Below are 144179 nucleotides of genomic sequence, written 5' to 3' on the forward strand. Positions count from 1 at the left end.
AATTTATTAATAAAAAAAATGTTGCTGACCAAATCAACGGTTTGATATTTTTTTATGTTATACCTTTTACATTTTTGCTGTTTCATTAATTGCTTTGCGTTTCAAAATTGTTTTACTGTTTAATGGCAGGTTCCATTGTGGGAACATACCCTGCTTTTGGGGTCAGTTTGTCTTCAATGAACAATCTTTTTCCTGGGCAATAACGGTGTAAATGTTTATACGCTTTTTTGTAGCCCATACTTGAAACTATGTCCCTACACAGAAATGCACTTAAAATTGACTGTAGTAAAAATGTTGCCCCGGTCTCCCCTATATGAAAACATAAACATTCAAATAGTTGACTTTCAATATTTTCAACTTATGTCTCATCTGAAAATTTTGCTTTGCAAGTGCCAAGCATTTTTGCTTTGTCACAAAAATCTAGTCCTCCATCCTCCCTCTCAGGTCACGGACTCCACCGGGGCAAATGAGGCCACAAGACTCTCGCATGTCATATACACTCGGCATATAAGCCAGTGCTCTCCCACTGTTATTACCAATTACCCAATTTCTGTCTTTTTTTCGAATCATAACTGAATCCAGCTCTCCTCACATGAACTCCGGGATTCCCCGGAGAGGATACTGCTCCACAGTTTTCATCTCTCCTGCTCTGAAACACAACAGCCTCTCCTATGGCCCGAGATCTGAGAGGAGGGAAAATGGGGGCCAAAAGCGCATGTTTCTAAAAGGGTGCCTCTGGAACAGTGCGTGATGGAGTGTGTGGGTGGTGGGATTCATAAGTTGGCACTCTATTTGTGGTGTCTACCAGTAAGGTGTCATGCCAGTTTTCAAGATCTACATATCTAACCAATATCTGTGCGGTATCTGACCAACAGGAACCCCAGAGATTTTTATAAGAGTCAAATAGGCTATATGTAACTGAATTGAATCAATGCAGAAGATAGACCATGCAAATATGACAAATTAGCTATCAAAATGGCAATTTGTAGCACAGTAAATTGTTGTTTTTGTAAATTACAAATTGTAAATTATGAAACTTAATGTTATGTTCTTCACTCTTTGCAGAAAACTGGATTATTGGCTCAGGATTCAGGACTCAAGTGTACACAAGCTTTTGAGATGATGGGCATCCACACTAACAGAAACAACCCTTGGACAACCCTCGGACAGTTCTTCTATCAACGTACGTGCCCCGGTGACTTACGCTTTCGCTGTTGCTTGCTGTCTCTGTGTTTATATCCGCGTCTCCCGCTGAATGCGCTTATGGAACCTCCCCCCTCAAGCCCAGGCCCGGGACAAAAGGTCCAGTTGTCCCCCCTCATCGGCACCCTGCATATGACTCCAGTGTTTAAATCCATATCTTCAGAAGCAATATGATAAGTGAGGGTGAGAAACAGAACCATTTTTAAGTCCTTTTTTTTACTTTAAATCTCCACTTTCACTTTCACTTTTGAAAGTGAAACTAAAGAGGCACCACATGTGACTTTCAGATGTAAAAGTGAAAGTGGTTCTGCTTCTGAAGGTATGGATTTAACCACTAGAGTCACATGGATTACTTCTGTGTTTCCTTTATGTGATTTTTGGAGCTACAAAGGTCTGATCACCATTCACTTGCATTTTATGGACCTACAGAGCTGAATTATTCTTCTAAAAATCTTTGTTTGTGTTCTGCTGAAGAAAGGAAGTCATACACATCTGGGATGGCAAGTAAATGATGAGAGAATTTTCCTTTTTGTGTGAACTATCCCTTTAAAATTATTCTTCAAGTGAAAATGACAAACCAGGTACATTTGTTTGCCTATGACCAAAAGTGCACAAAGAATTGCTTTGATCATGCCCCAGAGAATTCGTCAAACCTAATTACTGAGCATAAACTACAAAACAAAGACGAATAAAGCACACAAACATAGATGTGATTTGAAGGTTTTCATTCATTCAGACTAACACAGTCTCAGGAAGAGCATTTTGTTTTGCAACTGGACTTATTTCTCATTGTTTAAAGATGTGAATATGCAAGTTTCCAAAATTATGGTGAGGTGCTGTCACTTAGTGGCTGCTGTACAGTAGCACACCTAATGGCTTCAGTAGGATAGTCTTTTTCAGGGTGAGAGAAAGGATTTTTCACTTATTCACAAATTAAATTTTCTGTGTTTTGTTTTGTTATGTTGGTGTTTAGATACATTGATATTGTTGTATAAATTTCCATTGTAAGGTTCAATGTACATTCAAATAAAAAAACAAATAAGGTCCTGCCAATATAGACAAGATAATATATTTTATTGGTGTATAAAATGTGTATAATATATACATTGTATACCGATAAACACTGTTTATTCATGACTATTCCTGAATCTCCTGAAGGCATATACATCAAGAAGCTCTCTGCAATGTTGAGGTGACACCATATTTCTGTAAAACGCACAATGGGTTTAGAATAACCTTTGGAATAGTTACAACTTCAACACAGGGTTTTTGTAAAAGAAACAGCCATCTGATCATTCAGCCCAGCTAAAAAGTAGGTTATACTGCCATCTTTAGCAATCACTAAAACTTTGTTATACTTCTGTATTCAGTCATCTGCAGCAATGTCTCAGTATATTCCAATTGCCAGTATTGATATTATCACAACAGGACATAAGATAACTAGTTGAGTCTACTAAGTTGATACATTTCGAATATTCCACAAGACGAGAGACTTCACATGTAATGTAAAAAATTCATGTTTTGTATTCAAGTGAAGATTGTATATAATTATTTGTGCAGTAGATGGCGCCACTCCCAATAAAATTGACCATTGACCAAAATGGAATGAAACATAATTGAACTGAATTTAATACTTTATTGTCCCATATAGGGAAATTTGTCTTGGACTCAGTGCACAGCAGCCAATGGATAGCAGAAACATACAACATGAACAACATAAAATTAAATAACAAAAATATACTAACAGAACAATGTAATTTTAGCACATTACACACAATGGAAAAAAATACAAAATACAGTACAAACTCCCATAGACCTATAGTGCCAAACCTTAAGAAATAGTATTTAAATATAAATACATGTGCACATATAAAATATACAATTCTATTACATAAAATCCAAAATTCTTAAGAAATCTAATTGAAAAGGCTGATTGAGGTTGGCACAAATTAATTTTTGAAACGGTTCACCTTACATAATGGAACACTGACCCTTCTACCTGAAGGTAAAAGTCTATATTCTTTATTTAGGATATGGGTTTGTTCTGATATGATTTTTCGAGCTTGCCTCACTGTACATTGCTCATATAGCCACTGAATGGAATGGCTTTCTTTCCAGCCTATGATTTTTTTAGGCAGAATGTCCAAAGCGGTTAAGCTTTGATTTTAACTGGACTGATAGTTTACCATACCATGCCATTATACATATCAAGCTTTCGAAAACAGACTGATAAAATAGAAACATAATTTTCTGATTCACCCCATATACCTTAAGCCGGTTGAATGTTAACACTTTTCTTATTAAATGGTTTTATTCATTGACCAAAATGGAATAAATACAACCTCTACTGCAATTTCGAACACATACTATTAATCTGAGAAGACCAGCTCAATGTGTTATCTATATGGACCCCTAGATATTTAAGTGAAGAAACTTGAGATATAGGATTACCACCTATAACTACTGGACTGTGGTCCCCCACAGACCTAGGGTCAAATATAATTTCAACTGTCTTTTTCTCATTTAGTGTCAGATAGTTATTGTTACACTACTGTACAAACCAGTCCACTTCTGAGAAATACATGAGAGGACTGGTATTCTTGTGCAATAAACTCAAAATAGCAGTGTCATCAGAAAATTTGACAATAAAATTACTTTCCATGCTGCTAGTTTACTCATTAGTATATAGTGTAAATAAAATCGGCAAACTGACACAAACTTAGGGAGCCCCAACATTAATAATCTTAATTTAGAAAATGAATTATTGACCCTGACCTGCTGAGTACGATTTGTTAAAAATGAATAAAACCATTTAATAAGAAAAGTGTTAACATTCAACTCTGTCAGTTTTTTAATGAGCAAGTGAGGTTGAAGAGTATTAAAAGCAGAACTAAAGTTTACAAAGAGTAGCTGTGCATAGGCTTGTGTATCTTCTAGATGCCAGTTAACAAGGCGAGTGATACTGTTAATAGCATCATCAGTGCTCCGGCCAGATCTGTAAGCAAACTGAAGTGAGTCAAGGGATTATCTGACATCTTCTATAAGGACTGATATCATCAATCGTTCAAAACATTTAATTACATTTGATATCAAGGCCACAGGTCTAAAATCATTGTTCTCAACTGGACAAAATTTTTTAGGCACAGGGGAAATGATATTTTTTTTTCCACAATGCTGGAATGGTATATGTGTCCAAAGATTTTTGAAAAACGGGGTACCATCCTAAAGCAAGTTCACTGGTACAAGTTTTTAACAAAAAAGCAGAAATGCCATCAGGACCTGTAGATTTCTTAGTACACACATTTCTGAAGAGTGACCATAATGCATGAGGAGTAATCTCCAGTCTCTGCTCTGCGTCACATGAATTGGGGGGGGGGGGGGGAGGTGGTGGTCTTCAAATCTAAGGACAAAATCGTTCAGTTTGTTTGCCTTTTGCATATCATTATTATCCATATTTGTTACTCTTTTCATGGCATCCCACAGTTTTCTGGAGTACCCCAAGTTAAAACTCTGTTCAGTAATGTCTCTGTGCTGCTTCCTTGCACTCTTTAGCATTTAATTTATTTCCTTCTGGACTTGCTTGAGTTCCCTTCGATCATGATTGATAAAAGCCATTTTTTTTTTTTTTTACCTATTTATACAATCCTTTACTTCCTTTGTAATGTAGGGTTTGTTATTAGGAAACACTGTAATTGTTTTTGTCTCAACAACCATGTCCACACAAAATTGTATATAATCTGTTATAGTTTCTGTAGTCTTATCAAAAAACTTGCCAGTCTGTACAAGCAAAACAACCCCTTAATATTTCAATGCTATCCTCCGACCACACTGCCACTGTCTTAGTCTGTGGCTTACTAATCTTTAAAATAGTCTTATACGTAGGAATTAAATTAATTGTGTTGTGATCGCAGTTTGACAAAGGGGGTTTAGACTTTGCAGTGTATGCATTCTTTAAATTCCCATAACACTTATCTAAGATCTTGTTTCCTCGCGTATCACACCTGATGTATTGCTCATATCCAGGGAGGGAGAGTTCTAACTTACAATGATTAAAATCCCCAAGGATAAAGATGGGAGCTCCTGGAGTGTGCTTCAGTTGCTGATGAACACAGTCTGTTATACAACTTGCGGCTTTAACTGCATTCCCTCACGGTGGTACATATACTGCACATATTATAATGTTCCCGAATTCCCTTGGAAGATAAAAGTGTCTCATCAATAAACACAAAAGTTCTACATCAGGACTAAACACTGCTTCTCTTACTGTGTGCTGACTGCACCAGTCATCTCTTACATACACACATACTCTTCTGCTTTTTCCCGATGTTTTGTTCCTGTCTGCCCGTATAAGGGAAAAGCCCTCAAGTTCAAACAGTGAGCTGGGGACATCACAATGCAGCCATGTCTCGGTGAACACCATCAGGCAGGCATCCCGGTACTCAAAGCATGTCTTGGTGTTTAAGATACAAGCAGTAATACACCAATTACAGGTGAAATACAAACTGATCCTGATGGCCTGCAAATTTAAGATGGCATGCCTTTTCTTTTTTTTTTTTTATGTGTCCCATGTGGTTCACTTATAGTATCAGTAAAGTTTTTTGCACAAAAACCAGTTATTTCTGCTTAACTTCTCCTTGTGTATTCCTCAGAAATAAGAACGTCATATGTGTTTGGAATGGCATAAGGGCGTGTAAATGATGACAGAATTTTCATTTTTGAAATAACTATTTCTTTTAAGACAAAGTCACATACAGGTGCATCTCAATAAATTAGAATGTCGTGGAAAAGTTCATTTATTTCAGTAATTCAACTCAAATTGTGAAACTCGTGTATTAAATAAATTCAATGCACGCAGACTGAAGTAGTTTAAGTCTTTGGTTCTTTTAATTGTGATGATTTTGGCTCACATTTAACAAAAACCCACCAATTCACTATCTCAACAAATTAGAATATTTTGACATGCCAATCAGCTAATCAACTCAAAACACCTGCAAAGGTTTCCTGAGCCTTCAAAATGGTCTCTCAGTTTGGTTCACTAGGCTACACAATCATGGGGAAGACTGCTGATCTGACAGTTGTCCAGAAGACAATCATTGACACCCTTCACAAGGAGGGTAAGCCACAAACATTCATTGCCAAAGAAGCTGGCTGTTCACAGAGTGCTGTATCCAAGCATGTTAACAGAAAGTTGAGTGGAAGGAAAAAGTGTGGAAGAAAAAGATGCACAACCAACCGAGAGAACCGCAGCCTTATGATTGTCCAGCAAAATCGATTCAAGAATTTGGGTGAACTTCACAAGGAATGGACTGAGGCTGGGGTCAAGGCATCAAGAGCCACCACACACAGACGTGTCAAGGAATTTGGCTACAGTTGTCGTATTCCACTCCCGAACCACAGACAACGTCAGAGGCGTCTTACCTGGGCTAAGGAGAAGAAGAACTGGACTGTTGCCCAGTGGTCCAAAGTCCTCTTTTCAGATGAGAGCAAGTTTTGTATTTCATTTGGAAACCAAGGTCCTAGAGTCTGGAGGAAGGGTGGAGAAGCTCATAGCCCAAGTTGCTTGAAGTCCAGTGTTAAGTTTCCACAGTCTGTGATGATTTGGGGTGCAATGTCATCTGCTGGTGTTGGTCCATTGTGTTCTTTGAAAACCAAAGTCACTGCACCCGTTTACCAAGAAATTTTGGAGCACTTCATGCTTCCTTCTGCTGACCAGCTTTTTAAAGATGCTGATTTCATTTTCCAGCAGGATTTGGCACCTGCCCACACTGCCAAAAGCACCAAAAGTTGGTTAAATGACCATGGTGTTGGTGTGCTTGACTGGCCAGCAAACTCACCAGACCTGAACCCCATAGAGAATCTATGGGGTATTGTCAAGAGGAAAATGAGAAACAAGAGACCAAAAAAATGCAGATGAGCTGAAGGCCACTGTCAAAGAAACCTGGGCTTCCATACCACCACAGCAGTGCCACAAACTGATCACCTCCATGCCACGCCGAATTGAGGCAGTAATTAAAGCAAAAGGAGCCCCTACCAAGTATTGAGTACATATACAGTAAATGAACATACTTTCCAGAAGGCCAACAATTCACTAAAAATGTTTTTTTTATTGGTCTTATGATGTATTCTAATTTGTTGAGATAGTGAATTGGTGGGTTTTTGTTAAATGTGAGCCAAAATCATCACAATTAAAAGAACCAAAGACTTAAACTACTTCAGTCTGTGTGCATTGAATTTATTTAATACACGAGTTTCACAATTTGAGTTGAATTACTGAAATAAATGAACTTTTCCACGACATTCTAATTTATTGAGATGCACCTGTATATAACAATAGCTGATCATGCAAAAAATACTGCCACCAATGTAATTGATGATGCTCTGGTGTTTTTCTGTAAGCCCGACAGGTTGTTATATTTAGAAAACACAGCCCTTTTTCACTCACAGAAATGACTGCTTGAAGATTGGAGTGTTTGTTAACCACTCAAACCATCATAGTCCATCCACAGGAAAGAAAAGGCTTGACCTCAGAGAGAGAGAGAGAGAGAGAGAGAGAGAGAGAGAGAGAGAGAGAGAGAAATATATTTTGGGCAAGGCTAAACCACTGACACAGCTTCCAAACCTTTACCATTAAACATCAAGCCTGAGGGTGTCACTTAAGACTTACACGGCGGATTTTGTGTTTTGCCACTGAACTACAAATTTTCTCATTTCATATTTCAGCTCCAAAGATCACCATCGTGATGACAGCAATCAAGAGTGATGAGTTTTTGAAAGATGCCTGCAGCAAAAACAAATCTGGATCTATTTGCTGTACCAGACCTCACTGATGTTGTCCCTGACAAAAATATCTGATGAAGATGCTGACTGTGCTTTTGAACTTGACTAATATTGATGTGGTAACATGCCTTGTGCCCAGTTTTAATTCCTCTCAGGAATAGATTTTGAACAAAATCTCATTCTTCATGAGACCATAATTTTATTTGGCCAGAACCTTCTTCAAGGGATAGTTTACCCGAAAATGAAAATTCTCATCATTTACTCATCGTATGATGTTCCAAACCAATATGACTAACTTTCTTCTCTGGAACAAAAAAGGAGATCTGAGATGTTAGGCAGAATAACAACCTCAGTCAACACTCACTTCCATTGTATGTAAAAAAGATGCTGCCCAACATCTCCTTTTGTATTCCACAGAAGAAAGTCATGGATCTGGAACAACATGAGGGTGAATAAATGATTAATACATTTTTTGGATGAAAAATCCCTTTAAGTGCTTTTCATTTGCATATACAAACTCTTCGTCTCCAAATGTTGAATGCACAGACACGTCCTTGGTCAAAGCAAAGCCAGAGCACTGTGTCAAGTGGACACCCCTTCTAAACCAAACGCTGACAGAGGCCAGTAGAGAGCTTCTCTAGGATAATGAGTAAACCCTTGGAATGTACTGCATGATGTTACAGTGCTCCTCCACTGCACATGTCTAGTGCCACGTTTCACAGAAGCAACATTGAAAGGTCATCTAATTTTTTTATTAAAAAATAAATTCCTTTTACCTCTGTTCATGTGTCTCACTAGTTTAAACACACCTCTAAATTATGATGTTGCCTGTAGAGATCTCAACTGTCCAGATATGATGTGTGCATATACTGTACATGAAGAAAGAGAGATAGAAAGAGAGAAATCAACTAAGCAGTGAGTACCGCTCTGTCTTTATTTTATTTTACTTGGAAAAATCTAGAGAGGGCAAACAGAATCATAATTTACTTTCTCTTTATGCAGGCTATAATGATTTTAAGGCCAAAACATATTCTACACAAGTACATGAATAGCAGACGTTTCTAGCTACTCAAGCTTGATTTCATGCGTAGTTACGTTCCAAAATATGTCAGACCGAACAACGTTCCACAAGGGGTGCTATATGAACATAAGTGTTAACTGTTCACTTCTATGGTGAGTTTTCTTTTTCAAGCCAACTACAGTCAAGGTTGAGCAACAGTTTGAAGAGAAAATTGCTGTAGATTAAAGTAGATTAAAGTAAATATATTTATAGCAACTTACCCTACGGTGGCCCAGAGGTGCAGAACACAACAAAATTTACAAAGCAAACAAAGGTTCACAACATAAAGAAATCAAGCCACAACACAAAGAAATCAAGCTACAACACAAAGAAATTAAGCTACAACACAAAGAAATCAAGCTACAACACAAAGAAATTAAGCCACATCACACAAAATTTCAGCCACAAAATAATGAAATTAAGCCACAACACAAATAAATCCAGCCAAAACACAAATAAATTCAGCCACAACACAATTAAATGAATCCACAAAACAAATAAATTAATCTAAAGCACAATTAAATTAAGGCACAACACAATTAAATTAAGCCACAACACAAATAAGTTAAGTCACAACACAAATAAATGAAGCCACAACAAAAATGTATTGAGACACAACACAAAGAAATTAAAGGTTAAGTGTGTAACTTTTTTTTTTTTTTTATGCCAAAATACATTCTAATTTCCCACTTTATTATTCATTGAAAACTATAAGTAAGCCATTCGTGGGTTTACCTCCACCAAAAGTATAAACACTGAGCCTCCCAGGCACTATCAAAACATTGATGTTTATATTTTGAGCTGCCTGCTCAGCACAACCCATCTCTTTCTGTCTAAACCTTTAGTGTGACTGTGGGGCTTGGCTACTTGAACTAGCTGTTCAGCTGTAAGAATATGAACAACCATAGCAGACTTGTACAGGGGAAAATAAATTTAGCTTCATCTGCAGATGTTGAAGCCAAAATTAGAAGACTTACTAAAAGACACAGTGACAGAGAACGGAGTAAAACAAGACTGAATATTGGCATCACAGTTACAAGGTGGAGGACAAACACACACACACAAACATGTTGGTGCAGCTATCATTATGAGGACTCTCCATAGACATAATGATTTTGATACTGTACGAACTATAGATTCTATCCCCTAACCCTACCCCTACCCCTAAACCTAACCCTCACAAAAAACTTTCTGCATTTTTACATTTTCAATAAAACATTGTTTAGTATGTTTTTTAAGCGATTTGAATTATGGGGACACTAGAAATGTCCTCATAAACCACATTTATAGCATAATACCCTTGTAATTACCAGTTTGTAACCTAAAAAAAAGTCCTCGTAAACCACTTAAACCTGCCCACACACACACACACACACACACACACATACACACACACACACACACACAATTAATTTTTATTGTGTCTTAATTTCTTGTCATTGTGGCTTAATTTATATGTGTTGTCATTTAATTTATTTGTGTTGTGGCTTAATTTCGTTGTGTTGTAGCTTAATTGTTTTGTGTTGTGGCTTAATTCATTTGTGTTATGAACTTTTGTTTGCTTTGTAAATTGATGGGACTTAATTTCTTTGTGTTGTGGCATGATTTTGTTTGGTTGTTGCTTAATTTCTTTATGTTGTGAACTTTGGTTTGCTTTGTAAATTTGTGTTGTGCACCTCTGGGCCTCCGTACTCACCAGAATAATAACACATCAAGTTTAATGACACAGACTTTTGAAGGTAACTCTATCGCCCCCTTGAGTACTGAGGTTTGTTCCCATCACAGTAACGCAACATTAAACATGTTCAACTAGACCGCACAGTGGCATTGGGGCTTTGAAGTATGAAACTTTGCCATTTAACTTTCCCAACACTGCTGATATCTCAGACTTGTGTGACTTGTAAAGGAGGGGTGTGTCAGTGTTTCCTACAGATTTCTGTTTTTGCAGCAGGGAAGCCCCGGTTGAGCCTTATACATTTAGTTTAAAAACAAATAAATACAATACATTTTAATAAAACGATAAACAATTCAACAATAAATCTTAATTAAACTATAATTTATTACAAAAAACCTTCATTACTGTTGCAAATGTCTTTGAAACTACACCTTGTCATACGAACAACCTGTCAGTAATAATACTGATTTAAGTTTAACTAATGTTAAGTATTCAAAACAGGTCTTGCTTCATTTCTGAAAGTAATATTAACTTCAGTTCAGTAAGTGAGTTAAATGTTGAGTCATTCAGTAAAGATTTTGTCAGACTGATTTAAATGGGTAACTTTTGAGTTTTTGAGAATTTTAACTCATTATAAGAACCAGTTCAAAAGAGTACAGAAATTTGCTTGCGAATCTGACTCCTCCCACCGCAGCCTGCAGGTGCATCTCAATAGAAAGACATTTTTTCATTATTAAATAAATTATTATTAAATTATATATATATATACTGGTGGCCAAGTTGTTAGGGAGGGTAGAGTCACATGGGGTAGCCTCCTCGTGGTCGTGATTACTGGTTCTCGCTCCTAGTGGGGCGCGTGGTAAGTTGAGCGTGAATCACAGAGAGTAGCATGAGCCTTCATGTGCTATGAGTCTCCGCGGTGTCATGCACAGCAAACCAAATGATAAGATGCGCGGATTGACTGTCTCAGAAGCGGAGGCAACTGAAACTTGTCCTCCGTTGCCAGGATTGAGGTGAGTAACCACACCACTACGAGGACATACTAAGAAGTGGGAATTGGGCATTCCAAATTGGGGAGAAAAAGGGGATAAAAAAACCCCAAAAAGATCCATAACACTCTTTTCCAATTATCTGTTGTCCAATGTCTGTTTCTTTGCCCACTCTGACCTTTTCTTTTTGTTTTCCTGTTTCAAAAGTGGCTTTTTCTTTGCAATTCTTCCCATAAGGCCTGCACCCCTGAGTCTTCTCTTTACTGTTGTACATGAAACTGGTGTTGAGCGAGTAGAACTCAATGAAGCTGTCAGCTGAGGAGATGTCAAGTCATTTTTATTTATATAGCGCCTTTCACAACACATCGTTTCAAAGCAGCTTTACAGAAAATCATGCATTAACAGAAAATGAAACTGTAATATCTATAATATCTTAGAGTCATCATTGTGTAGTTTGATAAAATATGATTGTGAATTGTGTTTAAAAATAAGTAATTAAATAATATTGTATTTAGAAACCCAGTGAGCAAGCCGAAGGCGACTGTGGCAAGGAACACAAAGCTCCATAAGATGTTGGTTAATGGAGAAAAATAACCTTGGGAGAAACCAGGCTCTTTGTGGGGCCAGTTCCCCTCTGTCTAACATCATGAATATAATGCCAATATTACTTAATTATGTATAGTGCAAGTCATGTTTTAAAATTATTAAACTAAGTAAGTGTTAATTGTCAGTGTTTAAACAAATAAGATTAATTAGTTCATCCTGGGTTAATTGCAGAAGTTCCAAGACGCATTGTCCTTTGTTAGTTGGCTGATGAAGGCTTTTGTTGGCAATTAATTGATAGTCTATGTATTCCATTATAAGAGTGTAGTCCATCATTAGACCAAGGTGATGCAGGTAGAGATCAGTGAGGTGCATCGCAGTTCAACCGGCTGGTAATTTCGGGGAGGTCTACCCTAAGTCCAAGGTTCAGGCAATGGCATATGATGTATCCCATGTCTTGTGGTTGGAGTTGGAATCAGTTCATCCTCTGAAGTCCATCGTAATAGACTGAAGTGATGTTTGGCTGGCACCAGCTGCATTTAAGTCATCATCACTCAGAGACACATAGCAGTGGAGTCCAACAGGAAGCAGGAATGGAGCTGGATCCAGCCAGTTCTGGTGACCTCAGGATAGGAGTCCCGAGGTTGAGAGAGGGATACAAATAGAATAATATTAGTATAGATGCCACTCAATTTATTGCACAGTTATAGATCATGATCAATGCTTCTGGTTTCTGGTTCTGGCAGACCTAACTAAAGCAGCCTAATTGTGAGTTGAAGGATAAATTAGGTAAATGTGAAATAACATTTGTTCGGCTGAATGTATGCTGGACGACAGCAGCGTGAGCACAGTCACTCGAGTGCGCGCTCAGGGAATCTGCTTATAGGTGCAGCATGTTTATTTAAAGGACTACAGAGAACAGCGTCTGATTTACAAAACGCTTCCAAACACAAAGATAAGGTGCAGTTTACCCTGGTGGTGTACAAAGCTGATGGTTTAAATTCATTTAAGCGACAGAATTTGTGCAGCAGTATAGAGGACTTTAAAATGTTTAAGTCCTGCATGCATTTAATGTTTAATGATAAAGAGAAAGGTGTCTTAATACCCTAAATATGTGGTTAACCGCGAGAGTTCACGAATGGTTATTCTGTTATTTGTTGGGACTCGGGAATCAAGAACATTTATTGCCATGGTTGAGTCATACAAAATTTCAGATAGCAGGGAAAAAAACGCAGTGAGCTATGAGCCTAAATATCACAATACATAGATCTTCAAATGATAAAATCACATTAAAGTCGAACAAAAATAATCTCTGTCACTGCCTGCAACATAGTAGGCCTATTCTTAATCAATGGTAAATGCGCAATTCTGCCCGGGCAGGTTCACTTTCCATGAGGCAGTAAACACTACGTTTTATAGGACTTCTTTGGGATGCTTTGATTTTTAAATGATTTAGCATTTAACTTGTGTAATTATTGTCTGCACACCAGAGCAAAAGGGTGAAAAACTTTGGCTCACCGTTTATCAAGCGCTGAAACTTTTGCCAGGTGAAAACCTATCTGGAATCATGTATAACAGTCACATTAAGTCCTCTTTGCGACCTGAACTACATCAGAATGTCGATTTGTGACACCAGCGCTGAAAAAGCTTGATGCAGCGCAACAAATGGTGAGACAGAACACAGGTGTCTCGAGATGCGTTAATAAATATTGAAATAATTTTTAAGTGGGACTGTCCTGCACAACGAATTGTAAAACAGAATGCAAGTGTATTGATATGCGTTTATATATATTAAAGTTCTTTTAAACTTAACAGTGAGTTGTGGCACAACGATCAAAGACGTCCGTCCAGTTTGTGTTACATGGCCTCGACACACATGTGAACAGCCTGTAACTCGCCCTATAGCCCACTTGAAAAACTGACCCAAACCTGGCCAAAAACCTGAAGGTTTGTCGGGTACCGTCGGAATAAACGAATAGTGATTTTGGTATTTGAATATCATGCACATCCCTATAAAATCAAAATTATGATTTTGGATTGGTTCATAATAAAAAAAGTTAATATAACTGCCCGTGTAAGACATTGCTCCAAACATTTCTTCCATCAATATGAAAAATCCAAACAAATCTGGCAAGCGTCCTGTAGCGCATAAAAGTGAACGAAGTCACGTGACACGTTATGGGGGGGCATCCACGGCCCAAGAGCCTCTCAGTTATTTATGCGTCATTGTATTCAGTTCAGTTGTATTTAGTTCAACTATATATATATATATATATATATATATATATATATATATATATATATATATATATATACAGCTGAAGTCAGAAGTTTACATACACCTTAGCCAAATATATTTAAACTCTGTTTAATACATTATATTGTTTTTCACAATTCCTGACATTTAATCGTAGAAAACATTCCCTGTCTTAGGTCAGTTAGGATCACTACTTTATTTTAAGAATGTGAAATGTCAGAATAATAGTAGAGAGAATGATTTAGTTCAGCTTTTATTTCTTTCATCACATTCCCAGTGGACCAGTAGTTTATACACACTTTGTTAGTATTTGGTAGCATTGGCTTTAAATTGTTTAACTTGGGTCAAACCTTTTGGGTAGCCTTCCACAAGCTTCTCACAATAAGTTGCTGGAATTTTGGCCCATTCCTCCAGACAGAACTGGTGTAACTGAGTCAGGTTTGTAGGCCTCCTTGCTCGCACATGCTTTTTCAGTTCTGCCCACAAATTTTATATCGGATTGAGGTCAGGGCTTTGTGATGGCCACTCCAATAACTTGACTTTGTTGTCCTTAAGCCATTTTGCCACAACTTTGGAGGTATGCTTGGGGTCATTGTCCATTTGGAAGACCCAATTGCGAACGAGCTTTATCTTAACTGGCTGATGTCTTGAGATGTTGCTTGAAATTACACATAATTTTCCTTCCTCATGATGCCATCTATTTTGTGTAGGTAAGTAAGCTCTTTTTCCCCATGTGCACTTGCAAACTGTAGTCTGGCTTTTTTATGGCAGTTTTGGGGCATTGGCTTCTTCCTTGCTGAGCAGCCTTTCAGGTTACGACAATATAGGACTCGTTTTACTGTGGATATAGACACTTGTCTACCTGTTTCCTCCAGCATCTTCACAAGGTCCTTTGCTGTTGTTCTGGGATTGATTTGCACTTTTCTCACCAAACTATGTTCATCTCTAGGAGACAGAATGCATCTCCTTCCTGAGCGATATGATGCCTGCATGGTCCCATGGTGTTTTTACTTGTGTACTATTCTTTGTGCAGATGAACGTGGTACCTTCAGTCATTTGGAAATTGCTCCCAAGGATGAACCAGACTTGTGGAGGTCCACATTTTTTTTTTCCTGAGGTCTTGTCTGATTCCTTGTGATTTTCCCATGATGTGAAGCAAAGAAGCACTGAATTTGAAGGCAGGCCTTAAAATACATCCACAGGTACACCTCCAATTCAGTACACCTCCTATCAGAAGCTAAATGTCTAAAGGCTTGAAATTATTTTCTGGAATTTTCAAGAAGGCACAGTTAACTTAATGTATGTAAACTTCTGACCCACTGGAATTGTGGCATAGTCAATTAAAAGTGAAACAATCTGTCTGTAAACAATTGTTGGAAAAATTACTCGTGTCATGCACAAAGTAGATGTCCTAAACGACTTGCCAAAACTATAGTTTACTAATTTGAAATGTGGAGTGATTAAAAAAAAAATGAGTTTTAATGACTTCATCCTAAGTGTATGTAAACTTCTCACTATATATATATATATATATATACACACACACACAACTTATTATTAAATAAACAGTTTTTATCCCATTGCCTACATTGTAGACTGCTTGGTCAAAACTCTGTTAAATAATTTTTAACCAACACTTCCCTCTAGTTCCCTCCTACCCAATCCTTACAATCAAACAGCTGTGACATGTAGTGGTGCCAGGGAGTCTCCCCTGCGACTTGTAAAATCAGCAAGTGTTCTTGTCAATAGTTACCAGATTACTTATTCTGTCATCTTGGATTGAAATGATATCAGAGAACAGTCAAGTGATTGCTTTTTAATGGTTTGTTTAAAATAACTGACTCTGTGTAACACCAACCAAGCTTACAAATAATTCTGAAGACTTGTCTAGACATCTGCCTTTGGAAATTTGTCATCCTGTAAACAGCAGCTGTTTTTAAGAGATACTATATCTGCTATGACATCATTGATGACAGTAAATGTTACGTTATCCTTCTTCATTGTCATGACACATGGAAGAATTTGGGTCTAAATGCGTAATCAACATGAGTCATGAGGGTTCTCAACAGCTGCAAATCTCCTTAGCTCCCAAATTGCTAAGGACAGTGATTTTGTTTAGCCATCATATATGACCTATTTTGGACTACTTTTCCCACAAACAGGCCCTTGATCTCTCTACTCAAGTCATCCATAGATTTTATTAAGGCTTTATTCAGGTAATCATGATTAAGAGGCCTCTTTAAGTGAAACAAGATTAAATGCATTTCTGGGAATTAAAATTAAGAACATGCAAACATTAAATGAGGTGCTAGACTGTGCTCTGAAAGGAAAACTTCAGAATTTGACACTAAGCACAATACTGTGCAAACTGCGAGCAAGCGTTTGTCATGTGGTGTGACCTACGTGTTATTGCATAGCTTCCAAACTTTCTGGATTCTATGGTAATGGTTATGGATCTCTCTGAATCCATGCAGAGCATGTGGAAGCAATATGGAGCTAAACTGAAGGCCTAAACTCTGCTTTAAAGAGCCACTTCCTGTTGAGTTGGAGTCCCAGTTTCAATGAGCGTTTAAGTTCTATTAGCCCCCCACCGATTTTATGGACAAATTTAGCGTGATGTCTAATAATCACTCTCTGGCATGTGTTGAAAATGCATCTTAATAATAACAGCCAGACACACAAACCAATACCGGGTGTCTGGTCAATGGAATTTGTTATGTTATGTCTAGAAGTGGCCAAATCCTGACACAAATAGCACAAATAGGACAGTATTTTTGATAAATGATTTTATCAAGAGACATGAAACTGAATAAAACCACAAACTAAACAAGCTATTGTTTCTCACAGTGCTTCATTACCCTCCACTCAGTGTCATCATGGGAACCAGCACTGTGTTCACTAAATTGACTGTTATTTTCAGAGAGCATCTGGTTCCATTGGACAGGTGGGAGAAAACAGTGATGCTAGTTATTATGAACATTTCAGCACCTAATAAACAAAGCTTTTAGATGTCACTTGAGAATGAAGTGAGATGAAATCACACACTTTCTTATGCTAGACATCTCTCTTGATGGGCTACGCATGGTTTGGATACATACGCAATAAAGTACTAGATTTCAAGGAATCCTGCCTAATTCTGTTTGCACAAATTACATCAGAGATATTGCTGAATACTGTAAATTTAGGTCTAAAATTAAAACAATGCCAGCTTTTCAGCCTCTGAACATCAGCACTGTCATGTTTGGAGAAAATTAACTTAGAACAACATCAGTCAGAATTTCTTATCACAATACATTTATGACCGATCTGTTTTTGGCTACACTTAAAGGAACAGTTCACCCAAAAATGAAAATTCTGTCATTTATTTACCCCCATGTTTTTCCAAACCCACATGAGTTAATTTCTTCCATGGAACACAAAAGAAAATGTTAGGGTGAATATTGGGGACTGATAGCTTCAGTCACCATGTATTTTCATTCTATGAAAAAAAAATGAAGGTGATTGGTGACTTCTGCTATCATTCCGCCTAACATTTCCTTTGTTCTACAAAGTAAGAAAGTAAGTCATACGGGTTTGGAACACCAAGGGGAAAATAATGAAATACTTTTCTTTTTCAGGTGAACTGTTCCTATAAACAGAAGCTATCAGTCATGGAATTAGTCATAGTCAACCTTTGTCTTCACTAGTAACAACTCTTTCTTGCTCAGTTGGGATATGTAAATCATCCTTTGATTTATTTCAAAATAAAACATTTATTCTATCTAAAAAACTCCTCTCCAACATTTCCCAAACTTTCTTCTGAAGTTTTCATTTTTGCACTATTCAGCTTCACTCCTACCAGTCCTTCCTGTACTGCTAAACATTCTTTAATCCAGTTTATTACCTAGTCAGCTCAACTGTATCCCATATTCACCCTTTCTCATCTTCCTCTTATTTTGTTGGAATACTGCTGCTCAGGGGGCATTCTAATATCAGTGGCTATGCGGTGCTTAGCCCAGACTACTATATATGGGGCCATCCTTTGAAAAAATATTGGAATATAACACACTTTACAATAAATGTTCAAATGTTAACATGTGAGTTGTCATTTATACAAAGTAAATATTAAAATATTCCAGGAACTAAAAGTAAAAGGCCCCACTAACTTTGTCTCAGCAAAAAATATGCTCAAAGATCAGAAGTTGCGTGCTTTCAGCACTATGTACTTTAAAACGTTTGTCCTCTCTTTCAGCTACAGTTTTATATCATTGATTCATATGGTGTTTTAAGTTAGTTTAGAAGTTAGCAGGCTGTGAATAGGCTAAAATATGATCTTATGAGAAAAATGGTTGTGAGGGTCATGACAATGTGTCTTAATAAGTATTTAGCAAAACACGCAAATCTCCTGGTCCATGACTGCCTCGAGCACATCTGCATATTACTCTTTGTTTTCAGAGTTATATATCTAAATTTTGGGTATTTATTGCATCTAGATGGACCAAGTCAACACAGTTTTCAATATCCCACCAAGACATTTGAACGTTTACACACATGATATATACACGCATGAGTTCTGGAAAGCAGCCACCAGACAGCATGCAGGTACCAAACTGAATATTAACAATACTGTTTAAAGACCATTATTATTACTTATACAGGTGCATCTCAAATTAGAATGTCGTGGAAATGTTCATTTATTTCAGTAATTCAACTCAAATTGTGAAACTCGTGTATTAAATAAATTCAGTGCACACAGACTGAAGTAGTTTGTCTTTGGTTCTTTTAATTTTGATGATTTTGGCTCACATTTAACAAAAACCCACCAATTCACTATCTCAACAAATTAGAATACATCATAAGACCAATAAAAAAAAACATTTTTAGTGAATTGTTGGCCTTCTGGAAAGTATGTTCATTTACTGTATATGTACTCAATACTTGGTAGGGGCTCCTTTTGCTTTAATTACTGCCTCAATTCGGCGTGGCATGGAGGCGATCAGTTTGTGGCACTGCTGAGGTGGTATGGAAGCCCAGGTTTCTTTGACAGTGGCCTTCAGCTCATCTGCATTTTTTGGTCTCTTGTTTCTCATTTTCCTCTTGACAATACCCCATAGATTCTCTATGGGGTTCAGGTCTGGTGAGTTTGCTGGCCAGTCAAGCACACCAACACCATGGTCATTTAACCAACTTTTGGTGCTTTTGGCAGTGTGGGCAGGTGCCAAATCCTGCTGGAAAATGAAATCAGCATCTTTAAAAAGCTGGTCAGCAGAAGGAAGCATGAAGTGCTTCAAAATTTCTTGGTAAACGGGTGCAGTGACTTTGGTTTTCAAAAAACACAAAGGACCAACACCAGCAGATGACATTGCACCCCAAATCATCACAGACTGTGGAAACTTAACACTGGACTTCAAGCAACTTGGGCTATGAGATTCTCCACCCTTCCTCCAGACTCTAGGACCTTGGGTTCCAAATGAAATACAAAACTTGCTCTCATCTGAAAAAAGGACTTTGGACCACTGGGCAACAGTCCAGTTCTTCTTCTCCTTAGCCCAGGTAAGACGCCTCTGACGTTGTCTGTGGTTCAGGAGTGGCTTAACAAGAGGAATACAACAACTGTAAACAAATTCCTTGACACGTCTGTGTGTGGTGGCTCTTGATGCCTTGACCCCAGCCTCAGTCCATTCCTTGTGAAGTTCAGCCAAATTCTTGAATCGATTTTGCTTGACAATCCTCATAAGTTATGCATCTTTTTCTTCCACACTTTTTCCTTCCACTCAACTTTCTGTTAACATGCTTGGATACAGCACTCTGTGAACAGCCAGCTTCTTTGGCAATGAATGTTTGTGGCTTACCCTCCTTGTGAAGGGTGTCAATGATTGTCTTCTGGACAACTGTCAGATCAGCAGTCTCCCCATGATTGTGTAGCCTAGTGAACCAAACTGAGAGACCATTTTGAAGGCTCAGGAAACCTTTGCAGGTGTTTTGAGTTGATTAGCTGATTGGCATGTCACCATATTCTAATTTGTTGAGATAGTGAATTGGTGGGTTTTTGTTAAATGTGAGCCAAAATCATCACAATTAAAAGAACCAAAGACTTAAACTACTTCAGTCTGTGTGCATTGAATTTATTTAATTCACGAGTTTCACAATTTGAGTTGAATTACTGAAATAAATGAACTTTTCCACGAATTTTTCTAATTTATTGAGATGCACCTGTATGTATTCAATCAAATCAAATCAAATCACTTTATTGTCACACAGCCATATACACAAGTGAAATGGTGTGTGAAATTCTTGGGTGCAGTTCCGATCAACATAGCAGTCGTGACAGTGATGAGACATATACCAATTTACAATAACATCAAATTAACACAATGCAATTTAAACATCTGTTATACATAATTAAACTCAACTTAAAACATCAAATTAACACAACACAATTTAAGCATGTTATACACATAATTACACTCAACTTAAAACATCAAATTAACACAACACAATTTAAACATCTGTTATACATAATTACACAACTTAAAACATCAAATTAACACAACACAATTTAAACATCTGTTATACACATAATTACACTCAACAATATACAAATAATAACATACACTGTACAGTATACAATATGCTGTTTTTGTTTTTTTGTTTTTTACTATATAGATACTATATAGATACACATTATTCAATAAAAATTAAAAATTAAAATATATAAAAAAAGTATATATATATATATAGAATGTACAGTATTGTACTGTATTTACATTCAGGCTGTCGGTTGATAGTCAGTTGTTAAGAGAGACATAATATAATAACAGTAATATAATTTATGACAGTCCGGTGTGAGATAAAAGAGTAATAAAGTGCAGGGCTGATGTATTTTGATCGTGGGAGATCAAGAGTTCAGAAGTCTGATTGCTTGGGGGAAGAAGCTATCATGGAGTCGGCTGGTGCGGGTCCTGATGCTGCGATACCGCCTACCTGATGGTAGCAGTGAGAACAGCCCATGGCTCGGGTGGCTGGAGTCTCTGATGATCCTCCGAGCTTTTTTCACACACCGCCTTGTATATATTTCCTGGAGGGAGGGAAGCTCACCTCTGATGATGTGTTTGGCAGTTCGCACCACCCTTTGCAGTGCTTTGCGGTTGTGGGCGGTGCTATTGCCGTACCAGGCGGAGATACAGCCAGTCAGGATGCTCTCCACAGTGCAGGTGTAGAACCGTGTGAGGATGTGGCGGTTCATTCCAAACTTCCTCAGCCGTCTCAGGAAGAAGAGGCGCTGATGAGCCTTCTTCACAACGACTTCAGTGTGGATGGACCATGTGAGTTCCTCAGTTATGTGGACACCCAGGAACTTGAAGCTGCTGACTCTCTCCACCGGTGCTCCATTGATGGTGATTGGACTGTGTTCTCTGTCTTTTCTTCTGAAGTCCACCACAAGCTCCTTTGTCTTACTGACGTTGAGGGAGAGGTTGTGCTCCTGACACCAGTGTGTCAGAGTGTGCACCTCCTCTCTGTAGGCTGTTTCATCATTGTCAGTGATCAGACCTACCACCGTCGTGTCATCAGCAAACTTAATGATGGCATTGGAGTTATGTGTTGCCACACAGTCATGTGTGTACAGGGAATACAGTAGTGGGCTGAGAACACAGCCCTGCGGGGCTCCAGTGTTGAGGGTCAGTGATGAGGAGATGTTGCTGCCTATTCTAACCACCTGGCGTCTGCTTGACAGGAAGTCCAGGATCCAGCTGCACAGCGAGCTGTTTAAGCCCAGAGCCCGGAGTTTCTCATCTAGCTTGGAGGGCACTATGGTGTTGAATGCTGAGCTGTAGTCTACAAACAACATTCTCACATAAGTGTTCTTTTTTTCCAGGTGGGAGAGAGCAGTGTGTATTGTAGATGCAATGGCATCATCAGTGGAGCGGTTGTTGCGGTATGCAAACTGCAACGGGTCAAGATTGGGTGGTAATACAGAGCAGATGTAATCTCTGATTAGTCTCTCAAAACATTTGCTGATGATGGGGGTCAGAGCAACAGGATGCCAGTCATTTAAACAAGTTATTTTTGATTGTTTTGGAACAGGCACAATGGTGGATGTTTTAAAGCATGTGGGGACTACAGACAAAGAGAGGGAAAGGTTGAAAATGTCCGTAAAAACACCAGCCAGCTGGTTCGCGCACGCTCTGATGACGCGGCCCGGAATGTAGTCTGGGCCCGCGGCTTTGCGGATATTCACCCGTCGGAAGGATCGGGTTACATCCGCTACAGAGACGGAGAGTGAACTAACCTCTGTAGCTTCGGCCGCGAGAGCTCTCTCCACGAGGGCAGTGTTATTTCCCTCGAAACGAGCATAAAAAGTATTTAGCTCATCCGGTAGAGAGGCAGTGGTGTTCATGGCGGAGTTTATATTCCCTTTAAAGTCCGTGATAATGTTAATTCCCTGCCACATGCTTCTAGAGTTGGTGGTGTTAAACTGTCCTTCAATCTTGCTCCTGTACTGGCGTTTTGCTGTTTTGATAGTTTTTCGGAGGGCATAACTGGCTTGTTTATGCTCCTCCGCGTTCCCGGAATTAAAAGCGGAGGTCCGCACATTAAGTGCCGCGCGAACATCGCTATTGATCCACGGCTTCTGATTCGGATAGATTCGCACAGTTCTGGTTGGAATCACTTCCTCTACGCACGTTCTGATGAAACACATTACGCTATCAGCGTAAAGCTCGATGTCGTCATCAGAGGCGGACCAGAACATCTCCCAGTCCGTGCGATCAAAACAGTCTTGTAGCGTAGAGTCTGATTGGTCCGACCAGCACTGGATCGTTCTGAGGGTGGGTGCTTCCTGTTTCAATTTCTGCCTGTAAGCGGGCAGAAGCAGAATGGAAGAGTGGTCCGATTTGCCAAATGGTGGGCGGGGGAGGGATTTGTAGCCATCCCGGAACGGAGAGTAGCAATGGTCCAAAACCCGGTCCCCTCGTGTGTTGAAACTAATGTGCTGGTGATATTTTGGTGCGACTGATTTTAAACTGGCTTTATTAAAGTCCCCGGTCACAATGAACGCGGCCTCAGGGTGCGCGGTTTCCTGCTCACTTATACTCCCATACAGTTCCTTGAGTGCCCGGTCTGTGTCGGCTTGTGGGGGGATGTACACAGCAGTGATAATGACCGCTGTGAATTCCCTCGGTAGCCAGAATGGTCGACACAGAAGCATAAGAAATTCCAGATCAGGAGAACAGAAAGACTTGATGGAATGTACGTTCCTCTGATCACACCAGGATTTGTTGATCATAAAACATACACCACCTCCTCTAGTTTTACCTGAGAGGTCTTTCGCTCTGTCCGCTCGGAGCATGGAGAACCCCGTGGGTTCAATGGCTGAGTCTGGAATCTCCGCAGACATCCAAGTTTCCGTAAAGCAGATAATGCAGCAGTCCCTCGTCTCTCGTTGGAAAGAGATCCGCGCTTTCAGCTCGCAGAGCTTGTTATCCAGAGACTGAACATTTGCCAGTAGAATAGTGGGTAGCGGGGGTCGATTTGCGCGGCGTCTTACTCTGATGAGAACGCCGGCTCTGTTTCCCCTTTTCCTCCTGCGTTTCCGCGGCTGTGCTGCCCAGACAAAGGGCTCCGCTTGCGTGTATGTAAACAGCGGGTCGGCATTGAGGAATGTGAAGTCTGGTTTTCGGTGTGAGATCGCTGAACCAATGTCCAAAAGTGTTTGTCTGTCGTAGACAATAAGGCAGACAACATCCAAGACAAAAAACATAAGAATTGTAAACAAAACAAACAAACCATTGCTATGTTGTGTCGGAGCTCGCAACGCAGCAGCCATACTCGGCGCCATCTTGAGTCCGTTTCCCCTCAACATTCAAATATATTTATATTTTTGCATCGACTTGATACTAATGTACTGTTACTTTTGGGATCCCTACAATATGATAAAAACATGCAGGGCTTTACTAAAAACATTGTGGGCTTAAGTCCTAGTACCCCACCTTATAGCGCCACCCATGCTGCTGTCGTCACAAATTCCTTAACAAATGTTTTCTTAACACTGCTAAGTTAAATTATTACAGATGTGTCTAAAATATCAATTTTTTTAGCCAATGTGCTGGAAAGAGATCACTTCTCAGTTGAAGTCACACCAAGTTTCAAATAATCTGCATAACACTTTCCAGTCTGTATTTTGTCCTTGATATAGCACTAAGAAAGTTCTTCACAGGTTGTCTATGACCTCCTCCTTTCTGCTGTCCCAGGGACCCTTACGTTCATCTCCATCTGAACCTTTAACAGAGAAAGTCTTTGCATTTAATACTGTCTTTAAAAATATATTTCATGACTGCCTCTCAGCAATTGGTATCACTGACACAGCTCTCCACTGGTTGACTTCTAACCTTAATGAAAGGCAGCAGATCTTTTCAGTAACACAACCACTCTAGTTCTCTTTTACCAGGGGTGTCCCCAGGGATAAGTCCTCTCTTATTTGTAATCTATGTGATTCCCCTTGGGCAAATTATGTATCATATTTGTTAATAGAAGACATTTCTCTATTCATCTGAGATCAGTTTAAGGCTTCATCACTCATCTGAGTGGCTTTATCAGATTTGGTGGCTTTATCAGTTTATGATTAATTCAGTCACTCCAGTCAGTGGTGTTTTGAATCACTTTGGCTTCACAATGTCCAGTTTTCCCACAGACTTTACTTAATGATTAATGATTTACCCATGACCCATATGTGACGAGGAGGAGGGCGTGGCCGTGCTGTAAGGATGGACGCCTGGCGCTGAGTTACCCCAATCAGTCTGGAGGGGGATAAGAAGGAGAATCCAGTTCGAGAGATGCACGCAGAGCTGTGTGTGTACGTAAATGTTTGTGTTGTACGTAAATGTTTGTGTTGTGTCTAATTAAAAGTCTTCGTGATTGTTCACCTGGTTCCCACCTCCTCCTTTCCAATAAGCAAAAGACCTTTTTGCCACAGTGGTGCCAAAACCCTGGACTTTGGAGGAGGACCACTCTGTCCTGGAGACCTCACTGCTCGCCCAAGAATGCGACGCCGAGGATACACGATCAGATGGTACTGGAGCAGTTCATCAGCAGGCTACCGATGTGGTCCACCAGGAGGCGGAGGAGCCCGCTGGCATCTGCCAAGAGGCGGAGGAGCCTGCTGTGGTCCGCCAGGAGGTGGCGAATGTTCCTGCTGCCAACCGCCAAGAGGTGGCGGCCAAGGGACGGCTGAGCAAGTCCATTGCCATTGCCTGGCATCCAGCTGGCTGAGGACCGGGTGGGCGCCATGGACGGGATCCATAGTTTTTTTATTTCCCTTCTCTCTTTTTCTTTCTCTCTCTCTCTCTCTCTCTCTCCTCTATCAGGCTCTCTCTTTCTCTCTCCCCTCATCCTGCTCATGTTCCCAGGAGGCGGGGGAGACCAGCCAGTGGCGAAATGGCTGGAAGGGCAACACCTCCCCTCCAGGAATGGTGGTGGGGGTTGTAAGTCAGGCCGGATGGTTCCCTGGCCTGAACTGGGCATTGGGGGTATGTGATGAGGAGGAGGGCGTGGCCGGGCCGGAAGGATGGACACCTGGCTCTTAGTTACTTCAATCAGCTGGGAGGGGGATAAGGAGGAACTGGAGAAACCATTTCGGGAGAGAGAGAGAGAGAGAGAGAGAGAGAGAGAGAGAGAGAGATGCACGAGGAGCTGTGTGTGTGCGTCAATGTTTGTGTTGTGTCTGATTAAAAGTCTTTGTGATTGTTCACCCGGTTCCTACCTCCTTCTTTCCGATAAGCAAGAGACCTTTTTGCCACACCATATGATTCTTTTAACCCTCCTCCACTGCCTTATACTAGCCCTCTTTTTTTCCCATAAACTTCTGCACTGTATATGTAACTGAACCCCAATGGAAGTGTGATGGACCAGCTCCAAAAATCTTCCCTCTCTCTCTTTCTGAGTCGTTGTCTCATTTTAGTTTTCTGCATTTTTCTCCCACGTGCTCTCCCGACTTTCACCATACGGCCTCACTCCCCTCCCCCACCATCTCCCACTCTTCTCTTCCATTTCCTTCTTTGGTGAAAAAGCTGAAAAAGAGAAGGGGAGGAAGACCTTCAATAGTGTTGAGAGGGAGCGGATTTGGCCACGTGTTTGTTTTGAGTTCATATGCCTCATCACGGCGAAGAAATAGCACACTCAGCACATTAGCACACACATCTAGAGGCACAAGGTAACCCCAAATAAGTCTAAGATTGAAGACCTCTGTGGGTAGTAGGCGCTCGGGTATGTAATTGAAAGTCTTTTGCCTAAACTAAGTCAACGAGATGGTGTAGTCAGCAGTCTTTTTATATCACTTACTAATATATTTTTGGTGCTTCTGCAGAATCTAGTCTTAGAAAAAAATGACATTATAATTTAATTAGTTTATATTTTTTTAATCACAAACAATCTATAAACACATTTAAAAAATGAAATTAATATTTTACCACACCTCAAACGTCCAAAGCTTGAATCATGTATCAAGAAATATACATTAGCCAACTGTTAACTCTCCTGCTTCAAAGCTTATAGTGAATATATAGTTATACATTTAGAAGTATTTTGAGTGTCAAACTAGTAAAATTGCCATCAATAAAAAATAAACAATGATCATTGTCTAAGCTGGATTGAAGTAAAAAGAACAAAGTTGGACAACATGCATACTATCATTTTGACAATGACAATGACACAAATGTAATCACTTTTTTGATCGTTCATTCACTCTTAACACAGAGAAGACATATGTTTGTAAAAAAATAAGAAATGATGACTGTAGATGCCATAATGTAGACAAATTAATTATATAAAAAATTTAAGAATAGAACATGAACAAAGAATAGTACATAGTTTGTGTACTGTATATACAGTGTATGCGTGCTATATCTTGGAGTTTTGTGCTTCTACAGATAATTCAAGCCATAGTGCAAATGCAAGTCCATCTTCCACCTGTATACAAAATGCACATCAAACTTCATTTTCCCACACATCTTTGGACCTCTCCGACAGTAATTGCAATGCATTTGTGGAAGACTCCATTAGTTTGAATGCATGTGCATTGAATCGTATTTTGATGCCGAGGACAAATTCTGCTAAGAAACAGCTCAATTAACAACATTGTTCAACATCTGGTCACATATTTATTGACACATAATGTATGTTGTGTTAATGTTTAGATCTTTGACATGTACCCAGGCAAACAAAACTAGTCGTGCATTCCCTCCTGTTATTACACTTTGCTTGGCATGGAGTAGTTGGAACAATTCTAAATGGGTTTTCAGCCACTTTAACAGAACATCAAACCTTATGACCTTTTGGTGTTTATGAAGGGATCTGTTTGAGTTCTTTTACAGGCTGCAAACACTACATCCACCCATTAATGACTCTTACCAGCCAAATGACAGTTCTGGCTGGCCAGGAAAAATAGAGAAGATGGGAATAACTAGTAGACAGACTCAAAGAAATAAAAGTGATATTTTTATCTCGGCATAGAAACCTAACAAATGTATGGAGTGTTGATTCTGGATTGTGTAACGAAAAAAGTGTCGCAGGCACTACGAAGGCCCATTGCTGCATTGCTTTCACATCTCAACGCCAATCTTTGGTGCATCTTTTTTTAAAGTCTCATTTATCCAATCGTAAACCAGGTAGCCTGTTCTGCCAAAACAAACTATTCTTAGTAAACAGTGGGTAAATCCTCCAGTGTTTTGCATTTGTGCTTGTGGAGCCTTCTATGTTTGAATATTTTGGCAAAGCTTAGAGAGCTTTGTGTGGTTTGCTGTGTTTCTCAGCATGAGCGTGAAATGAGAGGAAATAAGAGACATGTGCATGTATATGCAAGCATGTGTATTTGTAATAGTAAAGAAACGTGTGAAGATGGGAGTTCTGTTCTATAGATTGCTGTTGCAGCTGTGACAGAGGATCTCGTCTCTCTCGGGGAAGAAGCCGGCACCCACTAGGGAAACAGAGCATCTAGAGCAGGTGAAGCAAGGCTGGTGCCATTGTCGGTCCTCAAATGAGATGTACTTCCCTCCGCCAAAACCTATACCATAAAGGATCGAAATATTTGGTCAAAAACATTAAGCTGGTTTAATGTCTCACTGGTATTTTTATTATGTCTCACTGGTATTTTTATTATTTTTATTATGTTCCTCTTACCTGTGATGGGTTTGTTACAAGTTTCGCATTTCTTGGCATAGAGGTTGCCAAAGCATTTGATGCAGTATGGGCTGTCGTCACGGGAAGTGAAGTGTTGGCCAGCTAACTGGACTTTACAGCTTGTGCAGACGAAGCACTCTTTATGCCATGGCTCATCCCTATAGGTGACACCACCTTTTGCTAAGGCCTGAATTCATCAAAGACATAAAGTAACCTGTAAGCAAGTGCTTCTGATATACAATATTACCCAAACCAATTAAATTGGTGTGAAAATAAATGACATGCACAATTATTGATTTGGCATTTACCAACCTTCTGTTGTTGCAACAAGACCTAAATAGCTCAGCTGTTGGCCATGCAACTTTACAATGGCTTAAGTGTCCAAATTCTTTTTCTCAGCAAAAAAAATGTAGTAACTTAAGCCACACTTAAATGTATGAATGTAACTTCATTAGATAACAACATATCAAATCAAGAGGCAGCTATTTTAACGAATACAGGCACACATACTGACCCTGTCCCAACTGGCACTTGTATTGAGACTTGCAGTCTTGTAACCTTAATTTGCGTGTTCCCGTGAAGTCTACGAGGCCCATTTTACATTTTAGCACTCAGAGGGGTGCTCACGAGCACCCCCTTTGCACCTTCAATGCGCCCTTTGGCTGAGCCCGCATCAGTGCGAGCACCACAGCGGACTACTACTGAACAGACCACGCTGCTGATCCTCATGACCAATCACAACAGACTGGAGTTTCCATGTAGGAAGAAAAATCATGGCGGATGAGGCAATGTCAGTTGCGGATTAAATAAACATTTTTGTTTTATTTCATTTTCCAGAGATATGGAATTACTCATATTCAGTTTTTATTGAATAGTTTTTAAGAAGTTTTACGTTCATAAAAGTAACCAACCTAAAACTAAAACTTTGCTTTTGTTGTTTCAAAAAGGATTTTAGAATTATTGTGAGTCTCTAAAACATTAAGACATGAGGAAGTACGTTCCTATACATAGCTTTAGTTTGTAAGATTGCTTATATTTATTGATATAGCAACATTCTGTCTAACAGTGAGGCTGTGTGTATTTTAAAATTATTTTTGCAATCTATGGCTGTGTCTCGTTTGGAAGGCTGCATGCTAGGTAGGACGTGTCCTTTGAAGGCTGCAGTATACCGAGCGTCCTCCTTTAAACAAATCTGGTTTAAATGAGATGGTCTTCATAGGACAAATGGAAACGGAATGTAACATGGTTGCTATGACAGCACGCCACTCTTTAACAAGTGCAAGCGCTTCGAGTGAGAAGGTAAAGTCCCTCTGGAAGGGAATGTATGAGGTACATTTTAGGAGAGTTATAATGATGTAAAGAGAAAAGAAAATAGATTTTACAGGTGTACTTTTAGTCTAATACTTTATTTTAATTATATATTAATATAATTATACATATTATATACTCTGCACTCATCTACCGAGGTATTTCAATTTGGAAATTGACATTCCTTGCATTTGAACATCATATTTACGGGCAAATTGGCATAATTTTGTTTTTGACATTTCCGTTGAAGCAAAGAATTGTGGGTTGTGAGTGCCCACGAAGGACACACCTCATGCATCCTCCGAATTCCCGTGAAAAAAAGTTGCATTCGAAGGCTGCATGCGAAGTGTCCTACTCACTTTTCTGAAACGAGACAGCCTCGATGACGTATTCAGCCGACAAATGCGACCTCCGGAGGATGCATCCTTCCAAACGAGTCACAGCCCATGGCAATGTGTGAGACATATGTTCTCCTTTCTATGAATTTGACTAAGCACCTGCCTGTAACCATCCATGTGTCTAAATCATGTTTATTTTTTCTCTAAATATTTAAACAATGGGGTTTTGTTGCTGTAGTTATATGTGCGCTTTGTTTTTCAGAGGTTCTTGATTAAATTATCTAATGCTTTATTGTCAGTGTGTTGCTTGAAATGATTTAATAAAAACAAATATTCACGTGTGAGTTTAAAGTGTGTTCTTTTACCCTATCTATCAATGTCTTGACTTTTTATAATAATAATTTGTAAAACTGCATGTATGTGAGAAACATAACGTATAAAAATATGTCATCTGATTGTAGTCTTGAAGTCTGTCCCAAATGCACAGTTTTAAGACTCATGCACCCTCATGGACATGCTGACTAGCGCCCCATCGGTCTGCACTCACTTACATCACCAAATTCTGCACTCAGAGAAAGACTGCAAGGGCTTAGGGTGCCATTTGGGACAGAGCCACTATCAATCTCCACTTTCACATTCTTCTTCTTTTGTTTTTGGCAATTCTCAGTCTTTATGCATATCACCACCTACTGGGCAGAGAGGAGAATTTATAGAAAAAGGGACTTAAATATTGATCTGTTTCTCACCCACACCTATCATATCGCTTCTATTCTGAAAAAATAATTTTTACCACTGGAATCTTATGGATTACTTTTATGCAGCCTTTATGTGCATTTTGGAGCTTCACAGTGTATCCATTTGTCATACCTGAGTAAAAGTAAAGATACCTTCATGGAAATTGACTCAAGTAAAAGTTAAAGTAGCTCATGAGAAAATGACTTAAGTAAAAGTATTAAACTGATATTAAATTTACTTAAGTATCAAAAGTACAAGTAAACTGCATAAATTACAGAACAGTTCATTAAACCCATGGCAACTTATTTGATTGGTGGTGCTCATCATTTACTCACCCTCATGCCATCCCAGATGAGTATGACTTTCTATCATCTGCAGAACACATACAAAGATGTTTAGAATAATATTTCAGCTCGATAGTTCAATTCAATGCAAGTGAATGGTGGCCATACATTTCAAGCTACAAAAAGCACATTAAGGGAGCGTAAAGTTATCCATACTACTACAGTGGTTAAATCCATGTTCACTGAAGCGATTCAGTTGGTTTTGGATAAGAACAAACCAAACAGTAACTCATTTTCACTGTATATCTTGCTATTTTAATCTCTAGGCACGACCATGATTTCAAGCTTGATTTCACTTTCTAGTGCTTGACACATGTGCAGAGCCCTAGATGGTGCTATAGGAAGTGTAATTGAGCTTGAAATCCTGATTGCCAAGGAGACCGCTAATGTCAAGATTTATAGTCATATTTTGGTCTATTCTCACCCAAAACCAATTGGATCCATTCAGAAGACATTGGTGAAACCACTGGAGTCTTATGGATTACTCTTATGCTGCATTTATGTGCTTTTTGGAGCTTCAAAGGTCTGGCCACTATTCACTTACATTGAATTGACCTACATAACATACGATATGCTTTTGAAAATCTTTTTTTGCTTGTGTTCTGCAGAAAAAAAAAAAAAATGAAAGTCATACACATCTTGGATCGAATGAGGGTGAGAAAATTATGAGAGAAATGAACTTTCCCTTTAATGGTGCATTCAAGTCACATCAGAATGATCATATTTATGGGATGAGTGTAAATGAACACCACAGTCCATAAAAACTGGAACATTGAAGGGGGGAGTTGAGTCATATTAGTGACCAGAACAGAGACTTGAGGGGTGGGCTCTTTTCATTTGGGCCAATAAGCAACCACCCAGAACACCCTGACAACTGCATAGCAATGTGCTGAAACACAGTTAAAACAACTTAGCAACAGCATAGCAACAACCTGGCAACAACATACTGTAGCAATGCGCCAAAACACACAGCAGAGATCACCTTGACAACTTCATAGCATGCCCTAGCAACCATCCAGAAAACCCTAGTTACCACATACTGTAGCATAAATGTGCTACAAAGAAACAACCACCAGAAAACTAGTTTTGCACAAACACCATTCATCTTCATAAAATATAAAAATTAATATTGTTGGACAATTTCATGAGCACTGGCAATTATTCATACACATCATACCTTGTTTAAATGTAAAATGTAAACGCATGTGATTTACTTTTATATGAACAGGTCTCCTGGAAATGCAGGAGACTGATTGCACATAACTTCATTATCTAGATGGCTCAAGTCATGTCTGACTCAATATTGCAGTTTTTTGTTTGTTTTGTCTACAATTCCTATGTTTTTTTGTCTTGGATGTTGTCTGCCTTATTGTCTACGATAGACAAACACTTTTGGACATTGGCTCTGCAATAGTACACCGAAAACCGGACTTTAAATACCTCAATGCTGACATGCTGTTTACAAACACGACAGCGGAGCCCTTTGTCTGGGTAGCCCGGCCGCAGAAACGCAACCTTAGTCATCAGACTAAGACGTCGCGCAAATCGACCCCCGCTACCCAGTATTCTACTGGCAAATGTTCAGTAACCATGGATTAATAGTGATGTTCATGCGGCACTTAATGCGCGGACCTCCGCTTTTAATTCTGGGAACGCGGAGGAGCAAAACTATCAGAGCAGCCAAACGCCAGTACAGGGACAAGATTGAAGGACAGTTCAACACCACCAACTCTAGAAGCATGTGGCAGGGAATTAATATCATCACTGACTTCAAAGGGAATAAAAACTCCGCTGTGAACACCACTGCCTCTCTCCCAGATGAGCGTAATACTTTTTATGCTCGTTTCAATAGAAATAACACCACCCTCGTGGAGAGAGCTCTCGCGGCCGAAGCTACAGAGGTTAGTTCACTCTCCGTCTCTGTAGCGGATGTAACCCGATCCTTCCGAAAGGTGAATATCCGTAAAGCCGCGTCATCAGAGCATGCGCGAACCAACTGGCTGGTGTTTTTACAGACATTTTCAACCTTTCCCATTCTTTGTCTGTAGTCCCCACATGCTTTAAAATGTCCACCATTGTGCCTATACCAAAACAATCCAAAATCACTTGCTTAAATGACTGGTGTCCTGTTGCTCTGACCCCCATCATCAGCAAATGCTTTGAGAGACTAATCAGAGATTACATCTGCTCTGTGCTGCCCACCTCACTGGACTCACTGCAGTTTGCATATCGCAACAATCGCTCCACTGATGATGCCATTGCATATACACTACACACTGCTCTCCCCACCTGTAAAAAAGGAACACATATGTGAGAATGCTGTTTGTAGACTACAGCTCAGCATTCAGCACCATAGTGCCCTCCAAGCTTGATGAGAAACTCCGGGCTCTGGGCTTAAACAGCTCGCTGTGCAGCTGGATCCTGGACTTCCTGTCAAGCAGATGCCAGATGGTTAGAATGGGCAGCAACATCTCCTCATCACTGACCCTCAACACTGGAGCCCCACAGGGCTGTGTTCTCAGCCCACTACTGTATTCCTTGTACACACATGACTGTGTGGCAACACATAGCTCCAATGCCATCATTAAGTTTGCTGATGATATGACGGTGGTAGATCTGATCACTGACAATGATGAAACAGCCTACAGAGAGGAGGTGCACACTCTGACACGCTGGTGTCAGGAGCACAACCTCTCCCTCAACGTCAGCAAGAAAAATTAGCTTGTGGTGGATTTCAGGAGAAGAGAAAGAGAACACAGCCCCATCACCATTAATGGAGCACCGGTGGAGAGAGTCAGCAGCTTCAAGGTCCTCGGTGTCCACATCACTGAGGAACTCACATGGTCCGTCCACACTGAGGCCGTTGTTAAGTAGGCTCACCAGCGCCTATTCTTCCTGAGACGGCTGTGGAGGTTTGGAATGGACCACCACATCCTCACACGGTTCTACACCAGCACTGTAGAGATCACTGCCCTCAACCGCAAAGCCCTGCAAAGGGTGGTGTGAACTGCCAAACACATCATTGGAGGTGAGCTTCCCTCCCTCCAGGACGTATATACCAAGATCATCAGAGACTCCAGCCACCCGAGCCATGGGCTGCTCTCACTGCTACCATCTGGTGGGCGGTATCGCAGCATCAGGACCCACACCAGCCGACTCCATGACAGCTTCTTCCCCCAAGCCTACAAACTTTTGAACTCTTGATCTCTCATGATCAAAATACATCAGCAATGCACTTTTTTAATCTTACACTGGACTGTCATAAATTATATTCTCTCTTAACAACACAATGGCAACTGACTATCAACCGACAGCCTGAATATCAATACAGCACAATACAACCTACTGTATATTTTATATACACTTTATATTCTATTTTTATTGTATGTATACTATTCTATTTTTATTGTGTATGTGTGTTCTATATTGTGTGTATTGTATACTGTACATTGTATATTATTATTTGTATATTGTGTTGTGTGTAATTATGTGTACACTGAGATGGTCAAAGGTTTTGAAACACTTACTCATTCTTTATTATAAATTTCTTTTCACATTTAGAATAATAGTAAAGTCATCAAAACTATGGAAATAACATAAATGGAACTATGGGAATTATGTTGTGACTAAAAATCCAAAATAAATCAAAACTGTGTTATATTTTAGCATCTTCAAAGTAGTCACCCTTTGCCTAGAATTTGCAGACATGTACTCTTGACATTTTCTCAACCAACTTCTTGAGGTATCACCCTGGGATGATTTTTAAACAGTATTGAAGGAGTTCCCATCTATGTTGGGCACTTATTGGCTGCATTTCTTTATTATTTGGTTCAAGTCATCAATTTCAAAAACTTTTTTTTTAAATTAAATTTTAGTTTTATAATAAAATAAATTAATATGGTGCCACAATTATATTTTTGTCTACAAAACTAATTTCAAACATTTAAGCATACGCCTTCAGATCAAAAGATTTTTAAGATCATGAGAAACATGATCTTAAAGTGTTTCAAAACTTTTGACTGGTAGTGTATATTAGATATGTAAATTGTGTTGTGTTAATTTGATGTTTATTGTAAATTGGTATATGTTTCATCACTGTCATGACTGCTATGTTGCTCGGAACTGCACCCAAGACTTTCACCCACTGTTGCACTTGTGTATATTGTTGAGTGACAATAAAGGGATTTGATTTGATTTGATAACAGCTTTCATAATGTTTAAGCCTAAACTTATCAAATTAGTCAAAAAAACTTACATGAGCAGTTTCTTGTCTTCCCCAGTGCTGACAGACGATGGAACACATAATCTGGTGTGCGCTTCGCTTGTGATTTTGATTCAGATTCGTTATTCACAAAACGAATAATTCAGACTGCTTTTTTAATCTTTTTGTTGTTCAAAGGAATCAAATTTAAAAGATTCAACTCAAATGATTCTTTCAACAAATCACACATTACTATCACCGACCTGCATGCATTTTTGCATGTACACCTGTTTTTTTAGTAACGAAAGGGTCTGGAGAAATTTATCGGAGTAAAAGTATACATTTTCTCTTCAAAATGTAGTGATTTGAAAGTAAAAGTTCAAAGAAATATTTATACTCAAGTAAAGTACAAATATTAAAAAAACAGTACTTAAGTACAGTAACGAAGTATTTGTACTTAGTTACTATACACCTCTGGTGCTTCAGAGCTGACATATTCTTCTAAAAATGTTCGTTTGTGGTCAGCAGCAGAAAGAAAATCATTCACATCTGGGATGGCATGAGGATGAGTAAATGATGAGAGATTTTTGGGTGAACTACCTCTTAAAGTGTGTTCTCTTAGTTCTAATAGCAAACTAACATTAAGTTGGTTTGATATTTTGTTATCTAATACAATGATATTCATAATTTCATTGGGAAATGGGAATTGCATGTCAAAACACTTTTTGGAGCTATGCTTAAAATGTTTTACATTCATATAATGTATGTTAAGGATGTGGAAGTGGGTGAAAAGCTTGCTGTCTGTAATGAAGTACTAGAGCATGAGACTTGGTTCAGGTTCTTAGATCTCCTAGACATAAATATGGAGAGAAAAGGAGGAGGGGCACTATGAGAACTGTTGAAAGTAATGAGGTAAGCACCTGTTTATATATCCTTATCGTCTTTATCATAATGACTATTGGGGATGATATGAATATGCTCATTGTGAACTTGCATTAGGAGCTCCATTAAGACCTGCTACAAATGTAGAAATAATCATATGATCCATAAGATGTAATAGACAATAAATATTTTTTGTTTGATTTTTATTGAGCTGTAGAGCCAAGACACTGCCACCTCCAAACAGACTTTGGTCTGTCTAAACAGGATGTGAAATTGACAGTCTGAGTTAATCAGTAACCAGCATGAGAGTCTCCGATATCCGACAGGAAGGAGAATTCGTGGAGGAATGTGTGCGTGGGCTGATGAGGAACACATGGTTACGTATTACAGATGGAGGAGCTGTGTGTAGTCCCACTAACCTGTTTACATTGAGTACAGCGTGGTGCGAACTTGTTCTCATAACAGGGTACACAGTAGTATTCATCTTTATCTGGGATAAAGGACTTGGAGCCGATTGGCTGTTGACAGCTGTTGCAAATGAAACAGCCCTCATGCCATGTGGAGCCAGCATACTCTAGCTTCCTGGTGCCTGTGAGAGAGGAAAGGGAGAGAGGGAGAGAATTGTTTCTTTTAAAACAAACAATTGTCTTCTATTTTACTTATTTTATTGTTTTCCTTAGAAAACAATGTAACAATTATGTCAAATTTGCTTAACGTTTACTTTTATTATTATTATTATTATTATTTGTTTTTATAATTATTTTCTTTGACATTTTCCCCGGACCTTATAGCACCCTCTTGTGGCCCCCAGGGACCTCAGTTTTAAAACCCCTAATCTAGACATCTCAGAACATTTTATCACAAGATCTATAACTTTACAACTAAAATAAATAATAAATGAAAATCACTTTTATCAATTTTCCCGTAATGAAACATTATTCTTTGTTATGGCACAATGTACACACCAGTTCATCGATGGAGCCAGAGCCAGTGCCCAGTCTGGCCCAATTCCATGCATTTTTTTCCACCGGGAAAAAAGGTGGTTCTTGGCCAGAAATTTTGGCTTTGCAATGGCTGCTTAAATCTACTGGTCTTGGACGTCAAGGTATACAGTAAATTGTGTGTTATTGATTGCTATAAATATTTTGTATAGTTAAATAACTAATCACTATCAAAGCCAAATTGTGATACTGAATTGAATTAAAGACACTAAATTAAATGACTTTTAATGTTCTCAAAACTGGGAAGCAAATAACATGATATACCATGTTTGTTTTTGGACAGGTTGCTAAGTAACAATCAGTTATGCCATTGTTCAATCACAACTCAATGGAAATTGACTTGTGCACCGGCTCTGGGACCAGAACCATTTTGATGAAAAAGGAATATAATACAATGAAGCCTTATTCATTGATGCACAAAAAGTCTTTACACTTCTGGAACCTTTTTAAGAGATCTAACTTGAGACTAGTTATCGCTGGGATTTCCCTACAAAAGACTAACTTGAGCTGTCTAAGTGACAACATGATGACCTGGCGATTAATGCCCATCAAATCATTAGGAGGTTTAAGGCTGACACTCATAATCCCCTAAACGTTCACACGTAACCCAGATCAAAAGCGGAGCACCTCCTTAAAGAGGCCCCATTACAAAAATCGCTGAAGCTTTACACAGAGAGCGAAAGATAAAGGTCGCAATCCCCCAGATAAAAGAAAGACATTTAGAAGAACTATCAAGTTACAATAGCGTCTTACTCAAGCTCAAAAATCATCACTGTCTGCACAAAGTATTGCCTGAGTGCGGCAGTAACTCATACCAAAATGTATGTCAGTGTCTATAAAAGTATATTCAGTGAAACAGAGAACTCCATCTACTGTCTTAACCTAACGATTAGGCCACTAACCATGTTATGCTGCTCTTTGAAAAATGGAGGCCTCAGGTAATACAAGTGAATTTAGTAAATCTGTGGCTGAATGTTTTTGCAGTATTACTGATTGTGTTAAGAATCTTAGTTTAGAATACTGCTTGATTTGTTCGCCGGATTCACTTTAAAGGAATAACTCTCCCCAAAATGAAAATTCTGTTATCATTTACTCACCTCCATGTAGGTCCCAAACATGTATGATGATTTCTTTTGTTGAGCACAAAAGCAGAAATTCTGAAACATTTCATGTTGCTCTTTTCCATATATTAAAAGTATACAATAACCAAGGGCTGCCAAGCTCTAAAAAGCACCATTAAAGTACCATAATAGCTGATTCATGCAATATATTTCAGGGAATAATGATAACAAGAAAGTGTCTAAAATATTGTCTTAATTTTGAACAGTTAATTTTTTTAATCATTTAAAACCGATCATACTTTGTTTTTGTGGAATTTTTCGCTTCAAAAGTGTTCTTGCTGTCTTTCCTTAAAATAGAAGCTACTTGGTTTGACATTTTGTTATCTAATGAAATGACATTCATACTTTTAAGTGTGGCTTCAGTGTCCAAATATTTTTTGGGGTCACTGTAAATTTATGCAAGCTTGCAAAATGTTTAAATTACATGGCCAACAGCTGAGCTGTTTAGTTTTGATAGCCACAACTTTTGGCCTGTTAGGTCATATGGCTTCAGAAGACTTGGAATAAAATGCATGAGTTGTATGGACTACTTTTATGGTGCTAATTTGTCCTTTTTGGACCTTTACACTCCCTGCTCACAATATGCTTTTTCATTAAAAATTATTTAAAATTTCTCCATCTGTGTTCCACAAAAGAAAGTCATACAGGTTTGAAACATGAGGGTGAGTAAATCATGACAGAATTTTCATTTTTCAGGTGTACTATTCCTTTAAAAATAACAGTCACAAATCATTTCACGTCAATAGGATGAAACAACATACGGAATATCTCTTGGACCGTTAACTACTTTTCAGGCTGATGCAGCCCTGCTGAAAGTTTACTGGCTTATCTTCTCCTGTCATCAGAGGCTTGGATGGCAGCCATACACTATGATTTGGTTGAGAGACAGCAAGCCAGGCAAACTGGCAATTATTTTGTTACATCTAACAAGGTACTCATTGCTCTCTCTCCCTCTCCTAGACATGCTGTTGGTACATTTGATTTACTTTGGCAGAACTTTTTCAACTTTTCCCCCTCTTCTCCTGATTTCCAAGCTCGTTCATGTTTGTGATAGTAATGTTATCTGTATACCTGTGGTCATGAGTTGCTGTCTCTTTGAGTACTGTGTAAAGACTTGTAGTCTTACACAACAGGAATGAGTGCCAAGGTGTGAAGGCACTAGGAAGGACAGACTTGAGGCCAGTCTGAACACAGCAGCCTGCAACTTTCAAGAAACGTCTTAAGGCACATATTTTCATGATTTGTTTATGACGAATGAACAAAAAAAACTCTTAAACTGTTCTTTTACTATTGTCTTCCTGTCTTTTCCTTTCATCTCTAGCCTTCTATGAGCAATTCTGGAACTTCGTATTACAGCACTTCTCATTTGACTGCATCCTTAGGATGTATTTCTCATTTTAAAATAATAGTTCACCCAAACATGAAAATGTTGTCATCATTTACTTACCCTTATGTTGTTTAAAACCTATATGGCTTTCTTTCTTCTGGGGAACACGAAAGGATTTTAAAGAATGTTGTGATTACTGATTTCCATACTATAGCAGTGGTCAGTGCCTCACTTTAAAGCTTAAAAAAGCAACCAAAAACATGGCAGTGAGCAAACAATGATAGAATTTTCATTTTTGGGTGAACTATTCCTTGAAGACACATTGGATAAAAGTGTATGCTAAATTAATAAATCTAAATAAAAGTAAGTAAGAAGGCACTGTCATGATTTAGCTCAAGACTGACTGTGGTGTGCTGATGTCATTCGTACCAGGCATGACGGTTTTATCACAGGCCACACATTTGGAGGAGAACTCATTGCAGTAGCAGTCGTTGCATAGAAGAGCATCGTCCTGACTGGTAAACGGCTCGTCGGCCAGTGAACGGTCACAGCGGAAACAGCGGAAGCAGTGCTCGTGGTAGTGACGGTCCTCATAAAACAGCTCCTGATGCACAGGGACACAATACATGGATGTTAATTTTTTGAAGGTAAAATACTTTCTCCTATCCCAGTTTATTATGCAGAAACAACTATAAGTATGCCATTTGTAGGTTGATTTGCCCAAAAAGTGAAAACACTGTGGTTCTGTGGCACTTTGTTTGTTTGAGCATCCTGGCCAGTAAAACACCATGACATTGGCTAACCAATGGCGAGAGTTTGGGGTGGGACTATAGGAGTGTTCAGAAAAACCTGTCAATCATTCACTTATTTTTAGCAATTCTGTTTGGTGATGCTAGTGGCACAGATACCCTTCAGCTTTAACTCATCAGGTTTTACTTGTCACATGCTGCAAGTTTGCCTATTGGAATATTTAAACTTTATGATGGTTTTAACAGGCGGGCTGACATAACAACAGTTCCCTATCTGTCACTCACTCGACGTTGGTGTCGATGTAGTGACACTAGGGGTCACTCTTGGGAGCCCGAGACACCTCTGGTCTTTGATAAAAGGTCAATGAAAATTGGCGAGTGGTATTTGCATGCCACTCCCCCGGACATACGGGTATAAAAGGAGCTGGTATGCACATGCTGCACATGCTCATTGAGCTGAATATCACTGTTCATTCACCTCTGCTGGATCTGACCGCGCATTTCAGCGGCTTCTCCCTCCTCTGCACTGGTGCACTGCAGAGAACGCCCCTGGGCGCTTCGGCAGAAAAACTAGAGAGTATATTTTCTGAAAGAGCATTTTTCCCCTCTAAAAGAGTATATTTCTCTAAAAGAGCGCACACACGGAACGTCTTTTTAAAGACGTGTCTTTCTAAAGATGCCTTTCCGATTGTGTGTTATTCCTGGTTGCGGTCGTTATCTCTCAACTTCGGATGGTCATGATCGCTGTCTTTCGTGTCTGGGCGCGACCCACAAGGAAGCAGCGTTTGTGAATGGGTCATGTTCTCACTGCGAGAACATGACCATGGCAACGTTGTGGTCGCGGCTCCCCGCCTACGGGTATGAGGCCAGCGCGGCTAGCACTGGAGGCGATTTGGGGACCCCAATGGGATCGTCTCAGCCGGGTATCCCCCCGCGGACCTCCCATTCCCCAGCACGCTCGTCTGCCCCAATTGGGCTTCCGGATGAGTTCGCCAGCTCGTCGCAGGGCAAGTCTGGCTTCTTGTTCGGAGCTCGCGAAGATGATGAGCTCTCGAGCGCAGCATCAGAGAGCGGGCTTGTCCAGTCAGACGCAGAAGCCTCAGCTTGGACTTGGACCGACCTCTCGTTTCTTCGAGCAGGTGTTCCTCTAGAACTGGTCTTCAGGCATGTCGTGGTCACGACAGACGCCTCCAAGATGGGCCTGGGCGCTGTTTGCAACGGGCACGCAGCCGCTGGCCTCTGAACGGGTCCACGACTGCATTGGCACATCAACTGCCTCGAGTTACTGGCAATTCTGCTCGCCCTGTGGAGGTTCTGGCCATTGATCCAGGGCAAGCACGTGTTAGTTCGGACGGACAGCACGGCAGCGGTAGCATATGTCAACCGCCAAGGCGGTCTGTGCTCTCGCTGTATGTCACAACTCACCTGCCGTCTCCTCCTCCGGAGTCAGCAGCACTTCAAGTCGCTGTGAGCCACTCACATCCCGGGCAACCTCAGCACTACAGCGGACACGCTGTCATGGCAGGTTTCCCTCAAGGGAGAGTGGAGACTCCACACTCAGGTGGTCCAGCTGATTTGGAGTCGATTCGGACGGGCACAGGCGGACCTGTTCGCCTACCAAGAATCCTCCCACTGCCCTCTCTGGTACGCCCTCACCGAGGCTCCCCTCGGCATAGACGCGCTGGCACACAGCTGGCCCCCTGGCCTACGCAAATATGCTTTTCCCCCAGCGAGCCTGCTTGCACAGACCCTCTGCAAGGTCAGGGAGGACGAGGAGCAGGTCATCCTGGTAGCACCCTACTGGCCCACCCAGACGTGGTTCTCGGACCTCACGCTCCTCACGACAGTTCCCCCCTGGCGAATTCCCCTGAGGAAGGACCTTCTTTCTCAGGGACTGGGCACCCTCTGGCACCCACGCCCAGACCTCTGGAATCTCCATGTCTGGTCCCTGGATGGGACACAGAAGACCTAAGCGGTCTACCACCCGCGGTGGTAGACACGATCACTCAGGCTAGGGCCCCCCCTACGAGGCGCCTGTATGCCTTTAAGTGGCGTCTATTCACTAAGTGGTGTTCTTCCCGACGTGAAGACCCCCAGAGATGTGCAGTCAGACCAGTGCTTTCCTTCCTGCAGGAGAGGCTGGAAGGAAGGCTGTCCCCCTCCACCTTGAAGGTGTACGTTACCGCCATAGCAGCACACCACGACGCAGTTGACAGTAAGTCCTTAGGGAAGCACGACCTGATCATCAGGTTCCTAAGAGGCACCAGGAGGCTGAATCCCTCCAGACCGCGCCTCGTTCCGTCATGGGATCTCTCCGTAGTTCTTTAGGGTCTACAGAGAGCCCCCTTTGAGCCTTTACAGTCAGCCGAGCTTAAGGCACTCTCTTTGAAGACTGCCCTCCTGACTGCGCTCACTTCCATCAAGAGGGTAGGTGACCTGCAAGCGTTCTCTGTCAGCGAAATGTGCCTGGAGTTCGGTCCGGGTTACTCTCACGTGATCCTGAGACCCTGACCGGGCTATGTGCCCAAGGTTCCCACCACCCCTTTTAGGGACCAGGTGGTGAACCTGCAAGCACTGCCCCAGGAGGAGGCAGACCCAGCCCTGTCGTTGCTGTGTCGGTGCGTGCTTTACGCATTTATTTGGATCGCACGCAGAGCTTTAGAGTCTCTGAGCAGCTCTTTGTCTGCTTTGGTGCACAGCGGAAAGGAAGCACTGTCTCCAAGCAGAGGATCACCCACTGGCTCGTTGATGCCATAACTATGGCATATCTCGCCCAAAACATGCCGCTCCCAGTAGGGCTACGAGCCCATTCTACCTGTGGTGTAGCGGCTTCTTGGGCCCTGGCCAGAGGCACCTCTCTAACAGACATTTGCAGAGCAGCAGGCTGGGCAACACCCAACACCTTTGCAAGGTTCTACAACCTCCGGGTGGAACCGGTTTCGTCCCAGGTAGTGGCACGCAACACAAGTGGATAAGCCCAGGATAGCTGGCCAGGTGTATCTTGCACATAGCGCCTTCCACCATCTTTTGAACTGAAGACGTGCGCCGTTAATTCCCAGTAGTATTCACAAACTTTGTTCCCTGGTTGACTTCCTCCGAGCCCTGTGGCAGTCGAGTGTTCGGAGAGACTCACTGCCGGCCCAGTACACGCGCTAACTAAGAGCCCTGTTCTGGGGTAGGTGCTCCGCATGTGGCGGTTCCCTGTAAGGCTAACCCCATGCGATCTATATCCTCTGCTAGTTCGTTTCCCTGCTGGCAACCTGCGTCTTCCTTGGGCAGAGCCCCTCTGCCCCAGTCTCCATGTTTGTAGTAACTCCGCTACCTTGAAGGCTCTTCACATGGTTGGAAAGACCATGTGATGTATTCTTCCAATTAAATATCCCCCCCTCTCTTTGGGCGAGGTGTGGTCTCCGCGGTGTCTTCCCCTTGGGAGGGACACCCCCCTACTTGACCTGGCGGCCCAGTTGGATAATCCCCCTTCTTTTTTGGGAGTGGAAAAAGAGAAGGGGAAAAGAGGCCATGACTGGGTTAAGCCTGTCTCTATCTTTGGGTAGTTGACTTGTCCCCAAAAAGGGCAGTTCGACACTCATACCTGTGTTGGGGGAGGTTATGTGTCGACCTGGTGTGCTGGCTATGAGGCACACAGCAAGTCTGCCCACCTCACACCGCCAGTTCACGTAACACAGTTCAGCCTTGTGGCGTTTTGAATAGGGACCCCTAGTGTCACTACATCGACACCAACGTCGAGTGAGTGACAGATAGGGAACGTCATGGTTACTGGTGTAACCTCTGTTCCCTGATGGAGGGAACGAGACGTTGTGTCCCTCCTGCCACAACGCTGAACTACCCGCTGAAATGGCCGGACCTTATATCAGCTCCTCAGCATAAAACCTGAATGAGTGGTTGCATACCAGCTCCTTTTATACCCGTATGTCCGGGGTAGTGGCATGCAAATACCACTCGCCAATTTTCATTGGCCTTTTATCAAAGACCAGAGGTGTCTCGGGCTCCCAAGAGTGACCCCTAGTGTCACTACATCGACACCAATGTCTCATTCCCTCCATCAGGGAACGGAGGTTCACCAGTAACCATGACGATTAGCCTCTTTTCTCAAAAAAAGAAAAGAAGTAAGAAAAGGCCAAAAAATTATGCTATTTTTACTCAAGCCCACGTACATTTCTGATTAAGACTCAAATAATGGCACTGGAGCTGCCTCACAAACACTAGCACATGTGGGTCTTGTTATTAATGTGTGTTTTTATGTGTGAAGAGAAAAAGAACATTCCTCATGTAAATTTTCAAACACATAGTAATAAGACAGCTTGTGTGAAATTTATGGCTGTGCTGAATATGGCCAAGATAAACAGTGACTTTAAATTTAGCTTCTGTCCCTCATTGTCAGTAAGTCATCAAACTTTTTGTTTGTGCAGTGTGCACATGGACATAGAGTAACAGCCTCCCGACATACTGTGGGGATTTTACTACTACTAAATGAACTGCATTGTTTGGTTTTTATTTAATTTAGAAGGGATTACATTTGTCCTCAGAATTGCAAGGATTAAAATCACAATTTATTGCTAATGTTTTGCCTTAAGGTTTGAACATTGTGGCCCTGACTCAAGTTGAACGACATTTTCGAATTCTAAAATAAATGTCTCTCTCACAAAACAGCTGCTTAACGTTCTGTTTTAGCCTGAAACAACACACAATAAAGTGTCTGAAAGCCAAAAGCTTTCATCATGTAACTGATGATCTAATTTTTCCACAGAAATGCTCCTGTAAAAAGCTACTTACAGTGGACAACTTTTATGAAGTCTTATACAGTATAAAATGAATCAGACACACAATTTCTTATTTATTTTCATTGTATTGAAAGAGCAGCTTGAGTGAATCTTACAAAACATGTCAAGAACATGTATGGGTCATATTTCACCCAAAATCAAGAGAATGAAACAAAAAAATTATAATTTAAGAAAATTAAGCCTGTTTTAAGGAGCATTGAGATGTTTTATATAGACATTGAAATCATTTTCAAGACAATAAAGGCTACAGACAACAAAAAAATACAATGTGGTAATGAGACTCTCATTACCATAATGCAAAAAAAGAGAGGAAAAAAAGGAAAAATAAAAATAAAAAATAAAATCACATTGCACAATCTCATTACTGAAATGTAGAAACAAATTAGTATATCAAAAGAAAAACATCCAGACAGATTGCAGTAATGATAATTTGGGAGGAAAATGTGTTTAAGCATTTAAATGTCTTGAAAATAATAATTAATGTCACAATACAAAAAACTTACCAGCTTTAAAAAAAAAAAAAAGCTATTTGGATTTTGGGATGAAATTTGACCTGGGCATGTTTTTGTGAGATTCAATCGCTTAACATTCTACCTAATGTCTTTGTCTGTGTTCCATAAAAGAAAGAAAGAAAACCATATGGTTTTGGAACATGCATTCTCATTTTTCTTTAATTAGCAATGTAACTCACCCTTGAATCGTGGCCAATCAGTTCCTTGCACTCATCACAGGTGTTGGCAAACAGGCTGTCATAACAGGGGATGCAGTAAGGATTGTCCTGTGCCTGGATGTACTTCCTGCCATATAGGGACTCCTTGCAGTTGTCACAATCAAAGCGCTCACTCATGTTGCTCTTGATCTGAGTAAGTCCCTGTGTCAGACAAGACAGATACACACAAAGAGGTGAGCTTTCAATCACAGCTACATCAGAGCGAGAGAAAGAGAGAGACAGACAGAGAGTGTGTGTGAGAGAGAGAGAGAGAGAGAGAGAGAGAGACAGAATGAAAAAGAGAGTGAGACACTAACAAACACATACAGACAGTTCCCTCTTGAGGCATTGTGCAAAATGCCTATTAAGTTTTATGGTTCTGCGATGATAGCTGGGAAATGAAAGGGAAGAAGCTGAAATTTTAGCAAGCTCACAACTCTCAGTGCTGCATGTGACGTGGCAGATAAAAGGCTTGCAGGATCACAACCTGCTTAAGTAACACTATATTCTAGACAGGAAAAATGCCTCATTCTGTTGGAGGGCCACATATTTGCGTTCTTCAACAGCAAATATTTGTGAAGAAAACATTTATCCTTGGATGCGCAGACCACCTAGAGAGAATGTTTAGAGAATAGAAAAAGTGATAAGAACAAGTACAGATTAATGCAGATGAGTTTGTGTTTTTTATTTTGTAATGCATATCTTGCATCAAATCTGCATTAAGAGGACAGAGCATTTTTGTGCACATTCAGTATAATACCTGCTAAAAATGACTAAACCAGTAAAAGGTGGTTTGCTAGTTTTAACTGGCAACCAAGCTGGTCACCACTGGTCAGACAGGTCTAGTTTGATGGTTTTACAGAGGTTTTAGGCACTTATAACTTAGGCTGGGAGAAGAGCTGGCCGCACAGCTAAACATCTGAAAGCCATCTTCTCCAACCTAGGAGACAAACTAGACCAGCAGAAAACCATCATGGCCAGACGTTGAGACTAGTAAAACCAGCTAAGACCACTTCAAGCTGGTTTTAGCTGGTCTTTTCAGCAAGGACACCTTACATTCAGAGATGGTTTAGCCAACCTAGATCAGACCAGCTAAATCATCTTAAACCAGCTGAGACCAGAAAAGCACCTCAAGCTGGTTTTAGCTGGTCTTTATAGCAGAGATACCCCACATTTGCAGATGGCTGAGCTGACCAGTTAAACGTCTGTGAATGTAGGGTGTCCTTGCTGAAAAGACCAGCTAAAACCATATCGAGGTGGTTTTCTGGTCTTAGCTGGTTTAAGATGGTTTTGCTGATATTCCAGCCCAGCCATGCTGGTTTTCAACTGGTCTAGCTTGTTTTCTTGATGGGACAAGATGTCGTTTAGATGGTTTGACTATCCCCTATCTTGTTCAGTCTACGAGACCAGCTAGACCAGCTGAAAACCATCATGGCCAGGCCGGGAGACCAGCTAAACCAGCTTAAACCAGCTAATACCGGTAAACCACCTTAAGCTGGTTTTAGCTGGTCTTTTCAGCAGGGATACTCCACATTCACAGATGGTTTAGCCGACCAGCTATGCCATCTGAATGCCATATTGTCCAGTCTACCAGACCAGCTAGACCAGTTGAAAACCAGCATGGCCAGGCGGGGAGACTAGCTACATCACCAGAAATGCACCTCGAGCTGGTTTTAGCTGGTCTTTTCAGCAGGGATACCCCATATTCACAGATCAACTAAAGCATCTGAATGGCATCTTGTGCAGTCTAGGAAACAAGCTAAATCAGTTGAAAACCAGCATGGCCAAGCTGGGAGACCAGCTTGAAATATCTTAAACCAGCTAAGACCAGCAAACCACCTCAAGCTGGTTTTAGCTGGTCTTTTCAGCAGGGATACCCCACATTCACAATATACAATATGTTGTTAAAACCATTTAGCAGGACAAACATGAACAAACATTGATATAAAAATAATAGCTGACCTTAAGGTGAGCATATGTCACAAAATAATATTGTTATAGCACTGCAGCAATGCTATCAGGTTTCCAAAACATTACTGAGACGTTGGAGGAAAGCCTTATGATAAGTGATAGGCCTCCTTGGGAGAGGCAAACCCAGTGTATCAGTTTCCACCCAGCTAATAATAATAATCAGCCACCAACTAAATAATCTATTTGCGCTCCCTGTTTTACAAAATCCCAGAGGGAGTGTGTAATCACGGGATGGAAGATGAAAGATATCAACCACAGTGTTTCATCTTTCCTCTTTTCCCTGGGATGACAAAAGGCGAAATTATTGTGGGTGTGAAAGGCTACGAAAAAAAAGGGCAATGCACCTCCCGAAGCTTCATAAATAATCAGCTGACACTGTTTAACTACAATGATACCACTTACCCTCAGTTGAGAGGTGCTCTAAAAGCTTCTTTGCCCTGGATCTGCTCGTAAATTAGGGAGTGCTAGTGTTAAAGTCTCTCATGGCCTGAGGGTGCCCCTGTTACACATCATTAGAGACCTGTGTTTGAGGGAATATGAACCCTCTCCCTTCCCATCAAGGGTATCAAAATTCTGTTCCACTTTGAACCTGTTTCTTGTGTACATGTTAACCTCAGCACCAACTTTGATGGCAATCAATTCTGTTAGTACTTGTGAAAATATGCAGAAGCCAGTAGGGTCTGTGTTTAAGACCAATGACAGCTTCTTTGCAGGTGTGGTACACCTGGATCCACCCCGCAGCCATCTACTTCCTTCATCTTGATTTATGCTAATGGCTCTCACTTCCGTACAACTTGTTAGGTTGAAACAATGTCAAAACTGGAGATGTGAGAGAAATAGAATGGTTCCTGTATATAATGGAAAGCTTATGTGGAGAAAATACATTGCTTATAATGAAAGTCGACAGATCTAGGCATCTCCTTTATTTGGCAAGCATATGCCAAATCTCACATTATACATCTAAACACAGGACAGGCTATTTGCAGACCCCAGGAATGATCACCAACAGCGTAGAAGGCCTCATCGTTCACCTAAGTGACTAACGTCAACAATGGCGGTTCTGCAGCCCGACTACAAGTGTGTTTATGGTCTTTGGGGAGACGTGAGCTTTAGTTAGAATAACTTGCCTCCTGGTAATCATTAAAGATGTGGTAGTCCTGATTCCTTCAAATGTACAGAGGGAAATATTGTTCCAGCTCAACTGGTATCTAAATACTTATTTTGTCAAAGGCGGTGGTTGTTATTACGTCCTTTCTATGCTTTGTTTTAACAACATCATATGAGAGCTTCAACTGGAACAGGGTTAATGGGCAGTTTGGACAAGCTCTTGAGGTGGAGGGCATGATGACATCACTGACCCCAGGGCTAGACATCCAGAAGTGATTGAATCCAGAAGCTGGGAAAATGAAGACTTCTCCCTCTACTTAATAAACCAGAGTTGGCTTTGGTTGAGCGCTAACTGGTTATTTAGAACAGAACTTTGAGAGACCCATTGATACAGTGCAGTTCAAGCTGTAAGAAGTAATTTCATGTCCTTTACGCAAAGTGTTTTGTGACTAAGATGGACTGGACTGAGTTTGAATACCAAAGCTCTGAGCAAGACAGTCCTTGAGGACTGAGGATGTCCAACAAATCACTATGGTCTATCTGCTCTGTTTATTTTATTTAGTCTGTAAAATGTCACTGTCTTGGGACAAATCATCAGAACGTGTGTACGAAAGTCTTCCATGAAAATACCAAACTTGTTTCAGTGGGCACAGGCCAAACTCTTTTTTGTATTTATTTTTTTATCCCTTTTCTCCCAATTTGACATGCCCAATTCCCACTACTTAGTAGGTCCTCGTGGTGGCGCGGTTACTCACCTCAATCCAAGTGGCGGAGGACAAGTCTCAGTTGCCTCTGCTTCTGCAATCCGCGCATCTTATCACGTGGCTTGTCGTGCACAACACCGCGGAGACTCCGCATGTGGAGTCTCATGCTACTCTCCGCGATCCACGCACAACTTACCACGCACGCCCTTGAGAGCGAGAACCATTAATTGCGACCTCAAGGAGGTTACCCCATGTGACCCTACCCTCCCTAGCAACCGGGCCAATTTGGTTGCTTAGGAGACCTGGCTGGAGTCACTCAGCACACCCTGGATTCGAACTCGCGACTCCAGGGGTGGTAGTCAGCGTCAATACTTGCTGAGCTTCCCAGCCATCCCCCCCCCCACAGGCCAAACTCTTAAATATTTCAAAGCAGCTATCTTGTTGCCTTCTGAGCCTATCTCTGTCTGAAGGATATGGCGGTCTTTTTCTAATTTTTTTCAGAACAGTCTGCGAGATTCTTGAGAAATGACAAGGCCACAATGGCATGTTTGTCTAACTTCAGAGAGGCCAGAGCAAAAAGGAGCAGGGCTGCAGGAGCACGGGCTGCATGTTCACCCAGATCCTAGTCCCACTGCACTGTTCCTCAGACAACAACACTAATCCTCTGACCAAACTCCCATCACGCTTCACTTCACTTTAAACAGTCCGCCTGTGCCCCCCGCTGGGAAACTGACCTGGGCCCTTCCTCTTCCTGGGGTCTAGCCAGAGCTAGGCCTGTCAAACGTCTGCCTGGGCAACAGGAGGCAATGGCTACTTGCCACCTCACCATTACGATTACACAACACCCCAACGTCAATGACTCATCTGACTCTAAATTGAATACAGTCACATACAGTTATAATTGTATAAAAATCCTGTCAAGGAAATGGAAAAATATCCTGTCCTGTGTCATGCATCCCACTGCACAAATTAATTATGTCACATAATATGTGTTGTGTCAAATATAATCATCGCTGTTGTGGAGCAAAAGACATTTGAGATGAGAAAAGAGTTTATATGAACATTCTGACTGATACTGGTAAGCTGATAATTATTTTCATTATTTTATGTCCAATAACTTAATATATTAAATATTATTTAAGTAATCTAAATCTAATCAGTCAGAATAAGAGTGATTAAACTATTTAATATCCTAAAATAATATCCTTAAATATCCAATTAATATTATTATTAATAATAAATATTAAAAAAATACTAACCAAAACTGACCAATATCAAAATCACTTCTACAGGCCAATAACCTACATGGTCCTAATATATAGTGCACTCCTTTGGAAAATGTCTGTAATGTGTGATATTATGCTGAGATTTTCTTTTTATCATAGTGGCAAAGACAGAGGGAGGGTGAGAAGGATCACCAGGGAGACAATGAAGCATTTGGATAAACACACAGCAGCACACTGTGACAAGCCTGATGTTGGAGCAGCTCCAAGCAGACGATAGCTGTAGCCTACATTTGATTTACAGTCAGCAGAAAATATAACACCAGACAATTTAGTACATCATCTGAGGGCAAGAAATCCACATAGAGAACAGAACAATATTTCCAAAGTCAACATACTGTATATAAAATCATGTTTTCCACTAGGTATGTCCCGATCCGATCCACGTCATCGGTATCGGGCTGATACTGGCCCAGAACACTAGAACTGAGATCGGAGGGGAGAAAAAAATATGATCCGATACCAATCCAACACAAACCATGGGAAAATCTAGCTTAAACCATCGCCTAAATGCTCATGTATATTAGCATTTCCCGTGCTGCGACATCCAGTTAAGCGGTGCAGCCTGTCACGTGATAACAGTAGTAGCCAATTATAGTCGCATGAGTATGATAGTTAGCTAAATTACAGAATAGTCATGTCAGCGGTGTGGAAGTATTTTAACTTTAAAGAGGAAAAAAGTCCAACGGTCGAATGCAAAATTTGCAACGCAAATGTTTCGAGGGGTGACAGTGCTGTTGGTCAGTTTAACACCACAAACTTAATTAAGCATTTGGAAAAACACCACATGGAACAACACCAGGAATTTCTGCAAGCAACGGCTGCAAAGAAGAGCAAAACGCCCCAACAGCAGACATTGCTGGAATCAATAAAATGTCGAGAGAAGCTCCCCCCATGCAGCAACAAGGCAAAATTGATAACAGAGAAACTAGTTCAGTTTATTGTCCTGGACGACCAACCCCTTTCGGTGGTAGAAAATGTGGGGTTTCGACGCTTAATTGAGCATCTCGAGCCTCGCTACACTTTGCCCAGTCACCGTTATATAACAGAAAAGGTCATTCCTCATATGCACAATAAAGTTTGCGATTTCCTCTCCAAACTCTTGGAGAATGTAGATGCGGTTAGTCTCACAACAGACATCTGGAGCTCAGACGTGAGTCCAATGTCCTTGTTGAGTCTGACAGCGCAATGGATAGACTCTGATTTTACCTTGAAAAAGCTGTGTTGTATGCCCGAGAGTTTCGTGGCTCACACACAGGGGATTCTATTACGGCAGCCATTGAGGAGATGCTGAGTGAATGGAAGATTAATAAAAACAAAGTCCATGTAGTTTTAAGGAACAATGCAAAAAACATGAAGAAGGCCATGGATCAATTTGGCGTGGTGAGTTTAGGATGCTTTGCGCACACACTGCAGCTAATTGTACACAAGGGACTGTTGTCGCAGCGCAGTGTAAGTGATGCATTGGCTAATGTGAGAAAAATTATAGGCCACTTTAAACACTCACCCCTTGCCTATTCACGGTTAGAAGACATCCAAGTAGAGCTAAATATGCAGCCTAAGCATCTGCAGCAGGACGTCCAAACTAGATGGAACAGCACCCAGTACATGATTGAAAGCCTCATTGTGCAAAAACGGACACTATCTGCATATACAGCTGAATACGACCTGCCAGCCACACTGACAGCAAACCAGTGGGGGCTGTTGGAGAAGGCTTCCATGGTTCTGGCCCCTTTTGAGGAGATGACAAGGGAGGTGAGTGCCTCCTCCGCATCTGTAGCTGATGTCATCCCCATTGTGTGTGTCCTGAAACGTGTTCTCAGTCGGGAAAATGAGGCTGACGCAGTCAACAGACGTTTTAATGACATGGAATCTGAGCCATTATACTCGGCTGCTACTCTGCTGGATCCATGTTACAAAGACAGGTAAGGGAATTTCTGTTAACTTTATTTAGCCCTATCTGATTCAACTGTGTGTGTTTGTGTGTGTGTGTGTGTGAGAGAGAGAGAGAGAGAGAGAGAGAGAGAGTAACAAATCCCTCATACCTCTGTATGGAATTTGCACTACCATTTCATTATTTTCACAAATCACATGTCAAGTATAAGATTTACAAGCAGATAAGTAACTTGATATTAAGGAAATACTAGACTATTAATATTTGATATATTTTATCATACCAGGTACTTCACAAATGCAGACACTTTGAGACTTGGAAAAGAAGCATTAATGGCAGAGGTAGGAAAGATGGAGGAAGTGTTGAAGACTACATCTGAAACTACAGCCTCCGAGCCAGCAGACAAAACTCCACGGATGGAGGCTTTAGGCACAAGTACCAGCAGCCTTGGCAGCATCTTTGATGAAATCCTGGAGGAGAGCCAAGTATTACCTGTTCCTAAGATAACCACAAGTGCACAAATTCAAGTGGAGACCTACCTAAGTGAGGCAAATATTCCACGGTCGGACAATCCCTTGCTTTACTGGAAAGTAAACCAACCTCGACTGCCCTCCCTGGCAGCCACGGCAGCTAAGTTTATCTGTGCTCCCTGCACAAGTGTAGAGAGTGAGAGGCTCTTTAGCACAGCCTCAAATGTTATGGATGAAAGAAGGAGCAGGCTGACGTCGGAGACAGCTAAAAAACTAATCTTCCTAAAGAAGAATCGGCCCCTCATGTTTATGTGAGCAAATGTAAAACATGTTCAAGAGCTTTGTTACAGATAAACGGCACCTGTGAAAGTGATTTTTTATTTTATTTTTATAATTGTTAAAAATAAAGCAGCTAGGTCAGTAAGGTTAAGTTTGAAACTGTTTAAGGTCAAGGCAAGGTTTAAACTGTTTGTTAATGTTATGTTATTTATTTGGAATGTTATACATATTTATTTGTGTCTTATAGTGCCATTTTGTTATTACTACTGTGATTTGCACATAGCTGCACTGTAAGGGATAGTTTTGTATTTATTTGTTTATTTACAATGCTGAATGCTGCTGTTTAAATTGTTTTAACTTTAAACCTGTTAGTAGCTTTAAGTACTGCAGTACCTGGGTTTTTGTAGTGTTTGAATAAAGGGTGGCAGTCTTTCATAATCAACTGTTGTTGTGGACTATATACTGGAGAAGTATTTGTTCTCCATTTGAGTGAGATGTTTTTAGGTGGCTAATTGAGCAAAGTGCTTCCATATATTTTATTATTATTATTATTATAAGTTCAAGAATAAAACAAAATATCGGACTGATATCAGTATCGGCAAATAGCCAAAGCTGCGGCATCGGTATCGGAAGTGAAAAAGTGGTATCGGGACATCCCTATTTTCCACAATCAAAAATAAACTGAAGTATTTGACAGGAATGGATGCCAAGACTAATACCTGCTGGTTTAAGTAAAGGGTAATGGGCTCATTTTTCTCCTGTAGAACCTGAATATACCTGTCTTCTGAAGAAAATTCAGACAAGCAATATGTTGTGCAACCTGAAACTTTCCTTAGCTCTTCAGGTAATATAGCTCACTTTTTTAAGTGTGAAAATATTCTGTCAAAAGAACCTGTGTTTCGAGTGTTATGTTTCAGCGATAAAATATTCAATGTTAACACATGCATTTGAAACTAGATTTTTCTTATATATATATATATATATATATATATAAAATTTATTTTTTATTTCCTTATTGATCATTGACCCAACAGCAAATATTTCAGTGAACAGAGGCTGTTCTTTTTTCCTGTGCATCAAGTGCTTTGATAAAGATGATATGTGAATGAGCGAGTGCAAATGTTTGGATTTGTTTTCAGATGTTATCTCATCTTCATCGTCAATTGCCTCCCTGCTTCCTCCGATAAGACTCTCTCTCCCTCTCTTTCCTCCCTCTCAGTGCCGTATTTGCTTTATCTGATGTGGCGAGAATCAGTCCTAAAATGCAGCACCAAATGCACATGTACATCCTCTCAACTGCATTTTTCTTGTTTTATAGTGATAAAGACACAGTGACTTTATGACAGCCACAAAAGTGTCTTGTCAGGAAGAGTCTCCGTCGGCTCTTAATTTTAGCAATTCAGCGTTGTCAAGTGTGTCTGACTTCGGGAACTCCAGAATCGAGCAAACGTAAAAAAAAATCTTTAATCCTCCACTCCACTTGTTCACCCAAAAATAAAAATTCTGTTATCATTCTTTCTTCCTTGGAACAAAAAAAGGGATGTTAAGCAGAATGAAAGCCTCAGTCACCATTCACTTTCATTGTATGAAAAAAAGGACATTAGAATATTCCGCTAAACATCTCCTTCTGTGTTCCAAGGAAGAAAGAAAGTCAAATGGATTTGGAATATTATCATGAGGGTGAGAAAATGATGATAGAATTTTCATTTTTGGGTGAATGTTCCCAGGTATTTTTGTCTGGCTGATTAATAATGGGTCTGTTATTTGCTTTTGTTTTTTTCAGTTCCAAGTTGTTGCTATATGTCAGATGCAAGACAGTAACAGGCCATAGAAACAGACATACATCTGGTCTAACATGCAATTTTCTTAAAACACAGCCTTCTGCCACCACACACGGATGGCACAGCCTGTGCTAATGATGGTTCACCTCATAAACATCAATGAACATTAATGAGCACCTGCTGCGGGACCTAACATTAACAAGTATGTCATTTTGCTGGCTTTTAAGCAGCAAAGAGGTGTTACTATATGCACTGAAAGTGTTACTATATGCCCCCCCAGACACATTCATAGATATGCATGTGTCTGCAAACCATCATCCAAGGCAGAAGCTAACACTCCCTCCACAACAATGAAGGCCTTGTGTGACCCTTTTTGGCTGTCTCCCTCTAGCTGGCTGACACTACAGACTAAATCTGTGCCAAGACGGTTTTGCTGAAGGCTAGCGTAGCAGTCATTAAAGAGGACAAGCAAGGCTGCGCAGTCAATTAGCAAAGCCTCAAAGCTAGTATCAACGGCGCTAGAAAAAGTCCCAGTGCTTTAACACTAAATGAGCATTACAAGCCCTGAGGAGGGTGGAACCCTTATATTTAACAAAAATTAATTTCTAAATTACTACTTTGTATGAATGAGGCAATGAACCAAAGCCAGACAAAAAACAAAAAAACAAAAAGAAACAAAAATGAAACACAACTAAGCAAATGCGAACATGAACACTTGCTAAACAAGCAAGCTCAAGCTATGAAAACATTTTCTTAAAAAACAGTTTAAATTACAAGGACATTTTTCTAGTGAGTAAAAAAAAAATTTTGGTTACTACATAGAACTGATTTATTTTAGAGTTAATGCAACTCTTACAATGAAGTATTGGCACCTCATTGGTACAGTGATGGTAACAAATGGTAATACTATGGTACTTCCCAGTACTTTATGACTACCATATATATATACCATTGTATTTACATGGTACTTCAAAGAAAATGTAAAAAGAAAAAAAGAAAAAGAAAAAAGAAACATGGTAATACCATGGTACTTTTGGTAGTTTTTTTATAGTGTTTGCACAGCAATAATTGCATCTGCATTTCAAGTCTGCTTGTACTCAAACTACTGCCAAGAAAGGTGCAAATAAATATAGAGTAATTTATAATCTGAATTTACATCCATGCATGTGGTTAAAAAAGGTCTTTTCTACACATTTCTTTCTGTATAGTGAGAGAAAGAGAGAGAGAGAGAGAGAGAGAAAAAAAAAACTGCCATACATTACAGTTTCACATCTGCTTTCTATTGACAGAAATATGCAGTTGACTCCAGAGTGCCAAAGTAGGTTTTGGAGAGTCAATGCCCAAAGAATGCAGGAAGGGCTGTCTTTTCTTCACTTTTCTGTGGTATTTGCCGGTAAGTGCTTCAGAGAATACAAAGATAGAAACTGACAGTATAAAGGTTGGACTGGGATGAAGATAAAATGTAACAAGAGGAGGTTTGTATGGTTTGAGTTGTCTCAAGCAAAATAATGCAAAGACAAATCAGAGAGGAAGAAGGGAAAGAATTGGTGAATTATGAACTGGTGAAAAGTGTTCAGAACTTTGTTACATTAAAAGTAGGAGAGGATGAGGAGAAAATGAGAGGAGCGGAGAGAACATCTTAGCCTTGGGGAAGACGGCTAAAGTTGGGGTACTGTTGGGTAAGGGGTGTTTAGAGGCTAATATATGACAGTAAGACAGAAGCAGTGAGTGTATTATTGCTCCAAGAACAAACAAACACAATCGTAATCCCACGAGCCTGCTTGCTCTTCTTTTTCCCAGTGGCTACAAAGAGTAGAATTTATGACCAAACATGGTCATTGCCGTCAGTCTTCCATGTGTCATCAAACCTCTATATCTGATAGTGACTTAACTTTGATGTCTGAGAACTACAACCTACAGTCACATGACCACAACCAAGATCTGGTGAATATCAATAGTTCCATAATAGGCAATGACAGGGGACTACCAGAGGGGAAAGAGGGAGAATTATTGCCTTAACTTTATCTGTAAAATGGATAGATGGATGGATTGATGGATGGATGGATGGATGATGGATTTTGCACAAGGAAAATTTCAGAACCCAAATTGCAAACACTTTGGCTTTCTCAATTGTTGGGTTTTCATCCACATATTTTTATGCAAATGTTGGGATATTGCATAAAAAATCCTGGATGGAAATACGAAGATTTGAATTCCCAAACAATTTCTATAGACTTATATAGACTTAAATAGCACCAATGCTGACTTGAACACCCATCAGATCTGAAGCTTGGACATTCCTTGTCTGAAAGCTGCAAAGTCCAGCTCTGAATATTCCTAGAACAGCCCTACCATTAGAGTGGAGTGATGAAGAGGCTTGGCAATGCAACACATTAGATGCCTGGACCCGTTCTTCTCCACGCAGGGCAGAAAATAAAAAGACACAAGAGAAGTGGTCTGGCAAACACGAGGGGCATTTGTAAACCATTTCCTTGGTCTAAGGGTGGGCTACTAAATTTCACTGGTGGTTTTCAACTATGTAGCAGAGAGATTTTAGCCTCTGGAACACTTGTCTTGATCAAATATCTTTTGATGCTGCTGCTTTAAATTGCTCTTGAGCATTCTACTTCATCCCCAACATGACAAATTATTTAGAATGGTTAGAATAATTGCTGTTGTGGTAGATCGTGTGTAACATCCAAATTTGCCTTCCCAAACTCAGTTTGTGGGGGCGTCAAAAAACCAAATGACAGCACTTACACTGAGACATGATTGAATTCTAGGTTTAAATAAACTGAACAATGATAATTGAAAATCCTTGGATGAATTTAAAGCTGCACTACAGTACTTTGGGCTCTCCTTTGTTATCTGTGTTTGAACAGATCGGAGCAGTTCTGACTAGCTACAAAATTACACAGTCCCACTGATAGTAAGAAGAAAGTCCTATAAGATGTCTATCCAAAATAATATGTCATTATAGCAAGTAGAATATCTGTTGCCGGACCTTCTTTTCTTCACGGACACAAAGTAAACATGCAAGGACATTTCCAGAAGCCGGAAAATCCCTGCCAAATCAAACCCAACAGCTCTGAATTTAAAATCATCATTGTAAGCTTACCGCAGTGAGACTGGGTAAGGTCCAGAACCTGATTTTTTAATGTACTGACTCAATAATCGTACTTTGTCCATTTCTAATGAAAAATTAATCGAGAAATCTTCCATTGTGTACCTTGAAATTAAAACATATCTTTATGTCGTTTTCACTCTCTTGCTCTACTTTTCCACTCCAAAAAATATTATCAGGTATCTCTCAACATCTTTTCAAGTTTCTGCCAACCATCTCATTCTGATCAGAGGTTTTAAGGTAGCAAAACAATGAGAACAGTGGGAACACAGAGGTAAGATTGTCATTTTCCTTCAGGTACCATGACACAGCAGACAATGTGTGGGTTCAAGGCCTTTCCTCACTTGCTTTGGTTGCTCTTCTCTCAGCTAGTCACAATTGCTATGTTCAATTTTTGGTATTAGAGTTTGGCTTGTTAGGTCTAGTCTCCAAGGTCTTTGCTACTATCGCCTACATTCTTTCTCATGTCAACACAGAGCAAATTCAATGAAACTGGTGTAGTCTGTTTTGATCTTTGCATTGAAATGAATTGTTTGTGCACCCACTGATATACTGCAACTGAAACAACTCTGATATTACACTTCATGTAAAGTTCTCAGGAATGAAAATTAGGCCTGGAGTGGTTAAAGCTCTCCTTTGCTGAACGGTTTTCCACTCTGATCCTTATCTCTGGATGATTACCTACAATTAATACTAGATTAGCTTAAATAGATACTTTCATAATTTAGTCGCCCTTATGTTGTTTCAAACCTGTATGACTTTCTTTCTTCGGCAGAACATAAAAGGAGATGTGAGGCAGATTATTTTGTTTCAGTCACCATTCACTTTCATTGTATAGAAAAAAATGCAATGAAAATGAAAGCTGACTGAGGCTATCATTCAGCCTAACATCTCCTTTTTGTGTTCCAAGGAAGAAAAAAAGTCATATGGGATTAAAACAACACTGGGGTGAAAACATGACAGAATTTTCATTTTTGGGTGAACTTTCCCTTTAACAAATGATTCCATTCAAGGAAAGCACCCCAAATGAAAAGAAATGTCTTTCTCCTAATAGTGCTTGTAATAATTATTACATGATTTTAGCAGAGCGTAGAATAAAATACGTGATTCCTTCCATGTAACCTCATAGTAATGCGTTTAAGCCCATTCTAATTCCGAGCTAAAGGGTTTACACCAGGAACAAGGCACAGCATGAGAGAGAACAGGGCTAATTTGGGACAAAAACGGTAGCTGTTCCAAGGTGGTCTTTGTCCCACAATGTTCTTTAATGAAAAGGCACTAATTCAGCAAGGTTGTTTTGACCAGAATGAGAGCTGCAGCAGTTGCCAGGTCACCTGATGATGACCACATGCAATTATTCCCCACACTTGCAAACAATCAACCCTAAAAAACACAGACACACATCAATTTGTGGCTGCCATGATTGGCCTTTGAAATACTGCAGCAGGGCTGAGCAAAACGTGCATCTTCAGTTTACTGTCTTAACTGGTGTCTGTGACTCCTTACTTATTGCTATATGTCAGCTGTGCAGTATCAGTTAAGAGGCAAATGGTTTTTGTTTAAACAGTTCATCCCTGATTTCAGGCAGAAATGTCTTATGATGCATATACTGTTTTGACTACACAGAGCATTTATCAGCTTTAGAATACAGATAACCAGATAAAAGTAATTTGAGGACAAAATTTATGTTTTATTTTTGTTGTTCTGAAAAATTACATTGAACAAGAACTTGGTAAGGCAAAGTTCAAAGTGTCTCTTTTCATCTCTTCTATCGATTAATACTACCCTATGGAAGACCATTGTATTTCTGAATAAAACTTAAACACTGAGAGTAGACAAAGTTTATCTAAAGATTAGTAGTGCAACAGGAAGCAGACCGACTCTGCCTCCTACTTTCTTTGTCCCTGGCACAGACAGGCTGACAGAGAGGGAAAAAGTCATAATGCCAAAACATGTGAAGGGATTCTGATAGATGGGAAGCAGCAAGGATGAATTACCATTAGAAGTCATTTCAAGGATATTATCCTTGTTTTTTTATCATCTTGTTTATGGTTCTTCTCCTTGGCAACATATAAACAGTGCTCTGGCTCACCAGAGCAATAAAATATCCAGCAATGACGTCTACCTTCACCATGTGAGCTGCATGGGCATCATACACATATGTGGCCGGCTCTCACATCTCCATCTAATGGAATTTTAACAAACGAAGTCTCACAAGTTCCAACTGCTTAGAGAATGTTCTAGTGCAATAACATTCAGAATGAACACGTATGTCCTTGTGCTAAAAAAAAGCGAGAGGCAGCTCAGTGAATATAACTGAACAAGAGGTCTTGAGATGTGATTTAAAAGTTCTTTTTAACTTAATATGGCAGTTGAAATTGCTTAAATTAATTGTACTCATTGTAAATTTTGTGTTGTACTGTGTATATCACATACTGTATATTGTGTTATATTGGTCTGATGGGGTTTTTCCTGCTTTTGGAAATGCAACCAAAAACTAGGCTGACTTCATGTTTTACAATGACCTATTGTGACATACAGTCAGCTGCATTGTAAGTGTCATCATTTTCACCAGCTGATCTCCGATGTAATCTTGGACTTCTGAGCTTCTGCTAACTCTGCTTAAACTGTTCTCGTATATACATAGAGATGAGACATTCATTGTACTTCAATTTCTCAGATTTCCCAGTTGCCCTGCTCCAGAGATTTCCACAGCGTCTGACAGCTACACAAACAAAGGCAGTTTGTCTGTAACACTCAGTACATCGGCAGATAGCAAGAGAGAGACAGGAATGAGAATGCACACACACAAACACAAACGCTAAAATAAACACATCAGCAGACCTAAAGAGACAATGGGGGAGTTGTTTAGGAGGAGTAGACACTGCGAGCAGCTGCATACACAGATCTTTCCTCCAACTCAGTTGGTGGTTGCTTCCCACAGCATACAATCACAACCCTACACTGGCCCACTCCTAATTCAACAGACAAGATAAGATTATATAATGTGATACATTTTGGAAATGAGTTACGAATACTGCCAGATCTAATTCCCTATGGTGGATGAGAGAAAGATAAAACTATAAATGAAACGAATAAAGCAAGCATGCCAGCACAGAGCCAAGGAAAAAATCCAAAATGCCAAAATGACCTCAAATAGAGATGACGGATAATTACTGTTACATATAAATGGGAGTTACATATAAGTAAAGAATTAATGGGATTATTCACCCAAAAATGAGAATTTTGTTAAATATAGACTTGCTTAGACATGTGCGCACATGTGCATATACAAACTTTTTTTCTGAGAAAAGATCTAAGAAAAATACAACCACAGTCTCCTGCTATTGGCGTCTGGCTTGGGCTTAAACATGTCTCCCTTGGTCCTCTTTAATGACTCTCAGAGGACTCATGAAGACCACCTCTTCTCTTTTACTTCTTCCCTCTCTCTTTTCTTGCCACGTTTCTCCCTAACCTTCAAGCGTAGCACAGAGAAAAATGTCATCTGAAGAAAAGCAAGTCTAGGAAAAAAACCTTAAGCACATGGCTAGACGCACGCCTATAAATTGCAGTAAATTACCATAAAATGGGGAAGCAAACACTTTGCATGCAAACGACCGTGGGTGTTGGCGACCTTAAGAGTTTTTTTTCTTTCTATTTCCATATGTAGGGGAGTATGCTCCAGGCACCAGAAATCAGAGCGCTGGCCACGCTGCTGGAATGAGCTCACTTCAAAGGTGACTATAAATCAAACAGTCATGCCTCCATCCACTACACCATCCCCCAAAAGCCCCTCTGTCATTCTTAAGACATTGGGCCATTCGTGTGCTGGGGGCAGGAATTTAAAGCATTAGCTCATAGACTCTGGCATTGGGCTTCTCTACATATTTGCTATTCCTTTACTGGCTGTCCTTTAACTCACTGTGTTGGTTCTTCGATTGTCAAAAAAGATCCAGCTACAACAAAAACTAAGGCTAAAATTTTTGATCTGTGGTCTAACAGGCCATGTCCCATCATTCCCATACTAGGTTTGAATTTCAATTATACCAAAATCGGGTCAAGTGACAGACGAAACACAAGCCGGCGAGTCTCATTGTGGGTGAGGCATTTGTGGGTAACCTCCTGTCAATCTCTTTTGCAGTTCTCATGGCGCCTGTGGATGGGTTACAGACTAGTTTTAAGAGATTAGTTTGGTATTTAACAAATAGTACTTTAATTTAACAATACATTAAAAGACATGTTCAAGACATTTTCTTCCAATTTGGAATGCCCAATTCCCAATGTGCTTTTAAGTCCTCGTGGTCGCATAGTGATTCGCCTCAATCCAGGTGGCGGAGGACGAATCCCAGCTGCCTCCACGTCTGAGACCGTCAATCCATGCATCTTATCACGTGGCTTGTTGAGTGCATTGCCACAGAGACATAGCGCATGTGGAGGCTTCACGCCATCCACCGCGGCATCCACGCTCAACTCACCATGTGCCCCACCGAGAATGAAACACATAGCGACCACGAGGAGGTTACCCCATGTGACTCTACCCTCCCTAGCAACTGGGCCAATTTGGTTGCTTTGGAGACCCATCTGGAATCACTCAACACACCCTGGGATTCCAACTAGCGAACAAGCAAACTCCAGGGGTGGTAACCAGAGTCTTTACCACTGAGCTACCCAGGCCCCTGATAGTATTTGACAAGGATTGTTGTGGAAATTGTCCCATCACAATGGATTTGCTATCCTTGTATAAGTTGTCAGTATGGGTCACGATGGTCGACTAGACGTCCAACCAACTAGTTGATTAGTGAGGTCTAATATAGACCATTTCAAGAATGTAAACAAAAATAAATGAATTAGAATGGTCCAAATGTATTTCTGGATCCTTTCAATAAAGTCTCTTTTTCAAGGCAAGTCAGTCCACTCGGCTATTTTTCTATGTAAACAAGCGTCATGACAGTGCAGCTACTATCTACTTGAGTGGGAAAAGACAGAAATCTCCAAAACGGTTGGTCAAGATTAAGATAAAAGAACATATTTCAAATAAGGTGTAAAACTGTATTGGTCCGAGGCATGTGTGCTGCCGGCTTCACTTGAGCGGCCCGGCTGTGATGCGTGCTCCAATCCCCGGCGCCGCATCTAATTTTCGCCAGGGGTGTAGGTCCATCAACACATCCAACTCGCACCGGACCCTCACCGCTCCGTTCCTGGACCCGCGAAGATACCAGCAGGTAGAGACCAGTCCCCTAGGAGAGGTGCACTCGGAGTTTAAAGACAGCAGTGATGAGGCTGTATTTTTTCCGTTGACCATTGGCTGCCGTTGGGTGTTCCAATTTCTTCCATTAATTTTTTTCTTGCTTACGCCTATATATTTTTTGTTTTATCATTTTTAGCTGCGATACATTAACATGACAACAGCATACTGCCCTTTAGCTGTTAACACAGTTTGCACTGTAAAACCCTGTAACAGGTAAAGGATGGGCAAAGAGGAGGCGGGAACCGGCTGAACAATCAACATAACTTTTAATCACATCTTAGTCTAATCTCCAGTGTTGCATTTTAAAAACAGTGTTTCAAGGTAAAAATAGTAAAAACTTTTAAAAACATGTCTCGAGACCCCTGCATTCTGTTCCATTCCGTGCTCTTGCTGTTTTTAATGCTTTTAATGTTTTATAAAAAAACATGACTCAGACATTGGTCTCATAAGGGTCAGGTTAACCCGAAAATAGCCTTTAGACTACAGAGGGTTTCCTCAAGTCTGATAAGTCGAATAGTCATTCAGGCAACCCAATGATTAGGCAATTTTGAAAATATGTATTTTTCACATTCCTAGTAAGTAGCATTTCTTTCCCCACAATATCAGAAAAGGCCAATGAAAATATGTGGGCAAATTAGGTACCATGAATAAAAATGTAAATTCATCTAGCTAGAGTGACATCTGATGTTGTTAAAGGAATAGTTCACCCAAAAATGAAAATTCTCTCATTATTCACTTACCCTGATGGCATCCCAGATGTGTATGACTGTCCTTCTTCAGCAGAACACAATTGAAGAATTTTAGAAGTCAGAGCTCCGTCAGGTCCTTTTAATGCAAGTAAATGGGTGCCAGCACTTTGACGATCCAAAAGTCACATTTAGACAGCATAAAAGTAATCCACATGACTCCAGTCGATCAGTGAATGTCTTCTGAAGCGAATCGATAGGTTTATGTAAGAAACAAGTCGATAATTAAAATGTTGTTGTTGTTTTTTTTTCTTTTTCTCCCCAATTTGGAATTCCCAAAGCGTTCTAAGTCCTTGAAGAGTGAATTGCCTCAATCTGGGTGGTGGAGGACGAATCTCAGTTGCCTCCGCGTCTGAGACTGTCAACCCGTGCATCTTATCACGTGGCTTGTTCAGCGCGTTACTGCGGAGACATAGCGTGTGCGGAGGCTTCATGCCATCCACGCACAACTCACCATGCGCCCCCTCCGAGAGCGAACCACATTATAGCAACCACGAGGAGGTTACCCCATGTGATTCTGCCCTCCCTAGCAACCAGGCCAATTTGGTTGCATAGGAGACTGGACTGGAGTCACTCAGCACGCCCTGGATTCGAACTCGTGGACTCCAGGGGTGGTAGTCAGCGTCTTTATTCGCTGAGCTACCCAGGCCCCGATAATTAAAATGTTTTTAACTTTAAATCAGCGCTTCCATCCAGGGCTCTGATGCTATTTGAAATGGCCAAACTCTCGTGATGTTCATTCTTTTATAAATAAGCACCACTTCCGAATTCTCGCGTGAACTCGCTGAAAAGCCTACGTCACATGACAGCTATGTAATGCGTCAACTGCTAGCAGGAAGTGCTTTTTAAAAGTTATTGTTTTAATTATCGATTTATTTTTTACACAAACATATCAATTTGCTTCAGAAGACATTAATTGATCGACTGCAGTCGCAAGGATTACTTTTATGCTGCCTAAATGTGACTTTTGGACCGTCAAAGGGCTGGCACCCATTTACTTGCATTATAAGGACCTGACAGAGCTCTATCTTCTAAAACTCTTTATTTGTGTTCTGCTGGAGAAAGACAGTCATACACATCTGGGATGGCATCAGGGTAAGTGAATAATGAGAGAATTTTCATTTTTTGGGCGAACTATGCCTTTAAACATTGAGTCATTGGCATCACTGCCTGCTGAATTGATTTAATTGAGATGTGTTGGCAATTGGTATGTGTAAGATTTCCATACCAATCTGACTCTGTAAGATTTTCTACATTGATTGGTTGTGTGATTTCCAAGTCTGGGGGTAAAATGGAAAAAGATAAACATTTCTTTGATTTTGCAGAGGAAGAGAAGGGCAATTCATCATGGTCTTATCTCCCTGTGTCACGTGGGACTCTCTTTATCATGCAGCCATGCAAAACACCATTTGTCTTCGGTGCCTTATTCATTACAAGTGATAAAATGCAAGTTGTTTTTTGTGTGGAAACAAAAAATGCATTAGCATAGGTAGTTTGGCAAACACAGATAAGACAGTATAATTATGCAGATATCAAATCAGAAGCTCCTATCTAAATGTCAATCAAACTCAGTCACCTCCCTCTCAAAAAAGCTGCTATTCACAGCTTTCAGCCATGATGTTTCCAAACTCATTAAATCCCATGGCCCTTTATAAACCCCATATGTTCCACTTACTAAAACAAACCTGCTTGATTTACTTGACAAACTGAGTTCCACAGTTGCAGTTGTGCATTTTTTAGGCCAAGTGGAGCAGCTCGCCACAGATAAATGAATACGCAGACAGCCAAACAGACCCAGACGTAAAGACATCGGTCTTAGGTGGCGAGTGGCGCCAGATTTGCACATGGCTTTCTGAAAATCTCATCATAAATCATCGAAAATATAGATTTTGTCATGATGGCTGCGTATTAATAGGAATAACTGCAGTTTTTGACTCATAGGCAAAGGCTGAGCAGCTGCATTTGACTATACCTTAGTTTAAGTCAAGGCATTTTGCTTTAATAGCACTAATTTACAGTATTTCTTTTATGTAGTGCATAATGTCATTGTACACAAATGTGATCAGGGAAGGGTTAGGCACACACTCACAAATAATCTACACATATTCCCATATTATTATTGTCAGGTACAGATCATTCTTTTCTGTTTTAATCTTAAATTAGAGGTTTATGTCTTATAAACAGCATATGATTAATAAAATAAGTCTTTTAAGCTTAACATTTGGCAGTTGCATTTTTTCAGAGCAAGGTAATGGCTTTTAGTGTCAGCGCTCTTGCACTTGAGTTTAAGCAATCTTGCACTTACGTAATTACTCATTTTATCCATTTTCCTGCACTGGTTTGATATCCCTCTGTCTCCTGTATATAAAAGAATTGCAACTGTATTCCAATGGGGAAAAACACTTACAAAATGTTATTGTTTCCAGTGAAGAAGCCCTGATTCCAATTAAGCAAAATTAATTAATTTCTAACGCTCTACTAAGCCCTACTATTTGGTCTTAACTTCTCTTGAGAGACATTGTTTATTAGTCATGTCATAAGGTTTATGCAGTTTATGACTTAAGTGTTTTGGCAAAATGTAAATAGTCTCTTCAGACAAGAATGACACATGCTAAACTATTTAAATGTGTTGTCCCAATAGATTTTCCCAGGATGGATATGGTCTTAATTTTTCAAATTTACTACAACTAAACGATGTGAAAAGACACAAATGTGACAAGCAACAAAACAAAACTAATTTATACATTTTATACATTATAATTTACTACATTGTCGACATTGCAAGTGGCACAATGTGGTTGTAGATCGATGAGCCTTGGAGTATACAGGCTTTTCCATTGGTAGCCATACTGAGTGTCAATCCATAATGTCACTATAATTAAATATACATAGTGCTGCTTTAGTTTTGGCTTTGAATGATCTGTAATAATGAGTGATAGCAAGAAAGTATCAAACTAGCATGCGCCAATATTGGCAATTGAAAATGGCCTTTTCTTTGTAGCCTGGTGATTGAAATGATTTCGAGCAGTGAATGAACACTCAAAGCAGCCTTGTCAAATGTTTCTAATCTCTTTGTGCTGTCCTGTCCTAGAACGGAAGACTTCATGAGTCCTAGCACAGGGCACCTAAAATAAATCATCTTCATTTTTCTATACACTAGCCACAATCCTAGTTTATAGAAACAACAAGGACACTTTCTCCCATTTATGGGCTTCTGTGAAGTGCTGAGCCATTATCAGTGAAAGTCTTATGAAGGTGTTCCTTTAAAGAAGGCGACAGCTAACTCTGCTTTCCCCAAATGCTCCATGCAACACCACCTCCCCATATGCGTAGTGGGCTAAAGCACATAACTGGTAATCAATAAATTGTAGAGGAAGAAGAATACAAATTATAGAGGTGATCCAAAGAGCATTGGTTTTTTCGATACATTCCTCTACAGCAGGGGTACTCAATAGACAGACTCCGGTCCGGATCTGGACCGAAGGACAATTCAATCCAGATCAGCAGTTACAGAAATACTCAAACCAGCCCGTCTGGCATCAACAATCATGCCACGGTCAAAATTACTGAGATACATTTTTTTCCTCATTCTGATGGTTGATGTGAACATTGACTGAAACTCCTGATCTGTATCTGCCTGATTTTATGCACTGCACTGCTGCCACATGATTGGCTGATTATATAATCGCATGGATGATTGTTGGTGCCAGATGGGCTGGTTTGAGTATTTCTGTAACTGCTGATCCTGGGATTTTCACACACAACCGTCTCTAGAATTTACTCAGAATGGTGCCAAAAACACAAAACATCCAGCCAGTGGCAGTTCTGAGGACGGAAACGCCTCATTGATGAGAGAGGTCAACGAAGAATGGCCAGACTGGCTCGAACTGACAAAAGTCTACGGTAACTCAGATAACCGCTCTGTACAATTGTGATAAGAAGAATAGCATCTTAGAATGCTATTCTGAGATGGGGGTTGGTGCTATTTTGGCGGTACGAGGGGGACCTACACAATATTAGGTAGGTGGTTTTAATGTTGTGGCTAATCGGTGTATATTCTGAATGTAAAAATATTTAAACACAAAAACTGAACTGCTGTTATTCAGCTTCAAAACGAATTGTTGATCTTATCTTTTAATATTTTTCCAAGTGCCCTCGTCTTGATGAAATATTTTAATCTTTTGGTAGAAGATCCCTCAGACCCCACTACTTTGGCTGTCTCTGGGCCCCCAATATCCTCATCCCTGCTCAGTTTTGAAGAGACTATATTGACTGTTTAGGATTTAATTTTTTTAATTTTTTTTACAAAGTACTATTGCTGCCAACGTGGCAAGTTATAATACGTGAAAGCTACGTATTATTATCCGGACCTTTTCTGGGAAGGAAATGTAGAGACCAGATCTCTTGGAACTTTAATCGAGTACCCCTGCTCTGCAGTATGCTCCGTAGGTCAGCTAATTTGAACTAGTCCATCTTGAACCATAAAATCTTATGACAGCTCATATTCTATCGAAGTCAAGGTTTGTTTAGAACTCCAAAACCAAAAATGATCATTTGTCACTCCATACAAACACACTCAGACACACAAAACAGATGAACAAATGTGAAATGGAAACAGTTGAGTCACATTTCCTCTCATCTGAAATGATGTCACAGCCATTTGCGCTCATCTCTTACAGATGTGGAGGCTAATTAAGCTTTGGAACGTAATCAGCACGAATAATCCAGACTTGGCACCCTACAATGTTCTTATGTGTCTGTCTGCCCATGTGCAGTTTTGTGTATGTGTGCATGGTAAGATGGCAAGCTTTATTAAGATAAGGCCTGTTACATTAAACAGGAACTGCGGGGGTGAATTGCATGTGTACGATGTAATGATTGTGATTAATCCCTGTAAATGGCTTCTTAGAGAATGAATGGCTCCTCTCAATGGTTCCAGGCCCAGTGAAAAACTTAATTGGGCCGCTGACTATATAGTAATTTTATTTATCAAATCAGTCATGTGCAAGGAACCATTAAGCAGGCCTTCAACAATACATAAGATACTGCATTATTTGAAATATATTAGGACTCAATTATAAGGATCACCCGATGGTGTGAGCATTCCTGGGCATTTATTAGAAATGTCACTTGCGAGAGTCACGTGACACTATGCGAGGGTTGGTCGCTTAAAGGCGAGCTCCGCTTAAACGTTGCTACAATTTTCCTGATAAGCAATTTTAACCGGTGAGAACTGTAATAGTTTTGTTTGTTACACTTTGCTGGGAGGGCAGGATGTTGAAAAATTCAAAATCGTCAGCCTAAAAAGCATTTATGTTCTCACTCGTCGGATGCCTTGCATGATCAAGATAGCAGAGGTCCAGTCGTTAATGACAGCAGCAAGCTTTGTGACGTAGGTCAGGATATCTCAAACATTTATGCAGCACTAACGAAAATCTCGACCGACATGGAAGGCCTCGCAGAAATACGTCGAGCGATCAAATCTATGCAGGTGAAAATTTCCATTCTGATCACAAAAAAGGATGATGTTGAAAAATGGATCAAGTTTCTGGAGTCGGCAGAAAAAGAGCTACAGGCTAACCCGCCTGCTTCCAAGGATGATTTGGAGTGGGTATGGGAAAAACTAGAGGATATGGAAAATCATAGCAGACATAATAATGTTTGTTTCATTGGAATCCCCGAGGGAAAGGAAGGTTGGGATATGGTGACGTTTTTGGACGGGCTTATTCCGAATTTGATCGACACAGTGGGCCGCAGTTTTGAGATAGAGCGCATGCACAGAGCTCTCGGTCAGCTTCCCGGGGTGGGTGACAGACCCCGATCTATCCTGGCAAGATTCTTGCAGTCTGCTGACAGAGACTTTGTTCTATGAGTGGCGAGAATAAAGGTAAGTTGTGCTGGGAGGACCACAACATGGTTTTTCCAGACTTTGCTAGATCGACTCAAGCAAAGCGGGATGGATTCAAAGAGTGTAAAAAATTGCTGCATCAACAGAAGGTAAGCTTTGCACTGCTCTATCCATCTAAGCTGAGGATTGACAGCAAGGATTGGCGTAAGAATTTTACATGCCCATGACAAGCTATGGCCTTCATTAAATCAATGGTGTGAGTGGGTAACTTTACCTGCACTCGATCAACAATGCAGACTACACATCATGCATTTTACTGATGCAGCCTGAGAGGGTTTGTTGTTCTGTTATCTGCCCACTGGCTCCTGCCTGACTCTTTTTTTTTCTCCCTTTGTTAACTTGCTGTAGAGCTCATTTGCTCACGTTGTGATTTCGATGTTATTGTTTATAATTTAAATGTCTCAAACAGATTAAAGATAATTTAGGAAGAATCATTATTGTTTTGGCTGAAATACAGGTGCCAAAATCTGATTTTGGCTAATATTTATGCTCCCAACGCTGATGATCAGAAGTTACAAGCTGCTGGGATCCTTCATGATATGGTTTTGGGTGGAGACTTCATTCTTTAATTGGATCCGGTCCTTGATCATTGTGATACTAATGTGTGTAGACCCTTTAGAGCAATGTTGACACTACAGAGGATGTGTAAAAATCTTAGTCTTACAGACATTTGGAGACTTCTAAACCCATCTGAGAGGGACTACAACTTTTTTTCATCAGTTTTTAAGATTTATTCTAGAATAGATTTATATATATATATATATATATATATATATAAAGTCACTTATTCCATCTGCCACTGATTGCTCAATTGGGAAGATTTTAGTTTCAGATCATGCTTTGGTGTGTTTAGAGATATTGCCACATATAGAGAAAAGGAAATCATATAGATGGTGCTTCAATACATCCCTTCTACAGGACCCAGCATTTCAACAAATGTTAAAGATAGAAGTTAATACTTATGTAGAAACCAACTGGTCCTCAGTGTCCTCTGTGGGCGTTGCATGGGAGGCACTTAAGGCAGTTCTTAGGGGGCGGATCATACAATATGCCTCATTCATTAAAAAGATCAAAGCAAAGGAATTCATAGAATTGGAAAAGAATATTAAAAGTGCTGAAACAGAGTTGAAGAGTCGAATGTCATCCAATGGTCTTAGAGAGTTGACTCGGCTAAAATATAGGTACAATACTATTTTGTGACAGAAGGTAGAGTTTTGGTTATTCAGGGCAAGACAGACATATTTTGAGTCGGGGGACAAGGCAGGGAGACTTCATGCCAAATACATTAAACAGAGAGAGCTTTTTTCCACCATTCCTTCAGTGCAGTCTTCTGGAGACCATACTATATTTACTTCTCCCACAGATATTAATAAAGCCTTTAAAGAATTCTATTTCGATCTTTACAATTCCACATCCTCATCTTCCAATAAGGATATTAGCAACTTTGTAGAGCCATTAGAACTTCCTAAACTGACAAATGATCAAAAAGACTTTGACTCAGATATTACTTTACAGGAGCATGTTGAGGTAATTAAAGCCTTGCCAACAGGTAAGGCACTGGGGCCAGATGGTTTTGCCGCATTATTTTTAGATCTTATGTCACAGAACTGGCTCCACTTATGGAGATTAGAAGTTTACATAGAGTCATTAAAGAAAGGTGAACTACCGCCAACCATGGTGCAAGCCCTGATCAGTCTCATTCTTAAAAAAAGATAAAAGGCCCAAATGAATGTAAAAGTTATCGTCCAATTTCTTTGATCCAGTTAGATGTTAAAATATTGTCTAAATTCTGGCTATTCGATTAAGCAGATTTACATGCATTATACATATAGATCAAGTGGGGTTTATACGTGGTTGTAGTTCTTCTGATAATATTAAACGTTTTATAAATCTTATGTGGTCAGTAGTGAATGATCAGACCCCGATCGCTGCAATCTCACTTGATGCTGAGAAGGCATTTAATAGGGTGGAATTGGACTATCTTTTTAAGATTTTGGAAATATACAGGTTTGGGAACACTTTTATTGGGTGGATTAAGTTACTTTATAATCAAACGATAGCAGCAGTACAAACTAATAGATTAATTTCAGATTTTTTTTTCTCTAAGTAGGTGAACCTGGCAAGGCTGTCCTCTCTCCCCTTTATTGTTCTGTCTTGTCCTGGAACCATTAGCAACCACAATATGAAAAGAGGATGATTTTCCTGGCATTGTAGCAAGAGGTGTGGTGCATAAACTTGTATGTTACGCATATGATGCATTATTATTTGTCTCTGACCCTAAAAGATCTATGCACAGCATCCATAGAATTATAAATTCTTTCTCCAAATTTTTAGGATATAGGGTGAATTGGTCTAAATCGGAAGCTCTTGGTCTGAGAGCATATTGCCCTGCCACAGTTTCCAACCTGGGGTGTTTCAATGGCCCAAGAAAGGCATTAGGTATTTAGGCATTTTATTTCCAGAAAATCTGAGAGATTTAATTTTGACCAATTAACCCTTTCCAGCCGGAGCGTTTAAATTTGGGAACAATTATTCCCATGGTTCCTGTCTCAATATCGTCACCGTCCAATCACCGATTTTATTTCTGAAAACTGCCAGATACTCATGACAATATAAGCTAAAATCACATATGATTGGTTAAGGGCCTACTGGGTGTGAATAATAAATGTATTGTCATCATCGTCATCCTCCGTTTCCCTGGGCGGATCCAGAGAGGATATCCCAGGAGATTACCTCCAGTGTTGGACTTACTGCTTCAAATTGAAAACTGAGGCGATCTTTCGAGGTAAGACAAGTTACTTAACATGTGTTGTCAATATTGTCTATTGAAAGTCAAAACGTTTTAGTTACGAAGCATTTATTTGTAGGAGTAACGCTAGTTATTTCTGGAAAAAATGACATGACCGTCGGCGTTCATCAGACAGGCAGCTAGCCTCTATTTTTAAGCAAAGTTCTGTGAAATTGCTAAATAAACATTAGCTAGCAATACTATGTACATTTTAAGCTAAATATCAATAACTTTTTTGGCCAATATTGTTGCTTGCGAAAAATCCGCCTGAAGTAATGTGAGGCAGAGAGCAGGCGCTGTTCAGACCTGCCTGGAAACTGGATAACTTAGATAAGTTATCTAGCTTGTTGATTTTCCCATGTAATAAAAAAAAATGGTAGATATCTTTCTATAATTTAGCAGATAGCCTTACCAATCCATCACACAGACATGATTTTAGATTGTGTGTAACTTCCTGTTCACAAGGAAATCACTGTCATCAGTGATTATAACAAAAACATGGGCAGTGTTGATAGGTCAAACCAAATTATCAAATCTTACGACGTCCTACAAAAAACTCAGAAGTGGTGGAAGACTCTTTTTTCCCCACTTCATAATAGTTTCATATTGTTTATGGAATGACGACACATTCATGTGCACCAGGGGATGAGCATAGACCGGTGAACTTAACCCAGATAGATTTTAGAGAAAACCTCTCTCGTCAGCTGGGAGGTATCGATTGTAGCTTGTTGTATGCTGGAATGTAATGGCAAAATACTTTGCTTGGTTCGTGATAGGAACTGTTTTCAGTCTTGGCACTAGGAGAGGCCTAGGTTGGGCTGTGTTTACTGGTGTTGTTGTCCTCCCCCTCCTCTCTTTTCTCCCTCTCTTCTCTCCACAGATATTGCAGTTGTTGAGTATTTATGAATTTATATATATTCTGTTCCTGCACTCTTTATTAAACATGTATTTACTGTAGATAGTTCGAAAGTTTGATTTTGTATGTTTTGCTGTGTAATTCGTGTGTAATTCTAATGTTCAAATTAAATAAAGTGTGTGTTTTATTGAACACATAAAATGTATATTTCAGTGTTTGTGTCCTTCAATTTCAAATGCAATCTCAATTTATTATTACAGGTGCTCAAAAGGAGTATTTGAGGAGTGGTCATGTGAAATGTATCTTAACATTCTAAATGTTTGTTTTATTCCGTTTTCCCACTAATCACTAGAATGGTCATAACTTTTAAACAATAGATTATATTTCTAACCTATCTGCTATTCTACATTGCCCACAAAATTATGTATATTTCATACACTCTAAGTTTCCCTCTAGCTTGTAATTAAAATGGTTGAAAATGCAGTTGTCTGATGAAGTATGGTGGCCGGAGAAGATTTTTGTAAAAATTGCTGTGTGAAATCTTATTGATAAAGGATGATTAGCCTTAAATAATCATACATATATTTATATCATTTGAAAGCCCTAGTTCTTCTCTTCAATATGGTATATACAGTTCAGGTATGTGATGTTATATGAATATGAATGTAACATGAAAATTGATATGAATATCATATTCTGGCACAGAATGGAATTTTCGGAATTTTGAGCTCAGGCTTTAAAGGGTTGATGAAAAGGTTCTCGTTTGATGTGGATAGGGGCTTCACTACATCTATCTATGGCAGGGAAGGTCAATGTTATAAAGATGAATTGTATCCTTAAATTCAATTATCTACTACAGTCTCTCCCTCTAGAGGTTCCTCTTTCTTATTTTAAACAATTTGATAGAATATCTAAGTCTTTTATTTGGAATGGTAAACAACCTTGTTTGCATTTCAGTAAGTTACATACAGTAGATCAATTGACAAAGGAGGCTTAGGCCTCCCCAAAATGTTGTTTTATTACTATGCTTTTAATCTCAGACAACTGGCCCATTGGTCTCTTCCACCTGAGAGAGCCCCTCCCTGGTACAAAATTGAACAAGCGGTCCTTGCCCTAATCTCATCATTGCAAAGTCTTTCTATTAAATTGCCTAGAGAAGCAAAAATGCATCCTATTATTTCACATTTACATTCAGTGTGGACAAAGGTTTCTCGCATGTTCAATTCTGATACTTACCTAAATGTTTCCTCAAGTATATGGATGAACCCCAAATTATGTATTAACAAGTCCCCCTTTTGCTGGAAAGAATGGATTGAGAGGGGTGTTTCTACACTTAGTGACCTTTATGAAAATGGAGCTTTGAGATCATTTGAAAAAATAACCCAGCAATTTGGGATTTCTAGGTCTCAATTTTTCAGGTATTTACAGTTGCTTCATCTAATTTGTACTATTTTGGTGGTAGTACTCAGCCCTCTAAAACTGCAGACACCCTCTGTATGGTGCTCACAGCCTTTGGAAAGGGTCATGAAGCGTCAGTGTATTATTCCTCAGTGATACAGATTCTTGGTGATGGGGCCTTAACAGCTCTTAAGAGGTTATGGGAAAGCAATTTGAACTTGGTATTGGAGGATGGGGAGTGGGAAAGGTTTTTAAAAAATATTAAAACTATGTCTAGGGATGCAAGGGTACACCTTATTCAGTTTAAGATTTTGCATCATTTCTATTGGACTCCCTCTAGATTATTTAGGCTTGGTTTAAAAGATACACCTACATGCTAGCGATGTCTGCTGGAGGATGGAGACATGGCCCATGCTCTGTGGTTCTGCGCTAAGATTCAAGAATTCTGGGTAAGAGTCCAGAATATTATCTGTGAGGTTTTAGATACTCAAATTTCATTCTGCGCAAGACTATGCATATTGGGTGATGGGGTGGTCATTAAAGTAGGTGACAAATATACAAAATGCTGGGTCCAAACTAGTGTGATGATTGGCAGACAGATAAATCTTAGAGAATGGAAGTCAATTGGTGCTCCCTCATTTCAAGAATGGTTCAACGAATTGGGTAGGGTGGAGGCAGTTGAAAAGATGTCATATAAACAGCTTGGCAAAATAGACACGTATGGTAAGAAATAGAACAGGTATTTGGCCTTACTGGAGGGCTCTCAGTGAGGATCATGTGGAGAGAAACAGAATTGTGGTGGTAACTGTAAATTCTATTCTTTGAGGAATTTTTCTTTGTTTATTGATTTTTATATTTTTTATGTTCTCAGATATTTTATTTTGTTTGTTTGCTTATATGTGTGCATAGTGTAATTTAGGCTTTGACCACAGGGATATTTGTTGTGGGACAGGGTGGAGTTGGGGAGGGAGGGGGGGATATAATGGGAGTTAAGTTGATTCTGTGTGTATATGTTCTGTTTATTCCATATTTTGCATAAGAATCAATAAACATTTTACTAATTAAAGAAATGTAACTTGCCCTATCAGGCCAATGCTGCATTGTCACTATATATTGCCTTCATTGATCATTTTTCTGTGATTTACTAAACATTGTTGCCAATTTTTCTAATTTAAACATGTCACCAAGTTAAAGCTGAAGTTTGTAACTTCTGCGCCAATAGTCTCCAGTGCCAACACGTTAGGAGCACTATTTGAATGACGTGCAGAATTGCTGCCTTTGTAGGGCATTCCAAATTTGTCTCTTATGAGGCTCCATTTCAGTTAGGATGATGCTATAGAAAACAGCTGCCTATGTAGGCAGGAGACAGCAAGGCTCCTCACTAAGTTTTGGAACAGACCAAAGTGTTTACAGTTTTCAAGGAAATGAACCTATGAATGGATTACTTATAGTTGTTTCTGTATATTAAGCTGGGATATGAGTATTACAAGTATTTTAACACAGAAAAAGTTACACACTTCAGCATAACATTATATAGCTGTCTGTCATAGATGAGGTTGTGTAGAAATTACAAGAATGACTTGTGGTAGTATTGGAAGTATCACTTGGAATGGGTTGAAATAAGTAGCCTAATGTGTTGCCCTGTATGCCATTGTTTTTCAGCATAAGTGTGTTAGTGAATTTATAACTTCATAATTCAAGCTATTATTGAGACCTAACAAATTATTTGTTGTAAAATAATTAGTTTAATGTAAAGAAGACTTTACATATTATGAAAATTCTCTGATATATTTGGAAAACATTTCTGCCTGGCAGTGGGTAACGTGTGCGAGACAAGGGGTGTGAGAAACGGCCTGACTCTGCGCTGTTACGGCTTATATTGTCTCTTATAGGGGGACTACACCTGGAACTGTACAGAGATGAAGTACGTCATGGCCCACAGGTGACTCAGGGGACTGTGGCTTGGTGACAAAGTAGTGTGGATGGATAGACTGACAAGTAACATCTGTTGGTTGTTATACAGCTGACAGACATAACCATGAAACATAAAAAAACTGCAAATCACTTAATATGTGTGACCCACAGATGTTTACTGGATGCAAGCCATGCATCCAGACACAAGCCATGATGAGGCATTGCAAATCATGCTCTTAATCTCCTGCAGCCAGTCACCAGTATTGGGTGACAACATTATCACATTAATAGGAGAAATCATCAACACTCAGTATGATTTGTATGCCTGCATCCATTTTCATGTGTGATAAGTGGCCCTTCAAACTCAGGAAAGTCATATTTTGTAAAAATGTTGTTGCAAAATGCTGTATGGTTGATTTCTAAAAAAACCTGAAAATATTGTGTATATTTATGATTGTTGGCAACCACTGTATGACGAATTGTTGAAAATTTACAAAATTAAATTTGTTGAAGGACTACCACAGACTCTGAATGATGATGATTTGTTCCCGTCAACAAAACTAATTTACTGATCCTTGATGACCTGATGAAAGAGGCCAGCAGAAGCAATGAGGTGGAGAAGGTGTTCACACAGTATGTTCACCACAGAAATCTTAGTGCTATTTATATTGTACAGAATTTATTTTGTCAGGGTAAATCCAGCAGGACCATCATCTTAAACACAAATGATCTGATGTTGTTTAAAAATCCCAGAGATACCAATCAGGTCAATGTACTAGGAAGGCAAATGTATCCCGGGAACACAAATTTTTTTATGGAATGCTATCAAGATGCAACCAACAAACCTTTCGGATACCTGATGATTGATTATAAAACAAAAACACCCGAACACTATCGGCTCAGAACAGATTTACTTTCAACACATCCTGTAGTATAGCTCCAGAAAAGAAGGTAGTAAAAAAAAAACTGTTGGATGGTGAAAATGTCAGCTAGACTTTGTAGAAACATGCCTCTTTTAAAATTATTATTTAAAGCAACACCCAAACAGAGACGCGTTATTTTACAGTCTGCCACAGACGAGCTCATTGTGGCATTGTGTGAAGTAGCTAGTTACCTAGGTCGAAAAAAGCTGCCCAGAGGTGTTACAATAAGGCAACCGAGCGGACTTACAACCGAAGGGACTTTGGTAATACAATAGGTGACACAGAGCAGCATAATGGTGCAAAATATGTGTATTATAGAGAAACGACTGGAAAAAATACAGACAAAGAGGTTGAACAAAAAGTTGCCCAGAGTGAAACCCCAAGTGTCCATGAAGGAAAGTAAGGCCTGCAAGAGGAAGAGAGGGGAAAGGTCAACAAACAGTACAAGTGAGCAGATAGTACATGGACCAGCAGGTCACCTCTCTTGGGGTGCTGGCTCAAAGGATCTGATTTCATCTATTCATTCTTCCCCATCTGAAAGGAAGCCACCAGTTGGTCAGGATCACAGATGCACCTAAAGTCCTCCGCAGGAAACCCACACTAATTTCCTTTAATTCATGGCTTTCTCAAGCATCCCCCCAAAACAACCAGCTGTGTGTTCCCTATGAGCTATTCCAGGAGATAGCAATGGGGCTGTAGAGGACAAAAAGTCTTAATTTTTGCTAATAATGGAGATTTGCACACAGCAAGCTGGTGAGATGTGCATTGTACGGATCAAAGAGAATAGACTCATGATAAATTTTGATGATGCAAAGATGGCACACATTTCAGTCTTCATTCCTTCATCTAACACTCCTTTTAGAAATGGATTAGATGTAGATGTATCTTCATTAATCCCACATAGGAGAAATTTAGTTTGACACAGCAGCAGCATAAGTATGAGAAGATAAGAGAATGGATAAAAAATTTCCATAAATACCTATACAAATGTAAAATCAAAATATGAGATAAATAAAATAGTAAAACTAAAACATTAAAAGATCAATAAAAAGAATATATACATGTGCAAGTACTTAATATTGTATATACTCCACTACTTCCAATCACTAAATTACATACATATTCATATCCTTTAAAATAACAACTATTATGAATAGTGGTGTGTGGTACTGCAACTCAAGTCAGTGGAGTGAGAGGAGATACTGGGTACTGTGGCATTATAGAGTCTAATAGCTGATGGCACAAAAGGTCTCAATCAGATCTCTACACTCCTCATCCTTATCATCTGTAATACAGCCGACAATGGAGGAGTCATCCGAGAACTTCTGTAAGTGACACGTTCCCGAATCAAAACTGAAATCATAGGTGTAGAGAGTTTTGGACAAGAATGGTGACAATAGAGTTCCCTGCGGTACACCAGTATTGCACGTCACCACATCTGACAAGCAGCCTTTCAACCTGACATACTGTGGCCTGTCTGTAAGATAGTCTCTAATCCATGCTACAAGGTCCTGATCCACCTGCATCGCAGAGAGCTTCTCAGCCAGCAGGAGTGGATGGACTGTGTTAAAAGCACTTGAGAAGTCAAAAAACATTATCTTCACAATATCCTCTCCAGATGTGTATAAGCCCTGTGAAGCATGTAAATAATAGCATCCTCCACACCAATATCAGCCTGATACGCAAATTGCAACAGATTTTGATAGTTGCGTATCAGGGGCCTAAGATGTTGTAGAACCAGACTCTCAAAGATCTTCATTACATGTGACGTTAAGGCCACAGACCTGAAGTCATTGAGTAAACCAGGGTGTCTTTTCTTGGGCACAGGGACAATACAGGATGTCTTCCAAATTTTAGGCACCCTTTTCAGTCTCAGGGAGAGGACAAAAAGATGTCGAAACACTCCAGCCAGCTGCTTTTCACAGACTTTAAGCACCCGCGGATTGATGTCAGGTCCTCTGGCCTTATTAGTCCTAATCTTAGTGAGCTGCCATCTCACCTGATCATTCGTGATCATTATGTCTGGGGTAGTTAAGGGTATGGTGCAAGTGAAGATATGGTGGGTGGGTGATAGTGTTGGTAAAACTATCTTCCTAGATGTGGGAGGTGTTGTAATATCGTTCTCTAAGAGATGGGCAGTATTATCTACTAATTGGTAGAGACGAGCTGTAGTTGTCATACCCCCATCATGTGGTGCCACAGGGAGACCTGTAGAGAAGAGGATAGCCGAGGTATGAGAGGGGACATTTAAAGAGACATTTACGGAGGTGAAGGAAACTTCAACTTGTGTTGCTGATTTAAACCTGTTGAAAAACTGGTTTAACTCATTAGCACATCCCTTTGTCCCCTCCACTATTCCTTCTGACCCTTTCATACCAGTAATATTCTTCACTCCCCTCCACACCTCTCTCAGATTGTTCTGTTTCGGCTTCCCCTCAATCCTATTTTTACTGCACACCTCAGCTCGCTCCTCAGCTCCTCTCTATCCCCTTCTTAACTTTCTTGCTGTCACTGCCATAAAGGCTCTCTTCTTCATATTCAGCAGGGCTATAATGTCCCTATTGATCCAAGGCTTGTTGCTATTGGGAAAACAGTGGACCTTCTTGGTGGGGATAACACTCTCTTCACAGAACCTGATGTAATCGGTTATGCACTGAGTAAGACCCTCGATGCCATCCCTGTGATCTTTCTGAAACAACTCCCAATCTGTTATCCTGTAGCACTCCATCAGAGCCTCCTGTGCCTCCACAGACCACAGCTGCACAGTCTTGGAGATGATAGGCTGTCTCTTAACAACAGGCTTATATGTAGGAGTAAGCTGTATCAGACAGTGGTCTGATTTACCGGGGGTGATTCTGTATGCTTCCTTATCATTAGCATACAGCAAATCCAAGGTCTTACCCCCTCTAATGCTGCAGGTTACAAACTGGGTAAAATTGGTCAGGGTCTTTGACATTTTTACATGATTAAAATCTCCATCCCAAGAAGTGCACTGGGATGTCATGTCTGCAGGTCCACAACGGTGGAATGAATGATGTCACAGGCTCGTGCCGAAAACTCCCTGGGCAGATAGTATGGCCTCAACCCCTGTCCGCCTGAACCGGCAAAAAACCGTCCAGTTCCACTGAACAATCAGGTATTTTACTGTTCAGCCATGTCTCGGTCAAACATAACACGCTGCACTCCCAATACTCGCACTGTCTGCTCACCAAGGCCGAAAGTTCATCCATCTTATTAGTCAGAGAACGCACATTCCCCATAACAACAGCGGGAAGACACGGCTTGTATCTCCATTTCCTATCCATCTTCCTTTTCCTCACCAACACGAGTAGTTATAACCTATACTATGTGTCAAAATGTCAAATTGATTGATTTATGACGTGATTTATGACCCCCCCCATCACCCTTGATTAACAGGTATGTGCAACGTAATTTATGACCCCCCCGTCACCCCTGATTGTCAGGTAGAAGATAGTCCAGACATTTTAAAGAACATGTTTGGACATGAGCTTCCAGGGATGTGTTGGCCAGTTGTTGGATGTCAATGATTGTTTATGGTGTGTTTATGTAAATTATTTTAAGTGTGAGCCCTGCTTTTCACAGTTTATCCCCCCCAATGCATACATGTGGTGTTTAAAAATAGAGTCAGGCACACCGGTGGTATCGAATGGTATCAAACCATTCAGTTGTGTTAGCGTCTGTGAGGTATAAGTGAATCTTCGTTCTCAAATTACTTTTTTCTGGCAAGTTTTGTTATTTTGAAATGTAATTGTACTTCAAGAGAAGATGGCTGTCTATCTTAACAGTAAGTGTGTTTTATTATCTCGTATTATTATTATTATTAAGAACATTTATTTATAAGTGAGTCACGGCTCTGATGCAATGCTTAAACAGGATCTCTAACGCTCCAGGTACTGTGGATGATGTACTTTTCCGACATTGTTGAGGAAATTCAATTCCTGAACCATGTGAGTGGTACGTATACCTAATTATATACGTTACATGTCTACGTATAGTGTGTTGTGAATGTGTAGAATGATCATATTTTTAATATTTACCAGCAGGGCCGAATCCGGAGCATAGTTCAACATCAGAGCGTGAGTCTCCGTGAGACAGTATGAACATCCCGCCACTCAGTAAGTGTTTGTAATGCAGCATTATTTACATGATTTGTTGGATTTGTTTAAAATGTTCTTATGTGTTCTTTTTTTTTCCAGAAGATTTATCAAACCTTGTAAACAAGATTGCCGTGTCTGGAAGTGAAAATCACACGGTGAGGGCTAGCGGCTGTGACGTTGCAACAAAGCCGAAAAGACTCAAACGTAAAGCATTTACGGTCACCCAGGTGCACGCTCCGGTTGATGGGGGTGTGAGAGATATTGATTTCATACCACAGACACCAGAACGGAAATGGTCAAGACGTTCACTCAAAGCATCAGCTGGTGTGTGTGTGTAACTAGATGCTCAAGTTTGTGAACAAACTTTGATGTTGGCTTGAAGTCTTAAATAGTATAATAATATGTACGACTTCTCAAAGTCTACATAAATAAATATGTTAAAAAAATTATTTTATATTTTTCCTAATTCATATATCCTCCCTAACTTTTTTTTTTCCACAGAGCTGGTTGTGGATGACCATGCAGTACCCGATGTAAATGATGTTTGGGGCTGGGGTGATGAACTGATAGAATCGTGGGATGCCTGTGCATTTTCCCAGGTACCTAAAGAAATACAACGGTATGATCAATCCAACGAACGCGTGGTGTCTGCGGCAGATTCCGACCCTGAGGCTCTGCCTGCAAATCAGGAGGCTTACAGATGGGGATCACATCCCGTTATAGACAATCAACACATAATCGGACTGATACAGGACGGTTTCAAGACCATTGAGGGACGTTTTAACGCCACTGAGGAGCGCTTGGATACCTTTGAGAAGAAGCAGGATTACTATAAACAGTCTGTGACGGCCACACTACAACAACAAGGTATCTGGATTAAACAAGTGATAGCGACGCATTATTAAACATTGTGAGATCAATGTCAGACGATCAACCAGATCCAAATTCAGCATTAGACAGTGTTTTCAATTCTCACCAAGTGGGATAACCATCCCTATCATTCATTTGATCCTACAGCAACAAATATGGGATTAACACCCACTGATATTGACATACTTGTAAAAGTGGGTGGTGACATTGGTGGTTATACTTTGGTCCCGAGACTCAGATTCAACAGTTTGGAAATATGTCGGCGTATATATCTGCGTGTGATATCTGCCACAGACTTAGCAGCCTATGCTATATTTTTGCATGATATTTTGTCCGAAATAGTGTCATTTTCCAGACTGTTGGCTGGGGATGACGGGTTAATTAACATAACATTGAGAGGTCCTAGTCTAACCACTGATGTTAACACTGTCTTGTCACCTAGCATCGATTACAGTGTGGATGTCTTCACAAATCAGATTGAAAAGATAATGCAAAGTAACTCTGAAGTGTGGGTTGATGATAGTTTGGAAATGTGACTATAGCAAGGAGTAAACAAGGGGGTGTGTTTGTACCCCTTTTGCCAGGCCAAGAAATAATTTTTAAGGATTTTGAACCTCTTGAAAATTATTATGGATTTGTCAAAGCCACAGTACTGCCCCCGCGAAAACTGCTTCACACCGTCCTTCCCTATAGGACTGGTGGCAAGCTTATGTTTCCGCTCTGCCGTACATGTGTGGATCAGCAGAATCAGACTACCCCGTGTAGACACACTGATGAGGAAAGGGCTATTTCAGGCTGCTGGGTCAGTATTGAACTGTTAAAGGCTGTGGAGAAGGGTTATGATGTAATGAATGTGGACGAGGTATGGCATTTCCCTCAACGATCAGAAACCTTGTTTTGTGATTATGTTAAAACATTTTTACAGTACAAACAAGAAGCCAGTGGATTCCCCACGCACGCTGTGACAGATGCAGACAAAGAATCTTACATCGACAATTACTTTGAGAAAGAGGGGATTAAACTGAATCTTGACAAGATAAGCCTTAACCCTGCACGCCTGTCTATTAATAAACTTCTGCTGAACTCACTTTGGGGACAATTCTCTATGCGCGAAAATTTGCCGTATACGGAACTAGTTTCAGACCCTGAACAGTTTGCCCAGCACATTTTTGGTGATGGTTATGACATTAAACACTTCTCATTCATGTCAGACACTGTTGCACTAATTCAGTGGTGTTACGCGGATGGGAAAGGTGGTCAGACCTGTGACATTAATGTCTTTCTTGGTGCATTTACAACTGCACATGCGCGTCTAGAACTGTATGAACTAATGGATAAGTTGGGGGATAGGTTGTGGTACAGTGACACAGACAGCGTCATCTTTACTTCTAGAGACGGCGCCTGGGAGCCTCCATTGGGGCCTTACCTCGGTAATCTGATTGATGAGGTCGGGGATGTGGATCACATTGTAGAGTTTTGTTCAGGGGGGCCGAAAACATACGGCTACCGCACTGCTAAGGATAAGGTCTGCATGAAAGCCAAGGGTATCACTCTCAATGCTGTAAACTCAAAAGCCATTAGGTTAAACACTCTGATTGGACTTGTTGATCACTATGTCGTGGGGGAAGATAATAGTCGGCATATACTGGCCTACACCGACACTATTGTAAGAAATAAAAAACACTTCACACTACACAACAGGTCAGTCGTTAAAAAGTTTAAGGTGTTGTACAACAAACGTGTGCTGCTCCCTGATTTCACCACACTCCCATATGGATTCTGACAATCTTTTTGGACATAGGGGCGTGCGAGAGACAGATGGTTTTGATTTCAGATTACAGCATCCATTTTCACGTGTGATAAGTGGCCCTTCAAACTCGGGAAAGTCATATTTTGTAAAAATGTTGTTGTAAAATGCTGTACGGTTGATTAAAAAAAAAAAAACTGAAAATATTGTGTATATTTATGATTGTTGGCAACCATTGTATGACGAATTGTTGAAAATTAAAACAATTAAATTTGCTGAAGGACTACCACAGACTCTGAATGATAATGATTTGTTCCCCGTCAACAAAACTAATTTACTGATCCTTGATGACCCGATGAAAGAGGCCAGCGGAAGCAATGAGGTGGAGAAGGTATTCACACAGTATGTTCACCACAGAAATCTTAGTGCTATTTATACTGTACAGAATTTATTTTGCCAGGGTAAATCCAGCAGGACCATCAGCTTAAACACAAATTATCTGATGTTGTTTAAAAATCCCAGAGATACCAATCAGGTCAATGTACTAGGAAGGCAAATGTATCCCGGGAACACAAATGTTTTTATGGAATGCTATCAAGATGCAACCAACAAACCTTTCGGATACCTGATGACTGATTATAAAACAAAAACACCCGAACACTATCGGCTCAGAACAGATTTACTTTCAACACATCCTGCAGTATACCTCAAGAAAAGAAGGTAGTGAAAAAAACTGTTGGATGGTGAAAATGTCAGCTAGAATTTGTAGAAACATGCCTCTTTTAAAATTATTATTTAAAGCAACAACCAAACAGAGACGCGTTATTTTACAGTCTGCCACAGACGAGCTCATTGTGACATTGTGTGAAGTAGCTCTTAATGTGCTCTATGGCAACATACCACTCACGTCACAACAATACCAGAAGCTAAGGAGGAGGAAAAGCGAGATCAAATTTGTTGCAGATAAGAAGATTGGGGTTAACAGAAAGAGATGGATGATAAACCAACAGGGTGGATTTCTTCTGCCCCTCTTAAGTGTCGCAATCCCTTTTATCTCCAGCTTGGTTGCTTCTAGATAACTTTGGGGATGGAGTATGCAAAGAAGATGTTTTTAGTTCCACAGCACCAATTGGATAAACTAAAGACTGGTACCCCCCCCGCGAGTCTATTCAACAGGTTGTGGAGAATGATTTGGACATGACTATAAGAAGTATTTTGCACAGATCTGATTTAGACAATTATGAAAAGGCAAAACTGAACACAAATACTTTACAGCGATTTTTAACACTTGCTAGACAAGGGGATAGGGAAACCAACACATTAACATTAAACCTTCCACAGCCTGACCACGAAGAAAAAGAAGACCCACCCGCGACAGTCGGTGTAAGTGTCCAGGATGTTTTAGATAATGTTGTGGACGACATTTTGAAGAATGTTCCACAGAGGAGTGTAAACAACGGTACCAAATCATTATGTCAGACATGCAATTAACTCTTTCAAAACCAAATTGACACCGACTATAACCAGCTCATCTAAGAAGTGTAAAAAACAGAGAGTACACCCGAGTTCACCATCAACACATTCAAATTATTCAGATGGACATGTATTCATTTCACCCACTCTTGACCAGAGTCAGTGGCTAAGTCTTTAATCTCAGAGTTTTGTATGTTCTGTGTTCTCACGTTTTGATCTTGTTATTATCTGTATTGTTGAATGTGTTGTATGTATAATAAAGAGTCAAAAGAAGAAATTTCTGTTCTATAGTTGTTTTATTGGAAATATTAAGCATAAGACATAAACATTTCACCTGTCTGAACACATTGAACACACTTGAAAACATTTTCATTACAATAAGATTGTTGTAATTTTTAATAAAATCATTGGTATACAGCTTCAACACATAAGCATAATCATACCCCTTTGCCATGTGTTAGAGAAAGAACACACAATGCTGACCACAAGTCTCTGATGAAAAATCTTGGACTTGCACTGATGAATGCTGTACCACACTAGAATTGCAGTTTAGAAAGTTTTTGATAATCGGCGGAAAATGGGGGTAATCTGGTTTATTACCAAAGCTGTCGAAAAAACACCCCACACCATCCTCATTTATGTAGATGGCTAACCAGTGTTCACCTGGGAGTCCTGAAGCATGTGTGTTGATTTTAACCATTGATGGTAATTTTCTTAAAGGGTCTTTTGGTAGATAGTCACACGGGAGTACACCGAGAAAATGGATGTTGCATGAGATCTTATCCATGATAGTCGTAAGCTGGACAGTGTCCATTTTTACATATTAGTAATCAACCAGGATCTGTCGGCGATTTGACATTTCGATGATGCTGTCGAATATGGCATAAACAATTAAGTTGATCGTTCGGGGTAGCGGTTGTCTAAACCGAGCTTCTAGTCTAATATTTCCAGACTTGATAAGCGATATGTGCTGACTGCACTCCTCATCTGGTGTGAAATTGAATGCATAAAGGGTATAGCCTTGCAGAAAGTCCTCCCTATCAATAGATAGAGCCTGATTTTTAAGATGATTTCCAGAAGCCAACGCTAACTGGTAAAATTCCTGCACTGCAGAACCACTTTCATATTTAGGCTGCAGAGGCTTCGCTGGGTGCTGTTGTCTGTCCAGATAAATGGCCAAAAATTCTAGGTCATAGTTTTTAAATGCAAATGGGTTTTCATTATTGGATCCTGTAAAAGCATAATTATCAGTCATCGCTAGAACAACAGATTTTGGTAGATTTTGGTACGTTTTCTTGATTGCAGACACGTGAGCCTGCCGGAATTGAGAAGTTGTTCAGGCACACTCTGTCGATGGATTACCTGGCAGTTGTTGAGAGCAATGCTTGTGCATGCCCCAATCTCACAGCTGGTGATACAGACACTTTTTTCACAAATAGCGAGGCTGACAGGATGTTTAGTTTATAGGCTACAGCATCGCTCCTCATCAAACAGAATTCATCTTTACCTCTCGTCATGTGAATTTTAATGTCCACCCCATTAAGCATCAGTTTTTCTTGAAAGAAAATATCACTGTGAACGGATGCGAGTAGCTCAACCACATTACTGGCGTTGGTAAAGGCCGCTCTCTTTGTCAGACCGTGATTACCCCCAGCGGGGTCTGCCATATCCATATGACCAGCCGTGTCTTTGTAAAAGAGCCCTGCAGAGAAAAGCGTTTCAAGGGCATCTTTACCATAATTGGTAAGACATTCTACTATGCATCGATAAGGACGTGTGCTAGAACTCTGTGATATAAGACGGTCTCCAAGCGACACATCCACTTGTGAAAATATTGTTGCCCCTGCATAGTTAATAAGACCCACTGGGGCTCCATCTGCAATATCTGTGCCATCAGCATTAGTGATTTTGAGACACAAAAACACCAATGTGTTGTTTAAGTCTACATAATCCTCTCCAGTCCCCGCGATAAAAAACTCTAAAGGTGATGAGTCCGATATCGCTGATAATGGTGGTACTTCTATATAAGTATTTTTTTCAATAGCAGTTTGAGTCAACGGCACTGTGAACAGATCTATTTCGGTTTTTAAACACTCTTCTGACATGTTGTGTAGTAAAGCCATGATCTAAAATATTGTTGTAACAGAGGTCTTTGGTCTTTTTGATGTAGCACGTTTTGTTGTCTCCTAGTGCTTGCGTTTTACGACTGATGCTTTCTTAGGTGTATGTTTTGTTTTCTTCTGCGTTTGGCCACTCCTCCGCACCCCTGGTGGCCTAGATGCTCTTTTGCGAGCCATCACCATTAGCCCGGATCCGTCATGAGTACAGTTGTTATTAAAAGACCGTGATAATGTGCTGCTAACAACGTCACTTAGTATGTTTTTTGCAGCTGATTTAAGATGTGGCTTGGCTATGCTAAATCCTCATTTTAGCAATGGTATAGCCATTCCAAAGAGTCCTCTAAAAAGTCCCCCCAAACCAGCTCCATACATAACCCCACCCCTGGCATAGCCGGGGAGTCCATTGCCGGCCTGATTCTGGTAATAGACCACATAACGCATGGGGTCGGCATTGTGATTGTTGAAATATGCCATTTTTAAACAAATTGTTTCACAGGTCTAAAGTGTAGCTTAGTACACACCTTCCCGTAACTGAAACGTACATCTTGATTTTGATCGTCTTTCACTTGTATGTTTATCTCGGTGATAGACGATTTATTAACTGATACGTAATGTGGTCTGTCGTATCTAACACTAACAATCTTGTTATTCTCACCGTCTATATGTACACACCTTAATAGCGGAACATGATGATCACCAACTGATTGATATTCTATAATATCCGTGTAGATATACATGGTGTAGAACCCACCATTTATGTCTGCTTGATAGGGCGCATACGTCACAGGCTTGTACCCAATACTATGATTTCCATGAGTTTGGTTACCAGTTTCTATAGCAACCCCTGGTTTTAATCCTAAAATATTAGCCAACTTTCCATAAAATGTCAGTGACGTCTTTGGAGGGGCTTTCAGAAACACTTTGTTTTTATCATGGTCATAACCAAGACGCATCCGTGATGGCAGGTTTGCGTTGATCTCCCTGATCAAAAAAACGATGTCATCATAATATCCAGTCTTTATCCTGTAAGGTACATTTGATATCTTTTGATCGCTGCTGATGAAAATCTCTATCTCTTTGCCTTCAACAGGATAGTCGGTGATGTGTTTCTCACTATCTGTCACCGTTGTTTCACCATAGTTGAGAATGAATGCAGCATCTTCCTCATTAAATGTGTACCATGACACAGGATATTCAAATTCGATCAATCCAACTTGCCATTCTCCTTTTAGGTTTATAGTTCTCGCTAACCTGGTTGTATAACTAGATAACGAGGCGTTGCAGGGCAGCGTGACATAAAATCCACCCTCAGTCATGGTTGGTTTTTACATGAATGTGTGCTACCTATGTAGGTCTTTTGTTTTTATGGCTTCTGTACATCAACCAATTCTTTCTGGTTGATCCATGATGCGAATTTTGCAGGCCATCCGAGCCAGTGAACCAACACTAACGTTTTCTGGCCTTGTTTCTTCTTGTCTAAAATTTTTTCAACTTTAAATGTCTTGTTTTTGTTCACAAATATTTTTTGTAATTCCTCCTCATAAAAAAACGCTGTCGATGACATCGGCGTCATAATCACACAATCTGTAGACAGGTGGGTCGCGTGGGATGCACACTGTTATAGTGAAAAACTCCTGCATATTGTTTTCCTCATACCCTTTTGTGAATGGGCCTCTTACTTTAGAAATTCTAACAATGTCACCAACTTTATATTTAAATTTTGGGGTGACACCGCAACCCCCACTAGACCCATATAGATTATGAAACACCACAGATTCATTTTCTTTGTTCACATCAACTGGTCTCATCTTGCTGCTTCTGTGATAGCTGATGTTGTATCCATCCATGATGTCTTGAAGTATATCGATGTAGCGTTTGGAGTTTGTACCTTTTAAGGTTCTATTAAACCGCTCAACGACACAGGCTTTTAATTCTGTGGCGGGTGCAAAATGTTTGATGTTGTACTTTTTTGTCATGCTTTGAAAATGCTTGTTAAAAAACTCCTTTCCTTTGTCTGTCTGTAATTTGTGTGGCACATGTCCCTCTTTCAGTATAGATTCAAAAGCTTTAGTCACCTCGGCGCCGCTCTTGTTTTTTAACACATGCATCCATGCATATTTACTAAACAGATCTATGCACGTCAATAGAAAATGATCGTTGTCATTTTCCTTGGCGTGTGCAGACATATCAACTAGATCGGCCTGGAACTGCATATCAATACCATAGACAAAAACCCGATTCCTTTTGTATTTTAGAGGGGCTGTTCTGTGTAGTGTGTAAGTATCCTCACTGGCGAGCCAGGCCGAAACTTGTTTATCGGTTAAACGAACACCCGTTTCTTTTAAAACACCATCTTTTAATACCTCCTAAAGAACCCGGGTTAGAAGGTGTGTAATAAATATTTTTCATTTCTTCAGACATATTGTCACTTCAGTATCCACAAAAGAATAACTCAGATGGTTTAAGTGTTTTGGGTTTTTATTTCAGTAAAAGAGAACATTGGCATCATACAGCATCGAGGTACTGAAGAAATTTTATACACATCACAATGTTTTTCTCAACAATGTAATCAACTAGTGTTTCAATAATTTCACAAACATCAGTCTGGTCATTTCTTGACAGACACATAAATCAAGTCACAAACGTACACATACAGATTATGTCAGCAATTCTAATACAACTGCCACATTCAGTCACCAGGTCTAGTATTTTTCTGATAGTTGCACAAATTGGATCGCCCGCATGAATACACATACGCATCATACCTGTCCACTCATTTGACATGCCTCTTACAACAGACATTTGCTTCTTGAGGTTTGTTAAACGTTTGGGATCAACACCACATTAGTTTACAGCAACAAGTACATCAACACAGTCATTAATGATTTTGTTCATTAAGTTGGTCATCTCACATCTAATACGATGTTTAAGTAGACACTTTGCCAGTCCTGTTGGAGAGCATGTGTTCCCCATTTCAGTATCACACACAGGCAACTTGTGCGGAGCCTTTCCAGTTGTCCACGGCATCATAGACAATCTGTTCGCTGCTGACATCCACAACTTTCTCTCTGACTTCACGAAGCTTTTCCACAACGTAAACTTCCTCACGCAGTTCATGCATAATAGTGTCTACCGTCCCCTGAATCCTCTGGGGGTGAATCCTCAAACCACACCGGCTCAATGCTTGAGCTATGATGTGTTTAAGTCCAGATTTAACCATATTACGAGACAGTTCCTCAAAGTACGCATCAAAGAAATAGGCGTCAGGTTCAAATAAGCAGGAATGTCTAATCTGACTCGGATGGTCCACCTCGCAGCCCAAACAGAGTTCTTTCAGCTTTTTGTTGATAAGATGTTCCAGAAGGACCACGATAGTCGCTTTTATGATTTTGAATCAGTCAGAGCGGATACAACTGTCTGTGTCATCAATCCCAGCATAGGCCGCAGCTCCAGCTATTGCTCCAGCGTTGCTGTACGCCGTTGTAAGGAAGGTCAGGTTGTGATACCCCAGATCCTTGCAAAATGTATCCAATCAGTTGTTGTCCCAAGTTTGTGGGTGGGGCTCCAGCGGTGTTGCATTGACATCAGGCATCGCCGGTGTAGTCTCAGGAGTGTTGGTGTAGCAGTAGACAGTCATAGATTCTTGAGACATGGTGAATGTATGTAGCGAATGTACCGAACTGCTGGCGTTTTTAATCGCTGTAATATGGGGGCGGACTTAAGAGGCGGTCTTTGGGGTTGTTGACGCCCTGCTCAGGGTGAAACAATATCGTCTTTACAGAACTGTAGCGATCATACATGTCACACCATCTAAACATCTTGTCAATACAGGAAAAAATGTCGTCAAGCATACGAACATCTTTTCGCTGAAACAAAAATTTCATGTCATAGTACATGTGATGCTCAGATTCAGGAATAGGCCATGCACTTTCACGGAGCTTTGTCTTGTCGTTGCAGCAAAAAATATAAGGAGTCATGCCGTCCCACTCTCCGATGTACAGTGGCTCATTGCTACTCTCCAAACGTAATTGTAAAACATAAACCAGTCTTTGGCAGGGAAAATCAAGCAGGGTTCCTGTGATGTAAAATCAGCTCCAGTATCCACAGCATAGAGTTTCACAGTCACATCTAATACCTTGTCAAACACGTATCTTCCTACACGATTACCAGACAATGAGAAATCACGTTTCGCAAAATCCACATCTTCATGAAGAAACTTTGTCAAACTAACATTTAGTTTTTTCCTTGGCACAAAAGTCAGTTCCTCTCTCATTTCAACAGGTCCACTTGTTGGTGAAATACACATCACTCTTCTAGGGGTTTTAGGAGTTCTCGGAGCAGCCATTGTAGCATAAAGTTGCAGTGTCTTCTGTGTTTTAACTACGGCATCTTAAACCATTATTTAAACAACAAATTCAGGATTTAGGTAGTGATGTAGGTGTGAAAAGCATACCAGGAAGGAACAATGGTGAGAGGTAAGACATCATTAACAATAACACATCAAAAACAATCATTGACATCCAACGACTGGCCAACAGATCCCTGGAAGATCATGTCCAAACATGTTCTTTAACATGTCCAGACTATCTTCTACCTGACAATCAGGGGTGACAGGGGGGTCATAAATTACGTTACACATACCTATCAATCAAGGGTGACAGGGGGGTCATAAATCACATGTCATAAATCAATCAATTTGACATTTTGACACATAGTATAGGTTATAACTACTAACGCGCCAGCACAAGTTCCTCTTCTCCGTATTCTTAACTTGACCGGAATCTCCCTCGGACATGCAACCACTCGACTCTGATACTGAAGGAGCTCCTCACGTGAACAGACCATTATACATTTGTAACAATCCTTCAGGGTCGGGTATGGAAAAGGAGGAGATGGGGAGCAGTGACACGCTTCAGGTAGGCTTTTATTTTTCTGCCTTCCTCTGTGTGCGTTCTTAAAAGTGTGTTTCTTATTTCAAAAAGTTCAGTGTAGCAAAACTCTCAGTCAGCATAAACTACTTGAAATCTCAGCTTCACAACACTAAAAGCATTAGAACACTCAAATAAGACACGCCAGTCACGGCACACTCGTGTCCTTCTCTCTCTGCTCTCTGGCGTGTTTTGGCTGCTTTTGAGGCCTCTTCCTGCTATCACTGTAACAAGAAACAGCTGTTAGAGATCATGTCAACCAGCTTGACAAGCCACACCACTCCCTCTCTCTTGCAAACAGACACACGCCCCCATCACCACAACATTGTTGTTCAATGGTCAAGACATTCTTTGTCATTGTCTTAGTCGCAGTGTTCTTCTTTGTCTTGCACATTGTAATCCAATAAGCAATCTATATATTATTGCGATACTAAAAAACTAACACTAATACACAAACTAAAAGAAAAATAAGCAAAAAAGTCAAATGAAATAAGAAAAAGAGAGAGCTGTTGTGTCACACTGCCACTCGCTGCGGCGCCGGAAGTCAACACACTGGGTGCACTGTGTCTGGCTTTGCATTTTCATTGCTCATTTGGTTACAGAGCTGGTTTATTGCATATTTTGGTAACATATTATGACTGAATGATGTTTTAGAGTGTCACAAATAATTTGCATTTGGACTGCTTAAAAGACTTTCAAGACTTGTTATACACACTTTTGTGTGCATGCACTTCCTTTTTATTTGTGCTATTCTCTACATGCCCCCCTTAACTTATTCAAGCCATCTACAGCCACACTTATGATTGGGCAACTATTAAAGTGGACATCTTAGGACACTTAAGCCACACTTAAAAATGTATGCATTTAATTGCATAGATAACGAAATATCAATCCAAGTGGCATCTGCATACCAATGCAGCTGGTGTCATGGTGATTTTTTAGTCAGTACTCCTCAAGTTCACACAGGTGTCGTAGCAGAGTAACCACAGGTGTAGTTCATCACATTAACCATAAATATGTTCCACTAATGTTTGACAACCAGAAAGTGTCCAAATACTTTTGCTGAAATTGTGAAATGTATTGCTAGTATTTTATCTTTTAAAAACTAACAACTCACACTTATGTGAAATATTTTGCTTCAAAAAAGTGCTTGTGCTATCCTTAGCCACTGTTCAATATTTGTTATCCAATGCAATGGTATTCATGCATTTTTAATTGTGTCTTAAGGGTTTAAATACAAAGGCTTAAGTGTTTGTTGCAACCATGAGGCATTTTCAGTACTGTTACTGATGGACACCAGCCCCTGCATTCAGACTTAAGCTTTACAAAAAACACAGCATTCCAAAAGAATGTGGCCATGAACAAGACTTGTTGTAGTCATGTCATCCTAACACGGCAAGGAACAGGCGGACGAGAAAAAGAAAACTAATGTATTTTTAACCTCCCTCAAATTCTGACATGTCTGAAAATTCCAGAAACTCCTGAGATGGCAGCATCACAATTGTATGGACATTTTGAACTCACTACCAAAAGGATGCAAGGATTTTGAACCACAAGAAGAAAGGATCATCATAAAAATAACCAAATAAATTTTGTTGGCACAGCAGGACACTTAAAATACCATGGTCCTCTTAAGAGGAAGCCCTGTTGTGGTTAGCTAAACACAGCCTAATTTAAGAAGTTGAATTTCTTTGATGGACTTTCAAGCAAGGCTGCCTCTACAATATAGGCGAACTAGGCAACTGCCTAGAGCAGCACTTTACAAGGGCAGCAAAATCACACACGGACGCACAATCTGATACGCTTCTATAAAATGACCAATCATAATTGATATTTCATTAAACGGGCAGTTGAACAGCTAATTTACATTTACATTTATTCATTTGGCAGATGTTTTTATCCAAAGCGACTTACAAAAGAGGGAAACATAAGCGAATCAGTTATATTGTCAGTGTATTTATCCTCTGGGTGGGCACCAAATATGCATCAGCCAATTAGATTCTAGCACACCGAACAGATTTCAGGTGGGCGTGTTAATTATTTGGTGATTTGAGGACTGTTGGATTCTTTCAAAATGTCAAAAAGAGTAAAGTTGTCTGGATGCGAGTATAAAAAAAGGAGACTTCTAAAAGTACAAGAAGCATCAAAATACAGAGATTCGTTGTTAAAATTTGTTTCAAAGCCTGCAAAAGATGTCAGCAGCTCAGCCCACTGCAGTGTCTATACTGAAGCCGAGACCGAGTGTGAAACATGGATGACACAGCAGATTTCACTCTTCCAGTTGAACTTCTCCAGCAGTCCCCAGCTGGCGGTATTAATGAGAGTGAAACCCTGAATGATCCAGGTAAATGGCCGCCATTAAATCAAGCAATGCGAGATATTTTTAATACACTTGACCATATCAAGTCAGAGGTGTAGATTTTCCCAGAGATGGTGCACACAGTAAATTTTCAACCAGTCACTACAGTTGCAATCTATCTAATGGCAAACTCGACAGGCTGTGGCTTGTGTATTCGTTAATCCGTTTTTTGTTTTTGCTGTAAACATTTTGTGAATTCGAAAGAAAATCTGCACTGACAAAAGAAGGTGTGAAAGATTGGAAGAACATGTCTAGCCTGTTAAGCACACATGAAAAATCAAATGACCACATAGATTGTTTCCCAAAATGGAAAGAACTGGACATTAGGCTCCAATCACAAAATACAGTACAGTTTGTACATTGGTGTATTTTGCTGTTGTATTCAACCTTAATGCTTTGCGTTTTGCAATGCACTGATTGGGGGATATGTTTTAGTCATCATGCGTGTGTGCGCGCGCACGTGTTGATATGGTCTTGTGTCTGCGTGATGCAATGCATTTGGTGGATGTTGCGTCTAGACATGGAGCGGCAAAAGAGAATCTTGCCTAGAGCAGCAAATTTCTAGGGGCGGGCCTGCTTTCAAGCCACTTTCTAAAGACATAGAATTTGGTGGAGAGTGGGAAATTACCAAAAACTATTATAAGACTATAAAATAAAACAGACAGGAATGTAAACAATAAAGCTGTTTAAATAAGTGATCTTGTTTAATGCTGCTATGTAGCAATTAGTTGCTATGGAGTAGGCTGTTAAATCAGCAATACTGTGAGAAACATACTGATGGCTCCCAAAGTTTGTAGCATTGTAGGCTATATGAGAGTCTTGACTTGAGTTTCAAAGGCATGATTTTGTTTCTCCACAAGCACCTCTGAACTCCCCCTCTTGGAATAATGAATGGGAGTGAAATGGCAAAGGGTTGGCAGCAGGCAGCTTGGGAATCTGGCTCTGAGGTAAGCAGTTTCAAAGGTTTCTTAATGCACCAAATGGCAAACTAATGCACCTCTTAGATCTCATTCTACCTTTTTTCCCTCACACACACACAAACAAACTTAACGGTATTCACCCAGAAACGAATATTCTGTCATTTACTCACCCTCATGTTATTCCAAACCCGTATGACATTCTTTTTTCCATGGAACACAAAAGGAGATGTTAAGCAGAATGTTCAGAACCTCAGTCCCCATTCATTATATGGAAGAGAAAAAAGAGTAGCATTCTTCAACATTTCTCCTCTTGTATTCCATGGGAGAAAGGAATGATATTAAAGGCTTGGAACAATATGAGTGAGTAAATGAGGACAGAATTACCTTTTATTTTTTTTATTTTTTTTTTAACTAACTCTTTAACAAAATACTACACTTAAGAAAACTTTAGAAAAAAACTCTTGAGTCACTGAGGGTGAGACAATTGATTGACTGCCTGCAACGTCTACAGGATGCCAGCAAACAGAGGCCAGTAACAGCAGTAGGGCTTGAAAATAGAAAAGAAAGGAAATCAGCAGAGGAAACTTCTGTTCAGCTCTTCCTGCACTCTCTTCTGACCTACTCACAGCACTTTTTGGTCCATTCTCTGTCTAGTTAAGACCGTCTTGATCTATGCAAGGCAAATGACCACACGTTTCCATGGAATTTCACTGCATAGTAGAGAAAACAAAAAACCCCTATGCCTCATGGCACCACCTGTTGAAAGTTTGTTCTCATGGGGCTTCAGTGTAACACAAATGCTGATACTGCAAAAATGAATGGTACCAAAAATGCCATTACTGTCTGCCAGAAACCTAATTTAGAATATACAAGCTGTTTTAAGGTCACCTTTAACCTTTTCTAGTCCACACACTAGTAATTTGCAGAGGAATTTGGCACACGTGTCACGACCTGACCGGCAAATCTCAAGTAGTCATTCATTGTCAATAAACGCATACATACAGAAACCATGACCAAAGGTATGCTTGCCGGGGGGGGGCTGAAATATTTCTGAGTTTAGTCAAGACTAGATCCAAGTTGGAGTTTGATTGCTCATCTCTGAATCACATTCCAGAACATTATGCATTCCTAAGTGTAGTGAACGAGCTGAGTAACTACTTGCAAGGTCCACGTTGCAAGTGCAGACAGCATACTTTTACAGCCCTGTCTGATTAGGTAACAATCAAGATACCCTTTGAGAATAATGCTCATGGTATTTCTTAATCTGTATTGTATGTGTCAAAAAAGTAATCTGGCTTTAAACACCACCTAAGTTAAATATAAAACAGAGGAAATTAGTTACTCATTTGTGATTCATAAAGACACACCTTAAGTGACTGGGAACAGGTGGGCTGATCTGAATAAGTCTATCTGTATAATTTATGAGTCTATAAGTGGGTGGCACCTGATAGAACAGATCGTCTTATGACTAAACACATTATAGACAGTTAGTTTGATTTAAGCAATCCGGCTGCAGCCTTTCTTAGTAACAAAAGTTATTTAAAAAAGTAGGTAAAGTGATTAAACTTAAACAGGAGGCATAGTGTAAAAGATCCTATAAGTCCAAAAGGATTGGATGCATTCACGTGTTTAGAAAAAAAATGACAACATTAGAGGTAACCAAAATATTGTACAAAACTATATGTTTTAGTAACACTTTTCAATAAGGTTGTATTCGTTAAAATAAATACATAAGTTAACATGAACTAGCAATGAAAAACACATTTACTGCACCATTTTAAAAAATTATAATACATGTTTTACTTTAAAGTTGTATAAGCCTACTGTATGTTAACATTAATAGTCAATGCGATATGAACTAACAATATTGTTTCACTAAATTGACATTAATCCAGATTGTTAGTTCATGATACCTAATGCATTAACGTTAACAAACAGAACTGAAGTTACTCCTAAAATAAGATTCACTGTGATCATTCGTGAACTTTTTGTGAACTTTACGTTTCAACACTCTAACCAGGATGAATGAAAACTTTCACAGACACCCAATTCATAGAATGTTACTCGCTTTTTCCAAACATTCATGAATAAATAAGCGGGTTAATAATGATTAGCTCTCTGTCACGTGAGCTTCTAGTTTTAAAAGACAGGGAAGACTTAAAGAAAAAGAAGAGTCGCGCTTACCCGATTAATAATCTTTAAAGACGCTCTGAATCGCGACTATCTGTCCGTCTTGAGTGCGTCGCGGTGAACAGAGTTGGCCTTTTAATATATCTTTATATGTAGTCCTATTGATTTACACGGGTCTGCAGAAGTGATCGGCTCTCCCATCAAGCAGCGAATGAAGGAATGATAGGCTCAACTCTTCCACGCGCTACTATACAGAGGAAGTTGAGTCAGTCACAAGCTCCCGCCCCAATGGATAGAACAGTCTTCTTTCTTTCGTAATTTTTCAATGAGTGATCTTTTAAATCGAGACAGGTTTGTAGTCAGTAGGATCAGTTTGACTTGTATGGGGTATGCTTTTAATTGTGTGCGCTGGAGAGAGGATGTCTGCCTGAATTATAGCCTACTGTTAAAGAAGAACACAACATACTTTGATTACCTGTTACTTTATCAGAGGAGGATGAATAGTCAAGTCAATGAAAAAATCCTCTCTGCAGTTGCATTGTCAACAGGTTAATTGAACAAAGCTGTGTTGGTTTGTTTCATGTCAAAGCCATAACCATGTCTTGAACATTGGGGGTGGGTGTCCTTGGTCTTTTAAAATAGTAAATGCAATAATTTTATGATTAAAGGCTTTAAATGAGTTAATGCGACCAAAATTGGATAATTTTTGGTTTTAGACGATATGTTTAAGTTCACACAGAACAAGACAAACGCGGTGTCTGCATTGCAAGCAATTTGCCTGTTTCTGTCTTCTTTTTTTTTTTTTTTTTTTTTTTTTTTGCTGTATCAAAGAAAAGGCAAATATAATTTTAATTTCTTCATCACTGATGTATTTGTAAAATGACATGACATCAGCTGACTAGCAGTGTCCGTACTGTGAGACGCATTACGTATCTCAATCCCTTTGAGCACGTCTGGGACCTGTTGGATCGGAGGGTGAGGGCTAGGGTCATTCCTCCCCAGAAATGTCTGGGAACTTGGAAATGCCTTGGTGGAAGAGTGGGGTAACATCTCTCAGCAAGAACTGGCAAATCTGGTGCAGTCCATGAGGACTAATGCTGCGTTCCATTTGTCTCGGAAGTCGGAGCTCAGGACTTGGATCGACGTCATATCCGTAAAAAAAAAAAAAAAGAAATCCGAGTTGGATGCATTACACACAACACGACAAGTCGGAAAAAAAGATAGACACCTCCAGGAAAGTAATTGTTGCAATAGCTCTTTTGGAGTACAGAGAGCTACAAAATAAGTATGCCCTTCACCTAAGAGACCTCGAGGAAGATGACAGAAAGCGGAGAAGGAATGTTAATGTTTCCGCGTATTTGATTGTATCAAAACATGTTAACCACGTTTTAATCGAACCAGCAGTGTAAACAAAGGGCAATGCCCTAAGGAAATACAAACATATATTTGCAATATAAATTTGCCTAACGGGGTTTATATGTAAACGGTTTTACGGTTTGTAACGTTAGGCAGTGTTGTTGTAGCAACATTGACCATTGTTCTTGTAGCAGCAGCGACCGTTGATGTTAGCAACAGCGACCTAGCCAATTTTAGCTGTACCAGTTTATAAACAACACATTACGCGGTAATTCACACATAAGAGGATCGTAGCAACATGCCTATAGGCAACAGTAATACAGTATTGTGTATATGACATACTAAATTGGACACAAAAAAGACAAAAGTGCAAAAAAAAAAACTTGAAACCCACAGCACTTCTAGAGTCGATGCTCTTCGCAGCCATCTTGGTTTCTGAACTCGGGGTCCTCTGATTTCGTCCGACTTTCCAAGTAGGAATTCCGACATCAGGGGGCATTCAATTTGTCAGTTCCGGTCTCGGAACTCGGAATATAACTCGGAGCTCCGACTTCCAAGACAAATAGGACGCACGATTAATGCAGCTGGTGGCCACACCAAATACCGACTGACTGAATTTTGATACTTGTGCTACTTCTTAATTTTTTCTACACCATGCATGGGACCAAGAGAGGATTATACTTAATTTATGCCATATATGTATTGCTTTGCTTCACAGTCATTTCACATTGGCCAATTATTAGGAAAAAGAGTATTTAGTGAATTTTTGACATTTTACTTATAAATGGGTTAGACCCCTATTAACATGTTATTGATGCATGGGCAAATTGTACAGATCAGATGTTACAGATAGAATTGCATCTGCATCAACCTAAACACTTCTTGAGCAAAATGATTTAAAACACTTTTGTCTCACTCTGCAGTGATGGACAAACAAAGTATTGCTGCCTGATATTTCCACAGTTTACAGGTGAAACACTTTAGGCACTTCAGTTTAAATGTGTAATTGTTTAAAAAAGTGATGTGTTGCTTTGATAATGGTTCTTACTGTGTAGTCATGTTTGTAATGTAATAGGATGAAGGAACAAAATAAAGAGCCTCTTGCGAGTTTAAAGAAGGGTCTGTGAAGACATGACTCTATCCTTGTACTAATTCAGGCAACGGCAGTCTGAGCTGCTGAGCAGTTGTTGTAAACGAAATAACAAAAATTGTGTGCAGCTACAGGTTATTTTACTAAGACAGGCTAAGTCAGTTACTGTATCTGGGGTTGACTTTATTACTTGCTAACAGTAAACAGAATTCACAAAGACTAAAGCCAATAATCTGCCACAATTGCAGTGATTGTATCAGGAAAGGTGTTTAGTGGCCATTTCTATGACCTTACCAAAAATGCATTAAATTACACCAGTGACAAAGAGAGCTTTTCTCAAACTCGTATGAAGTACAGTAACAGTTGTCTGATGCAGTGTCGCCACTGTAATGTCATTATTGTTTTATTGCCTCTCTTAACAGCTTAACAGGCAAGTTTGTCAAATCACACAAAATTGAATAAACTGTTACAACTTGTAATTACAACTTCTGCCTGCAATTCTAAGAGATAAAATGTGATAAACTTTCCTCATATCTCTGAATGAAGCAGACAATTGTGTCAGTGTTATGTATTTAGATGCCGGTCATGTCTTTATAATCCCTTTCATATTGACATAATGTACTGCCAGCTCAAGCTGGATAATGTAAATAGTGGGATGGCTGTTAATTGTCTCCTATTCACTCTTTACAGGGCTTTGTGGTCATAATGTGAGAGTGAGAACCAAACATTCAAGAGAGGCCTTTTCCTGGAAGAATCTACTATAGGGTTCAGGCAGTGTTGTTAACATCCTTGGTAAAACCTGAAATTATAACTTTTCAATCTTTTAAATGGTTTCCTCTGTTTAAAGAAATAATCCTCAAAAGGAAACTTTTTCCTGATGACACAGAACATTGAGCAAAATGCTTTCTACTTTTATTGGATTTCCCACACTAGACAGACTAGTCGTAATACACCACCTGCATTACTGTATAACAGTACAATATTGTGAAACAGAATTAGGCAGACTACATCTGTTGTTTGGCTATGACCACTTAGTGATCAAATCTTGAATTTTTCTATGGAGGAATTCACATGTGAAGAGTCAGACTCAAAGGGAGATTCTCTTGATGGTATTGGTCTTAACATCTGTGTATGGGGGATAGAAGAAACCCTGAATTGGTTAGAGCAGACATTCCAAGGTCTTGAGCTCAGCCACTGACCAGTAGCATTTATGTCATTTGTGTGATTTTTTTTATTTATTTTTTTTAAAGGCCTATATTAAAAACCAAACAGTAATATATCTGTGAAGCAAGGGCATTCCAGAAACTCTGAGCTATCATAAACCTATAACCCCATGTCCTGCCCATTTGACATTCTGCCCTCTCTTTAACACAGGTTTGGATGCTTATACTGTAGGTGATCCTGAATGTTTTTTTCTTTTTTCAAGAAACCTATATAATCGGATTGAAATGTAGTCACGGACTGGTTACATTATATGTAATGTCATGTTTTTGATTAAAGGGATAGTTCACCCAAAAATGAAAATGCTCTCATAATTTTCTCATCCTAATGTCATCCCAGATGTGATTTTCTTCTGCAGAACACAAAGATTATTATTATTTTTTTTTTTAAAGAATATCTCAGCTCTGTAGGTCCATACAATGAAAATGATAGGAGGCAAGAACTTTGAAGCTCCAAAAAGCACAAACACAGCATAAAAGTAACCTATACAGGTCCAGTGGTTAAATCCATGTCTTTAGAAGTGATATAATAGGTGTGGGTGAGAAACAGATCAATCTTTAAGCCCATTTTTACTATAAATCTTCACTTCCACTCCCACTCCCATATTCATTTTTTTATTTTATTTTTTTTATTTTATTTTTTTGTGGGTGATTTGCATTCTTCATGCATATCACCACCTACTTATTGGGGCTGGTCAAAGGTGGGGATGTATAGTAAAAAAGAACTTACATATTTATCTGTTTCTCACCCACAATCATATCACTTCTGGAGGTATAGATTTAACCACTGGAGTCATATAGTTTACTTTTATGCTGCCTTAATATGATGTTTGGAGCTTCAAAGTTCTGGCCACCATTCACCTACAGAACTGAGATTTACTTCTAAAAATCTTCATTTGTGTTCAGCATCGCCTTTTTTGGTGTGGGACAGGCCAAAAAATCTCATCAACATCACAGGCTATATTGGCCCTAGCCAGGCAGCAGGGGTAAAATCCTCTTGCATGCCTGAGCCACCCCTGGCACGCATCAACTGAAATGTCTAGGCAGGCTTCTTCCATGGCCTGGAGGAGGTGAACATGGATGTGAGGTTCTCGGTGATACACTTTCCACCGCCTGCCGAAAAAAAACCTATCGGGTCGAGAAAGGGAGAGTATGCAGGCAGAAAGATGTTGGAAAACCTCGGATTATTGGTAAACCAGTCACGAACCAGAGCAGCGCAATGAAAGCTGACGTTATCCCAAACAACAACGTAGCGAGGCTGCTCTGGTTGTGCTGGCTCCTTCTGGTCAAGCTGGAACACATGCTCTTAGACTATCAAGGAAACCAAGGAGGAGCATTGTGTTATAAGGTCCAAGAATGGCATGGCAGTGGAGTACCCCTCATTGGCTGTTGGCCATACACATAGTGACGTACCCTCCTTGCTGGCCAGGGACATTCACAATAGCCTGATGGCCAATTATCATCTCCTCCTCCTCCTCCTGTCCTCGACCTCTTCCTTCACATCTTTCTGGATCCATTGTTCCAAAACTGAATGAACTGACTCATTCGCAATCGAGAAAAACTGTAATATGCAACAATTCCATCTCCATACATTAAACTTGTTAACGGGTTAGACATTTTGTGGATTAAGAGTGACTATTTGTGCTCCAATAGTCTGGTGGAAGCACAGTATTTAATGATAAACTGTGCCCTAATGTGCATTTGTAGTAGCTCTATGTGTAACGACGGTATGTGTATGTGTTGTCACACTTGGAATCGAGGTTTGAATCCCACCCCTTCCCATACTTTCCCCCATGTCTCTACTCTTAATATTTCCTATAATACTACTTATAGCAAAAAATAAAAGAGATTCCTTGCAGTGATTTGGTCACAGTGAAGGTCGGGGAGTTGAGAGAAGGATTTGATCTGGATAAAATTAGCCATGGTTTTACTGTGGTAATATTGTAGTAACCACGTGTTTTGGTGGAAACTATGTAGTTCTGATGTACTATGGTGTTACTACAGTAACATGTTGTTAATAGTAGTTAATAGTAACCATGTTTAATTTTGTGGTTACTATCATTTTACTAGAAAAATACCGTGGTGATACTATGATTACTGTAGTAAAACGTCTTAGTTACATACATAACCTCGGTTCCCTGAGACGAAGGGAACGAGTCATTGCGTGCTAATGCATATGGGAGTTGTCTTTCCACACGACCTAGTTGAAATGTGTCTACAATAATGCCAGTATTCTAATATTGGCTATGGTGTTTGAGCCCTGCCATTTTAGGTGCAAAGCTGTCCACTATAAAAGCAGGTAGACAAACACCATTCCTCATTATTTTCTGACTGAGGGACAAGAAGCTCATTGCTCACACCTCAGAAGAACTCTGAGTCTTGTAGTGCGGCCAGCGTTTGCAATGTCTCATTCCATTCGTCTCACGGAACCGAGGTTACGTATGGAACCAAGACATTCCCTTATGACTCAGTACACTTGACATTGCATGCTAACGCATATAGGGAACAGAATCCCATCATGCTGCACTACACGACATAAACTTCCAGAGAGGAAACATGACGCAGCAGCCAGCGGGATGGAAACCGACATGAGCACTCAGAATGAATATATGATCTATAGTCATATAGTATGAATTAAGTTTGTGAAGTGTGTTTATTTATAATGAAAGTGCTTGTGACTTTATGATAATTTACAACGGCCTGAATGCAGGCGGTTGTATAAAATGATAGAGAGCCCGTACTTAAGGAGAGGGGCATAAGTATATGCAGTGCTGGGGAGTAACGTAATACATGTAACGGGATTACGTATTTAAAATACAAAATATAAGTAACTGTATTCCACTACAGCTACAATTTAAATCATTGGTAATTACAATACAGTTACATTCAAAATGTATTTTGATTACTGAAGAGATTACTTTGCATTTTATTGTCATTTGTTTCATTTAATATTTAGTCCTTTCAGATAGAAAACATTTATACATATAAATGATGCGATCCAAAGTGCATTTGAACAGCGGTGAAACACTTTCTTATGATGTGTTACGTTCATACGAGCAGACAGAGAAGTAAGTTTGAAGTAAGTTTGGAGCAAAAGAAATAGAAATAAACCTTGTGTAAATTGTCAGCTTTATGCTGAGCTAAAATGCTATTTCTAGCCATTTTACATGCACGTTACGATCATATTTTTTTTTTCAAGAAAATTCACGTTGGATCATAATTTATTTTTTCTAGTAAGACCTTTGATATTAGGGCAAAAATCGTATTCTTGATAATAATTTTTGTATTGTTTTCCTGTAAAAATATCTAAAAATCCTTAAAACAAGATCAGTTTGATTTATCTTGTTTTAGAGACAACACTGTATAAGATATTTAGGTTTTTCAGAGAATGCATTTTTAACATGTGTATTTTGTCTTACTGTACTGGCAGAGTTTTTATAGTCAAAACAAGTGAAAAAATCTACCAGTGCGGAAGAAGTAATCCAAAGTATTTAGAATACGTTACTGACCTTGAGTAATCTAATGGAATACGTTGAAATGTGGAATACATTTAAAAAGTAACCCTCCCAACCCTGAGTATATGTTTGGCAAACGAAATAGCAAGTGCTCTAAACAGAGAGGACTTGTGAAGAGAGAGATGTTACATCTAGGTTGTAAAACCTTGTGAATGTGTTTTGAGAGGACCATCCTGCTGCAAAACATATGTCAAGACACACCGTTCGTCCACGACCATGAGGAGGCCATGCCTCTAGTTGAGTGTGCTTTAACACAAATTAGGCAGATCTTACCCTTTGTAAGCCAGGGCAATTGCATCAACGATCCAGTGAGAAACTCTTTGCTTGGAGACGGACATTCCTTTTGTGTGTCCCCCATAGCAAATAAAGAGGTGATCAGACAGTCTGAACTGGCGGGTGCGCTCCACGTATGCGTGTAGTGCCCGCACAGGACATAACAAATGCAAGGAATGTTCCTCATCCAAATTAAATGGAGGAGGGAAGAAGGCTTGAAGGTGAACCACCTGCGCTCTGAAGGGCATGGTTAGAACCTTAGGCACATAACCTTTTTTGGGTTTGACAGTAGAAAGACCGGGGCCAAACTCCAGACATGAACTGTCAATTGATAGTGCATGTAAGTCACCGGCCCGTTTTACTGAGGCCAGAGCCAGCAGTAATGCAGTCTTAATGGAGAGCATGTGCAAATCAACAGTCCAAAGGCTTGAAGGGGGGCCCTGTGAGTGCTTTTAGGACCAAAGTTAGGTCCCAAGTCGGGACTGTAGCCGGCCAAGGTGGATTTAATCGTCTTGCTCCTTTAAGGAACTTTATGATTAAATCATGCTTGCCTATAGTGGCACCGGCTTCAGGTGCGTGATATGCAAATAAATTTGCCACATTCACTTTGAGCGTTGACGGAGTGAGTCCTGCGTCCAATCGCTCTTGAAGAAATATGAGAATTTCACATTCCATTTTAGCATGTAGAAGCATCTCGTGGACGGCTTGTAAAATGGTGTTCATAACTGAATGCATCAGTTCTGGGCGTTTTGCACACTCCATTCAGGGGCCACAAATGTAGGTTCCACAGCTTGGGCTGGGGATGCCAGATTGTGCCTTTTGCCTGAGAGAGGAGATCCCTCCCCAGTGGTATTTCCCATGGCGAGCTGTATAAAATATCTATCATTTCTGAAACCACGGCTGATTGAGACATTTCGGTGCAACCAATAGAATTGTTTCCTTGTCCTCTCGGACTTTGCATATGACAGAGTGAATTAGGCATACCGGAGGAAACGCATATTTGTGGGAATCAGGATTCTGATGCGGCCTGTTCACCAGCGAAACGTCAAACAGTGAGGCGGAGTGATGTTCGCCAGAACACTGCAGGGGAGCGGAGGTTGCAGGGGTTAACATGCAATGTCAAGTGTACTGAGTCGTAAGGGAACCATGGTTAATTTTTGTAAGGTAGGGGTAGGGGTTGGTGTAGGGTGTCTGTGGGACTCCAAATAAACATAATAAAAATGCTGCAGTGATGCCACTATACTGTATGTTAGTATTTAAACAGGGGTGTAAGAGTATCTTTGCACTAGAGTGCAAAGAAGATGCTTTTTGTTGCTTTTTACACGTAGTAAAAAATAGCATCTTTCACTATTTGCACTTAGTGCAAATAGCCTCTGCCAAACTTTTAATTAAATGTAAAGTAATGTGACCTTTTAGTATGCTTGTTTATAAAGAGGTATTCCCATGTATGCTTTCACTGTGCAGAGTGTATTTGAGCCAGAGAAAGGATGATTGTTATTTCTAAGCTGCCCTTGCTTATGTCCCATGCCCCGCATGTTTTGACACACCAAATGGCTATTTTCCGTCTCCCCCCTCTTCATTCCCTGACTAACATTTGTTACGCTAATGCACAAAAAAAGTGAGATTCAAGTTGGGTGCCTTGGACATAGAAGAACTTTAAAAATGTGTTTGAAAAACACAAAGTATTATCTGTTAGTGTTAACCAATCTCTTTGGCTGATGGAGGCATTCATTATCATGACCAAAGTGATTCAAAGTGTCAACACACTGCCCAAGATATATAAACTAAGCGGCTCAGCACCCAGCGTTTGTTACGGAGCCCTTCCCTTCTGCGAGTCTGGCTATCTTCCCCATGAAGAACAGTAGACAAGTAGGACTCGTGATTGATATCACTGATCAGATGGCCATATAAAGCTAATGTTGTGGCATAAGCTCATTGTCAAGTATACAGCCTGTTGCTTGAGATTATGACTCAGAGTGAGGTAGTTTGCAGTTTTCAGAACAAGCAAATAGTTTACTTTCAAAGACTAAAGCTTATTTTATTTGTGCGTTTGACTTTATCACGTCAGTCATGACTGATATGGAGCTTTTATTACCACAACATAAAAAAAGAACTTAAATGAATCTGAATGAAAGCGTATCGAATCCGTGGAGGACATTGCCCTCTGCTGTTGACTCTGTTAGCGCCATTTCAAGTTTTAAAATGGAGTTACACGCGGAAACAACAAACAAACAAACAAACAAACAAAACAAAACATGTTTTTCTTTCAGTTCCCTCGAAACATAGTTAAATAATACTGAAGAATACGGCATAGTTACGTATAAGATTTCAATAGATGAACAATATACATTTTATTAGTCTCTATATTATGTATATTCTGTCAATCTTATATTCTTTAATGAGGTTTCCAAATATTAATATAATTTTAAACCGCTATAATAAGTTACGAAAACACGACAATTAATTTTATACTGAATTGTACTCGTTTCAGTCATGTAATTTTGCGAATCTGCTGACGACAAATATCAAGAGACTGTCACCCATCGTACACACGTGAGTGCAGTGCTACACATGAGTGTGGGGTTTTGCTGCCAGGTTGATTTCACACAGTTACAACCATGTCGTCTTTTCGAAAAGCTCTGAAGTCCAAACAACGAGACCACAAAGAGCGATCACAGGTAAGTTTAAGCACACGTTATGAACTCGTAGCATAATTGCTAGGTGTGTAGCTAACCTAGAAAAAGGACGAGTGCCTGTTTTCAAACTCTCAAATAAATATTTTAAATGTAATCTGACAAAGTAATAGTTGGAAGGATTAAATTATAGAGATTATGTTAGGGACTGGCTTGTGTGGCTTTATAGTAGCATTGGAAGTCAGATGTTAAGCAGCCAGTGCAATAGTTTCAGATTTCCCTTTATGTATTTTAATAAACGTGACTTATTATACTATTTATTTAATTATTTATTTTTATCGCAGCTCGGTTTCAGAAAACACTTAGGACTTTTGGAGAAGAAGAAGGACTACAAACTCCGTGCAGAGTAAGACATTATGTTATTGGTGGGCGTTTTCGGGACTAATGTAATGCATGTTTCACTTTTGTTGTATGCATCACCTTTGTTGATGTTTGTTCTGACTAGATGCATTGTTAGCTGTACTCCCACAGAGATGTCATTTTCTTTACAATTGTTACATTGACCATGATTTAAAAATGAATACAAATGCCATGCATTGATGCATGCTTGACAATGGTACAGGCCAGGGTAATAACAGCAGATTTTGTAAGCTGTATCATATATTAAAATAAACATTACCATGATAATTGTAATGAGTATACTGTCTGTGCCTCTGTACTTTTACTTCAGAATGAATTGTTGGACTACAGGTAAAGAATATGTGTTTTTGTGATGCAGTGACTACCACCGGAAACAAAAGACACTCATGGCTTTGCGGAAGAAGGCCATGGAGAAAAACCCAGATGAATTCCACTTTAAAATGATACACAACCAATTAAAGGTTTGTTGTGTCTTAATTTGCCTTCAGGTGTTGCACTGTTCCCTTTATACTTTCCCTATTATAAGCTGGTCGAAGCAGCTCTGCACTAGAAAGTGAGGTTTTGATGACCAATGGACCCTTTTTTTACAGACTGTGATGATGCGTTCGCTTTATTTAGCAGCATTTTTTATATTAAAAATTGTAATTATTTAGTATAAATTTATAACATTATACTTTGTATTATATTAACCTGAAATTAGTAAAAAAAAAAGAAAAAAAAAAAAACGAGTTGCCACAAGCTGGGTTTCCATCCACGTATTTGTACGTGCATTATGGGATATCACATTAAAATTGCTGGATTGAAACACTAAGATGCGAATAAAATCTCCAAAATGGGCATAAAAACAATTTATACGCTCACTTTAGGTGGGTAAAAGTTTTTATTAGTTCAGTAGAAATGCACGTAAACTACAATGGAAACACATTTACCAAATAAACTCCTATTGAATTTATGAGGAATACAAGATACATAAAAACAAATTAATGTGACTGAATAACTCAGTCATTACTTGACCAATTATCCCATCTGAAATGTTTTGCTGGTCATCCTGAAGTAATGGTGTCTAGGTAATCCAAAGCCTGCAAAGAGTATGTTGAGCAAATAAGTCGAATACAAACTTGAACTGTGCCGAAGAGCAGGTTTATTGACACTTTTGAAAAATATCTTATAGATCCACATGGTAAAGTCATAAGGATGGAGGAAAACACACGTAGAGTTTCTAGATCTGTGTGATGTGCTGTCGCTCCCAAACATGAGACAAAGTTCTTTACAGTGTTTTGTCTGTGTGCTCTTAAACCACAATTTTTTATCAATAAAAGTGAATGGCTACAATTTCTCCATAAGTGGCGATTTTGTTCTTTTGAACACGTGATGGAAACGCTAATTTATTTACACGATATTAAGTTTTTGTGCATAAATTAAATTCTTGGATGGAAACAAAGCTACCGATGCAATGAATACAGCTGCTGAGAGAGTGATAGTAAGTTTGCCGCCATCTCTCTTTTGACCTTTTTATCCATTGCTCTTATTTATTTTTATTTATTTGTTTTCATTTGGAAAGTTGTGGAAATGTAATTGTGGCAAGTTTCTTTTGATGTTGGAGTAAAAGGATAAGAAAAAATTATATTTGCAGTTGTTTTCCATTCACAACTATCAAAAGTTTACCCTGTTCTACTCTTCACTCTGATTAGGATGGAGTTCACATAATTAAACCGAAGGATGAAGAAATGACAGTGGAACAGAAGAAGGTGATGAGGACCCAGGACATCAGATATGTTGAAATGAAGAGAGTTTCAGAAATGAAGGTAGCATGGTCCTTGCATTAGATTCCAACTGCCTGTATGATCTGCTCATCTATGTTTATGTGCTATGCAAGGATTCCTTCGTCACTTTGTAGCTGTGAATAATGGCATGAGGTGATTTCTTTTCTCAGAAAATTGAAAGGTTGAAGTCTGAGCTCCACCTTCTTGATGTTGATGAAGAAAAGAAAAATAAACATTTATTTTTTGTGGATTCAAAAAAAGAAGGTACTAAGATATATTTTTTAATTGAGCTTTTTACTGAAATCTGCCAGAGATCGAAGCGCTTTAAATTCTTAAACGTATTCTTAATTAATCTTAGTGGAGGACTTTGACCTGGCCACTCACCTCAACACAGTGCCTGAATTGGTGGACCGTGCATATAACAGACCCACAATAGAAACCTTAGAAAACAAGAGCATTGTGGGAGTAGTGGAGCCAGATAGGATAATGGTGAGAAAATCATTGTGTTGTATTGTGTCCAGTCCACAGCATAGCAGCTGCACCTTTTCCCTCATTTTTACATAAAAGTATTGCATTTTCTGTCCAGCGATGGGTTTCCCAAAAGCATCGCAAGCTGATCGTAGAGACCATTGGCGCCAATGGTTTCTAAGGTCTACTTGGCCTACGATGCTTTTGGGAAATGCAGTCCTGCTCATTTTATTTATTTTTATTTGTTTATGCCTACTTTCTCAGAAACTAGCTAAACAGAGGAAAAATCAGTATGAGGAGCTTTCACAGCGTATTGACAGAGAAAAGAAGATGTTTGTCATTAGTCAAAAGATCCAGACTAGGAAAGATCTTCAGGTGAGTGTATTCGTCTGCATTTTACTCGAACCCTTCAACAAGGGCATCTCACTTTAGTGGATACATGGATACATCAATAAAGTTTTTATTTATTTATTTATTTATTTATTTTTAAGATCTTTAATGATCTTTTAGACCTTTTATCTTATATTATTTTATGAAGAAAGATTTGGTCATGCTTACCGATTCTGAGTTTGTTTTGTGATAACTGAGTTGTTCTTCATCTCTGACAGGACAAGGTTAAGAAAGTGAAAGTTCGTAAAGAGACCAGCACTGCTCCTGCCATCTATAAATTTGAGGCCAGGAGGAAAAGATGATGGCTAATGTCTTCAAATCTATATGCAAAAGATGCTTTCATTCAGCTACTCCATGGATCTCCAGCCAAATTCTACAAACTTTGTTGTTATTGCTTTGAAACTATGTATTTCTCTCTACTAAAACTAACTGTGTATTTCTCTCTACTAGAACTAATATTTTGTGTAGAGGTGTGGAAGTAAGACTTAACTGATGACAAAGCTGCTGGTTGTCTCAACATTTTGTACATATTTATTGCAATTTTTAGTTAAATGCTTTGAAATAAAATTTTGTCTTAAGTTTTGTTGTAGATTCTTGACTGTATCAGTAGATGGCACTAGCATATCTGATCAAATCTACATACACAGGGCAAAATGAATGACATTGTCTTCTCTGGATGATGAACTGATACAACTTTACCATTCAGTTGCATCTGTTGATTAAGAGAAACTTGAATTATTTTAATCTTTTAAGGTATCCCATGGTCTTGCAAAACCTGGAAATGCCAGGTAATTTTAAATGGTTATTTCCAGATTTGGAAAAATCATGAAAATTAATAAAATTATGGCAATTTCTGTTGTGAATATAAATGTTTCTATTTAGATTATATTATCTTGTCTAATTTAACTCGCTAGAAATTGCTCTGTGAATGCAATCTCTAAAAAATGGTTTCTAAAATCCTTATCCAGTAATCACAAATGACTGTAAAAGATGTGGAAATGTAATGGTCAGAAGGTGTGAACCCAGATCTTAATATTGCCCATGATATTGAACATGAATAGTATTGTGGTTGTGGATTATTCACATATCATTGTCAAAAGAAAAGACCATAGCACACTGACCTGCTTGTAGTGTGCTGTCACAGACACAATTACATTAAAAGTTATACAATAAATATTTTACTAGAAATTGGAACAATTATTCTACTAATCCTTCTTATTGAAGTCTTGTATTTTTGTAAGGTGCCATTACTTAAATTTGTCATCAGTTAGATCAATAATACATAATGTTGCTTTGAGTGTTTTCATCACCCAAACATGAAAATTCTGTTATCATTTACCAACACTTACCATGTTGTTCCAAATTCATATGAATCTATCTTTTGTGGAACGCAAAATATGAGAGTGACAGCCTCCGTCACCATTCACGTTCATTGTGTCTTTTTTCATACAATGAAAGTGAATTGTGACTGAGAACGAGATCATTCTGCCTAAAACATATTTTGTGATCTACAGTTTAAAATAGTATGCAGGTGGGAGAATTTGCATTTTAAAGTGACCAGATCCCCCTCTGGGATAGTTCATCCAAAAATGAAAATTCTCTCATCATTTACTCAGATGTGTATGACTTTCTTTCTTCTGCAGAACACAAATGAAAATTTTTAGAATAATATTTCAGCTCTGTTAGTCCATACAATGCAAGTGGATGGGAGCCAAAAATTTTGATGCTCCTAAAAGCACATAAAGGCAGCATAAAAGTAATCCATACGACTCCAGTGTTTTAATACATATCTTCAGAAGTGATGTGATAGGTGTGGGTGAGAAACAGATCAATATTTAAGTCCTTTTTTGCTAGAAATTATTCTCCCTGCTCAGTAGGGGATTCTCACCCACACCTATCATATCGCTTCTGAAGACATTGATTTAACAACTGGATTCTTATGGATTACTTTTATGCTAACTTATGTGATTTTTGGAGCTTCAAAATTTTGGCACCCATTCGCTTGTATTGTATGGACCAAAAGAGCTGAGAAATTATTTTAAAAATCTTCATTTGAGTTCAGCACATTAAAAAAAGTCACACATCTGGGATGGCATAAGGGTGAGTAAATGATGAGAGAATTTTCATTTTTGGGTGAAATATTCCTTTAAAGCAAAAAAAAAAAAAAAAAAACTAAACTTTAAATGTCCCACTTTTAAACACTCTTGATCCACCCCTACTCCTTCTTGAGTAATTGTTCATGTGAAAGGTTGTGTGTTTGTGCAGACTGAGCTTTCAAGCTTTCGGGCGTCTCTGCATGGCTTGATTGATCATGCAGGTGGCAGCGGCTTCATAAACAGGCCCCATCCATTACTCTCTCCTGGGAAAAAGAGGAGGGGTGAATCAAGAACTGGGAAATGTCACTATGCACAGGATGAGCGGGCAAAGAGTGTTGTCTGTGCCAGTGCTGACCAAAAGAAAAGGTTTTTGGAATGAACATTGAGTACATACTGCTACTATACTGTTATGATTATTATGACTGCACATATGATTGATTTGTTCTACGTTGCTTACATGCTGTAATGTTTTAAAGGACTTATAAATGTCTGTTCAGAGTGACATGAACATGCGCATCTAAGCTTGGTGATATTTACAGTGCCGCTCTGTGTGACCTATCAATATTGACCTTCTTTGTTTGCACAATTTTCAGCCAAAAGTAGTGACAGACAAATCTTCCTGTGTGTGTGTGCATTTGTACGTCATGTGGCTGCAGAGTCACTGCGATTGCCTCAGCTGGGAGTAGAGGGTCAAGCAGCCGTGTGCGCAGTTCTGCTGTGCTTCCGCCTGCCTTTACACAGAAGGCCACTGTTCAAACTGAAGCCTGTCTTTCATTCATATCAGCTTTGGCACAGAGGTCATGGCTACAGGTCAATCAGTGCAGTGTGTTGGTAGTGACCCCTAGATTTGAAAGATATTGGTCAAAATCCTCCACATTGTCCCATAATGTTATTCACATTAGGAGATGTAAAAGAGGCCTCCTGTGGTTCTTCATGAAGCTCTCTATTCGTTTGTTAAGGGTTTGGGGAAAGACTGTTTAGTTGACAATAGCTTTTGAATAGGTTTATTTGATGGGATGCCATGTGAAGTCAAGGCTGAGATTTAGTGCTCTCTCTCTTTCTCTCTCTCTCTCTCTCTCTCTCTCTCTCTCTCTTTGTTGGCTTTTTCCTTTTTGTTGTAAATTGTAAATTTCTCATATGCTGATGTATTAGTGTGATGAGGGACAGTAGGTGCATAACAACATGGATTTTTTTGTATTTTGACACTTGCATTGTGACATTGTTTTAATGACAATTAAAGGGATAGTTTACCCCCAAATTAAAATGTTGTCAACATTTATTCACCAAGTTTACTCAAGTTGTTCCAAACCTGTATGATTATTTTTCTTCCATGGAGATGTTAGGTAGAATGTTTAGCCTCAGTCACCTTTCAGTTTCATAGTACAGTATGTAAAGAAGATGCACTGAAGATGAAAGTGAATGGAGACTGAGATTAACAATCTGCCTAATACTCCTTTTGTGTTCCCCATTATACACTGCAAAAATTATTTTCTTACCGAGTATACTTTTGTCTTGTTTTCTTGAAAAAATATTGAAACATTCTTAAAACAAGATAAATTTACTTGAGAAGCATAAAAATATAAGAGATTTTGTCTTGTTTTGAGATAAATCTAACAACATTTAGAAACACTTATGCTTATAACAAGAGAAAACTATGTCCTCATGGGGTCAAAAAAAAAAAAAAAAAATTGATTCAAAGGGAAAACAAGTAAATTTTTCTTACCCCATTTTTTTTTCTTGTTCTAAGCATAAACCCCACGAAATTGTGTTAGATTTCTCTAAAAACAAGACTTAATATTTTGTCATTCTGCTTCCCAAGTTTTTTTCTTCTTGTTTTAAGGAGGTTTAGATATTGGAAATGAAGGCCATGTCCACACATTTTTGTTTGAAAATGCATCTTTTTCTCTACGTTTTGGCCTTCTGTCCACACTTGAGACTGCATTTTTGTCAGCGAAAACTGAGCTTTTTGAAAATGCTCTTCCAAGTGGATCAATTTGAAAACGCCGTCTTAGCATTGTAGTGTGGACAGGGAAAACGGATATTTCTGAAAATGATGACATATTTGTTGTCATGTGACGCTGTCATGTGATCCATTCAACCCAAACCATCAAGATGGTACCCTGTGTAATAGCGGCGCTGTTGTGCCTGATATTCACTTTGATAGCGTTGTTAAAGATAAATATTACTTTGCACAACATTCACATTGCATTCCTTCAAAGGCGAAGGCAAGTTTACTTGGAATTGGTGTACGGTGATGGAACACAAGGACAATTGCATTTCAGACCGATCTTTCGCATGCGCAGTAAGGGGATTTAAGTGTTTTCATACATTTCAGTGTGGACGAACAACTTTTGGAAAAGATTTGAAAATGCAGTGTGGACGGAGAGCATTTCAAAATGAAAACAGTGTTTTCAAATGTATCTGGATTAAAGAAGACGTACCCTAAGACAAAATATATATATATATATATATATATATATATATATATATATATATATATATATATATATATATATTTTAGTGTACAGGTTTGGAACAACATGAACATGAGTATATGTTGACAGAACTTTCATGTTTGGGTGAACAGTTCCTTTGTACTCAACATAAACACTGTCCTAAAGTCTGTCCTGAGATATTTCAAACTCTCATTCAGGGTAAAAATGCATGTAGCACCTGGATATGGTGGTCATGTCTAGTAACATACATGACCTCTTTTAGGAATTTGAATTAGAATTGTCATTAAGGTTATGTTTGTCACATTTTTACCTGTCTTGAAAAAATAGACATAAAATGGCTGATATCACAGTGAAATAATTAAGATGTGTAATTGGAGTAATGGCTTAATCTGACACCAATAATTAATATGAAGTGATTGTGAGTGGCGCTAATAAAAAGAGCTGTAAATGACTCTGAGGCTCCTCGGTATGTAAGTGTGAGCGATTTCATGGCAGCACAATTTGTTTATAATGGATTTTTAGCTCTAATATCTTTCTGTGATTTGGAGTTTCACCTGGATAACGTATTAAATTATGTGTTATAATTGCAGTAAAACATATTTAGGAATGTTATGAAAAGCATTATTATTGAAGTAATTAATGCAAAAGCTTCTCACAGATTTATAGTGAATAGATACAGTTCACTTGAATTAAGGCCATTCCTTAATCACTCTCTGTATATCATAGAGTTAGTGACTAAGGATGGATTTGACCAGAGAACGATCGCCTTGACTGTTATATCAGCACCTGAGCCTGCTGGATGTCAAGTCCTTACCTACCTCTCCTCTTCCATTCCTCAAAGACTTCTTTCATGAGAGAGGTTAAAAACAGCACTAATCGATTTGCCAATTACAGTGCAGGGTAACTGGGTGGGTGAACAGTGGAATCGGTGGATTTTGAGAAAAAAAAATGGCTGAGGTTCTTATATCTTGCCCCTTTGAGTTTCGCCATGGTTTGTCACTCTGCTTTTGAAGTCGTGGATTGTAGCGAGAGCTGAAGGGTGGGGGATTGTCTCTGTGCCAAAGGGAAGGCGATTGAAGGAAAATCTTTATAACCCTCACTGTGTATGTGTGTGTGAAGATGTGTGTGAGGTGGGATCACAGAGACCCCTTTAAATTGTCACTAATTAGCCATGAGCCTGTTTGGAAAAAGGCACTTGAATTGATTAAATTTGCATGGGAGTCTAAATCACGCTAAGGCCTCCTCCCAATGGAGCTCGTTTCCCCCTCACTCCCAAGACGTGATGGGCTCATGAGGGGGACACGCTGCGGGTGAGAGGACAGGACAAGGCGTGGCACGCACCCATCTGCCTGGGTATTACCGTTAGTCCATCAATCTCCCACTGGCAGCCGGGTGCCTGGGGGATGTGTTCATTACACTTTAACTACTGGATCTGTTCTTGTCTGCAGGCAGCCTGGTGTCATTGTCTGCCTATCTCTGCGTATCCCTCCACACTCTGCTTCACTCATCCTTATAGAACAACAGTCTCGCTTTATGGTCTATTATGGCCTGTTTACTGATGCAGCTTTTTGCTGGGTCAGTTTACTACATCATTTTGTCTCCCTGTGAGTTGTTTTCGTGAACTGCTTTTCTGAATTATTTTGAGACCTTTGGCATTTGTTGCATTGAGAATTTTTGGTGCCTCTCTATGGTGTTGGTGCCCTACGCAGACTGCGTAATCTGCGGGAGTGGCAGCCCTGTTGTCCACCCACTTTTTTTTGTATTGATTCCGGAATTATTCTTCCTATTAATTATTTTATTTTTTTTCCCAAAGGGATTGCATAAAATTCTTCATTAAAGAGTTTTAAGCCATGAGCCAAACCAACCAACTCTGAGTTGATCACAACAAAGCTAAGACAAATGTACTAGACTGTGTACTTAACACCTTTCATGAGGGCATGAACTACAATTCATTGAAGAACTGCAAATGGCGTAATCAAATAAAAAAATTGTTGATTATGTATAGAATTAAGTATAGAAACAACATGTGTAATTTTATTGCAAAATATTCCGAAATATGCAAATATAATTGGGTTGATTGCATCATTCACAGTACAACATGGGAGTGAGCAGTCTCTGCAGAGCTCTTTTACCGTGGTTTGTTTTGCTGCATTTTTCTGATTGGTGGATCTTTTCTCTTTAACGACATGGGTAGTGTAGTTCTTATCCAGGAATTCTCTATTAAACATGTTTTTTGTTTTTGTTTTGTTTTTTTTTAAATAAAATTGAAATAGGGCAGATTGAGGGCTTCAACAGAAACATACACCATCAGTTAACAACCTCGATGCTCATGGTAGTTCTGTATTTTAAGGTTTATAAGTTATATGAATGGGATTTTTACTTCTGGAACCAGACTCTGTAACAATATTCCTATTATTATAAGTACAGAGTGAATGAGCATTCCAATGTACTTATGACACATTACCAGAACACCTCACCCCTCGTGTTCTTTCTTTTTCCCTCTCTCTCATGGGACTGGTCCTAGGGGCTGTGTGATTGCTATAATCAGATCGCGCTGTTAATCAGAGTTTGTTCGTCAGTGTCCTGATGAGCGGCCCTCGCTGATTGTAATAAAGGCCCCTCCTTCCTGAGCACTAACACATATCCTCCCTGTCTACGGCTGAACAGGGCAACCTTGTCCTCTAGGGGATAATACAAGAGGGGGACAGACAGAAAGAGAGAGAGAGCAGGTGGGGCTGTGTTGCGGCATAGGGGTCCAATCTGAAATGCTTTACGACCCTGTCCTGTCAGCAGTGTAGTTGTACGCAAACGACAACATTCTCTGTTTCTTTGCTTTTTGCTTGTATTTTAATGAGGTCCAAGCACTGAAACTCTTATGGCTGCCTCATCAGCCAAGTCCCTACAAGGGCTGATACAAATTAATTAACCTAATTAGAGGCTGTGATTGCAGGCGTGATTGTGGGGGCTGGGGGAGGAGGATGATGAGGGGGGCTGTGCTGGCAGGCAGGGCTCGGGCTGTATTAAGCCACGAGCTGTAGGAGAGGAGCCAGATCACTGTGCATGGCTAATGAGTGGTAGAGAAATACCCCCATCTCTCATTTTTTCTCCCCTCAGACTCAGTAAATCTTTCTCCCTCTATCTCTTATTCCCTTATAGGCCCCTTTAATTTTTGTTTGTTTTTTTGACCTATTGTCTCTTCAAATCAATTTTGGCCCGACATGCTGTTTTTTTTTTATTATTCTCTCTGTCTTTCACATGGAAACTCACACAAAATTCTGACTTTGTTTCCCTCTTTTTTTCAGTCGTTGTGATTTCTTTTCTTAATTTTTTTTTCATTGCCTTCCTGTATTTGTTTTGCTCCTCCTTGTGCTCGTCCTGTATTCTCTAATGTTAATACTGTAACCCATCCAATACACTGGGTACTGTGATACATATCTTTAAACCTCACTATCTGTCTTTCTCTCTCTAACCCTCCCCCAGCACATGCAGCACACCACAAGAGCAATATTTAAATTTCCTGCTATTTGTTTTGGAAACAGAACAAGGATATTCTGGAAAACGAAGCAAAGTGCGTTTTCTTGCCTGGATCAGCAATTCTTATGTTTCTAATTAGTTGGAGGAGAAGGGACTGGAAGCATTATCTCAGAAAAAGAACAGTTTCAGTTTTCTTTGTTTTCTGCCTTGTGTAGAGAACATACAGTGTCCAGCACTCACCTTGTAAAATAATTCTCCCAAGAATAAAAAAAAAATCTGTCATAATATACTCCCTCTTATGTTGTTCCAAACATGTGTTACTTTCTTTCTTCGGTGGAATACACCAAAAAGATGTTAAAGGAATATTTTGGGGTCAGTACAAGTTAAGCTCAATCGACAGCATTTGTGGCATAATGTTAATTACCACAACAAAAAAAAAAATAATTAAGGGGAAAAAAAATCAAGGTTTCAGTGAGGCACTTACAATGGAAGTGAATGGGGTCACTTTTTGGAGGGTTTCAAGACAGAAATGGGAAGCTCATAATTTTATAAAAAGCACTTAAATTAATTCCTCTGTTAAAACTGTGTGTTTTTTGAGCTGTAAAGTTGTTCATATCATAATTGTTGTTGCGGAATTTACCGGGAGTTTACAATGTTACGTCTTCATGGCAACAAAGTTGTAAAATTGGATATAACTTTACACACAAAAACGTTAGTAAGTGATTTTGTCATATTAAAATCATGTTAACACATATTGTTTACGTCTTGTATACATTCTTGGCTATACATTTGAAAAAGTGAGCATTTTAACGTTTATGTATTGGTCCCATTCACTTCCATTGTAAGTGTCTGACTGTAACCCAGATTTTTGTTTTTTCTAAAAAAAGGAGGAACAAATCTAAATTATTTTTTATTGTAGTAAATTTTATGCCACAAATACTGTCGATTGAACTTAACTTGTATTGAACCCGGAATGTTATTTTAAGCAGAACTTTCATTGTATGGAAAAAAGATGCAGTGTAAGTGAATGGTGACTAAGACCATTCTGCATAAAATCTTTTTGTTGTTGTTATCGTTTTTGTTGTTACACGGACAAAGAAAGTCAACAGGGTTTGGTACAACATTTGGGTGAGTTAGTTATGACAGAATAGAATTTTAATATTTGGGTAATCTATCCACTTAAGTACTGTAAATGAACAATTTTCATTTTCACCCAAAAATGAAAATTCTCTCATCATTTACTCACTCTCATGCCAGCCCAGATGTGTATAAATTTCTTTCATCTACTGAACACAAACAAAGATTTTTAGAAGAAAATCTCAGCCTGTAGGTCCATTCAGTTCAAGTGAATAGTGACCAAAACTCTGAACCTCCAAAAAGTACTTAAAGGCTGCATAAAATAAATCGTAGAGACCTTTTTACTTTGTCTTCTGAAGATATCCAATTGGTTTTGGGTGAGAACAGACCAAAATATAACTCCTTTTTTACTATAAATCTTGGCATCAGTTGTCTCATTGGCCGTAATGATTTCAAGCTTGATTACTCTTCATAGCGCCATCTAGTGCTCTATGCATGCTCCAAGCACTAGGAAGTGTAATCATTCTTGAAATCATGACCATGTCTAGAGACTGCAATGACAAGATGTACAGTGAAAAGGTGTTATATTTTGGTCTGTTCTCACCCAAGACCGATTGGATCACTTCAGAAGACATGGATTAAACCACTGGAGTCGTTATGGATTACATTTATGATGCCTTTATGTGCTATTTGGAGCTTCAAAATTTTGGTCACCATTCAATTGTATTGTAATGACCTACAGAGCAGAGATATTTTTCTAAAAATCTTTGTTTGTGTTCTGCAGAAGAAAGAAAGTCATACACATCTGGGTTGGCATAAGGGTGAGTAAATGATGATAGAATTATAATTTTTGGGCAAGCTATTCCTTTAAGTTTTCTACTGGAAATGTTTTAGATTGTAAAACACAAACGAATCTACATTATGTTTAAATAAACATAGAAATCTATTAAATATTCTTTCAAAAGAAGTATACATGATCTATATAGCAGTGATCCTGAGGTACTAACCTTGAACTGTATTTTAGCAAGATGAGTAAGTGACAATTAACTGAAAGCTGTATAACCTTCCCATCTCTCTCTCATGCTTTCTCTCACTCTCTTTCTCTAGATAAGCGCTATACTGTCATGAGGAACGAAAGCATGGCTCTTTTGGATTCTCTTCTCATTTAGTGGTCACATTTAGTCTTTAATTAGGCCGAGAGCGATACCCCGGCAATGAGCTGATGCTATCATAGGGCCGCCAGGGCATAGTAGGCAATGAGGGCCCGAGATCGAGATCGGGCCAGTAAGTGCTTATGCTAAACTTGTGTGTGTGTATGTGTGTGTGTGTGTGTGTACAGGCTAAGCGTTGCTCTCAGAGCTAAACAGCTGTAGATTGGCCGCTATCAGATATTTATAAGAGCCTCATGAATATGGATGGCCGGCAAGATGGGGCTGATGTTTGTCCTCTAAAGGGGATGAAAGGAGAATGCACTCTCCTTCTGGAGAGACACAGTCAGGGCCGCTTGGAGAGGAGGAGGAAGGGGGGTGGAGGTGGTGTGCACAGTGTAACGATAGGGAGAGGTTTGTACCCAAAAGAAAGGATGACACTCCCTCTCTTCCTAATTAAACTCTACATTTTCTTGGTTGAGCTTTGCTTGGTTTAGTAGACATTTTCTTCCAACAATGCGTTATGTAATCTTCTTTTTTATTGTCTTCACTACTGTCAGCACTGATAAAAAATTTGATTATTCATGACCCATGCAACAAGCTTTAAAGCTTTAGTACAGTTCACCCCAAAATTTTAATTTTGTCATAATGTACTCACCCTCATGCGGTTCTAAACCCATATGACTGTCTTTCTTCTGTGGAAGGAGATGTACAGATGGATAGATGAATTTTAGCCTTAGTCTTGCAGTGTAAGTGAATAGTGACTGAGGTGAACATTCTGCTTAATGTCTCCTTTTGCATTTCACGGAAGAAAGGTTTGGAACACCATAAGGGTGAGTAAATAATGAAATTATTTTTGGGTGAACTATCCCTTTAAGTAACTCTATTAATACAATAAATTACCATCTTCTTGTGCAGATATTGCACTACAAGGTCCAGACCAAAGACCAAATACATATAGCCATGTAGTGATATTAAAGCAACGATAGAAGTTTCCAGAAGACAGTTTTGCATAAAGCATATTTCCTCTATGATGTTCTGCAAATTAGTTGAGCGCAATGAAGTTGAATGAGCTCAGCGCACTCAGGGTCAAGCTCTGACCAGTCGGATGGGCCTAAAGTATGCGACCCTGCACCTCTCCACTCCCTCCCCCTACATGTTAGTGGCTAATCCATTATGATTAATTGCCCGGAGAAAAGCTACCTAAAGTTGCATTAGTAGTTGCCAATTACCATAATTGCGATATTTTAATATGGTTAATAGGCTGACATGACCTTGCCCAAGCGCTTGGCAGGTACATGGTGTGCAAAAGTGGAGCCATGTGGAGCATCCATATTTAGAATGTTATTGATGAAGATTCAGCCCCATTGATTTATCATGGCTTTGTTGAAACGGAGAAGAGGTGAACCAGTGAGGGAATTTTGCAAGAACATGCATTTGGAAACCATCAGATGAAGTGAAAGACATGGATTTATTGAGTTTTAAAGGAATAGTTTAGCCAAAAATTATAACCCAGTCATAATTTACTCACCTTCATGTTGTTCCAAACCCATATGAAAAATTGATAGTTATTTTAAAGTGGTCATGAAATGGAAAATCTAATTTTCCTTGATATTTAGACAAATAAGCGGTAACTGTACTATAAATACATACTGTAAATTTCAGAACTCAAAACTTCCTCCCCAGTATAAAAAGAGCATTTATAGTTTCCACACATTTGAAAAGTCTCATTTTGAAAACTGTGTGTTTGTGACATTACAAGACATTGCTCAGTTGTATTTACACGCCCCACAACATGTGTCAACGCACCCTTGGCCTGGTCCACTGGTGTTCAGTTCGTATTGTTAACAGAGAGGGAGAGAGATGGGCCTAGTTTGACCAGCTATTCCTGAACACCAAACGAGAACCATTTGGTCTATTTTGAAGTTTTTGTGCATGTAACATGCATCACACAGACATCTTTGACATTTGTCATGTTTATCGCGCCACTTTTAAAGATGCTGTGTCAAGTTACAATTCAGAAATGGAGATGCCATTCAGTTTCATTCAGCTGCTCTGCGTCTTACTGTTCTTGCACCCATCTGTGCTATTTTTAATTGTTGGTGTATGTAAACAAGTATTAGCTGGATGTCTTTGACCATTTGGATGCGTTTCTGCCAATCTGCGCCTCAGTGCACCAATGTGTGTACATCTTGTTCATCATGCTTTGGACTGTGTATGTGTGAATATCAGCGTGGACTGCTTGTGAACCAGTCATAATATGATTCAAGTGCTGCAAAGGAACTGTTATTGAAGAAAAATGGGGCATTTAAAAACACTTGGACTTGACTGCAAAATCATGAGTAAACAAGTTTCATTAATAAATATTTCATATGTCATGACTGTTTGATAGTTTATGTTGCTTGAGTGAACATTTTAATATATTTGGATACAATATGTTGCATGTGCATTATGTGTAAACCCTGAAATTTACTTGTATAATGTTGTGGAGAACTTGTTTATTCTCTACTAAACCGATTGAGTTTCAAATATGGCTAAATTTGAGGGGCTGCACAATGTTAGCCAATCAGAACAGTGGGCATTTACATTGAAGTTTTGGCTTAGGCCAAAACCGAGTGTTTCAGACAGAGGGCCAGAATCAGGGTGGAAAATGATCATTTATTATTAAACTATTACGGTTTTAGTGCAAAAAACTTTACTGACATTATCAGTGGACCTCAGGGAAGATAATACAATTATAAAAAAATAGCTTTTCATGACCCCTTTAAAGCTTAAAAAGCACCCAAAAGTAATATAAAAGTAGTCCATGCATTATATTGCAAGTCTTCTAAAGGCTTTTGGTGAGAAACAAACCATGAGAGAACTTGCATTGTTTTTAGTGCTAAACAGTGCAAGTTCTTCAATGAACATGCGCTCATAAAGGTGTTGGATGGCAAATGGACATCCAGAATTTTAGGGTGCTTTCACATTAGCAATTTTGGTGCACACCCAGGTTTGAATGACGGAAAAGTTTGGTTCGCTTGGATGATGTGAACGCTGTTTTCCGAACTTGGGTGCACACCAACGAACCGCACCCGAGTCTGCTTGAAAAGGTGGTCTGAGGTACAATGCATGTGAACTCTAGTATAGTTAGCTGCTGATATGAACGCATTCGTACCAGCTCGTGGAAGTGAACCGCTTGTGATGAAGTATAATCCACATCTTTGCAGGCTCCCGATTACAAATATTATGGTATATTGCATTTCTCATACCTGCTTGTCTCCAAATAAGTCCCCTTCAGAGAGCAGCTCACAGACTTCACATCTCTTGCAACGTATCCGCGGGCTCACAGCTGACAAACACTAACATTTACCACATCATTGCATATTAGGTACATCCGTGGCAGACAAACACAAGTGTTGTTCTGTGCATGTAAAGTTTTGGTGGTAAATCCAAAGTGATGAATACTTTAATAACACTTGTCTTCTTGATTTGTCACCTATTTATGTGGTAAATAGCTCCTGCTTGTGCTCAAGTTGATGATGCAGTCCGACCGCAGTTTAGACACAAATTATATGATGTAAACAGAGACCAGCGGGGGCAGGGGAGGGGGTAGAGAACAAACTTTGGTTTGGTCCAAGCAATCGAACCGAGTGTGAAAGCACCCTTACAGATTCAACAAAACCTATCGTATGCCTTGAAGATTTGTAATATGACACACAAGCCGCATAGACTACTTTTATGAAACTTTTGCATGCTTTTTTAAGATTTAAAGTGAGTCACTATCAACTTAAGAAGAAGGACCTGGATATTCATTAAAAACAAATTGGCTAGAAAGTAAGTCATTCAGGTTTGAAACAACATGAAGGTGAGTAAATTATGACAAAATGTACATTTTTGGGTGAACTATTCCTTAAAACACAGTAGATGGACTTAATCACCCAACAGAGCCTCCTCTGTTTGCTGTCAAGACAAGAGAGCAATAACAAAATGGCCTCTGTGGTGGTGGGTTTGACCACGCAACCTTTGAAATACCATCATGGTGACTTTGGCTGAGTAGGAGCACTATCGGGATGGCAATGAAGGACGTCAGTGTGGGCATAAGAGTGGCAGGGAGGGGGTCAGAATTTAAAAAATGCACCCCGAAAGTCCAGAGGGGTCAATGTTTTGGTTTTTGATTCTTTTGTGGAGTGGACAAATGATCCCCAAAGCTGCACAATAATGTTTTTATGAGACTCTAAATTTTGAGATGAAGAGGCCCATTGTGGGCGTGGAATAGCCAACACGTGGCCGGTCTTGAACAGTAGTAGTCCTGCAGCATGTCTGCAGCAAGACGGGTAGATCTTAGAACACTTTGCTCTAACAAGCAGCCACTTTGTTCCCAAGAGACAAGGGCCACTCAGAGAATTAATTACCTAGGACAGGGCGAACCGTGCCAGTACAGCTTCTGAAACCAGTGCACTGGCTCTATTCGAAGAGATAATGTTTCTCTCTCATCAGGGGCTAGCCGCCCACCACTGGGATCCCTGGGAACAAAGAAGCTGCTTTGCAAAGAGCTACTGTCTTGTACTTTCTTCACTCTCTGGCTTTTTCTCATTCGCTCTGTATTTTTATTCATTCTATTGCTTTCATGATTTCTTAACCATTAAATAGATAATCTTTCTTTTTCAACATGAGCACATCTGCTTAGGGCATTTGGGAGCTCACCTGTAGATTGGCGGATTTTAATGCCACCACTGTGATTTTAATCTGTTTTAGTAGAATTCATGTTTTTCCATTCCTATTAATATCTGTTATCTGAAATCCGCTTGTTCTGTTTTAGATATTGAAATGATATTGCACAAATCTCCTCTAATAGCTTTCAAAGAAGCTATATGATAATTAGCTACAGGATGGCTTTCAGGCTCAGTCTACAACGGTACTCTCCAGAGACCCCTTAGTTTTAAATTACTTAGCTTTACACTAATTACATTGTTTGCTAATTGTGGGAAAAGAGGCATGCATTGAAAGACCTCCATTATTGTCTGTTTTACAAAGTGTTGGGGATCAATATACTGAAACTCTTTGAATCATACATTAATCTTGAGTTGCAACCTTGTTGAGTTTGATACAAATGCAAGTGCTCTAAGGGCAACGTGAGATCTGTTCAAATGAATGAATCAGATGAGTGATGATAGTCATGCTGGAAAGAAGGGCTTTTCTAATGCGAATCTTCATGCAGTGTGCTATACTTCCTCTATTTCTTCTCCAGACTCCATTTCACCTGCTGTGAGACTAGGGCACGTGGGAGAGGTGCATTATGGGCTGTATGCCTGCCTAATGTCCCCAGAGTAGTGCCATATGTCTCATGTTAACAGGGGAGGGCTGCCGGACACATAATCAATAGATCAATCATAGAATGATCGTTTGCAATCAATCATCCTCTGCCACGGGGTGTGTTCTCCCCTCCGTATCATTCCATTGAACAGGGCATGGTTATGACACATTTATTTCTATACTGTCACATTTCCCTTTAAAATATGAACAGTGTGTTTGACAGTGTGCCGATGCACCCAAGCAGGGTGGCAAAAATGAGTGCACGGAACAGTACAGAGGAAGATCAGAGGAGGTACACCACCCTGTTCAACCATTCTTCACTTTCTGAGCCTTACCCACTTCATCATAAAAAATCTATAACACAGTCCTATGATTTAGCACACATCTGAAGGCACCTCCATATTAATCAGCCCCAGTCTGCTGGGGGAAAGCCTGGTATCCGCACATACCAAAGAACTCTGGATAGGTCTCCATCACAGCGAAAGTGCCGCATGGGACTCCAGAGAGCAGAGAGAATGGGATGAAAGTATAATGAAAAGCCTCTGTGAGAGAGACTTAGAAAGTGAGTGAGGGAAAGAAAGAGAGGGGCATTGTTTCGGGTCTGCATGCTCAGCTCGTCATCTTGAATTCCATCCATTCAGATGGTAGCCACTGTGTAGGCCAGGCCTCCGACGCGTTTCCCTGCTGCATTCACAACAGACGCATTGAGATGACTCTGCTGCGGGACATCTGCGCCCAGGCACACACTTGCATGTGCACGCACATACTGGGTTGCTTTTGTGTGCTCGCTGTGACGTAGAGATTTAGTGACAAACGCAGGGGTATTAGAGCATGCCCTTGAGAGCATAAACTGGACTCAGGGTGCTGCGGGGCAGGAGAGGTTATAGGCTACTGATGGGGGTGTGACGTGGTGTGCGTCCCGTGGGGTTCGGAGATATGCTCTCGCATGGCGCTGACCCTCAGCATTCCTTGGTGTCTCCTCACCGTGTAGTGACGTGGGTGGGCCATTCACCCTTGAACCCTGAGAAGTGCTCATGTTGGTCCATTAAGCTGGTTGTAAACAATTCAGTTTAGAGAGTCTGCTGAAGCCAGATGTCATGAAACTTATTTAAAGGGATAGTTCACCTAAAATGAAAATGTTGTGAAATGACAATTGAATCTTGAAAAAAAAAAAAAAAATTGTGACAATGAAACACAAAAGATGCCAGTCACCATTGACTTTCATTGCATCTTCTTTCCATACAATGAAAGTGAATGGTGACTGAGGCTGTCAGTTCTTAAGATTCTGCCTAAAATCTCCTTTTGTGATTCATGGACAAAAGAAAGACATCCAGGAACAATATGAGGGTCAGAGAGAGACAAGTTGCGAAACACATGGAGAACACATGGAGAATGCTGATTGCTCTAATATTGTTGCTTCTGAATTTCATGAAATTAAGGCTGAATTGGAACAACTGGAGAATCAAATTCATGAGCTGTTGAAAAGGCAGTCCAAATTGCAAGAAAGGAAAAAAATGCTTGAGGCCATCCTGGAAAAAGCCAGTGGGTTCAGTACACCTGTCCGATACCCTAATGACAGCGGGATTGCCCGGCGGATACTTCCGAAGGCGATGTCTCCACAGCGGGTCGCAGTTCGAACAAGTTTGGCTCAAATATTGTTTACACCTGCTCCCTCACCGGAAGGTCCTTGGATATTCTAGCACCACCACAAAAATCGGATGACATCTCCACCACTCCCTCAGCCAGTTTTTCTCACCTGCAATCGTCCTGGAGTCAAATCAAATCACTTTTATTGTTTATTGTTGTTGTCCTGTTGCTCTAACCCCCATCATCAGCAAATGCTTTGAGAGATTAATCAGAGATTACATCTGCTCTGTGCTGCCTCCCTCACTGGCAGTGAAACAGCAGTTTGCTTACCGCAACAACCGCTCCACTGATGATACCATTGCATCTACACTACACCCTGCTCTCTCCCACCTGGAAAAAAGGAACACTTATGTGAGAATGCTGTTTGTAGACTACAGTTCAGCATTCAACACCATAGTGCCCTCAAAGCTTGATGTGAAACTCTGGGCTCTGGGCTTAACCAGCTCGCTGTGCAGCTGGATCCTGGACTTCTTGTCAAGCAGACACCAGGTGCTTAGAATGGGCAGTAACATCTCCTCATCACTGACCCTCAACACTGGAGCCCCACAAGGCTGTGTTCTCAGCCCACTCCTGTATTCCCTGTACACACATGACTGTGTGGCAACACATAGCTCCAATGCCATCATTAATTTTGCTGATGATACTATGGTGGTAGGTCTGATCACTGACAATGATGAAACATCCTACAGAGAGGAGGTGCACACTCTGACACGCTGGTGTCAGGAGCACAACCTCTCCCTCAACGTCAGCAAGCAAACATGTTGTGGACTTCAGGAGAAGAGAAAGAGAACACAACCCCATCACCATCAATGAAGCACCGGTGGAGAGAGTCAGCAGCTTCAAGTTCCTCAGTGTCCACATCACTGAGGAACTCACATGGTCTGTCCACACTGAGGCCATTGTGAAGAAGGCTCATCAGTGCCTATTCTTCCTGAGATGGCTGAGGAAGTTTGGAATGAACTGCCACATCCGCACACGGTTCTACACCAGCACTGTAGAGAGCATCCTGACTGGCTGCATCTCCGCCTGGTACGGCAATAGCACCGGCCACAACAGCAAAGCCCTGTAAAGGGTGGTGCGAACTGCCAGACACATCATCGGAGGTGAGCTTCCCTCCCTCCAGGACATATATACCAGGCGGGGTGTGAAAAAAGCTCGGAGGATCATCAGAGACTCCAGCCACCCGAGCCATGGGCTGCTCTCACTGCTACCATCAGGCAGGCAGTATCGCAGCATCAGGACCCGCACCAGCCGACTTCATGACAGCTTCTTCCCCCAAGCAATCAGACTTTTGAACTCTTGATCTCTCATGATCAATATACATCAGTACTGCACTTTATTAATCTTAGTATCTCACACTGGACTGTCATAAATTATATTCTCTCTTAACAACACACTGGCAACTGACTATCAACCGACAGCCTGAATGTCAATACAGTACAACACATCCTACTGTACATATAATATATACTATATTCATATGGGATTCATACTCAACTGTAGGTTATAACAGAATGACACAATCATAAAACAAAACATGGCAACAAAGAAAAAATGAAATGACCCCTGTCCAAAAGTCTGCATACCCTTAGTTCTTAATACTGTGTATTGCCCCCTTTAGCATCAATGACAGCGTGCATTCTTTTGTAATAGTTGTCTATGAGGCCCCAAATTCTTGCAGGTGGTATAGCTGCCCATTCGTCTTGGCAAAATGCCTCCAGGTCATCTAAAGTCATTGGTCGTCTTGCATGAACCGGACGTTTGAGATCTCCCCAGAGTGGCTCGATGATATTAAGGTCAGGAGACTGTGATGGCCACTCCAGAACCTTCACATTTTTCTGCTGTAACCACTGGAGGGTCAACTTGGCCTTGTGCTTAGGGTCATTGTCGTGCTGGAAAGTCCAAGAACATCCCATGTGCAGCTTTTGTGCAAAAGAATACAAATTGTCTGCCAGTATTTTCTGATAATATGCTGCATTCATCTTGCCATCAATTTTCACAAGATTCCCTGTGCCTTTAGAGCTCACACACCCCCAAAACATCAGTGAGCCACCACCATACTTCTCAGTGGGGATGGTATTCTTTTCACTAATGGCCTTGTTGACCCCTCTCCAAACATAGCGCTTATGGTTGTGACCATAAAGCTCTATTTTGGTCTTGTCACTCCAAATTACAGTGTGCCAGAAGCTGTGAGGCGTGTCAAGGTGTTGTCAGGCATGTTGTAACCAGGCTTTTTGTGACATTGGTGCAGTAAAGGCTTCTTTCTGGCAACTCGACCATGCAGCTCATTTTTGTTCAAGTATCGTCATATTGTGCTCCTTGAAACAACCACACTGTCTTTTTCCAGAGCAGCCTGTATTTCTCCTGAGGTTACCTGTGGGTTTTTCTTTGTTCATATGAACAATTCTTCTGGCAATTGTGGCTGAAATCTTTCTTGGTCTACCTGACCTTGATTTGGTAACAAGAGATCCCTGAATTTTCCACTTCTTAATAAGTTATTGAACAGCACTGACTGGCATTTTCAAGGCTTTGAATATCTTTTTATATCCTTTTCCATCTTCATAAAGTTCCATTACCTTGGTTTTTTGACAGTTCTTTTCTGCTCCCCATGGCTCAGTATCTAGCCTGCTCAGTGCATCCACGTGAGAGCTAACAAACTCATTGACTATTTATACACAGACACTAATTGCAATTTAAAAAGCCACAGGTGTGGGAAATTAACCTTTAATTGCCATTTAAACCTGTGTGTGTCACCTTGTGTGTCTGTAACAAGGCCAAACATTCAAGGGTATGTAAACTTTTGATCAGGGCCATTTGGGTGATTTCTGTTATCATTAAGATTTAAAAAGGAGCCAAACAACTATTTGATAATAAATGGCTTCATATGATCACTATCCTTAAATAAAAGACAGTTTTTTTGCATGATCAGCCATATTTTCAAAATCAATGCCACAATTTCACAATTTCTGCCAGGGTATGCAAATTTTGAGCACAACTGTATACTGTTTTCCTGGAGATCGAGTAGCTGATGTGACAAAGCAAGTTCCTTTGGTTTTTGTGAAACACAAGAGCATTAGCGCTGTGGTCCTTTGTGTCATTGTAAATGACATTCGTCGCCAGCATTCAGAGATGCTCAAAAAAGTCTTTGCTACTTTAATAGATACGGTGTGTGGTGTCTCCAGTGATGCGAGGTTTACCGTCTCTGTTCCTTTACCGATGCTTAGGAGAAGTAGTAAACTTTTTAGCAGACTGTTAGCACTTAATAACTGGTTATCTGGTTGGTGCACAGTTTGCAGGAACATCATGCACCTATTTTGTTTGAGGGGGCAACAAGGTCAGCCACCGCAGCCTGTAATGGATACATCTGGTTACATTTCATGAGTTGGCGTGTGTGTCTGTCATCTTCAGGCAGTTTTTCATCACTTTTTTGCAATCTTACCACCTCTTTTTTTGCAACCACTTTCAATACATGACATGAGAGGTGGTGCAAAAGGCACTAGCACAAACGCAACGATGCCCACAACTGCTTCAGCTCAACAGAGAGTGAAAACATGAGGCCTATATCTGATTGAGGCAATTGTGTAAATATTGTATTCGTATTCCGTGTTAGTGATTGATAATAAAACTAAGAAAATGTACTAAATAAAATGGTTTGCATTTCTCTAAGAGAGTGTTATTTCACTGTAACATATTTTAACCACGAATATGGTCTCAAATGTCTTAAATATGGCCAAGCAATGCATATAGGGATATTTTTATTGTTGCTTTTTTATAGCAAAAATGTCAACAGGTTGGGCCTTCATAAATGTAGCTTTATATATATATATATATATATATATATATATATATATACAGGTGCATCTCAATAAATTAGAATGTCATGGAAAAGTTCATTTATTTCAGTAATTCAACTCAAATTGTGAAACTCGTGTATTAAATAAATTCAATGCACACAGACTGAAGTAGTTTAAGTCTTTGGTTCTTTTAATTGTGATGATTTTGGCTCACATTTAACAAAAACCCACCAATTCACTATCTCAAAAAATTAGAATATGGTGACATGCCAATCAGCTAATCAACTCAAAACACCTGCAAAGGTTTCCTAAGCCTTCAAAATGGTCTGTCAGTTTGGTTCACTAGGCTACACAATCATGGGGAAGACTGCTGATCTGACAGTTGTCCAGAAGACAATCATTGACACCCTTCACAAGGAGGGTAAGCCACAAACATTCATTGCCAAAGAAGCTGGCTGTTCACAGAGTGCTGTATCCAAGCATGTTAACAGAAAGTTGAGTGGAAGGAAAAAGTGTGGAAGAAAAAGATGCACAACCAACCGAGAGAACCGCAGCCTTATGATTGTCAAGCAAAATCGATCCAAGAATTTGGGTGAACTTCACAAGGAATGGACTGCGGCTGGGGTCAAGGCATCAAGAGCCACCACACACAGACATGTCAAGGAATTTGGCTATAGTTGTCGTATTCCTCTTGTTAAGCCACTCCTGAACCACAGACAATGTCAGAGGCATCTTACCTGGGCTAAGGAGAAGAAGAACTGGACTGTTGCCCAGAGTCCTCTTTTCAGATGAGAGCAAGTTTTGTATTTCATTTGGAAACCAAGGTCCTAGAGTCTGGAGGAAGGGTGGAGAAGCTCATAGCCCAAGTTGCTTGAAGTCCAGTGTTAAGTTTCCACAGTCTGTGATGATTTGGGGTGCAATGTCATCTGCTGGTGTTGGTCCATTGTGTTTTTTGAAAACCAAAGTCACTGCACCTGTTTACCAAGAAATTTTGGAGCACTTCAGGCTTCCTTCTGCTGACCAGCTTTTTAAAGATGCTGATTTCATTTTCCAGCAGGATTTGGCACCTGCCCACACTGCCAAAAGCACCAAAAGTTGGTTAAATGACCATGGTGTTGGTGTGCTTGACTGGCCAGCAAACTCACCAGACCTGAACCCCATAGAGAATCTATGGGGTATTGTCAAGAGGAAAATGAGAAACAAGAGACCAAAAAATGCAGATGAGCTGAAGGCCACTGTCAAAGAAACCTGGGCTTCCATACCACCTCAGCAGTGCCACAAACTGATCACCTCCATGCCACGCCGAATTGAGGCAGTAATTAAAGCAAAAGGAGCCCCTACCAAGTATTGAGTACATATACAGTAAATGAACATACTTTCCAGAAGGCCAACAATTCACTAAAAATGTTTTTTTTATTGGTCTTATGATGTATTCTAATTTTTTGAGATAGTGAATTGGTGGGTTTTTGTTAAATGTGAGCCAAAATCATCACAATTAAAAGAACCGAAGACTTAAAATACTTCAGTCTGTGTGCATTGAATTTATTTAATACACGAGTTTCACAATTTGAGTTGAATTACTGAAATAAATGAACTTTTCCACGACATTCTAATTTATTGAGATGCACCTGTATATAATATAGCCAGCCCTGTATAATTATGCAATTACTTATATACTCATTCATTGTCTTTGTGTCCCATGACAATCCCAAACAGTATGTACTATATAGGGAATAGGGAACGATCGATCAGACTGTTCAGGGAACTGAATAAAAGCTAAATTCCAGCTGATCACAGTCATGTGTGTCTGAGTAGTCAATGGCATGTAGCAACCGCAAAAAGATTTTTAATTTTTTTTATTCTTGCGCAGTGTGTGCTAAGCAGTCATGAAACAAAGCGACGGATGTCTCATAAACACAAGCGCTGCTGCTTTGATCCATTCATCCACCCACACCGCCTTTTTCCCATTAAATAGCTAGGAACACACGGCTACCGAGGAACCATGTCAAACCGCCTTTTGTTAGTTAAAGTATTTATCATGACTGAAAAGGAGAGGATTCACACTGAACTAGGATAATAAGCCAGTACATGCTTTAAAAATGAATAAAAGAGAGTGTTAAGATGCCACAAAACCTGTCAAATGTGTTTCAACACCAAAGTAAATGAACGGCAACTGATCAAACAAAAACTTAGACAAAATCTACATTAGACTATAAAAAAACTGACTGACTGTTCCACAGAGATCAGACATAGTTGGCAAATGTAAACTGTACTGAAGTTGATGAAATAAATTAGTTTGTTTTTACCATAACAACGCACTTTCCCGTAGTGCTCGACCTTCCTTGTAAACGCAATCTACGAATCAGCACTGGACGCGTACAGCGGAACATACATTATGTGACTCGATTGGATTTTAACTGACAAAATTTAAACATGTGAATAAAGATTTCTGCCACAGATATTCATTTGTACATGCAATAATCATTTAATTTAATTATCAAAGGTAGTCTACCATACAAATACACTTTTGGAATTTCAAATAAACAATTAAAAATCCTCTTGGCTCAAAAATCTGAGGGGGCACTTGCCCCCTCACTCTGAAGGGGCATGACGCCTCTGACAGTTTGTAATACTGACTTTGTGTTGAGTTGGGACTTATTTTGGGAGAGACCATGGTTTTATTGTGTATAGATGGTCTCCATCTAAACAGAAATGGTGCTTGTGTTTTATCTGATAACATCAGGATGAAAGCAGAGTCAATGACTTGTAAGTATGGAGTCTACATATATGCTCCATAGTGACCAAAAAACTTCTGTAGAATGTCTCTCACCATCAGAAAACTGTTTATTAACAGATTGCTCTATTTCTTGTGTTGTTACATATGACAGGCCAGTATTTACTGAAAAAGGTCAGTACATTTTAATAATCTTTTAGCGGTTAAAACTTCTTTGAATTATTCTTTGCTAGTGGTCAAAGATGTCTCTTATTAATGTCAGATCTTTCTCAAACTAGATGTTTATTCTAAATACTTTTATTGCATCCTTGGATTTAGATTTTTTTATTTCTTACAGAAACCTGGTTAAATCAGGAAGAGCATAGCCAACTTTGCATAGTGTGTCCACTACAATATAATTATTTTAGTAAGCCTAGACCAAATGGTCATGGGGGAGGTACAGCAGTGGTTTTTAAAGATCAATTTATTTGCACTGTGCAAAAAGTGTTTGTATTTTTTCTTCTGCACGAGAAACACGGACCTCTCTTTACGATCGGCTGTTGTATCTCCCTCTCTCTCCCTCTTCACATCTTATCCACAATTGTGGGAGTACGTTAAATAATAACCAATCACAAATAAAAGAACAAACATGCTGACAAAACTCACGTTTTGAGCAAGTGCATTTCAAACAAACTCTATAGTTTACCATAATTCTTAAAGGGGCAATACATCCTGTAGGTATAACACACCTTTTATGAAAAGAAATAAAAAGCAAAATCCTAGATAAAGTTATCAATTGAGCACACAGACACTGTCACTGTAGACACTGCTATTTGAATCATATAAATCTCAGAAATAATCCCATACTAAGTAAATAGGTGTTACTGCACTTAGTAACAACCCTAGCTGGGCTACACTTCCGTTGAAGTTCTTCAGTTTAAAATATCAGGAAAAGAGCCTATACTTTGTTGTGTGATATATCGTCCTTCAAATTATAATACCAATTTTAGGGATGAATTATTATAACTGCTCTCTGATTTGGTTTTAAAACATGATAAGATGATTATTGTTGGGGATTTAAATTTTTATTTAGACAGGGCTGATGATCCTGTAGTTAACAAATGTTTAAACATTGCACAGTCTTTTAATTTGGAGCAGCATATATCTTGTCCAACGCATCATCGAGGTCACATGTTAGATCTGGTGTATTTTCTTGGGCTAGTTCAGAGTAATCTGAAAATAGAGGACACTTTTGTGTCAGATCATAAAAGCATTCGTTTGACATTGTTTTAACTGCAGAGAAAGTAAGACAAGTTGCTCCTATCGATCTCGAACTGTAACTCCAGAAATTGTAGATAGATTTTCATTTTTTTCTGCATCTTCTGACTGGGCTCATGATGCCAGCACAACTGATTGGTTAAAAGATTTCAATTATTTGTGTGTGTCAATATTAGACTCAGTTGCCCCTCTCAAAACAAAAAACTACTAGATTAGAAGTAAATAAATCTCCTTGGACAAACGATGATATTCTCATTTTATGGAGAAAGTGTAGGAAGGCAGAATGTGTTTTGAAATCAACTGAAGTTCATGTTCACTTTGAGCACATGAAGGATCTGCTGTACAATAAGATGGTTAAAGTTTCTAGATCTGTGTATTTTTCTGAACTAAAAACGTCTAACTCCCATAATGCTAGGATTTTATTCAATGCAATTAATATCTGACCATCCCTGTGTCTACTGTTGCATTTCGTCCAATAGATGTCGTTCCTTTAAGACTTTTCAAGGAAATGATTGGGACTTTAGACACTTCTTTGTTGTCTATAGTAAATAGCTCTTTTGTGTCAGGATGTGTCCCAGAGGAGTTAAAGACTGCGATAGTTCAACCAAGACCTCATTAGATCCTTCGGTTGCTAATAACTATAGACCAATCTCAAAATTACCTTTCATCTAAAAAAAAAAAAAAAAAAATGGAGAAAGCAGTAGCTAAGCAGCTGTTGGAGGTAGTGAAGGATAACAATATTTTTTGAGAAATTTCTGTCAGGATTTAGAGAAAAACAACAGTATAGAAACTGCCCTTCTTTGGGTGACTGTAGAGCCGAGGAGGGCGGGGCCGGGCTGGAATGATGCACGCCCGGTCCCCAATCAACCTGATGGGGTACGCGAGGGATAAAGGCGGCCGAGGATGACAGTTCGAGAGAGAGACAATTACAGGCAGCTGTACTGTGTATTTATGGTGGTGTGTTTTTGGTTAAATTGTTTATTAAATTATTATTTAAGTTGTCAAGCCGGTTCTCGCCTCCTCCTTTCCACTGAACTCCCTTACAGTGACAAATGACTTATAGATGGTGGAGGATGCTGTAGAGTGCTCCATTTTAGTGTTGCTTGATTTAATTGCAGCGTTACAGTTGATCATTCAGTTTTAACTGATATATTGAAGAGATGGGTTGGAATATCTGGGGTGGCTTTAGATTGGTTTGTTTCCTTTGTGTCAAATAGGAAATTTGTAGTGAGGTGTCCTCCTCTTCAACAATAAATTGTGGTGTTCCGCAAGGATCCCTGTTAGGACCAATGTTGTTTTAACTTTATATGTGACTGCTTGTTTCCGTGATTGAAAATTACAACATACATTTTCATTGCAATGCAGATGACCTACAGTTGTATTTATCGTTGAATCCCAATGATCTGACTAATTTAAATAATCTTCAAGCATGAATAGCAGATATATATATATATATATATATATATATATATATATATATATGTATATATATATATATATATATAAAATATGGCATGTAATTTTATTCAGTTAAATACTGATAAAACAGAGGCTGTTATAATCGGTCATGGTTTAAAAAAAAAGTAAGATTGAGACAGCACTTAATGAGGTGGTTCTGAATATTCAGGTGCTGAGAAATTTTGGCATCTATTAAGAAACAGTTCCAAGGTGAGACAAGTTTTGAGTTTTAGGGATACAGAGAAGCTTATGCTTTTATTTTGTTTTGCCTAGATTATTGTAATGCCCTGTTTTCAACTTTAAATCAATGCACTTTAGCATGGCTACAATCAGTGCAAAATGCTGCTGTTAGACTTTTGACACAGACTAGGTTTTCTAATCATATTACTCCAGTATTAGCATCCTTTCATTGACCACTAATTCATTTTAGTGTTGATTTTAAGATTGTATTAATTACATATAAAGCATTTCATGGTTTGGCACCAGATTATTTAGCAGAACTTCTAAGACCTTACGAAAGAGTTAGACCTCTTAGATCTTCATGTCATGAACTGTTGGCTGTTTCAAGATCCAGATACAAAACTAAAGGTGATAGAGCTTTTGTAGTGAAGGCCCAAAGATTATGGAACAGCCTGCCCTGAGATATTAGATCTGCTGAATCTGTATATGTTTTTAAGTCTCATTTAAAAACTCATTTGTATAGACTTGCTTTTACAACTTTGTGAACTTTTTGTGATTTTACTGAGCGTGTTTTGATTTTATGTTTTGTGAAGCACTTTGTGCTAAATTGCTAATGTGCTATAAAAATACATTTATTATTATTAAGTTATAAATGATGACAGAATTGACATTTTTGGCTAAATTCTTCCTTTAATGAATGTTGGTAACTTGGATGCATGAATCTGATTTAATGGCCCACAAAAATTGTTAATGCTCTGAATTCTACAACAAGCAGTAAGTCTGTAAGTTGGGTTTTAAAAGTGGACCTTTTTTTTTAGCACCCAGGCTCGTTGGACTGAACCCATTGAGAAGGACTTGCAAACCAACACTGTGTAGGAGCAAAAGTCAATGTTATTGTTAGTGATAATGCCATGCACTTGTTTTGTTGTTGTCTGGCAATCGAAACATACATATTTAATAATGCTGGGCTACAAATACAATTACGCCATTGTCAGAGCCTTCTCACATTCTGAAGCACTGTCCTAGAGTATGAATACACTCAGGCCTGAGACTTCACAACAAATTCTCTTTTTTTCCATTATTGATGTTGGATAAATACTAGATCTTGACTGAAAAGAACACAGGACATCTTGCTCGATAGGCAACATGCTCTTTCAAAAGGCCATCACAATTGTCACTTTCCTCCAATTGGTCCCTTTTGGGGCTTCCTGGCATTTTGCACACAAGCCACTCATCTATGGTGTGTGTCAGGATTGATGGATGGAGATGGTGGGGTGGTGGTGGTGGTGGTGGGGGGGGGGGGGGGGGGTTGGGGGGTTGGGTTGTTGGGTTGGGTTGCAGGACAGGAGCCGGCTGGACCTGCCCAAACAAGTGCTGTGGGTCTGAGCGCGTGCATCGATGGCCATGTCAGGGTTGAGTTATAACACTGGTGCCCTCACATGGGGGCATGTGGGGGGTATGTGAAGAAGAAACAGTGATGGATGAAGCCCAAGTGGGGACATCCTCATTTGGCTTGACCGACTTGACGGTTTGAAGATGGAGGTGTGGGCAGCAGGGGGTGCATCTGTGGTGCTAAAGAAAATAGTTGGCATGGCAGGGCAGGTTTAGATGATTGTTCAATAATAAACATCCCAACAATCACAGTAGCAATATAGACCTAATCTTGGTGGACACCATATCAGATTTTTCACGATTGAAAACAAGGCTGTGAGAGATACATGTACAGTTTGTTCAACAGGTTATGCATTGTGTTCAAGATCACATCTAATCACAACCCATGTTTTCCACAACCCAAGTTTTTTATCCACTTTTATCCAATTTTATTTAAAGTTTCATTATACGCACAATCAATGTTATGGGGTGTTAAACAGAACAGCCCATTGAATAGACTGGATGTCTAGGTTGAATTTGTTAACATTAGTTAATGAACTAGGTTTCATGAGCTAACAATGATTTTGTACATCATCTGTTAATCTTGGTTAATGTTAATATATCAAAATATTATTGTTGATGTTAGTTCATAATGAATTAACTAATGGTATTACAGCTCTCTGGAATACTTGATTCTGATTGTTCAATCCCGCCATAAAGTGGTAACATATTTCTGAATGGCTGCAAGTCTGGGGATAAAGTGATATTTTACCGGTAATCCAGGTATTGGATTCATATTACTCCAGTTTTAGCATCCTTTCATTGACCACTAATTCATTTTAGTGTTGATTTTAAGATTGTATTAATTACATATAAAGCATTACATGGTTTGGCACCAGATTATTTAGCAGAACTTCTAAGACCTTACGAAAGAGTTAGACCTCTTAGATCTTCATGTCATGAACTGTTGGCTGTTTCAAGATCCAGATACAAAACTAAAGGTGATAGAGCTTTTGTAGTGAAGGCCCAAAGATTATGGAACAGCCTGCCCTGAGATATTAGATCTGCTGAATCTGTATACGTTTTTAAGTCTCATTTAAAAACTCATTTGTATAGACTTGCTTTTACAACTTTGTGAACTTTTTGTGATTTTACTGAGCGTGTTTTGATTTTATGTTTTGTGAAGCACTTTGTGCTAAATTGCTAATGTGCTATAAAAATACATTTATTATTATCACATCTCATATAACCTCTCATATAACTCTGCGTTCTCAACAAGTACCTTAATAACATAATTTAAACTCAAATGAATATTTCATGCCCATTTATTTATTTTATTTGGCAGGTAGCTTTGTAAAAAGCGGGGTAATGAGCATTCAGATGGTTATTTTCACAATAAACACAGACAGAACTTCGGCAAAAACTGAAGGTGGAATTCAGCTGTTTCTGGAGAATCCTAGGTCTCTTTCTTCTCACATAATGACAATTTCAACTCAAATCATTAATTCATGACCATTTAATCATTCATTTGGTAGGAAACTGTATAATAAGCTGGAGAATGTACAGTCAGCCAGACATTATTGCAAAAAATAAACCTCTTCAGGATAATACAAGACCGCTCTGCTCCGGTTTGGAGTCCAGAGCCTGTCGGGTTTATCTTGCGATGACCGGCTGACAGTAGATTATCCCTTACTTAACATTTAAGTTTTAATTAAAAAAATGTATATGTAGAAATTATTAACCAACACTATTAAATGTTGTAAAAGTATTGTTAATTATGATTTCATGTTTACTTTTCCGTTAATTATTATTAACGAAAACAACATTATTGTAAAGTGTCATCATTTTCATTCGCTATAAATAAATAAATAAATAAATAAATAAATGTGGCGTCTAACCTCACTAAGGTTTATAATGATCAGAATTTGCCAATTATATGTGATTATTAACACATTCTAACCATCAACTGTAAGACTCACGGAGAAGATTAACTAGCCATTTTTCAGATTAATATTTGTCAAAATATGCATCTAATTTGGAGACAGCAAGCATGTCGCTGTCCCCACTGACTCTTCAGTCCAGTTTCCACAACTAGACACTCCAGCATTCAATGGCCCTTTGAAGACAACTTGAAGCACTCTGTGAGTGCACAAATACTGGCCCCAAGCCAAGGCACTCTTGTCTGCGAGCAGCCTGGTGCAGTTGAAAGGCCCTTTAGCCTGCTTTCTCAACACACTATTCATCCTGGGAGGCATAGACCAGCACCCCAGAGAGCACACATGGATAACCTGGACACTGTCTTATCCTAACCTTCAAATGTCTTGCTGGGTAGAAAGAGTCAATGTCACATCAACAAAGGAACATGTGAGGAAGAGCCTGGCCCTCAGAAGCATGGGCTCACTAATTAACGGCTTGAGGGAGTGGAAGCAACATAGACAGAGAGAGAGAATGAAAGATATGAAAGCCGCCACCCTGCCCCACTAAACTATTCCTCCCAGCGTATACAGACTTAAAATGCGAACTGGCATTTTTATTTGTTTTTCTTTTCCCATCTTCTTTCATGTCTTCAACTTCTTCTGCATCGCCTCTTCCTTTTTTTTCTTTTTTTTTTTGTGTAAATAGTAAACCGAAAAAGAAATCCCTTATTTATGATACTCTCTTTCCTGTCCCTTTGAGAAACTTGCCAACTTGGACCACAACAATCAATTACCACTGCCCCTCCAAACACAGAAATGCATTTTAGTCCATCTAACTTTTTTAACACTGTCATGACCCTGCATGCACACAAACATAAGGCCCCAGTTAACACAGCATTACTGGTCACAGAAGGCCTAGGGCCAATATTTAATTGCTGTGTCCAAGCATACCAAAAAGGCGTTAAACCAATTAATCCTCTCTTTTTCACCTCCATTGTGGGAGGTGCTCTGCCCCACTGTGTTGGGGAAGGATGGGGTGGGATGAGACTTTCCTCCTGAGGGGGTTACCAAGCTCCATCATACCCAGCTGTCACCTATATCAACATACTTATCATTTATGTTCTGGGGAAAAAAAACTTGCCACTTGCAATGAGAGTGTTTGATTGGAGTTGAATTGTCGGCAACAGCGATTTAACGGATAGATATACAAATGTACACTCTTTTGAAATTGAGAGAATATTCCTGGTTCAACACAAGTTTAGGTCAATCAACAGCATTTGTTGCATAATGTTGATTATTAGACAAATTAGTTGCGACTCGTCCCTTGTTTATTTAAAAACAGGTAAACAATTGTGGGTAAATTAAGGCACTTACAATGGAAGTGAATGGGGCAAGAACATAAACGGTAAAATCAACATTGTTTCAAAAGTATAGCTGCAAGATGTAAACATAAGTGTAAACATGATTTTAGTGTGATGTTGCATGACAATAAATGGGTGTAGCGTTCCATTTTGAGCTGCACACGCTGGCGCTACTACACAAATTAAACAGGTTTAGAACATTAGTGTCGACTCATCCAATGTAGAGAGCCTCAAGCCATTGCGGTGCACAGCATCGCGTCGACGGACACACCTGGAGTTGACAGGGTGTAACACCTAAACACATCCTTCTTCTATGGAAGAAAGAAAGTCACATGGGTTTGGAGCGACATGAGGTTGAGTAATTGATAACATGATTTTCATTTAGGGTGAAGTTAATTTTTCCCATTTTATGAAATTATCTGAGAATAGGGGTCTGTGACATAGGAGTTAGGAAGAAGGGCGGGACATTATGTAAAACACTGCAGTCTCCTAAAGTTGATGGTGTCTTTTAGCGAATCATCTTAAGACCATGAAACTGACCTGGTTCAGACCATAT

General features: G+C 39.6%; 3 protein-coding genes across 3 annotated transcripts; 2 read left to right on the forward strand and 1 right to left on the reverse strand.

The window, feature by feature from the left end:
* Positions 1–26885: 26885 nt before the first annotated feature.
* LOC127453332 (four and a half LIM domains protein 3-like) lies at positions 26886–99471 on the reverse strand. Its single transcript, XM_051719664.1, has 6 exons — positions 99286–99471; positions 46155–46334; positions 40342–40516; positions 36883–37052; positions 28656–28842; positions 26886–28539 (listed from the first exon to the last, which is right to left on the reverse strand). Exons 2-6 carry the CDS (start codon positions 46308–46310, stop codon positions 28388–28390), a joined length of 840 nt encoding a protein of 279 aa, XP_051575624.1. The 5' UTR covers positions 46311–46334; positions 99286–99471; the 3' UTR covers positions 26886–28387.
* On the forward strand, positions 53059–54455 carry LOC127453344 (zinc finger BED domain-containing protein 4-like). Its single transcript, XM_051719677.1, has 2 exons — positions 53059–53162; positions 53418–54455. The coding sequence occupies exons 1-2, from the start codon at positions 53104–53106 to the stop codon at positions 53914–53916; spliced, it is 558 nt and encodes a 185-aa protein (XP_051575637.1). The 5' UTR covers positions 53059–53103; the 3' UTR covers positions 53917–54455.
* Positions 99472–109195: 9724 nt separating the features above from the next.
* LOC127453336 (probable U3 small nucleolar RNA-associated protein 11) lies at positions 109196–112937 on the forward strand. The gene is made up of 8 exons (XM_051719667.1): positions 109196–109363; positions 109663–109724; positions 110097–110199; positions 111430–111543; positions 111672–111765; positions 111860–111990; positions 112234–112344; positions 112578–112937. The coding sequence occupies exons 1-8, from the start codon at positions 109304–109306 to the stop codon at positions 112659–112661; spliced, it is 759 nt and encodes a 252-aa protein (XP_051575627.1). The 5' UTR covers positions 109196–109303; the 3' UTR covers positions 112662–112937.
* Positions 112938–144179: the final 31242 nt, after the last annotated feature.

This window comes from Myxocyprinus asiaticus, chromosome 15, assembly GCF_019703515.2.
Source record: "Myxocyprinus asiaticus isolate MX2 ecotype Aquarium Trade chromosome 15, UBuf_Myxa_2, whole genome shotgun sequence".
NCBI classification, from domain to species: Eukaryota; Metazoa; Chordata; class Actinopteri; order Cypriniformes; family Catostomidae; genus Myxocyprinus; species Myxocyprinus asiaticus.

Bases quoted from the DNA above. Each gene is read 5' to 3' on its own strand.
- LOC127453332 (XM_051719664.1), bottom strand. From the start codon at position 46,310: ATGAGTGAGCGCTTTGATTGTGACAACTGCAAGGAGTCCCTATATGGC. The intron at 37,053-40,341 runs GTACGAATGACA...CCTCTCTCACAG, and splicing joins TGATAAAACCGTCATGCCTG to GCACCAGGAAGCTAGAGTAT. The intron at 28,843-36,882 runs GTTAGTGGGACT...TGATGAATTCAG, and splicing joins GCTGTACTCAATGTAAACAG to GCCTTAGCAAAAGGTGGTGT.
- LOC127453344 (XM_051719677.1), top strand. From the start codon at position 53,104: ATGGAATCTGAGCCATTATACTCGGCTGCTACTCTGCTGGATCCATGT. The intron at 53,163-53,417 runs GTAAGGGAATTT...TTATCATACCAG, and splicing joins GATCCATGTTACAAAGACAG to GTACTTCACAAATGCAGACA.
- LOC127453336 (XM_051719667.1), top strand. From the start codon at position 109,304: ATGTCGTCTTTTCGAAAAGCTCTGAAGTCCAAACAACGAGACCACAAA. The intron at 109,364-109,662 runs GTAAGTTTAAGC...TTTTTATCGCAG, and splicing joins ACCACAAAGAGCGATCACAG to CTCGGTTTCAGAAAACACTT. The intron at 111,991-112,233 runs GTGAGAAAATCA...CTACTTTCTCAG, and splicing joins TGGAGCCAGATAGGATAATG to AAACTAGCTAAACAGAGGAA.